This window comes from Cuculus canorus, chromosome 5, assembly GCF_017976375.1.
Source record: "Cuculus canorus isolate bCucCan1 chromosome 5, bCucCan1.pri, whole genome shotgun sequence".
Classification (NCBI taxonomy): Eukaryota; Metazoa; Chordata; class Aves; order Cuculiformes; family Cuculidae; genus Cuculus; species Cuculus canorus.
The window spans coordinates 31,926,654-32,031,259 of record NC_071405.1 but is presented as its reverse complement, the minus strand read 5'-3'; the positions used below and the strand labels follow the sequence as shown (position 1 = coordinate 32,031,259).

At 42.1% G+C, this 104,606-nt stretch overlaps 1 protein-coding gene and 1 long non-coding RNA gene across 2 annotated transcripts; both read right to left on the bottom strand.

Annotated features, from left to right (window-relative positions):
• Nucleotides 1-27,503: 27,503 nt before the first annotated feature.
• Nucleotides 27,504-84,148, bottom strand: LOC104057773 (nesprin-2-like). Its single transcript, XM_054067167.1, is given in 28 exon segments — nt 27,504-28,412; nt 29,694-29,822; nt 30,182-30,382; nt 33,052-33,250; nt 34,192-34,306; nt 35,493-35,769; nt 36,373-36,567; nt 37,101-37,235; nt 38,480-38,662; nt 39,147-39,297; nt 39,461-39,652; nt 43,024-43,136; nt 43,138-43,183; nt 46,525-46,691; nt 47,624-47,782; nt 68,012-68,167; nt 69,916-70,092; nt 71,844-71,881; nt 71,884-71,983; nt 72,431-72,601; nt 73,535-73,667; nt 74,708-74,904; nt 77,179-77,310; nt 77,839-77,924; nt 77,927-78,008; nt 78,770-78,937; nt 79,102-79,221; nt 84,065-84,148. Coding segments are annotated over 28 exon segments (3,912 nt in total). The 3' UTR covers nt 27,504-28,406.
• A 404-nt stretch (nt 84,149-84,552) lies between these two features.
• Nucleotides 84,553-94,882, bottom strand: LOC128849182 (uncharacterized). The gene is made up of 9 exons (XR_008450157.1): nt 94,785-94,882; nt 92,890-93,005; nt 90,463-90,524; nt 89,441-89,525; nt 89,083-89,160; nt 88,013-88,171; nt 86,666-86,715; nt 86,191-86,291; nt 84,553-84,667 (listed from the first exon to the last, which is right to left on the bottom strand). It is a non-coding gene; the product is annotated as an uncharacterized LOC128849182 (long non-coding RNA).
• Between the last annotated feature and the right edge of the window lie 9,724 nt (nt 94,883-104,606).

The window sequence follows — 104,606 nt, the reverse complement described above, 5'->3', positions numbered from 1 at the left end:
TGCGAACGGGTACCTGAAATGAGCGGAAGAAAGAACAAGTGGTAGGCAGCAGCAATATATTTTACAGTACGTTTGTATGCACAGCAGTGTGGTATTCTTCTAGGATATAAGTGAGCATAAAAGAATATCAGTGTTACTCTATCAAGCAGGAATGATTAACTGAGCTAGGCAATTTCCCAAACCCATCATTATCCCTTACCCTCTAGAAAGCTGCTATGATCCTATAATAATCACTGGACGTTATCTTTCCATTTGGGTAGTTTGTCCAATGTAATTCAGCCAGGACTTATGGCACATCCCTACTCTAACAGGTCACCATATGCTTCACATCTGGTCCTACAAAAAAAAAGCCATATTACACATATGATGGCGACTATTTTAGGGGACAGTCTCTAGAGACCCATAAGTAAGACTAGCAGTCTCGACAGTTTAGCAGTTTCATTAATCAGCATTAAAACCTCATTTTAGTATTACAGGCATAATTACTACGAATTCAAATGATGACTAAAATAAGCAATTTTCTGAGTTTTGTTATTTAGCGAGCTGATATAGCCAATTTTTTTCTAAGATTTAGGCACTTAAAAAAAAAAGACGACAGCAACTCCACCACTGTCTCATCAAAAGTCATTGGACCAAACTGACCCCATCAGTGATGATAGAGCAGAAGTTTATTTAATCAGAAAACAAGAGAAAGATGTAGACTGCTTCGTATTCTCTGTCTCCCAGAATACAGATCTCTGGTTTGTAACAGGAGAAAGCGCTGCATTAGGATTGTCTGTACTATCTGAGTATCTGCGGTCAGGTGAATATCTTAGTTTGCAATTGGGATTTAACTCTAGCTTTTCTCTGACAGGGTAGAAAAAAATAATCTAGTTTTTATACAATAGTATGCAGAGAAAGTATATCTTCTCTTGCCTCACATATCACATTCTGGAACAGACTGATATGTAAATCCTGAAGCATTTTATTTTCTATAGGTTTACTATATAGTACTGAAGCTTGATGTAAATTCCTTACTTGAAGTCTTCCTACAAAGACAAAATGCAGGAACCTGGATTGCTCACAGACTGCTGCATGCAATTCCGTGCATGTGTGTATTGTTCTCCAAGCCCTAAAATGCTTTTCCTAATGTATCATTCTCTAAAGCCTTAATAAGGGGAGACTATGCAAGGTGGAAAAAGTATGTTCTAACTTTCAATAGTTCATAGTGTGAGACTGCTGCCTGCAAGAAGTCATCTATAGATATTTAGAAAAACACCTTTAAAAAGAGCCAGAGAATAACAGTTTGGTTCTCTTCTCCGTTACCCACCAAATAAAAATTCATCTTGTGGTCCATAAACCACAGCTGATAGCTTTTGCCTCCACCAGCTCCAGCTCCTCAGCCATTGAAGGGACTCCCTTGTTTGCCACTATTGAATGGCTCAAAAAAAGCAAACTTCATCCTCTTTAAGCAAGATATTTTCCTTTTTCTTAGTGAAGTAACAGTTACATTCCATCAAATTTATTGAGCATTTGGGACTTCTGGACTCCAGATTCAGTGTAGCAGCAAGGTCTATATGCTGCTTTAAAACCCTGACAAGATAAGGGCTAATTTCCAGGTGGTTCATTATAACAGAAAATCTTCTAAAAGTGCTCTGGAGTACCGGAGGTGCCTCTGCTGTCTGTATGTCCTGTGGGCAACTTCAAGAACAAGTAACTCCTTCGGCACTTCCAGCTGAAATTTCCTCTTTTCTTGCTGATGGGCAGAAAATCATTTCATTCTTCTCACACGAGGTTGATTAATTTCGTATGTTTTAGCGGGCAGTTGTTGAGTACTGGGTGTTGTAAGGTATGATGTACCCATTTTAAATTAACTATGTTACATCTATCAAGCAGGGAAAGACATTTATCCCAGGCACTGCAATTGAATTGGGTTTACTTCATATTCCACCTTTAACTAAGCTAGATATTGTGGATGCTGACCCAGAGCTGCACCATGAAGTCCCTTTAAGGGCCATCCGCAGTCTTTCCTTACTGGCTCCCTGCCAGGTTAGAAACTGGAGCGGGAGGCATTGGAAATCCCTTGAAAACTGTCAGTTTTCGAACTGCCAAGAACTGTGGTGCTAATCAAGGAAAACACGGGAGATGTACTGGATTTTTTTACATGAGCGAGTCTCCAGGGTTGAAATTTATTTTAAGCTTGTGCTTATTTTTAGAGAATTTCTTGCTGTTGTTATCAAACGTATGCTAAAGCAATTATTGCTTGTGAGGGTCACTCGGAGTTCAGTATTACTGAAAAACTTACAGCAGGGCTGTGAATGGCCTGAATGGCTCCACTGAGCAGTCTACACAGGCTTTGCTCCTTAAAGAAACAGAGCAGCTTTCTTCTGGCCTCCCTGACTTCTTCCTTTTATTTTTGCTTTTTCTTCTATTTTAGCAGGTTTGAACTCTTTCCTTTGATTGCATCAAACCATACTGCCAAAAAAAACTCCTCCCCACTCCAAGTAGCCAGCTCCTGACTGGTACTAGAGTGGCAGCTCCATCTTCCTTTTTTTCCTGGCCCCTTGGGGTATTGAACAAGCCATCATTAAGTTTCAGAGCAACTCACTGAGACAAGATCTATTTTGACATACTGTCTAAAATGGATAAACCAAGACACAGAAAATGTAAATTTACAACAAATGAAAGCCAAAATGAGAAACAAACATAACCATCTAAGGGAACCCCTCAAAGGTGCTTTTCCTCCCTGGATCAGCTTCTGGCCTCTGACTGCTCCTTTATGTCCAGCCAAAGCAGTGAGTATGGGATTGTGCTGCTCCAGTGTGCCTGTTACTGCGGTCTGAAAGAGAGCACTGACCTAGTGAAGATCTGACTTCATGCAACTTCAATTTAATTTTCATATTTTCTAACTGATATGCAAACTCTTGTTTGAAACAACATCAAATTTATCTTTAGATGAGTTAAGAAACTAACTTTTCTACTCAGCCCTTTGGCTGGGGAATTACTGAGTAATGCAAGGCAGCTCTTCTTGCATTTGAAAGCTCTGGCACTAAGGACTCACATAGAGAAAGAAGCCTGCACTAGGGAGAGAGTGTGACAGGAACAGTAGGGATCCTGGGCTGGCTCTTCAAAGAAAAGATAAGGCCACATTGGAGCACTCTAGCCAACCTCTCTGCCACTGAAGGAGGACTCAACAAACTAGGTAAGTACTATATTCCTTGTGTGAAGCCATATTTGTTGTTTTTCTCCTTGCTATAAAAGAACACAGTATGTGTAGGGTCAGAGTGGTCCCAAAATGTGTTCTATTTCGACAGTTATGCTCCAGAGAAAAGTGCAATGTATATAGTTGTTGTTTTGGGGAGGAAGGAAAGATTTAAAGAACAAAACAAATCAGAAAACTGTTTGCCTTTCTTACTTACCCCAAGAAGGTTTTGAAACAGACCATCAGCTGCTGTAGATTTGTACACTTTGCTGAGTGGTGAGGAGCTAAACTGCTTCATTTAGAGCAGCTGCAGGTAGAAGGCTACTTTACACATGCGTGTGTATTTTTATATGCATATATACATACAACATCATGATGTTTTCACTTTTATTTGTGTCTGTATGTATATACCAAAAATTAAAGCCTGTTGATGCTTTGTGCATTGACAAGCATCCACAGGTGTTAAGGCAATTGGTTTTATGGAATATGTGCACACACACACAGACTTTGAGGACTTTTTTCATTGTACCCAACAAGGAGGATCTTTAATAACCAGGCTGGAGAAGCTGTAAGAGAGATTTATCTTCAGCTTCTCTGTCCTTCATGAAAAATACCTGCTCACAGATAAACCTGTTTATTAACTCAAGGAGTTGTGAGTATAGGCAATCCTCAGGATAAACCGCTTAGGTGGTACAAAAATGCTGCAATTTCCAACACAGATGGATATTATTAGGTACTGTGGAACTGCAGAAGAGCAGGGACAGGCCTGATCCTGCACCTGCAGGAGTCAAGGTTTTGCCACTAATCCCAAAGTGCAGGCGAGCTCTGGCACTTCTAAAGCTAGTCAGGCACCAGAATTTTATGTGGTGACAGAACATAAACAAAATCAGAATCTGATACCAGCTTTTGGTGGAAATTAATACTTTTTGGTCTCTGATCATTATTTTCATGTTTAATAATGAGAAGTACATGTACTGGATAAGCACAGCAGAATGAAAATAATTCCCTGATGGAGAGACTGAGGCCTTCTGGAAAGGGTCAGTCTTTATTGCCTGTGAGGGTGCTGTCAGCATAAATAATTATCATGAACTTCAACTTGAAGCAATCAAACTTCATTGTATTGAAGGAGCCCCATTAAATGTTCAGATTGTCCTTAATTTGATCGAGTGCAGTCAATTCCTTAGGGTAAGAAAGCCTGCAAAAAATCAATACAGCATCGCAAAGGAAGCTGAGGTGTCTTGGTTGTGTCTACCAGAGGAAGTGGAACTGTCTGAAAGGAGGGTAGTTTGTCTTGGTCCCGCTAAGACACAAGGGCCATAAAGCTTACTGAACATGCTGGTGCTTTTCTACCACTCGCTGTCACTACCAAAGCCTATTATCTAGGGTAATAAAGTTTAAGATTAAGGGGATTTTGCATGTTTGTGTTATTCTCCACATAGCTTATCTTCTAATAGACCAGCTGCTTTATTACACTTCTCTCACCCCTTCTCATTGTACAGAGAAGCCACATGTACAAATGGGAACGCACTGAGGCAGACCTTGGCTACCGGCTGGGAATATCATATTGCCTTCAGTCTCCATCTGGGAGTATTAAGTAACCATCAGTTGCCAGCTGGGAATGTCGTATCTTCCACCTTGCCCAGCAAAGCACATTGTGTTACTGTCAGGCTTCTGCCAAGACTGTAATGTGGTTGTGTCCCTATTCTTCTTCTTCATGACTTGAGTGCTCCATGCACAACTGCTCTGGCTCTTCTGTCCCGTGGTGACTATGCCTGCCTTGTACTAGAGACGCAAGTATTCAGATGAAAATGCCTCCTTGTTCTGTTCTTTGGTGTATGCCCTTGGAAAAAAATGTTAAACATCTGTAGTAGAAAGTACTCAAATGAAACTGCCAACCATTCATCACTCTGAGAATTTATGGATGTCTTTCCCTCGAGTCTTAAACCTTGCATTCACTGAAGGCCACAACATGGAGATATTATTGCCACATATCTTGTACGAAGCAGCGAATCAACTAACCTTAGGTCAGGGGGAGGGGAGCATGGAGAGATACTCTGTGTCTCCGTCTCCTCCCCTTCCCCCATTTTTTTTAACTCCTCTGGATCTATCCTAGATGCATTTTAGAAAATAGAATCTGCCAGTGTAACACCTTGCCTTCCTCACAGTACATGAGGGAACATTAAAATAACACTAGCATTTAATTTTCAATTCAAAGATCTTGGAATGTTTCAGAGAGACAAAAGCAGACTGGGGGAAAGGGCCAACAGGAACCCTACAACACTGAGCAAAGGCAAATGCAAAATCTGCACTTCAGAGGGACCAGTGCTGTGATACAGTACTGGGGAGAAGGCACACTGAAAAACAGCTTTGGGTCATGGAAGGCAATGAGCTGAGCATGAGCCAGCAGTGTGCCATGGCAGCAAAGGAGACCAGGGGCATTGGGGCTGTATTAGAAAGAGCACAGCCAGTAGGTGAAGTGATTAGAGCCCTGTCCTTGGCACTTGTTAGATCACATCTGTAATATTGTGCCCAGCTCTGGGGCTCCTGATGTAAGGAGGATGAAGAAACTATGAATATTGATATTGTCTGGCTTTTGCATTATCATCCAATTCTGCAATGGGAGTGTCCTTAACAGCCTCCTGATCATGCTATGGGGGCACAGTGCGATAGTATGTCAGCCGTAAAGTCCCTGCCCTTTCACAAGGCACTCTGTATCAGATTTAATGATAGTTATAGCTCCAAAATGAAGACTATGGCTGGCAGGTTTGGTCTTTGGGGATGGCATTACCTTTAATTAGCAGGTAAGACTACCCCTAACTTAGAAACTGAGTTGTCTTTGGGTTGACATAGCAAAGCCAGAATAAACTGTCTTGAGGTTTGAGGACATCTTCAAATATCACTTATTTCCATCCCTGATGCAGGCATGTCATCTTCATATTGGCCTAAAGGAACAAACACATCAAGGATCAATATACTTTAGGGAACAGGGGGGAGGAAGAGAAGAAGAATAATGGGAAGATGATTCTCATATTTCTTTGAGGAATATTAATATTTTCTGTCCCACAAAACATAGATCACAGGTGTCCTAAACTCCAGAATAAGGTAGGTCTATATTGCAAGGTGCACAATACTTGTACAAGCTGGAAGTTCTACAGGTATCTTTAATGGCTACCAAACATTTATTGGGAAAATGGAAAGAAAGAGTGGCAATTGGGAGCGATAACTGTCTACATGGATGGGAGGATTTGGGCTCTTCTGTTCTGGGGCATCTGCAACAGCAATACAGGCTAACAAACAGGCAATAATGTGAATTACTGCAAACTCAGAGTCACAGGTAAAAAGGCTAGGTGAGAATTAACCAAATATCAACAAAAAAAGCCAAAAGCATATAAACCAGGAGATTTTCCCTTCAGTAATTAATTTTTGGGAAACCCGGTCTGACTAGAAATTTAGATCAGAGCACAGAGTGTACATACGCTATAGTGACAATGCTACAATTCAGACTCCTATAAGCTGCTTTATCATAAGGCAACAGCACTTAATTTAGCTCTTAATAAAAAGTGTCAGAGGATTAAGACTGAGCTGAAGATTTCTAGTGCCATCCTGGGATTTAGAGGTTATGCTGCAATCATTAATACAACCACTATTTGAACTCTTTTGATCACCAAGTATTAAAATCATCCATAAGTACATAAATCCTAGGAAGCAGGAAAGCAGAGCTACCCAGCATCACTGGTTCTTTTTCATTTGCTTTTCTCATCATTGCCTGTGGTTGTAACGTCTTTCAATCATCTCCTGAACTGCATTAAGAACAAATACTGCAGTCCCTCCCTATAAAATGCCATCCTAAATGCTTTCAGAAGCTCTATTTTCTTATTTCAGTCTCTCTCAGAGAAAGTCTTAAAATCCCAGCTGGCTCAGTTCCGCCACCCCCTCCCCCCCTAAAGGGCTCCTGGGTATGCTTTGTGCCACCCCTGCATGCATAGAAGCAGGCTTGACTCTGCCCCCTGCTCTTTGCAGCAAGCAGCTATTTCTCACGTGCATTTAGATGATACTGATGAGTGTCCATACATTTACCATATTCCCAGGTGTGATATCCTAGCTGAGCCAATGCAGTGTGCTGAAAGAGGATGAGACAGATTTCATGGGTCAATATGGGAATGTACCTCCTCCTCCCTCTGGGGAATTCAGGTACACGAAACGTTCCCGCAGTGAAAGCCCGACTGCACATCAGGGGAGGCTGCGAGATGAGATGCTGCCTCCCTCCTTCCCATCTGCAGGGGCAGAGTTCTGGTTCAAACACCCAACGGGGCAGATCCAACATGGCAGCACCTGCTCTATGCTGAGGCGTTTGGTGAAGGACAGTCCTTTTTGTTTCATGGTATGATTTTTCTAGCATGTATGGCTTTTGGATTTATCCTTGAGATTCTATTCTGTGTTTTATTCAGATGTTGTTGAGCCAATGGCTGAGTACTCGTCCGCTGGCAGAGCTGACTTAACAGTGCTGTTCTGGCTTGCACGTGCCACTGTAGTAGGTCTGGTCGTAGGTCCAATGATCTTATCCCAGTGCTGCAACACTAAAGAAGAAAGCTTTTTAAAAAAAAGAAAAAAAAAATCAGTGACTAATATAAAAACCACCCTGTAAAGCCAGAAGACATCAAACCATTTATTAAAGTTTACATTGGACATGGGCGATAAGTGCAGCAGTCAGGGAACTCTTAAAAGCAATTTTTTTTGTTGTTGTTTTAGAAGTTCTTAACAAACATTTCTAAATCAGACAAAGGATTATGCTAATGACCCTGCAGAGTTGACATTGCCTTCCCACAGCCAAAGCTTTTAAGACAATGCCCATGTTTTCTTCTAAAACCAACTCCCTCATTAAAAGAAAGACATCCAGAATGCACCAATTTTCACAGAGAAACAATTCTACTAATTTTTTCTATTCCACTTTAAGGAATATTTTGATAAAACTGTCACTCCACAGTATTATGCCATTGTTTCATATTCTGTCTTTTCACATCCTTTTCTACCCTTAAAATGAAGATGTATATGAAACCTCTATTTACTATTGCAGAAAACTGTTGTTTTGGTGGGTTTTTTAAGTGTTCCCCACCTTGGCATTGACAGGTCAGGTTGGATTACGGGATCTCTTAGGAGGTGAAATGTTCTTAGTAATGCTCTCGACTTTCATTACTCAGCCAGATTGTGGAGTCTATGAATTATACCCACATTGACACACTGGTGAATTAATTGGCACGTCTGACAAGGACAGCTATTACCCCATGTTGTTCTGACAGCTGGGTTTGATATCGGAAATTTGTCAACCTTCCCATTCATGTGAGCCATTGGAGGAACAGTTCAGTAGATCAGGCAAAGGCATTGCAAGATTCCCCCTCCCCCCTGCACAATCTCAACATCTGGTGATAACCTAAACCCTAAATAAAAGCACAGTTGTTCATAACATCAATAAGCAAACAGCACGCCAGACCTGCGCTATAAAACAATCTCCTGTCTGGGCTGACAAAGCATTCAAGGAGTCAGAAAACTAATTTATTATTGGAAAAGTTAGCACCTTTCAGTAATGACTTTCTATGTGTCCTTCAAGTGCCAGTTATACTTCTTGTGTGGAAGTAAATTTTAAGTTTACCCGAGTTTGGGGACTAGCGGTTACAAGACAGCTGATAACTTAAAACTTCACCTCGTTGAAGATCAGGGGCAAGATCAGAGTTACAATGGCATGTAAATAGTTCTGGGCACAGAGCACCTTGCTGGGAAGCTGTACTGCTCGGTGGCTACTGCTGCCCCACTTTGAGACAGTTTCTGATAGTTTCTCATTTTCTTTCTTTACCATTGCTGCTGACAAGAGCTTTTCCCTTGCCTTTTAAGACCAGATTAGAGAAATACTATTTTAAAAACCAAAACAACACACAGGTGTGCTCCCTCCTCCAGAGGGAAACACCTCTGCTGATGCCCAGTTCTGTGAGAGATTATCCTTTTCTTGGTGAAGAGCAATATTCAAGCCTTGGCTTCACCCCCACTGATGGACCCAGACAGGCAGAAATGCCCTTGAAGATGACAGTCCCTCTCCAAGTCCGACAGTAAGCAATGAAATAGGCATACTATTGCAGCCTGAAGCAGATTGTGAGTGAACCATCAGACACATAACTTCATTAGATCTAGAATTTAGCACCAGTCATGCTCAGAAGTTAATTTGTAAACAATTAGCATATGGTAAAGCTTTTAGAGTCGTGACTTACAGCAGCTCTGCAAAATTGGAAAAAAAAAAAAAATAAAGAAAAGAGCCCAAAACCTCCTGATTCGTTAGCTCAGCAAATAAGTATCAGCTACTTTGCTTTCCCAAGACCACATGGTAAATTGCAGGTGTCCCAGGGCAGTCCTTCAGCCACAAACCAAGTTGTTTTTTTCTTGGAATAGAAAGATATTATTTTAAGAAATAATAATCTGGAGAACAGGTTATCAGCATCTGTTACCCTAAGAATGCAGACACGGAAGGACTTTCAGCTGGGCTCTAAGAAGGACTAAATCTTGGGGAGGCCGCTCTGTCTAGCTGGTGACACTGTGAGGGCACAGTCCAAGCCTGTCAACTGGCTTCTCCAGTCAGTGCTCTGGTCTCCTCTGGTCCTATATTTTGGAAGACAGTATGCTTAATGGAGAGCTGCCCAGAGATGCTTGAAGTGGTCAAAGGACATCTGTGTCCCTGTCCCAGCACTTTTCTTCAAACTGAGCAAAGCGTTAGTGTCTATCTAGATGGTTGCTATAAATCCTTTCTCCTGCAAATTTAGGTCCCTTCCTTGAGAAAATGCAATGATGAGGAGCTGCTCCCCTTCACCCATTAGCCTGTAACCTCTGGGTTAATTGTGAGCCTTGATAGGATTTCAACACAAGCCAGGTACTGAACTGCACACCACGGAAGATTTCAGCAAACTAGGCTATACCAAGAGCATTTAGAAAGTTTTATTGGGAGACACTTAAACACCTAAGGAATGGCACCATACCATTAGGATGGAGGTCTCATTACTTCCTAGGCAGGTAGATGGTTAGAGATTTTTTGCACTTTCCCCCCTCCCCATGCTAAGAAGCTTTTAAATCTGTATTTCTTGATATCACACTTGCTGCTTAGAAGACCGAAAGGGACATAATTTTTAAATATTTTCAAGACTATAGCACAAACATTGCTATCCTAGATACTGTTTGGCTAAAAGTGCAAAATGTCAAATGACCGTGTTATCATTAGATTTGGAAATTACTGGTCTTCTAAAAAGATAATAATGTAGCCAGATTCTTATTTATACCTTAGTAGTTTTGATAGTAAGAGGTATACTGTAAAGATTCAATCATCCGAAGCTTAGTAAAAAGATACTTAGGAATTGCTATTACACTGTTTATGGGTCTGTTGAGGGGGAATAGCTGTAGCCAGCTCATTTATTTTCTTTGACCAAGTCACATGTTGCTGGATGGCAAATTAATTTAATCCAAGGTGCAGATGCGTGGTGAACACCAGACTTCTTTAGCAGTTAGTCCAAGAAAAGTAAAGTTAAAAAAGTAAAGATCTTGTTATAATACCTTCAAAAAACTAGCAGAAGGTGATCTGGCAGGCTCAGTCCTACAGATTCTTGTAGGAAAAAATTGCCTCATGAAAGTCAGTTGTTCCACTTACATGACCAAATACTGCTCGCACGTGCAAAGGTTTCCTAAGCTCAGCTGCAGGGCTGCTTTCTTTCCTCTGGTACCAGCACTGCGATACCTGCCTGCCTCAGCCTCACACCATAAAGAAATGAACTCCTGGGTGGTTTTTAGCTCTGCATTTCATCCCTGAGAAACATAAGGTGGAGGAAGAATGCAAGGGAGGCAGCTTGTTTATTCCTTCTACATCTAGCTGCAAGGCTGGTAAGTGATAAATTGTTTGCTGGAAATGTGTAATGGACAAAACATATCCCAGTCTCTCCAAGTTTGGTGATACCACCTCTGAATTAAATGGATGATTTAAAAAAGACCATTCAATCAGTGAGCAGAGAAAGTTGCAAATATTAAATGCGGTTAAATGGTCAAACATTTCCATTTTTAAGGCACTATGTTAAATTATGCAGCCGTACATCAAACTAACGTTCAAGTCAAAATGACCTTTGGTAAAGGTATTTTGAAATAATCTTAGTTTATGAAATATCTGTTAAGGGAAAAAAGCCCTAAACATATGACATACATAGATTTTGCTATTTCAGATACTCATGTTACTAAATTAAAAAAATATAGCTTTGCAGGTGTTCACTAGCAGCAAAAGAAGCACAGGGATACTAACAGTTAGTGTGATCACACTGAAGTATTAAATTACCTGAGCCAGTAGTAGATTAAATTACCTGCAGTAGTAGATTTCTTTCAGAAAAAGGATGGTCAAGTAGACATAGGCTGTAAGATTACCTTTAAAATGTTTTACAGTATAACTAAAATAGCTACCCACCTTTAAAAAAAAAAAAAAAAAAAAGAGAGAAGGGGAGGGGGAAGAGAGAGAGAGAGAACATAATTTCAAACCCCTTAGCTTATTTTTAATTTATAGTCCTTGGAAAAAAAATAAGTGGATAGCCCAATCATTTATATGCCTGGGCAAAAGCAATACATCTATATAAAAGTACAGTGATATATTTCTGTTGCTAGTTTAATGTGCTGCTCTGTGCCCTGCGTGTTCTGATTCATTGGAGAGCAGCAATCATGTCGACAGGAGCTGTTCTTCAGTTCCCATCAGTGACAACTAAAGGCCAATTCAAGGTTGTGGTGGGGTCATGAATCTAACATAGTCACTGATAGAACAATTTCCCTTCTACATGACACCGTCGGTGGGACACAGAGGGAATATATGGCAAGAACTGCTGCAGGTATGTCTTGTTATTCCTATCCCTCCTTCCCCTTTTTCTATTTTTAATTTTTTTGCAATGGTCTGTGCTGTTAACAAGGAGCCTCTGGGGAATACAGAATCAGTCAGTGGAAAATACGAAGAGGGGAAACTTCTAGGCCTTTAAGAAACCTGCATCCTCCTGGCCTCTGTGCAGGGCAGCTAAGTAACATCAGTTCAGTTTGAAAGCTGGATCTACCCCAAGACAATACGTGCTGTATATCCTTGACAGACTTATAAATGGGAAAGATACTGGACCAAACTCCGCAGTGATTTCATCTCTGGTACAGTACGCTTTGAAGTAAGCAAAGAGGCATTTTTCGGACACAATCCCACCTGAGTTGCTGTCCTTCTATAGTATGAAAATCAGACCTGAATTTTGCCCGACAATGCTCTTATTTTCACACACTGAAACCCATAAATTATACTTCCAGAGGACTTGGCACAAGTTGGATAAGTCGCAAAAAAAAAAAAGCCAACTCCCGCTATTGTTTTGCCAGACTCGTCCCAGGGAGAGCAGATTTTGGACTATTAGTCACCATGAGACCATGCAGTTAATATGAGGTGGCTTAGCCCTGTGAATGCTAGACACCAGGTGTGGGGCTGACGTTGAGGGGCAACTGCATTGCAGCTGATAGAAATGCCTCATGCAGTAAGCTTTACATTTTAAGAAACTACTTTCAGTACTTGAGGTCTGCAGATTGTACTGTTTTCTGCCTTCCCTATTAGGAGCAGCAGACCTGTAAAATGTGGATTTGCAGATTTTGTTAGAAAGTGACCACATAGTAGCACAGTTAATTTGCAATTAAAGTTTGAATGCTGCCAGAAAAAGCTGCAAACTACTGGTTCAAAATCTAAAATAATCAGCTACAGCACAGTTATACTTGGTATTTTGTATTTCCCACATCTAGAAAGTCAAAAGCCTAGGTTATATTATATTTGTAGTGAATACAGATAGGTCCAGGCTTCTCTTATAACCAAATTTTCCTCCCTGGTGTATCATAATCGTTCACACCTGGAGTGAGGCCATGCTGTAGTGCTTTCTGAAAAGGCTGTAAGTGAACTTGACCTCGCTGAGGCTCAAGTCCCTCTTCAATGGGCTGAGCACAGAAGGGCTGAAAGAACCATGACCCTTCTTGTTGACACACGCTGTTTGACAAGGGCATGGGGAGCTCAGCCAGTCTGAGCCTGCTCACTGGTTCAGTTTTCCCCTTCTGATACAAATGCACGAGATGCAATTCAGCAAAGACGGAGGAGAGGGAACTGCAGCAGCATCAGAAAGTGTGTGAGCCCCAGGAGGAGTTCTGGTCTCCTGGGGGAACTGCCCATCTTTCTAGTGAACAGCTTGCAAATGGAGTTTTGGCCTCACTTTAAAATAAGGAATTTTCCTCCTTGTTTTAAGCAGCATTAAAGCTGGATGAGCCCCCAGTCTCGGTTTGCCTTTGATCCCCAAGATGGTTTCAATGACAGTTTACAGAAACACGAAGAACCAATTGTACCTGAACAAAATTTTTGTCCTTTGCTCCTCTCTACTACTATGGCCCTTAAGACTTTTCAGAGCATTGACATTTCACAGATCATCTTTAGGAAAATTAAAAGCACCTCAGCTTGCATGTGGGTGTCTGGATCCTTAGCACAAGGAGCATACTGGGTTTCATGTGAGTCATGCCATGGAGCCAGCACAGCCTCAAACTCCATTGAGGGCTCAATACATCAAATAATGTCATGGCATATTCAGATGGTGCTTTGGTGGCCTCCCCAGAGCGAGCGTGTGGGCCCACAGCCACATCCCTTACATGATTAGCATCATGACTAGGATTTCAGTGGACGCCGAAATGAAGGACCTTACTTGGAGCACTCTTAAATCGGTACAGGGGGAGGTCACCTACATTTTTGCAAAGACTGGTTTAACAGGTATCACTAGTGCATCTGCTCACACATGCTGATATTAGACCACAAACAGTAAATGAGAGAACTCTTCCCTTTTTCTGTGCCGATGATTCTTCAACAATACACAAAGCAGCTTTGTCTGGATTTGGATGGATCTATGAAGCCTGAGATGACCTTCTCAGTCCCAGTCATGATCCTTCGCAGGCTGAGACACATTAGCAAAGCAAAGCCTAAAAAGCGATAGTGGGTCTGTGTGTATGTTGGGGTATAAACATAAGGCTTCAGAGCCCAGAACTGTCCCACAGCTGCAAGCACTAAAATCACAGTGTTCCTGGGAAACACTGAAACCAAATTAACAAGCTCAAATCTAAAAATATAGCTGTAATTTACAATTCCCTTTAATAGAATTTTATTCCTGCACTTGTAATTGAAGATATTTATAGATAGTGTGGAAAAAAAAGGACTGGGAATTTATATTTATGAATAATAAGGAAGAGCTGTAAATGGAAAGAAGAGAGGTTGTGCAACATTCCTGCTGAAATGCAGGCTTCTCCAACAACATCCCATCAAGGATGTTAATTCTTACCCACTAGCTCTTGACTCTGGCTCAGGCTTTGCCAGCTGTATGCAGCTGTGTTTAAGCACGTGATGTTTTTCTGCTCTTGTTTATACTGTTATAGTTGCTCCTAATCAAACTGGCCACAGATAAGACCACACCATGCGTTAGAACTCGAAGGTGAATGCACACATCTTTATTCTCTTACTGACTACCTTCTACATGTGTGGGGGCATCTGTTGCACCATGGGTGAAGAAAACGGACGGTCTAAACCCTCTGCCTCATGTATGACAGCTACACTCAGTTTATAGTCTTTCACTGGTCAGAATCTTCTGCATACTGATTTTGCTTGCATTAAAAATTCTTCTCTGGAAATGAGAGACTTGGATCTGATTCATTATTTTAGATTTGAGCTGGCAACTAAGTTGCTATTAAAATGACAAACACACACAAATCACATTTCCTATGTTACAAATAGCTGGAACAAAGCGAATATACCAACATTAATAATTTACCTTACAGGCTTAGCCCCTTCTTCTTTTTCTTGAATTTCCACTGATTGCACTTCCTCCAATGTATTCGTTATTCAAATTCAGTCAACAATTTAATAGAAGAAGTTTACCTACCAGATAGCTTGCATTTTGCTTCCATTTTTACTACTCAGTATTTGTAACGCCATGTTAGTCAAAATTGTGTAATTATGTCACCTAATTTCAGGTCCTCAGCTAAATCAAAATGTGATTCTTCTGGGAAAAAATGTTCAAAATTAGTGACAACTCTTGGGTGAAAATGCAATGTTTGTAACATCACACTCTCTGAGGGCAGGAATCTTTTCTTCTACATCTGCCTTCTAAAAGGCAGTGCATTCTCTGCATTTTTGGAGGAGACAGAATAAATTTAGAACATGGCTGCTTATTGATTTATACTCTTTATGTCGGACATAGTTTTTATTAAAGAAAGCAGATACTCAATAGCGTTAACTAGTAATGGGAATTGGCTTTTAACTAATTGCACAGAACCTGGCATTAATACACTTCAATAAAAAATAGGCCAATGCTCTCTAGATCAATCCAGAACTTTTTCCTGACTACGCTAAAGACAAAGGACTCCAACAACAACATGGCTAAATGAGACATTTTATTTATTTATTTATTATGCCTCCAATTATCAAGATAAGGACATATCTCCAGGGAACTACGGAAATGCTTTAACTTGGCTGCTCTTCCACTGTTTGTTTGTTCCATAGGGATCATTATTTCCAGGTGTGCTATTCTGCCCCATTCGCCTCATTTTTACATGGAGGAGCTTTTTGTCTGCCTCAGGTACAATGGGACACAGTCAGAATAAATATTCTGGAAGTAAGGCTGACATCAGAATTAAACCAATTTCTTATTTCATACTGTAAATATTCGTAACAGTAACATTTTAAAAAGCCAGTAATAATCATAATTGGCTGTTTTAAATGTTAATGTTATGAACAAAATCGTCTATGTGTTCAGCTTCACTTTCTGGCTTCTCAATAGAGGAACAGAAGGCTGTGCCCTGCTGAGCATCCTCTCCCTCTCCAACCCTTCACTTCTAGCCAGCACTCTCTTGAACTACTCCTTCACTTGAAAAGCTCCAGCTTCCACAAGATTGGTTCCTGCCTGGCAGCCTTGTAGGGTTTCTCTATTTTTGTCCAGAGAACATACAGCCACCTAAGTAATTCTCTGTGACAAAAAGACTGGTGGTTGTTAAAAACTCCTCAAGGTTATCTTTGGTGTGTAGCTCCTTGGGGCCTAAGCAGGTGGTTGCTGAGAAAATACCATGGGTTTGTGGGGTCCAGAAGAGGAAAGCCAGTGTGATATTACAAACATTGCATTTTCACCCAAGAGTTGTCACTAATTTTGAACATTTAATGAAATCAGCCTTGCTCCCATTATGCTATTTACATTTAGTTTGCAGTGACTGACAGACACCTCTACAAAAATGTTGAAGACAAACTAAAAAAAAGTCTCAGGACTTCATCACTGTCCCACTGAAACTCTCATAGAAAATGAGAATATACGCTCTCACAGCCAATAGTGGTTCCAAGTGCAGCAAATTCGAGTGCCAGCCCCTTTTAGGCACTATTACCAGTCAAATAAAGCAGCAAATAATAAAGGATTGCTGTTTTATTTCAGGCACTTAAATAAAACAGATTGGCAAAACCTTACTAATGGTTTGTGACACTTAAGCATTATACTAGCCAGCTTCCAGAGACAGGCTCCTGGAAAAAACTACATTTATTTGCGAGTTTTTTTCACCAGCTTCAGACTTTTAAAAGGTGGAAATTCATGGCTCTATCTGAATAAAGTTTGAAGCACCCTCATCTTTATAACTATCTCTTCCATAGTTATGGGCTACTTTGAGATCTCCCTTCAGCCTCCTCTGAGCCTCACTGAACCCCCCACCCCTATCCCCCACCACTCCTCACGGTGCTCCAGGCACTGACAGTGACACAGGGGCTGACAAAGAGCAATGCTAATTAACGCTTCATGCTTGTTAATGATGTATGCTCGTGTCATGAGAAAATCATTTTTAGCTCCATGTAGGTCGCACAGCTTGAGTTCTTCTGTCGCCGGCTTCCCATCAAACAGACTCCAAGATGACCTGGGGTACAGGAATGGTGTATTTCTCTCCATAGAGGCAAAAGGAGCTCTGAAAAAGGAATCCCAAATTTTTGAAAATTTTTGGCTCATCACAACGCTTCTTGTACGACAGAGCCCAACTGCAAAGGGAAACTTCTTCCACAGAGTAGGGGATACTCCAAAATCCCTCTGTAGGCTAGTTACAATGGCTCTGGCTCTGTGACTCTTGGAGAGGGTGGCAGGAGCTGCCCCAGGCTCACCCTCCCTGGCCCGCAGGCTATGCTGAGCTGCTGTGTTAGAGTGCAGGAGGATGTGGGGAGGCAGGAGGTCCCTTCCACCTAGGCTTCAGGCTGAGCATGTACATCTGCCATCTGAAAGGACAGGAATAGCGGTCTTGCAGGCAGCTCAAGGGTCCCTCTTGGGATACAGTACGAAGGTGCAAGTTTACCTCAGTTCTACTCCAGGTCACAGGAATGAAAAGCCAGAGCTAGGCCACCAGTGTCGGTTTGTTTGGCTTGCTGCAGGGCTGTAGTGGAGACCAGGCCCCCCCCCTCTCTTTTTCTCTCTGTCTCACTCCCGTTCCCTTACGGTGTGCATGCCGGATCATAGTGTCATAGTATAGTTAGGGTTGGAAGGAACCTTAAAGATCATCTAGTTCCAACCCCCCTGCCATGGGCAGGGACGTCCCACTAGATCCGGCTGCCCAAGGCCCCACCCAATCTGACCTTGAACACCTCCAGGGATGGAGCATCCATAACCTCCCTGGGCAACCTGTTCTAGTGCCTCACCACTCTCATGGTGAAGAAATTCTTCCATGTCCAGTCCAAATCTGCCCCTCTCCAGTTTATACCCATTCCCCCTGGTCCTATCTCCAGGGATCAGATCCAAGTGACCTGGGTTGCATACAGGGATCAGATTGTGATCCAAACAGGTTGGGATTCGTTTCCGTGACTTTGGGAAATTGCACTCCCATGTCTCGGCTGTGCAACCCAGCATTTTGGTCTGTTTATGTTTGTCAGAGCCAGAAAAATGTTGATTTTGTTTTTCGCCCTGGGAGTGTCCTTGTTGGCCTCCAGACTGCTGCACAGATAAACGAACTCCCCCCTCCAGTCAAGCCTGGAGGTGGGCGTGTGGCTCGTGTGTCTGGGGTGTGACCAGCTCACATGTAAAATGGACAGAATTTGTCACTCAGATCGTGCTGATTGGAAAATCAAGTTTTCTATTTTCTACATTCTTCTATGAGAGTATATGCATTAATTGGTTAGTCACATATCTCTGAAATGATAATCTTCTTTCAGCCAGACAGCAGTCAGGCTCTTCTTTTGGTGTATACTACAGGCCACCCGATCAAGGAGAGACAACTGACAAAGTCTTCTTCCTCCAGCTACAGGAGGCTTCACACTTGCATACTCTCATCCTACTTGGGGACTTCAGCCACTCCGACATACGCTGGAGAAGTAGTACAGCAAGCTGTAGGCAATCCAGGAGATTCCTGGAGTGCATTGAGGATAATTTCTTAGTCCAATTAATAGAGACTCCCACCTGAGGAGATGCAATACTGGACCTTATGGTCACCAATACAAGTGGACTCATCAGTGACATTAGGATCGATGGCAGCCTGGGCTGCAATGATCATGCACTGGTGGAGTTCAAGGTCCAGAGGGATATGGGACAGGTGAGGAGTATAGTCAGGACACTAAATTTCAGGAAAGCAGACTTCCAGCTCTTCAAGGAATTACTCGGTAGGACTCCCTGGAACACGGTCCTCTAAGACAAGAGAGCAAAATAGAGAGGGGAAAGAAAGAACAACCCAGACAGATAACCTCGTTCCTTTCATGTGCATGTACTGGATGATGCCCAGAGGTCCCTTCCAAGCCTGACCACTCTAATTCTGTGATTTTCAGAAACATGGCTCAGTAGAGTTTGAATCCTCTATTAAAAGGCAGTTTTTCATAGAATCATAGAATTGTTTAGTCGGAATGGACCTTGAAGATCATCAAGTCCAATCATACCTGTCCACTACTAATCCATATCCCTGAGCACCTCATCTACCTGTCTTTTAAATACCTCCAAGGATGGTGTATCAACCACTTCCCTGGGCAGCCTATTCCAGGGGCTGATAACCCTTTCGTTGAAGAAATTTTTTTCCTGATGTCTAATCTGAACCTGCCCTGGCGCAACTTGAGGTCATTTTCTCTAGTATCACTAGTAACTTGGGAGAAGAGACCAACACCCATCCCGCTACAACCTCCTTTCAGGTAGCTGTAGACAGTGATAAGGGCTCCCCTCAGCCTCATTTTTCTCTAGGTTAAACAATCCCAGTTCCCTCAGACATCTTGCATATTCCAAAAAATAACATGATTAGTCTGTACATTGCTCCTTCACACACAATGGGGAGTGTGTTTTCCTCTTGGTTGCATCCCAGTGGAGTCCCTCCATTTCTGCTCTCTTTTATTACTCCATATCCAAGTTAATATAACTTCCTGCAAAGGCTGTTGTTTGGAACAGTTTTAAGACTACCTCTGTATAAAATTTCTTTACTTGTTCAGAATAAAGAAGAGATTATATTGGAGAAAATCTAGAGGGTTGCAGAATTTCTCCTTTTGCCCGTATGTTTCTATTCTCTGCAGACAGGGCAAGTGTGAGCATTGACTTCAGAACGTTATCAGGACAGGAGTGTTGTAGTTTAAGAATGACTAATTGATTGCTGTTCCTTCTAGGTCATGTTATCAGAGATTGAACAAAAGATCCGTTCTTCAAAGGAATATTGTGGATATGATATAGACTTGGAAGAAGAGGCTGAGCACAGGTGGTTGAGGCTGAATAAACTGCAGTGCATTTTGGTGGAAGTTCAGATGATGCTGCTAGAAAGGGACAATGCAGAACAGGTAAAGCATATGAATGCTATGCAGATCAAGAATAAGAGAGTCATGGTGCCTTAATGTGCTGCAATTGTGGAAGAACAGTTAAGAGCTCACCATGTGAAGCGAGGAAGGAAGAAAAGTCAATCAGAATTGTCATACCTGTATTATTCTACATTACTGTGCTGTATCAATATTTGCAGTTTGCAGCATGTCGTAGATTTTTAAGGGGTCTCTGAACAACGTTGTTTCATCTTTAAGTGCTCAGAAGCAGAGATCAAGATTTTGGAAGGAGTAAAGGAAAAGAATAAAAAGGGGGTTTTTGTTTGACTTTTTTTTTTATACAATGTCTTTAAAATGCCATGCTGTTTGTCTGTGAGAGTGTCACAACGGAAAGGCCTTTAAGTGGTAACTTTGTGTTTGAAGAATGCATAAATGGCAAGGGCAGTGACTCTGCCAACTCTCCTGTGCCACAGCTGCAAGATCTTTGGTGAGTTTCCAACTGGATGAGATCCAGTCTCCCAGCCTCAGAAGGAATTCCCACTCTGTTGTGCAAGGGGCCAGACAAGGCCCTTCAGACTGTTCTGAGATTTGTATGCTTGGATTTACTTTCTGTGTTTAATGGCACTGCCTCATACTACCTCAGAGACAAACAAGAACAACAGTGATTTAAGGAAGACATTGACAGCTGAAACAGCGCTTTTTTGCTTTCTGTTTTTCTGCCAAAATCATATTTTGACACGGAGCTTGTGCACTCCTCCAATAATATTTCTTTATGGATTTGTTTGTGACACTCCATCTCTCCACTTTCTTGTGAGAAGCCTGAACGGGGAACAGCAAACTCTTTACTTTTCACTGCAAACAGTGAGATGATTCTCAGTTTGATTTGGATAATAAAGAAAGAACATCTGTGAAAAGCCAGCTAGGGGATATAACACGAACCTCTGCAATTGGCTTTTCACCCCTGCCTGAGCATCATTTCATTGCTAACCTGTGCAGTCTACTTTGAACAGGGCACCCCTCCCTGCAAACTAGAGAGAGATGTTATGGTGGTTGAGTGTCTTGAAGAGGAGGGAGGAAGCTGCTGATGTGAGGATTGTTTCGGCAGAAGAGGAAGGACGCAGAAATGATGCTCCCCTTTAATTTGAGGCACATAGTCTTTGATTACTGAAGCTGATCACAAAACAGTCCCCAATAGTACTCTCTGGCTTAATGATTAGCTCGTTAAGCAGCGTAGGTCTATCCTAAATCTTATTAATATGCAAAAATTGTTATTTATTTTTAGGGACTGGACGATGAAAAAGAGACCTCTGAAAGTGAAACAGTTCCAGAAGACTCCAGAGAAATCCAGAATGATCCTTGGCATAAGATGGCCATCAATGAGGAGTCCTTTTCAAACCAGTCCCTTTGCCACCTTATGGCCCCTACTCTAAAACATGAAAGATCAGGCTGTGAAACCCTCGTCAGTGTTGACTCCATCCCAATTCAGTGGGATCACACAGGTGATGTGGGAGGTTCTTCCTTTCACGAAGACGAACTAACTTACTACACTGCATTTGCAGGTGAGAACTTATTGCCAGCTGATTGTTCAGACATGGACAACTGCAGGATGTCCCTGTGTGGGAAGGGAGGGGGCTTAAGGTCTTGCTCCCATGTTGCTGGTTGGTTTTGAAGTGCTATTAAGAGACGTGAGCAGTTTCATCTCTTAGATGCCTTGAGGAAGGGAATGGTATTGTCTAAACTAAGCTTATATTTTCACAAACACAAGGTTTTTAGAAACCTTACTCTTTAAGAATGTCTGGTGAAAATGGTGCCAACAGCTTCTTCTTTGCTTTCGCTGTCCCTCATTGTTTCAGTTGTTTTTAATAGTTGGAAAACATTGAAGAGCAGGGGAAAGGACATTATTTTTTTCCAGGTGTAGAAATCACTGGAAATCCTGAGGCATATCTTAAAATGACCACAAAAACTTTGAAAGCATCTTCTGGTAGGCACCTGCTAATGCACGTGTCTGAACATGGCAATCTCCCTGTGCTGCACCCTATATTCTTCAGCCTCTCTCATACGTACTGTCTGACTGGCTGCCCTGTGTGCGCACCATGTCTCATCCTGTCATGGTGTTCTTACAGCGCAGTATTCACATGTACATTACAAAACAGTCAAGGACATACCATCTAAATTTTGCCTGGTAAATGCCAAGGTGGTTAATGTGCATTTCTTTGCATTGACCCAAAGTCTTTTGGTACTTGCTTGGTGGGTTGCTCTGGGTAGTATCCATTTTTTGGTCTTTTCTAATTTCAATTGCACAATTACCGAAGGCAGCAGTTCCAACTCCATATTTATTTGTGCATCACAGAAGTGTGTGTGTCCCGTCTGTTAAATCCAGAACAGATACTCTCCAAATCAGGACATGTCTTCACTTGTCCCTACTGAAATGCACTGCGGATGTGTGATATCGGTATTGGGATGCAAACTTTCCACAGTGATGGTTTTTTTTTTTTCAACAGTTTTTTTCTTTTGAATACTCATTCCTGTATTCAAGCATTTTCCAGAAGAAAACATTATTTCATTACCTTTGAAACACTGTTGATGGTTTGCAAATATGTATGCTTTGCAAGGAAAGCTGCAAAACTGTCATTTTTATGCCATAGCTTGATGCCATTTTATTCAGAGTGCTTTCTAACCGAATACAAAGCAGCAGCTTCCTTGTGGGATTTTGCACTCATGATGTACGGGTTTTATTTGTTTCAGGAAAGTCTGCTTCAGAAGATCATCCTTGGCATTCTCCAGGTAGCCCAGTCTGCACGAAACACCCAAACTTAACAGGCAGGGATGGATGGAAATGTGTTGTCTGGTCCATAGACGAGTACTCCTTATAAGCCAGACTATATGAGTTGGAGACTCTGATTGCACTGAACCTGTACTACACAGTCTGCTGTTCCTCTGTAATTTCCTCCTCTCAGAAGAAGAAAAAAATTAGTTGTGGGGAGAATGTTGACTTCATGCAAGCTTAGACATTATTTCTGGTGGCTCAGGTAGCCACCGAGAGTCTCCATCCACTCACTTGGAAAGCTTCTTTAAACCAATTGGCAACAATCTTGTTAGGCTCCTGATCAGCATCAGTGTACAGAGGACCGTACTTCCTCTACTGTCATAAGAGAAGTCTTGGAGAATTTAACTCCACACAGACCCCCCAAGGGAGAGGGTGTGAATACTCTCCCTTGGTACTTACTGACATATCTCCCTCTCCTAAGATTTGAAGGGTCCTTTTCTAGAATGTAAGTGGCCACTTAATCTGCTTCTGGGCACTAAAAAATGTGCCAAAACGGCTGCTGTGCACTGATCCCTCGGCCTTGGTTGCCAGCAGTGCCTTCCCCAGCAGCTGCCAGGCTCAGTGGATCTCAACCAGTTTTCAGTTGTCTTCAAGGCACAAGATGCTACTGGTGTCTGCCTGCTTTTGTCATAATTCATACCGTCTCAGAGCCTTAGAGTCAATATTGCCAAGACCCATCATCCAACAAAGAGCGTCTGCAAATGTACGTTGTCTGGTACATGTAGTGCAAAAGCAGTTAAATTGCCATGGCCACTCTTGTAATAATTAGCATCACTGTGGTATGAGTTTGTTTACTGAGATGGTGCAGAGAGACAGTATAAACTGGTAGGAAAGATACAGAACACCAATGCTGACGTGCAAGAACTCAGTAGCAGCCCAACCACCCCAAACTAACACAGATGAAGTCTGACCTTTGATAGCTTGCTAACTGTCTAGGACTCACCCACCATAATGTCATTCCAGATGAAGCAGCTCAGCTCTGCAAGCAGCAGCAGCGTCAACAAGAAGAAAATTACATCCGCTACCATGAGCGATGAAGAACCTCAAGATGACCAAGAGGTTGTGAATACAGCAGCTGCAGAGAAGCAGTCAGGTACAGAGCACTGGGAGTGGCTTTAGTGATGTGGTGTTTGTTTTCATCATATAACAAGATGCTATAGCTCCAATTTACAGAAATGTTTTGTCAGAGCTGGTTACGTATTCTAGTCTTCACTGTGGTCCTTTCTTCCAAAGAGACCATCAAACTGATTCTTTTAACCTTTTAGGACCTCATTCCTGGTACCAGGTGTTTGAGATTGTCATCAGAACGCACCTGTACTGCAGTTGCAAAACTGAATCATGATAAAAAGAAGACTGCACCAGTTAACTTAGTTTACGTCTCTGGCCTTACAACCAGACATGGGCTGAGTCCCATACATGGGACAAATGGGAAAGCTGCTGAGAAGGGCTTTGGTGTGCTTTCAAAAATACTGTTCGTGATCATACTGATGGCATCTCCATCTCCTTTAGAAGTGAACTGATGAAATATAAACCCAGGTCATAACTCCTGGATCATACTTTATCCCACAATGAATTTTCATGTTGACCAAATCACAAGTGGATTCATTGCATGCCATCTCCTTAGATTTGCTCCGTTCTCCCAGGTGAATTAAACCATCTTCAATTAACGTAATTAAAATCACGTGCAGCATTACTACGTGGATAGTGTGGCCAGTTAAAGACTGCAGAATCTCAGATAAAGATGTATTTGGGTAACAGCACTACATGGTAGCAATTATTTGGCCTTGAGCAGATTGGGCAATAATTTACTTGTAAAACTCCCTGCATCTGTTTTACATACTCTTCACCTTACAGAAGATATGTGTCTGTTGTTCTGCCATTCATGGGAATGATGGAAAGGTGGGAGCTCATTTAAGCTCAACACCTCAGAAATAAACTCAGAATGAAACAGAAGTTGAAGCACTGGCAGCAGCTGAACGCAGATCTCAGTGACATCTCTGCTTGGCTTGATAAAACTAAGAAGGAACTGGAAGAGCTGCAAAAAGTGAAACCACCAACCAGCGTGTAGGCATTGGAACAAAGCAACAAGAGGTTTAAAGTAAGTTATGGTATATTGAAAAGTGGGTTTTCAAGATGCTGCTGTTCTTTATCGTTGTGTCTGTGCTCCCAGGATCTGCTGGCACCATGAATGCTAATAACCATGTGCGTATGCTGCAGAGGAGCTAAGCTGTTCAGCTAAGAGGACTAAAGACGGGGTAGTTCAGCAAGGTGCTTCTGTCTTCACATGTAGAGATTTGCACGCAATACGCATGTTTCCAACAGGCAGCCAGGCTGACGGGGCTCCGTGGGGACCGTCCCTGCGCATGGCTGGAAGCGCCCGTGTGCACGTGCTCTGGGGAGAGCGAGCGCCGTGCTGGCAGGGAGAAGCCTGGGGGCTGATGGGAATATAAAATGGTTTATGTTGGAAGGGACCTTAAAGCTATTTTCAACCCTTGCCGTGGGTAAGGACACACTTCTCACTGGATCAGGCTGCTCCAAGCCTCATCCCACCTGTCCTCCAGCACCTCCAGGGATGGGGCATCTTTGGCTTCTCGGGGCAACCTGTGCCAGTGCCTCACCACCTTCACAGGGAAAGAACTCTCCTTAATATTTCGCCTAAATCTGCCCTCTTTCAGCTTAAAACCATTCCCTCTCGCCCCGTCCCTGCACTCTCTGATAAAGAGCCCCTCCCCAAGTTCCCGGGAGTCCCTTTCAGGAACTGGAAGGCCGCGATAAGGTGCCGTGGAGCCTCCTCCAGGCCGGACAGCCCCAACTCTCTCAGCCTGCCCTCGTGTGGGAGATACTCCAGCCCTCGGATCACCTTCACGGCCCTCCTTTGGATTCGCTTTAACAGATCCGTGTCCTTTCTGTGCTGAGCACGCCAGAACTGAACACAGGACTCCACACGGGGGTCTCGAGGGAGGAGGGTAGAGGGGCAGAGTCACCTTGCTCGAGCTGCTGCTCGCATTCTTTAGATGAAGCCGAGGATACGGCTGGCTTTCTGGGCCGCAGGTGCACACTGCCACCTCATGTTTAGCTTCCTATCCACCAGCACCCTCAAGTCCTTTCTTCAGGGCTACTTTCGATCCGTTCCCCACCCAACCTGTATTTCTGCCTGGGACTGCCCTGAGCCAAGTGCAGGACCTTGCCCTTGTTGAACTTCATGAGGCTCGCAAGGCCTCACCTCTCAAGTTTGTCAGTGTCAGCATAGCATCTCTTCCCTCTGAGGCTCTGAATGCTGCCAGGTCTGGAAGCACTGCCAGATCCCTGTCTTCAGCAGGATGGAGCCTGGGCATGGCTACTCAAGAGTGAGGTTGACACATCACTCTGGAGCTGGTGTTTCTCAACTCATATTTGAGCACACAGGGTGGGTGTAAAGTACTCTACAGTAGCACTACTAAAAGTGCCAAATCGTAAACTTTGACTTTCCTGAACTACGTGGGAAACTTTGCAACATTAACTGCATCACAGCTAATGTATTAGTCTAGCTTAACATCCTGGAAATAAACCATGCTATTTTTAGCCACCGTGGTTGGGAAGAAGCTGTTGGTTTTCTCTAGGGACCATCTTTGAATATAAGAATGCAAAGCAACTTGCTTCATATATCCCCACCAGATGATGGGGAATATACAACCACCAGTGGTGGCAAGTGTAGAAAAGGTGGGAGAATTCTCACAGGCTGATCATAAATCCCATTTCCTCTGGGTAAGCATTACAGAAATTGGCTCATTGCCCAGTGATTTTCCCTGCAACCAAACACAAAAATTCTTATTGTTCAGCCAAACTACGTCTGATTGCACTGAGCTCTCCACGACCTGTACCTCCTCTCCCCCCAGCACTGCCACAACTCCCAGGTTAGAAAATCACTTCCAAGGTGGGGAAATACTTCAGCATTTCAGTCTGGCAATGAGCACTGGTTGGATCAGCTTTGTGTTCTTCCTCTTGGAAATTATAGGCAGTTGCAAAGGAAACAATTTGTGCCACCAAACACAAGCTCCACTTCTGAATTTGTAAATGCTTGCTATGACAAGCAGGAGAGTGGCTGTACTGCTCCCAATGCTGTTGTCTTAGCAGGCAATACATTGACTCATACAGGAGTGGAAGGGTCAGCACTGTTGGAACAGGAGGGAGGTTTACATTGGATATAAGAAAAAATTTCTCCACTGACAGAGTGCTGAGGCATTGGAGCAGGCTGCCCAGGGCAGTGCTGGGGTCACCATCCCTGGAGGCGTTCAAAAAACCACATAGATGTGTCTCTTTGGAACATGGTTTAGTAGGCACGTTGGTATTGGGCCGACGGTTGGACTGGATCATCTTGGAGGTCTTTTCAACCTTAATGATTCCATGATTCTCTGATTCTATATGGTTGGTTGCCCTCCCCCCACTCCCAACACCCCGACAGTCCTTGCAGACATTGGCAAAATTTTAGTGACAGTCGAGAAGCAATGGTGATGCTGACTGTACACACTGTCAGTTTCATTCTAAAGACAAAGCTTATATTATTTTATATATATAAAAGTATAAAATATATATAAAATATATATTTAAAAAAAGTATATTATAAAAATGCACAGTTTTCTCCCAAGATACTGTACATTGTTCAGCAGGTTAAAAACTGAAAAAATCTTCCATTAAAAAAGTCCTTACATTATCTGTATACACCAGGGACAGTCTACGTAACCATGTTCATCTAGAAAATATGTGCATTATATACCATTTCCATACAATGGAGCAATTTCTTATCTCAAAAGTAGTATAAAAAGACAACACAGCAGTCCTAACCGCTGGAACACCTCATGGAAAACAAAACAAATGTGCACCCTATTACTGAATGTGTTGGATGAATAACATACAATGACGATGATTCAAAAATACATAGGTTTATTTTTCCACCACGTGACTACAGACCCAAAAGCTATAGGTAACATGAAGGGTATGCAGTGATTTCAGGCAAAGTGCCTCTTCAACTGCTTGTTTGTCATGCCAACCTGAGACAGACTGCTGTGTTTAAGATGACTGCGATGTAGTTTCTGCATCTAATAACTCAGTATTCAATCTCTTTGCAAGCTTAAGAGCACTGTCCCTATAAAATAGTACATCTATTGCATCAGAGTATAAAGCATGCTGCTGCTTACAGTTTAAAAATCTATAGAAAAAGTTTTCTGTACAAAAATGTTCAATTATGTCAAGATATATACTTTGAGACATGAAATCTAACACATTCCCTGCCACAGGGAAAGGAAGCTATTAAAAAGCATGAAAAAGCATCACAGAGAGTGTGTTTTGGTATATTTGAAGATTCCTGGGCTGCTTTCTAAAGTGGTGGAGGCCCGTTGGAGTATTGCAGCGGGAGATGGAAAGAATGCTTGATGTTGTTTTGCTCGGCGCAGCTGTAGTCTTCCTCACAATATGGAAACATGAAAGCCAGAAGTAAAAGCAGCAGAAGGAAGTACTAAAACGGTAAAGCTGTTCATAATACACGGTGGAAGAAGGAGGGAGACTGAGGTGTTTCACCATTAGGTTGTGGACAGCTTTCACCTCTAAAATAGAGAAAACAAAATTGAGAAAAAGGCATTTTAGAGTTTGAATTAAACAAGTTGTCTTAACTCCCTATCTAGGGTTCTCTATAACACTGAAGTGCTGGAGCATGACCAGAGAAGAGCAACAGAGCTGAGGAAAGATCTGGCGCACGAGTCTTACGAAGAGCAGCTGAGGGAACTGGGGCTATTCAGCCTGGAGACAAGAAGGCTGAGGGGAGACCTTATTGCTCCCTACGACTACCTGAAAGGAGATTGTAGCAAGGAGGGTGTTGGTCTCTTCTCCCAAGTTGTGCAAGACTGCACAATCTCTCTGGGCCATCTCTTTCAATACTGTACTAGCTTCAGGGTGTGGAAGTTTTTTCCTACAGGCAAACTTAATTGTTCTTTTTTCAGCTCATGAAGTACTTAAGTTTTAAGTCAGTCTTATAAATACCTTTACTCTTAATAAATTATTACTTTTGAGTAAGAAAGACCCATGAACAAGTATTTAAGCTCTGAGTCACCAGATTTCCTTGCATTGTTTTTAAGTCACGTGAAACTTGTTCAATAAGCTGTTTCAGTTTCCTCCCAGTTACATGGACCTTCTCATCAACTTCACTGAAATCACCAGGTGATTTAAGAAGCAAGTGAGCAGTGAGTTCTTCAAGTGAGTTCACTTTAAGCTGTTGTTCCAGCAGCTCTTTCTCCAGTTGCTTAGAACACACAAACAAAAAACAGTGCAACAGACTGTTACTCTCAACTTGAAGAATGTTCTCATAAAAGGAGGAACTCTGGAAGGCTTTAAAGAACAACTCAACCTGCCTGAGAATCTGCAGTACATAAGAATGGCTACTACAGCCACATACCAAATGAAGTTCTCTTGAAGAGAGTGGTTGTACCTCCTTGAGCTAACATTTAGAAATAGTTCTAGCAGTAATTAATCCACATGGAAGAGACATTAAATCTTGGAAACGGGAAGTCCTACTCCAGCACAAAGACTGCTCATGAGGAACTTAATTATGATGCATAATTATGGAAAAAATGCCTCATATAGGCAATCTCTTAGTCTATTTCAGAAAGCAGACACGTGCCCGAATACAGCAGGTTTGAGGATAGGCTGCAAATAAAAAATAAAATATAAAGTATATATAAAATAAATATAAAATATAAAAATATAAAGTACATATAAAATAAATATAAAATATAAAATAAAATGTAAATAATAAAGATACTGCTCTTCATTTTGTGGTGAGAGCTACTGACTACTGGAACTGCTGAGGTGCTGTTTAAGACTACACTTACCATTAGCTCCTTTTGGCATTCCTGTATTGTATTGAGGTCAGCATTTGGATCTGTAATTTGCACTGCTTTCTTTTGGCTATCAGCAGTTGCTACCCACAGGATTAGGTTTTGGCTCTGATCATGGAAGTCCTAGAGAAACAGAAGAGTCACATTTAAGAGAAAAAAACCCCACTTTTGCAGTGTTTTCATCTGGCTTTGCCTACAGACAAAATGACCAGCCCACATTACACAGAGCCAACAATAAATTAATGATTAGTGAAGGTACAGCAACCTAGTTAAACTACGCCATGATGTAATAAGAGGGTATTATCCATTTCACAGATACTTTTACCAAGAGTCAAATTCAAGAGAAAATTGAGTGTCTTGGATTCTGAGCAACCATTCCACTAACGTGCAGGAACTACTCCTTTGCCCTCTCCCATTATCCACCCCTGAGCAGTGCCCTAAAGAGGAGGTTTTTTTCGTATAAGCTGGCACACGGTATGCACCTGGCAATGCAGTAGGGCTTATTGCAACTTTTTCCTCCAGTTGCTCAGTGTGTAAGTTGCTTTCTCCCAGTGCAAGTCCACCTTCCAAACCCTGTTCTGAAGCTCTTTGAACTCTGTGCTGTCTGCTTTCTGGAACTCTTTGCTGTTCAGGTTAATGGAAAGCACCACTGTCTTGTAGTTCTCAAATGCTTTAAGCGTGTCCTAGGAGGAAAAAAGGATTAGGAGCTTCTAGGAATGATGAAAAACATGTTATTTACAATAAAACTATGCCCTCCAAAGAATAACAGGTACTGGGGAAAGCTGTTTGAATCTGGTGGCTGTTCAGATACTGCTAAGGAATGTAATGAGATAGGTCAGTTTGAAGAACCTTCTCCACCTTGAAGAAAACAAATCTGCTTGGGCCTGTGCTTCTCCCTGAGTCAGAAGCATTACAGCTTAATCCACATCTGCCCCTCATTCCTCTGAGCTGTCTCTTTCCCTGATATTTGGACAAACATTCCCATAGGTCATCACATGGTATTTCCTCTTCATTTATAAGGGCTTTGCAGGCTCAGAATCCTAAAATAATGCTGAAAGGGACATCTGGACATCTCTACTCTATCCTCCTGCTCCAAGGAGGGCCAACTTTACATGCAGAGCTGGCAGCTCAGGGCCTCACCCAGGCAAACCTCGAGTACCTTCTGGGATGGGGATTCCCCATCCCCTCTGAGCCACTGGTCCTGCACCAGGCTACCCTGTTATTATAAATTCTTTTCCTTCTCTCTACTCAGAGTTTCTGTCAGCCTATTTCTCTGACTTCTCAAGGCCCTTCCGGAATGGCATTCCTGCCGCTTTCCTCCTCTCCCTTAAAACTGCAGGGGGAAATAGTATGGAATTTGCAAAGTCATGGCTGTGTCATTTAACCACCTTTACGTGAAGGCAGAGCCTGTATTTTGAAGGCTTTTTGAAAAAATGCATGCCAAACAGTATCTTGCATGCTCAAGAACTTTCTAGATTGGATCAAGGGTACTCAGTCTTTTTCAAGCTGTGGACTCTTGCGACAGAAAAGTAAGAGCTGCAGGATGAGTCCTGCAATCAACAAGAGCTCAGAATGCTTTTCTTTGCAACCTGTGTAACTACGAGTGTCAGTCTATATATTCTCAAGATCTGTGTTCCACTCATTGAAAACCGGTGGTCTAAATTATATTTTGCCCAAAGAAACCTGTTTCCGTCTTTCAAGCAACAAAGTTTCTTTCAATATCAGACAATACAAACTGTTTAGAACAGATTTCTAAACACCAGTAAGCCAGACTGCAGCCAGACTGGCTTCACCCTTATGTAAGGCGACTGGGATGTCCTTGCATGTCATGAAATTCACATCTTAAAGCATGCTGGCTCTTTTAGACACCCATAGAAAGCCACACTGTCTGAAAAGGGGATTTTCAGCCAGCTGGACCCTACTTGAGAAAATGCAGAAGAGAGAAATAGTTAAGCTCTGCTCCTTCAAGAAGTCAAACACTCCAGCCCATACAGGAGTGTGTCCCTCCACTTGCAAGGCATCATCGAACCCTACCAAGGCTTGGTCCCCAAGCCAGGATGGCTGATGGAATCAGATTCATTCTTACTGGAGTCACACCCTGGAGTGCAGTCATTCTCCCTGTCGTAGCGACTACTCAAGGACACTTAGGCTTAAGTATACTCTCAGCATCCCTAAGAAATCCCTCTTCTGTCCTGCTGAATGTCTTGTTTATGAGAATCATCCTGAGTGTGACACCAAACTGGCCAGTAACCTTGAGATCTGGGAGACTTCATGCGAGGCTGCTGGCAGAACGGTGAGCACACAGGGATTCTGCACTCTCCCAAGTGTTAGGAACACTTGCTCTCTCAGAGTTCAACCTGAGGCATTTTGTTACCTAGGTCCTAGGGCCCTAGCACTTATCTGTAACCCTGGTAACCTTCTGGTTCAATTGCAGGCCTGCCTTAGCCCTAATTTAGGGAAGCTAAGAGTCATAGCAGGCAACATAACACGATCTCACGTGCTAACAGATGTTCACGTTACTGTCACTCTAACTGGTCTATTATTTGACTGCAGATTAGCAGAGACAATTTATTTTGTTTCTCATCTTTAACTAACACATTCTATTTGATGAGAAGTCTGTGTTTGCTAAGTGAAAAAATACAACTGCATGTTTTGAAATAATATGTCCCTCCCTATAGGACATAGCTGCTATTTAGAACACAGATTTTTTGGAAAACACCATACTGCTAAAACCCACAGCTTTAGAGCAGACCTTTCTCTGTCTCTGTTGGAGCTACAAATGTCCCTCCCTTCTGCCCCTTGCCATTAACGCAATTAAAAAACAGCCTAGATTTTGCAGCCCACAAAGCCCGATAATTTTCAATCTGGTTCTGGTTTGCATAGGAGGGAATGGCAGAGAACAAGGCAAAAATGCTGGTATCACTGCTCAGGAGACCCAGCGCCCACAACAGTGCCTGACCCTACATATCTGGGAAGTCTAATACTTCAGTATTTAGCTTTGTTCTGTGTTTGTTTTCTAAATCAAATGGCCTAAAAAGAGAAGTTTAGGGCTGAATGTTTTATATGAGAGAATGAAATGCCTCTGAAAGAAAACAGAAAGGGAGAGGTTTTTATTTCAGCCTGTCTGCCTGTTGGAAACATGCGTGTTGCCTGCAAATCTCTACATGTGAAGAGAGAAGCACCTTGCTTAACTACCCCCTCTTTAGTCCTCTTAACTGAACAGCTTAGCTCCTCTGCAGCATACGCACATGGTTATTAGCATTCGTGGTGCCAGCAGATCCTGGGAGCACAGACGCAACAATAAAGAACAGCAGCATCTTGAAAACCCACTTTTCAATATACCATAACTTACTTTAAACCTCTTGTTGCTTTGTTCCAATGCCTACACGCTGGTTGGTGGTTTCACTTTTTGCAGTCCTTCCAGCTCCTTCTTAGTTTTATCAAGCCAAGCAGAGATGTCACTGAGATCTGCGTTCAGCTGCTGCCAGTGCTTCAACTTCTGTTTCATTCTGAGTTTATTTCTGAGGTGTTGAGCTTAAATGAGCTCCCACCTTTCCATCATTCCCATGAATAGCAGAACAACAGACACTTATATCTTCTGTAAGGTGAAGAGTATGTAAAACAGATGCAGGGAGTTTTACAAGTAAATTATTCCCCAATCTGCTCAAGGCCAAATAATTGCTACCATGTAGTGCTGTTACCCAAATACATTTTTATCTGAGATTCTGCAGTCTTTAACTGGCCACACTATCCACATAGTAATGCTGCACGCGATTTTAATTACGTTAATTGAAGATGTTTTAATTCACCTGGGAGAACGGAGCAAATCTAAGGAGATGGCATGCAATGAATCCACTTGTGATTTGGTCAACATGAAAATTCATTGTGGGATAAAGTATGATCCAGGAGTTATGACCTGGGTTTATATTTCATCAGTTCACTTCTAAAGGAGACAGAGATGCCATCAGTATGATCACGAACAGTATTTTTGAAAGCACACCAAAGCCCTTCTCAGCAGCTTTCCCATTCGTCCCATGTGATGCTAATTATTACAAGAGTGGCCATGGCAATTTAACTTACATTCTAGAAAAGGACCCTTCAAATCTTAGGAGAGGGAGATATGTCAGTAAGTACCAAGGGAGGGTATTCACACCCTCTCCCTTGGGGGGTCTGTGTGGAGTTAAATTCTCCAAGACTTCTCTTATGACAGTAGAGGAAGTACGGTCCTCTGTACACTGATGTTGATCAGGAGCCTAACAAGATTGTTGCCAATTGGTTTAAAGAAGCTTTCCAAGTGAGTGGATGGAGATTCTCGGTGGCTACCTGAGCCACGAGAAATAATGTCTAAGTTTGCATAAAGTCAACATTCTCCCCACAACTAATCTTTTTCTTGTTCTGAGAGTAGGAAATTACAGAGGAACAGCAGACTGTGTAGTACAGGTTCAGTGCAATCAGAGTCTCCAACTCATATAGTCTGGCTTATAAGGAGTACTTGTCTCTGGACCAAACAACACATTTCCATCCATCTCTGCCTGTTAAGTTTGGGTGTTTCATGCGGACTGGGCTACCTGGAGAATGCCAGGGATGAGCTTCTGAAGCAGACTTTCCTGAAACAAATAAAACCCATACATCATGAGTGCAAAATCCCACAAGGAAGCTGCTGCTTTGTATTCGGTTAGAAAGCACTCTGAATAAAATAGCATCAAGTTATGGCATAAAAATGACAGTTTTGCAGCTTTCCTTGCAAAGCATACATATTTGCAAACCATCAACAGTGTTTCAAAGGTAATGAAATGACGTTTTCTTCTGGAATATGCTTGAATACAGGAATGAGTATTCAATAGAATAAAACTGTTGAAAAAAAAAAAAACATTACTGTGGAAAGTTTGCATCCCAATACCGATATCACACATCCGCAGTGCATTTCAGTAAGGACAAGTGAAGACATGTCCTGATTTGGAGAGTGTCTGTTCTGGATTTAACAGACGGGACTCACACACTTCCGTGATGCACAAATAAATACGGAGTTGGAACTGCTGCCTTCGGTAATTGTGCAATTGAAATTAGAAAAGACCGAAAAATGGATACTACCCAGAGCAAACCACCAAGCAAGTACCAAAAGACTTTGGGTCAATGCAAAGAAATGCACATTAACCACCTTGGCATTTACCAGGCAAAATTTAGATGGTATGTCCTTGACTGTTTTGTAATGTACATGTGAATACTGCGCTGTAAGAACACCATGACAGGATGAGACATGGTGCGCACACAGGGCAGCCAGTCAGACAGTACTTATGAGAGAGGCTGAAGAATATAGGGTGCAGCACAGGGAGATTGTCATGTTCAGACACATGCATTAGCAGGTGCCTACCAGAAGATGCTTTCAAAGTTTTTGTGGTCATTTTAAGATATGCCTCAGGATTTCCAGTGATTTCTACACCTGGAAAAAAAATAATGTCCTTTTCCCTGCTCTTCAATATTTTCCAACTATTAAAAACAACTGAAACAATGAGGGACAGCGAAAGCAAAAAAGAAGCTGCTGGCACCATTTTCACCAGACATTCTTAAAGAGTAAGGTTTCTAAAAACCTTGTGTTTGTGAAAATATAAGCTTGGTTTAGACAATACCATTCCCTTCCTCAAGGCATCTAAGAGATGAAACTGCTCACATCTCTTAATAGCACTTCAAAACCAACCAGCAACATGGGAGCAAGACCTTAAGCCCCTCCCTTCCCACACAGGGACATCCTGCAGTTGTCCATGTCTGAACAATCAGCTGGCAATAAGTCCTCACCTGAAAATGCACTGTAGTAAGTTAGTTCGTCTTCGTGAAAGGAAGAACCTCCCACATCACCTGTGTGATCCCACTGAATTGGGATGGAGTCAACACTGACGAGGATTTCACAGCCTGATCTTTCATGTTGTAGAGTAGGGGCCATAAGGTGGCAAAGGGACTGGGTTGAAGAGGACTCCTCATTGATGGCCATCTTATGCCAAGGATCATTCTGGATTTCTCTGGAGTCTTCTGGAACTGTTTCACTTTCAGAGGTCTCTTTTTCATCGTCCAGTCCCTAAAAATAAATAACAATTTTTGTATATTAATAAGATTTAGGATAGACCTACGCTGCTTAACGAGCTAATCATTAAGCCAGAGAGTACTGTTGGGGACTGTTTTGTGATCAGCTTCAGTAATCAAAGACTATGTGCCTCAAATTAAAGGGAAGCATCAAACTGAGAATCATCTCACTGTTTGCAGTGAAAAGTAAAGAGTTTGCTGTTCCCCATTCAGGCTTCTCACAAGAAGGTGGAGAGATGGAGTGTCACAAACAAATCCATAAAGAAATATTATAACTATATTATTGTAATTTAAAGAAAACAAAGTGATATGAAAAATGCCAGAAAAGCTTTTGAATCTCTCAAACTGCTGCTATCTAAATATTAACCCTGTAAAATAATTCCATGCTATTATCCTGATTCCACAGATGGAATCCCAATGAAAGAGGCATGGGATGACTGGCCACAAAGGTTTAGCAAAGCTGGCAAAAGTACTGAGGACCTCCTGACCTCTCTGAGCTCAAACTACTCAGTCAGGCTACTACTAGGGATACACGATGAGCACTGCAGTTCCAACAGCAAAATGCTGCCAAAGCATCAAAACAATTGTTGCTTCTTACAGGATGTCTCAAAGTCTGTCGTTGATGGAACTGGGCGACTTGTCCAAACACTTCCTGACAGTATCGATGAAGTTCTTCCAATTTGTCTTCAATTGGGATAGCATCTAAAGGCTCGCTCTTCTGAAACAAATGCTCCCCAAAAACAATTAACTGATTAATCTTATTGGTGCTTAGTGTTATTTCCTGCTGGAAACCCTATTTGGAACATACAAAAAAAATAACTAGTTCTGCAACACAAGGTAGCAGGTAGCAAAGTACTACTGTGGTTTTAGAATCATTGCACACACCTGTACACCTGCTGTCTTATTTCTGTTTCAAAGTCCCAGCTACAAACAATGCACTCAGAGGAGAGATGTCACCCATTTTTTTTCAGAAAAATTCTCAGCAGACAAAAAAAGCTTGAATTTAGGAATGTAGCTTTACATTGTTAACCAGCACGTGCTCCTTTACAGCCCAGATATCACTGTCACTCAGACTCAGTGTTAGGAAAAAAACAGGCAGGGTAGAACTGAGCTGGAATGATGAATCTGAATTTAAATACTCTACAATTTAATCTTCATTCAGAGGATAAGTCTGGACAATTTACTGGTGCCTTAAAACAAATATAGCCCTAGAGACATCTGTTGGCTCTTGTGAAATTCCACAAAACCTGGTGATTCTGTCAAGAGAGGGCAGCCTAATATGATCAGCCAGTCTATAATAATTAACTGCTTTACAAGGATGCATACATTTAACTGGCACATTTTGTCAAAGTTACTTTTTGAGAAGTGCTCCACATTGGTCAGCTGGAGGTCCATTTCTGTGAGCCAAACAACAATGCTTTCCCTTGTCCCCTCAAACCCATCTCTCCTGTTGGTGAAGTGCTGCATAGGAAGAAGGAAACCAGTGTTACAAGACTTCAGCTACTAAAAAAGATGGTCACGGGAGCCCTCTGAAAACAGTGTTTTCTTTCAGAACTGCTGTTCACCTTAAAGGCCTTCAGGGCACAAATGGCAGCATGCCATGTATAAAAAATGTCTCTTTCCTGTAGTGATGCTGGAACAAAGTGTTATATGTTAGTACCCTATTTGTATGGGAGAGGGAATAAAACTTCAGTACTGCCAGATGCTTCAATAAAATTCTATTCTTGCTTCCACACTGTATGCCTTCTCCCACATCACACCAGTGTTAACAGTTACTCAGGTTTAACATCTAACTTGTTCTAAATTTAGGAGACAGACAGACAAAGGAAGCAAGCACCGTCTCTAATCAAAGTAATTAAAACTACAACATTACCACAACAGTGTAATTAGTGCATCATTTTGGATGAAGCCTGGTGGAGCTCTGTCTGCTGTCATTTCCAGTGGGTGCTGCTAACAGACATGCATCTTGCTGTGCCCCTCTTCTCCTACACAGATTTAGTGTTCAGAAAGGGGATCACATAACAACGCAAACACAACACCTCCTGACTTTTGGGATCTAATAATTTTCCTTGTCAACTGCTTGCAGCACTGCTGTATTAGAAATTGGGCAGTGACAAGTTACGTCCAGGGCGCAGCACAGAATTTCTGCCCAGAGATCAGTTTAATTTTATAAGCAGGACACTTTTTTGAGAGTCACAAATACACTCTTTGACAATATTCCTTTATCAGGCAGAGAGCACTGCAGGAGCTGGTGACAGCAGCCTGTCTCTCCATCATGTCTCCACATTTTAAGCCTTATAAGATGAACCCTAATTTGGCATAAAGTAGGGCTTTGTTCTGAACTCCAAACCACATCTGCCCTGGCGTCCTTTTGTGTCTCTACCTCTTACTTATGGAAAGAATCAAGTACACATCTACCCATGGCGAGACTGGGTAAGAGAGTGGGACAGGTGCAATAAGGCCTACAACACACCTTCCAGAATTTGCACCTATTCTTCTCTTATGCTTCTTCAGCTACCAAGAACTCATCTACCAAGGATGTGTTTATACCATGCACATCATGTCCTTTCCAGCGCTGTTCCCCTACACTGCTAAGTCAAGACACAAAACAACACAAGATAGTTGTACCAGTATGTTTTGCTCTTGGGTAATTCTCACAGAAACTTGCAAGTGCTTCTCACTCTCTTGCCCCACCATGCAATTACCTTGAGTCTCCTCAAAATGGCAGCAACCCATTTTTGGAGATTATCCCAGCGCTGGTTGCCTTCATGTACCATCCGTGTCAATGCTCTGGCTGAGTCAGTGCGGTTCTCACTGGCGAGCCGCCTGTACCGCTTATTGATCAGCTCCAACTGAGTGAGTCGTTCACGAATGTGCTGTTGGAATGCCTGCAAGGCAGATCAAGGAAGTCAGTTCCTTTGCCAGTAAGAGGGAAGATCTGGATTACACAGTCCATCAAGAGAGATGATGTTGCCCCCCTTAAAATTAGACCTCCCAGCTGCAAAATTAAATTCAGAGAAGGATCAATATTTAAACTCTCTCCTGAAACTTAGATCATTAGGAAAAGAAAGGACAAAAAAAAAAAAAATCAACCCACAAAGATCTGCTGCCTACAAAAAGCAAAGTATTGGTTTATAAGCAGGATCTTGTCCGTTCAGACCATTGGATTCTCCACATTAAAAAATCCAGAGTCAAAAAATCAGCCAGATACCTAGCAGCCACCTACTGGCCGAATTATTTATGTTCTCTATACCACGACTGCCAACCTGGTGTTTTGCAGTGATTCAGGCATTTCACACAGACATGAAGTATTTAGCAGTCTGACCATCCAGCCAACCGCTGAGCATAAAAAAATGAATTTAAAAAATTCACCTTAAATTTCTTCAACTCCTCCTTTGCGTCTGTGTACAAAACCTCTGAAGAATTAGGCCTAGCTGCAACGATTTCAGATGATATTAGCCAATCTTCAAAGCGAGAATAGTTGTCCAAAAACCTCTGCCACAAGCGCCAGGCTTCCTTGATTCTGAAAAGGAGGTGCAAAAATGGAAAGGTTTTATCACAAACTAACTATTCATTTTGGATTTTTTTTTTTTGTTTTTCAAAGTTCAGTTGGTGGCAAAAGCTACAGCATTTCTTAAAAATGCTGCCACAGGCTTCCTTAGGAGGAGTAAGAAAGAGAGACTTAATTCATTCACCCTTCCATAGACATGGCAAAAATGTTTCTCCACCATCTATTCAAACTCCTTCTAGTCTGCTGGATGGAGTCACACTCTGTCTCATTAGCATACGCATCCGAGTCATGGAGCAGGACTTCAGAAATATTAAACATCAATTCCACCCGTTCCGTCTGCTGCTTTATGTCTTGTTGTAGATCCTGCCATTGGCAAAAGAATAGCTTGAGTAGAAGGAAACATGTGGCTGGACTTCAGACATACCCTTTCAAAATGCTGCAGAGGATGAGGAAAAAACAATACATGTGTCAGGAAAAGGTTATTTAGCTTTAGAAAACAGACTGGCAAGATGAGCTGTGCAGATGACAGGCTGACAGGTCAGGACAGAACTGTCAACACAACAAGGGACTGTCCAGCTTTAGTTTTCAGTGAAAGCTCAAACTTCTCATTAACAGCCTGGACAATTTTAATGTGCACTCAAAATCCAAGCCTTACACATACCGTAAACGCATACTTACTAATTCTGACAGTAGAAGATGATGGTGTCACTCCTACTGCACTGTAACACTTAACACAGAACTCGTAGTGCAGTTTGTGTACTTTAGTGATTGTGTGATTACAGGCTGATCTCACCAAGCACAGAAACACAGCACACAAGTAGCTGGTGTTACACTACATGTCTTATTCCTTCCTGCAGAGCTCCTGTTTTGGCACATTATTATAATGGGTCTGGCAAAGTCTCTTTGTCTAATCTACACTTAATGTTTCTCCTCCAGAGCCTGCATCCCCATCATAGTCTGGCCTCTCATTCAGTACCTATAACTACTCCTAAAGTCAACATAACTGAATAACAAGAAAAAGAAAGCCTCATCTAAATGTTTCTCATTGAAAAAGCAGCTCTGTACAATGCTACCAACAGTAAATGTTAATGAAATTACAATGTCCACTACACACGCATTTTTTCATCCCATTTCTGGCTTTCCTAATAAAGGATACAGAGACTTTCACTTGAATAACACTACAACAACAACAAACACAAATATTTTACTGACAATAGAAAGGGGAACTCCCATTAAATGGTATTACTGATTTTATTGAACAAATCAAGCAGAATTGGGTTTTGCTGCAGACTTACAGAACCAAAACCAAATAAAACAAACAAAAAAAGCCCCCAAACAGAAAGCTTGTAGCAAATGCAAAGGGAGGTGAAGACAGATCTTCCCAGATGTCAACAAGGAGCCAAGTTGAGTGTCGCCCAGTGACAGTATTCAGTGGTGCCATATGCATATCTGAAAGGGCTGAGCCATAAATGGTCAACATTTGGCTTGTGGGATTCGTGGTAATGTACAACATTAAGGAATGCAAGAAGCCAAACCTTTACATAGCAGACAGACTGCCAGAAGCAGACCCAACATAATTTCTGTCAGCTTGTTAATGATCCAAAGCTGTTTTCTGAGCAAGAGGCAGCAATGTCTCTTTAACACAGGCTCTACACCTGAGAGCAGGCTCTGCCCCATTACTGGTACCTGGAGAGACTCTTCTGCATTCCTTACATTACACTGGATCTACTGCTGCACTAGTGAGAATGAGAACTACAGATTACAAATCCATTCTACTTGCACTATGGAAATGTTGCTGATGCGATCTCATTACTTTGGGTCATGCCATGCAATAAACCTAGACAGAATCCTTGCTGTTTTCCAAGCTGTTATTCAAAATGACCTGCCTGCATTATGGCGAGGCAAACATAATAGTATAAGTAATGGGGCCAAGAACATACACTGAGCCCCAAAAGTACTTTTCCTCCAACTCTGCACAGCATTGCCCAGAGAGCTTAAACAGACTACATGCTGTTAGACTTCTGCATTAGTGCAACAGTTTGTTCTCGATTTTCTTTTACTGTGGCCTTTTTTTGTCAGCATGGTCTTCTCACACTAAATTTACAGTAGAAACAGTCTAGAGGTGCCCAAAGGTCTGTGTTTGAAACAGAATCCAAACAACAAAGCGATAAGTAGCTCTGAGGAGCAAGTGATGGCTCTTAAGGCAGCCTGAAGCTTGAATGCTCATCATAAAAATAAATCAGTTTGGACACAATTCCTTTGTGTCCTATGTTCTTCTTGGCCTGGCAATTTATCACAGCATTTAAGAATGGAAAAGTCTAGATGAGGAGAAAATGTTTCCTTGTTGCTTAGATGACCATTCACAATGCAGATGAAATCATTAGAGGCAGTGGCCAGTGCTTCTGGTGTTTGAGCAGCTCCTGCAGTGGAGCGGGTGGGAGCCATTCCCAGTTCTATCGCAGGATAGCTGACCCTTCCCACAACATCTGGGACATGAGTGGATGGAGAGACATATCGACCAGCAGAGAACACTCCCCAGGTGTGAGTCACTCAGGATCTTCCATTGGACATCAAAGCAACAGTCAGGGAAAGAGAAGATGAGAAGGATGGTAAGAAGACCCATAGGTGTTCTTAAAGGCAGATGCCATAAAGCTTCCATGCTTGACAGTTGAATTCTTGATCCTCACCTTTAGGGCATATATTATCACAAAGGCCAGATGACAGCCATGGTCATTCTCAGCCTTCCCAGGGCGAGAGGCACTTTGGACTTGCTCAGACTTATAGCACAGCATCAGCAAATGCTGACTCCACCAGCAAGTCTATTGCTTTGGAGAGGTTCCTTTTCCTTCCCTGGCTGCTGGAGACAGAAATTAACTCTAGGACTATGCAACTTGCATCACACTTCCACTTTGCTGGGATAGCTGGCACATTCAGCTGCGCCCAATCCTTGCCACCTCCAGCACTTAAAACTAGCATAGAACTTTACGCTCCCCCTGGCAAGCCACTGTCTCAGATAAATGCCTACACACATGCAACCAACACCCAAGAGAATCACAGAATCACTAGGCTGGAAAAGACCTCCACGATCATCAAGTCCAACCATTCCTATCAACTACTAAACCATGCCCCAACGGTGCATCCTCAGCAGGGTTCACACACCATCTCACCCAGCCCTGAGAGGATCTTCAGAACCAGCCTACTGGATCACGCCTCTGTCAAAGGCGTGTTTGCACAAGTCCCACCCTCCTCTGGGAGGGTTCAAACACCTTTCGTGCCAGGCTTGCTCTGCTATCTGCAAGGAGGGGAACAGAACCGAGTTAGTGAGTGCAATACATCAAATCCCAACACTTAAAACTGCCACAGACAGTTTGCAGGACACTTGGCAGCCTAAGCCATCCTCATGGATTTTGCCCACTGTCTGTGCCCTGCCTTGCCCTTAGGAAGCCTGCTGCTTAACCGAGCAAACTATCAAATGCAAAAAGGCTTTTGTTTGCACTGTGCGTGTTCTCCTTGGGTGCAGTGAGGAAGGGAGAAGTGAGGGTAAGTCAACACAAAACTGAAAACACAGCAAGCAAATAAGAATTTCTATGTAACACATCTTGGCAGGTACAAGCCAGAAAAGCAAACAGTTAGAAGGCTTTGCTAAAGAAAAGAAATTGGTGATCTTAAAAAGCAGGACTGATTGTAATCAGCAGCCTTTTAGCTCATTTACTCTGGCTGCTGCTCTTTCCCATCTGCTGCTCTGCCAGTCTCGTCTGGATTTCTTGGTCATTGCAGATGTCATATACAACAGGCTTAGAAAGCTCAGGCTCAATCTGGGCCAACCAGATGCAAAGGTTACTTGTGTTTTTTGTCCAAAAGCTGTATAAAAGACAGCATTTCCTTCAGTTTCTTCACCCTAAGCAAACCAGGAAGAATATTTTGTTGCCAAGATCTGCAGTCAGTGGAAATGATGTTAGCACAAGGTGATGACAAGCGTGGCCTTAAGAAGCACTTGAGGTCATATCAAGCTGTTGTTTGTAAATCAGAGCCATGTTTTAGTTAAAACCTACCTAAATTGCCTTAGCAGGCACCTGCTCCGCAGCTGAAGGAAGGTCTTGTGTAAATTCTTTAATCAAGCTATGTGAGCAGAGGGAATTTTTGTACCCTCATTCATCCGCTAGTGAGCTCTTCAGTCAGTTTTTGGATGTTCATCTAAGCGGGCGTTTGTACTGCAACATGCCGCAGCTAAACTAAAATGGGTATCTATGGTCTGAGTTCTCCTGCTGTGAATTACATTCAGTGTTGTCTTCAGCAACCAACAGGCTCAACCCTTATCAGCAAGATACCCCTCTGCCAGTGGAAGTAGAATGTACCCAAAGCACCGGTTCAACAGCCTGGGCAAATGCATGCTGACAGGAGAGGAGAACAGGTTTCAACAACGGCCACTGCAGAACCTACAATGCTCTGACATTAAAAGCTGTTCTAAACAACACGCTGAAATGTGTGGAGATGAGCCAGACCCCCTGGTGGGTGAAAATGGGAAAAACAGTCCTGAAGAGGGAGAATATCCGACAGCTAGAGTTGTGTAGCAGACAAACCATAGAGAACATTTACTTTCTTATAGCCGTTTGCAGCACAACTCTCAAACTGCAGACAACCTTTTCTTTATTTCCAGCCCTTATAGTGTGTTCCCATGTCAAAACCGTTACCAGTCCCTCAAGTTGTCCAAGTAGCATGTTTGTCCATTTTGGCTAATCTGTCCCCATGTGCTACAGGATCATCTGTTGAACTACCTCACTGCTCTTAATCTTTTCTTGAAATTCTCTTTTATTGCAATTCCCAACAAAAATTGCTAAAAAGTGCAACACAAGGGTGACACTTCTCTCCTCTGATTTCAGATTTCCATCAGATCCATCTTAAGCATCCAGATCACAAGATGAGATGAACTGTACCAAAAAGCACATATTTCACTCCATGAATTGCAACAGTCTGCCCTGCAGTACTATAAAGATCCACTCTGCACATGTTTAAGTCAGGTGAAATCTCTCCAACCCTTAGTAGTGCAAACCCACTTCTTAGCCAGCATTGCTTCCCCGTGCTGTGTTCCTGGCTGCTTGCATCTCTCTGATGTCTAATTCTGTCTCTGTGCCTTGGGATGAATTTTTGGAGTCTGCACGTTAATTTTAAAATGCAAATTTCCAAATTAAACCCTAAGTTACTGCCTGGTCCAGCACCTGCCCAGATGAGTCTCATTAGCTAAGTCAAAGGCAGTAGCAAAAGTTTAAGTATGCATTGTGGAAAGGCCAAAACATTCCCCATTCATGAGCTACCGTGACTGGAAACTCACCAGCTAAACAAAACCAGCAGCTGGGACTGGATAGGCAACTTGTACGAGGGGATCACTGCATGTCCCAAAATGCAGGGGACTGCTGAAAGGTCTGAGATGAACCCTATTGTACTTGGCAACACGAGTACAGTGCAAGTTAGGACTGGGGCAGGGTAGAGGAGGATGTAAGCTCACCTAGTACAGGCAGGGACTGATTACAGCAAGACAGAAGTGCCCTGACAGGGTACCTGGATGCTAGCTTTGTTCAAAGCACCTGCCCCTCCAAGCAAGAAAAAAGAGGAGTTCAGGAGTTTCCTGGCCCACCACCCTCCCTGCTGCCAAGCTATCTTAGCCAGCTCCAGAGGGGAGAGTCCAAACTGCCTGTAACCCAGTGGCTTTTGCAGTTGCCTAGGATAGGATACAATCACAGAAGATATGCAGGACTGTTAATCCATAGTGAATATGCCACTCTGTAAGCAACAACTGATCTATTTGCAAACTTCAGGCAATCAAAAAGGATATGTCATTTTATTTTCCTATAAAATGTCAGCTAGACACTTGATTTAAGGTAAAGCACTTTCGGAGGAGATGTGGGAATGATCTTACTGGATTTGTTCAGATCTATTGGTTACAGTGAAGGTACAGAGTAAGGTCAGCAAATTTGAGGAGTCGTATGGATTAGCAACATGACAAGCACCTTCTCCTACCTCTTGTCCCAAAAAGAACCAGGCAGTACTTTCAGCTGTTTTTCAAGGAGAGAGAGAGAGAGAGAAGAGCACAGTCCTACACTAGGACTTTTGGCTGGCGGTAGCAACTCTGCACTCTCCAAAATGTAAGATTAGACTTGCCTGGTTGATGCAACCCTTCAAGTCAGTATGAAGGATCTGGCCCAAGTCCATGGTCCACATTGTTCCTGCCTCGCACCCACAAAGCCGCAGATACCGGTGTCAGGTGCAAAGTACTTGCCTCTACCCCTTTACACTGACAGTGCTTTCCCCTGCTGCAGCTGACAGAGAGAAAGCCAGTGGATGACAAAAGCACTTACCTGCTCTCACTTTCCTTAACGAGGTCTTTTCAGAGCTCTGCTCCTAAATGCAACCCTGTATGCAGAAGGCACCTGGCTCCCAAGCATAGAGCTGCTCTATAGATATAAAAAATAGAAGCTCCTGCTCCTATTAAGTGGTACTCAATGAATGTCATACTCTGGTATCTGTACAGCATTTTCTTGCCATAACGGGCTGGCAGTAATTTACCCAGGAGACCTAATTCTCCCTCCACCCTATCCCCCTGCTTTTGTCCCACCGGTCAGTCTGGATCCAGTTGGTTAAGGTGCTCAGCAGGGCCTGTGACTCTCTAAGACGTGTGGCGATCTCAAAATGGAAAGTCACAAGATTGTAAACAGGTCAAATAAACACTTAGGACCATACTCAGATTCCATTGCAAGTGTTTACCCTGTTATTATCTATAGCTGAGCAGCTGAAAAGGGCTGAGCTGTGACCTGAGCCCAGGTGAGGTGGATTAGAAGAGGGACGAGATGCGCTATACACCCATGCTGCAGAATGCTGCAATACGCTGAACTTCTGTTAGCTTTAGGTCCAAGAGAACCAGCGGAGCCTACTAGACTGCCCGATAACCTTGGACCCCTGAGGAGGCTGCTTAAAAACACATTTTGTCAGATCCTTCCAGTTCATTACCCTGGTCCTGAACACAAAGTTAGTGGAAATCACAAATATAAGATGGTATGTTCCAGTTATCTTTGGGTAAGCACACAGAATGGTCACAAAGCATCACACCAACTCCTCAGTAGCTGCAATATCCAATTGGATATCCAATACAGGGAGCTACATGAAAACTCACGTCAGTCTGCTTCTGTCAAGGACACTAGCCTCTGACTTTTATTTCCTATTAAGCTTTGAAAGTCATTTTCTTACCGCACTCCAGTGGCAGCCAGGAGATGTTGCCAGCGATCATGGATTTGGTTGAGTTTATTATCTATTTCAGCAACCCGGCTCTTGTTGCTAGCTTTCCTTAGCAGATTGCCCATTTGCTCCAAGTGAAGCTTATTTTCACTGAATAGGTTTATTTCTTCCACGCAATCCTGATAAATATATACAAACATTGTTAATTCCTGGGCAAACGAAAACAAAAAAACCAAGAAAAACAAACCAAAACTATCTGTTTCTTTTCCCACCCGTGTGATGTGACATCAGGTTTGGTTTGCAATTGCTGATGTTTCTGCATCGGCATGTAGAACTCTCACTCAAAAGAAAAAAAAAAGATGGAAAAACGGTGTCACGATGAAGCCGCTATGGAAAAATAAGTACCTTAAAGACTAGCAAATGCCATGAGTAAGTACTCCAAAAAAGAGCAGTAATTTTGTCACTGGTTTCCCAATTTAACAATTTTTCAATCAAGCTACCTCAAAAGAACCCAAAATCAAGCCTAGGAAGGCTTTATTTTGCTGGTATTCTTATCCAGAGGAGATCTAGGATTAAATATCAAGACCTTTAAGCCTCAGGAGGAACGCTGCAGCAAAATAATGGTCCTGTTTACAATCAGGCTAATACAGAAGTATTAGAAAGCTCTAACTGCACTGGCTACCAAGGAGAAAGAATAGATTTATGTTCTATTTTTCATTATGTGAACTTCTTGTTTGCCTGGCATAAGACCTACCCCATCCTTCAATCTTTTCTTTGCCCTCTGACTACCAATTTTGCATCCACTGACATGGGTGGAGGTGGTGAGTGCAGTGAGATGCTCCCAGGACATCACTGATCCCCAGCAGGGAAAGCTCTGAGCAGTGCTGCACGTGCATGTGTGCCCAACACGGCAGACCCCCACCACTGCAACTCACAGACATCATGCTCCATGCCTCGATGCTGGCAGGTAGCATTTCTGGTTTGCATTGTGCTCCAAGTCTGACCATCAAGAAGAAGACAAGAGCTGATGCTCGAAAAACTGTCCCTTTATATGGTGTCCCTATAACAAGCTATCAGAATGCAATTGCAGAGAAGTGGTGTTACTACTTACCTTCTGCAGTTTGTCTATCATGTCTTCAATGCTAACATCTGCAGTCTGTAATACTTTGCTTTCCATTTGCACCAGCCAGGAGCACAGGTCCTTATTCTTTCCATTGAACACAACCCTCGTTGCGAGCCTCTCCTCGATCTCCTGCTTATGCAGAAATACCTATGGATAAGCACACATGTCAACTGCTAGCAACATCTTTTTTAGGAAGCAAACCAGCAATTAGGAGCCCTCTAATTTCTAGTCTGCATTTGGTCATCTTCCATTTTGCAGGAGCAGTTATTAAATATCTCTTGCTTTCTTTTTAAAGCCAGCAAGCAGATTGTTATTATGTCTTATTTTAGATAGCAGGGCCAAAAGCTTATTTGCAAACACCAGATTCTCTCCCTCAGATGAATTAAACTGACAGCTTTATAAATAATGGGCTTATATAACAATTTAAATGTTACTCAGTGAAAGTCTGAAAATGCCAAGCAAAGAAGGAATATAAAATATATAATTACTACATCCTGTTTAGGAGGGTCTCATATAGTATGCAAGAGAAATAACACCTAGGTAAGTTCTTCTTTTTCTGCGACTCTTAAGAGAAACTTTACAACTACCGACAGTAGTTATTTTATCTCTATAAAAATCTCCCTCTTTTCATTTGCTCACCAGTTCTTGAAGAACTTGCAGAAAAAACAGCATCAAAAACCTGTCCTTTTTATTGAAACTATAGACTTTTCCCTCAAAATTACATTTGCCAGGATGGATAAACAAATTGCTTAGACAGGGAAAGTAAGTTCTGATGCTGTCTGAACAAGTGAAGCTGATATCACTGCTCCAACCTCTCAGAAAGAAGCAGGGTCACTCTTCTATTCATTAATACTACTTATTTCTAACCTAGGGATCTTAAATACATATACTTGTATTCATTTACCTACTTTGATAGATTCCTGTACTAAGATGAAAGGAGCAAAGGAAGCGAGAAATGGTACAAATGCTACTAAAACAAAACAAGACAAACAACTGACCCTTCAGCATCGCCAATAAACTTTGTATAAAGACTGAGCATGGTATTTTGCTTGCCTTGGCTGCAAACGGCCACTCATAATACCATCCCAGGCCATTGAAACACTCCCTCTTCGTGTCTAGCATGCACCTTATACAGCACATGACTCCTCAGAATGCCATTACTGATTCTCCTAGACTAATCTCTAACATTGCTTTGTACCTCAGAGTGAAGTTTCAGTGCAGAAGCAAGACCAGCTCCACGTAACACTAGGATCAAATAGGAAGCACCACGTGACCTCCCACTATATTGGTTTTGTCCTTTAAATTCTGACTTGTTTAAAGGAGGGGATGAGCAGATGAAAGTGATTTCTAAATCTTTCATGCCGATTTAAGCAAAGAGGTGAGACTGAAAGCACTGTCTTAGGATACAGGGAAACAACCTCCAAAATTTTCAATGGCAAGAAGTCTCCTGGACACCTCAGGGACCTCAGTCTCCCTAAGAGGGCCTCTGGTCTGAGATGCGTTTTGTACCGTCAGCCTCAGAGGCACAGAGGGTAAATCTGTCATCCTACCTCTACCACTTGCAGCACCTCCCGTGTGCGGAGATGAGTTAACTTGGTCAGTGGAAGAAGAGGCTATGTGTGTTAGCAAAACCACCCATAATCCCAAAATGATCTGGACTCTATTTTTGCCTGCTAAGCACAGGGTAAGACAGGATTTTGAGAGCAGGAAGCACCTTGTAGCTGGTAAAGCAATACAGATTCAGGGTAAAACACAAATGAGACAAAAAATCCCAGACAACTTTCTAGGAAAATGACCCCTTAAAGCCATTGCTTTGAGCGCTATCTCCTTAGATGAACTGCCCTGGCACCAGCTTCATTTTGCATCCACGATGCATGAGCCATCTGAGCATTCCCAAGGGAATATCAAAAGAATATCAAGGCTTACACATCCAACCCATATGCTAGCATTCATTAGGACAGGATACTGGCTGATATGGATAGTTCCATCTTTGACCTACATGTACCTTGCAAAGACAGCTACGTAAACGCTAATCCCTTGGGTGCATCTTATTAGTGAGTGTGTTTGTATCCCTGCCCCTTCCAGCACAGGCATCTGGCTGCCTTGCTCCCATAGCTGTGACAGCTGCAGCCACATCTCGCTCCTAAAAGGCTTTCACCTCTCTGCATTTATACTGCAGATTCTTTCATTCCACATAATACGTCTTGCCTTCTTTGCCTCAGTCTTTAGTAGTAAGGAAAGTTGTTCCCTGTGTGTACATACCCAGGAGTTAGAGGAGCAGAACAAAGCTCCCATGTTCCAAGAGGAGGTGGTTAGAAACTTACTTGCCCAATTAGACACTCACAAGTCTATGGGGCCAGATGCGATCCATCCAACACTATTGAGGGAGCTGGTGGATGTGCTTGCCAAACCCCTTTCCATCATCTTCCAGCAGTCCTGGCTAACTGGGGAAGTTCCACTTGACTGGAGGCTGGCTGATGTTATACCCATCTTCAAGAAGAGTCAGAGGGAGGACCCAGGAAACTACAGGCCTGTCAGTCTGACCTCAGTGCCGGGGAAAGTCATGGAACAGGTGATCTTGAGTGCTATCATGAAGTACCTGCAAGAGAACCGGGTGATCAGGCCCAGTCAACACAGGTTCACGAAAGGCAGGTCTTGCCAAACTAACCTGATCGCCTTCTGTGACAAAGTGGCCCACCTACTGGATGAGGGACAGTGGATGTAGTCTTCTTGGACTTTAGTAAAGCCTTTGACACAGTTTCTCACAGAATTCTGCTTCAGAAACTGTCAGCCTCTGGCCTGGACAGGCGCACACTCTCCTGGGTTGAAAACTGGTTGGATGGCCGGGCCCAGAGAGTGGTGGTAAATGGAGTTAACTCCAGCTGCAGGCCAGTTACAAGTGGTGTCACACAGGGCTCAGTGCTGGGTTCAGCCCTGTTCAATGTCTTTATCAATGACCTGGATGAGGGGATTGAATGTACGCTAAATAAGTTTATGGACGACACTAAGATGGGTAGAAGTGTGGATCTGCTGGAGGGTAGGGAGGCTCTGCAAAGGGATCTGAACAGGCTGGGCTGAGACCAATGGGATGAGGTTTAACAAGGCCAAATGCCGGGTCCTGCACTTGGGGCACGACAACCCTATGCAGTGCTACAGACTAGGAGAAGTCTGGCTAGAAAGCTGCCTGGAGGAGAAGGACCTGGGGATCTTGGTTGACAGTCGACTGAACATGAGCCAGCAGTGTGCCCAGGTGGCCAAGGAGACCAACGGCATCTTGGCTTAGATTAGAAACGGCGTGGCCAGCAGGTCCTGGGAGGTTATTCTGCCCTGTACTCGGCACTGGTGAGACCGCACCTCGAATACTGTGTTCAGTTCTGGGCTCCTCATTACAAGAAGGATGTTGAAGCTCTGGAGAGTGTCCAGAAAAGATCAATGAAGCTGGTGAGGGGGCTGGAGAACAAGTCTTACATGGAGCGACTGAGAGAGCTGGGGTTGTTTAGCCTGGAGAAGGGGAGGCTGAGGGGAGACCTCATTGCTCTCTACAACTACCTGAAAGGAGGTTGTGGAGAGGAGGGAGCTGGCCTCTTCTCCGAAGTTTCAAGGGACAAGACAAGGGGGAATGGCCTCAAGCTCTGCCAGGGGAGGGTCAGGCTAGACATCACAAAATAATTTTTCACAGAAAGGTTCATGGGGCACTGGCAGAGGCTGCCCAGGGAGGTGGTTGAGTCACCTCCCCTGAAGGTATTTAAAAGACGTGTAGATGAGGTGCTCAGGGGCATGGTTTAGTGGTTGATAGGAATGGTTGGACTCGATGATCCTGGAGGTCTTTTCCAACCTAGTGATTCTGTGACTCCTCTAATTTGTTAGGCAAACCAAAGCAGCTGCACTAGCAGCTGAACCGGTCAAGTCCACTCTCCTACTCCCATGACCAGCACTGAGCATCAGAGCGGGCTTTCTAGGGGCTGAGGGGTGATCTTTTACTTTCTCCTTCAGCTCTTGTAGCCTGCTTTCCAATTCTCTGATTTGCTTTTCACAGCAATCCCAAGCCTGCTCAGGGACACCCAAGAAAGATATAAAAGGTTAAGATACTTTATTGTGACATATTGAACCTTATGGACATATTAGAAAATAGACGCTTCAACCCACTGAAATAAATAATCATGTGCACTGGTTACTTGGATTTTCCCATCTACAAAAACTGGGTGCACAGATTTACAGAATTTGAATCCTCTCTCGTGCTTAAGGTTTGCCTTACAGAGCATATCTGCTCCTTTTGTTTTGTCCAACATGAGAGGCTTTAAGCACTGTTTATGGGTTGGAGACTGTATCGATGACAGTATTCAATTTTAAGACATACCTTATGTGCTGTCCAGTCATGAAAGCAAATTCGTTGCTCTAATGAAAGAAATATAACCTACCCTCTAAGCTAAATAACACCTCAGGTCTCACAGCCCAAACCAGGACAGTGCTCCAGGCCATGGGGAGCATGAAGACAACCAGAGCAGGAAAATATCCATTGTAGCAACAAGTGGATGCCAGCTCCATCTTCCTTTGCAGAATCAAGGGACCACAGTTTTAGCTTCCCACAAGCCCTGATGGCACAAGACAGGCATTTCCCTCAGAGCCTCTCTGCAGTTACCAGCCGCTCAGTACCTGCCTTGCTACAGAGCTCAGACTTGAGGACAGTGGGGTGGGAAAGCTCTGCTCTTGAGACCCAGCACCAGAGAAGCAGAAGCTGCTTCTGCCCGGGGAGGGCACTATCAACCTGTAGTGTGTTGCTGAGTTGCATCTTCGTCTTCTCCAGCAGGACTCAGGTGTCCCCCCAACTCTGCTCTAACTGTCCAAGGTCCTTCTGGAGAACAGCACTGGTCTTGGGATTGGAGACAGTGCATAACTTCCACCCCAACATCAATGAGTAAGGAGTACGTGGCTTTGCCATCTCTGAAGAATCACTGCCTTACTCTTTAAAAGAAAATAAAAATGTTTCTAAGGTGTTCTTAGCAAGCTTTAGAAGCACATTTCGCTAGGAAACAAGTCACAACCCACAAAGGGAGTTACAAAGCATTAGTTTTCTCACACCCATGAAAGAATAATGAATAGGTCTTCTCCCATCTGCTTTTTTTAATTTCAGGAAAATCAGTTTCTTTCTGCTCTATAAAACTCTACAGTAACTTTTCACAGGCTGAATCTATAGATAGACTGAAAGTGCAGCAGGTACAAAAAGATGGAAATTCAGTTGTCTGAGTTGTTCTGAATAAAAAAACCCAACAGTTTAAGTTGTCCCAGCACCTCTAGCATCAACAGCTAAGAGAAATTTTTCAGAGATAACAGTTCTGTCTATCGTGACATATTTCAAATGAAGTAAGCCATCAGCACTAATTTGCCTACAACACAAACTGACCTATAACACAAGCAGATACAATCATTGCTTCTTTCTTTAAAACAACAGCAGGAGGGAAGGGCAATTTGGAGTAGAAGACTTTCTGGCTTTTACCATTAAGGAAAAGCATGAGCACTAACTCGTAAAATATACTGAAAATCATCTTTACATAGCAGGTAAAAATAAAGATGGAATAAATTGGGCAAGCGCCAAATGCAATATGGTGATGTGTTAATCCATCAACATCAGCTGGGTAGGAACACAATAAATACTGGACCTTGCAAATAGAGTTCAATCAAGTATTTTTGAAAGGTTTTACACTGCCTTAAGCAACCATCAAGTTTCCTGCTTGCTTTTACCTTCTTATAAAGCAAAGAGATGCATAATTAAATGGAAACCCCCGATATCCAAAATTGACAAAGGAAAATAATGTGGAACTCGCTGCCCTGAAGAACTGCTGCCCAGGTGTGTGCATTTGGGAGTGGCAGCTCCAAGGACTGACCTCCTTGCAAGTGCTTTATCCTCTGCTCTTGGCATCTCCTGCCCTTCCCTGCACACTCAGGGTCTACATCACCTGCCTTGCTACATATGTGCTTGCTTTCTTCAGGCAAACTGCAAGGCCTGTATTCAGCAGCCACGTCAGTAAGATGCATGCAGACTTAGAGGGTACCTGTTGGCCAGGGTTCTTGCCTGATGTCCCTGGCACATGGCACTTCCCTGTTCATATCAGTAACATTTTTAAAGCATACAAAGCTACTGAATGACAATGATGACTAGGTAGTTTCCTGTATAATGTGCCTTTCACAATGTCACTGGTTTATCATCTGACCTCAGCTTTAAGAAAAAGTGTCAGCAATTGTTTTTCCCCCCAAAGTAGGTTATTTTAAAGCATTTTATCTTATGGACAGCAGTTGTTTCAGTCTGACACCTCTCTCCCCCCCCCCCCCCCCCCCCAGGATTTTACATTTAGGAGAAATAGCTACAGAACCTTGAGATCATGAATTTGATTTCTAAGCTGGGAAATACTATTGTAGTCCTGGCTTCTCACAGCTATGAGGAAGCTGTTTGTATCAGCAAGCAAACTGAAGAGACTCTGCAGGGAACTCCTGAAGAGCCGCCACTGGCTCACAAGTCCATCAACATCTTTCTTCCTCTGCTGAACCATCCAAGTAATATTCTGCCACTGGTCTTTCACTCAAATGAGTTTGGAAATAAAGTCTCTTCAGAAAATGACAAGCATTGACTGTTAATGTATTTTGACCTCAAGGCAGCATTTTACAATAATCGTGATGGATTTCCATTCACAATATTGTATTCCAATAACAATACCTAACTATGCAAAAAGTTCTATGCAGCCCTACGCTCAACCCTGCTCTCTGTATTCCATCCTTTAAGCAATCTAAAAAAACCTGTTGCATGATACAAGAATGGATGATGCAAGTCGTTCTTGCTGTTGTGGTATAGCAACATGTATAACACGGCTATCATGGAAATGCGCTAAACACTTCTCTGAAGAACAAGGAAGGCAATGCAAGTGAGACAAGGTCTCTGATCATGCTGAAAAATCGATCTGTGCTTTTACCAGGCTGTAAGTGGGAGTTCAACCATTGTTTTATCCTAGAGCATTGGGACCTAACTGCAAAGGGAAAAGGCTCTGTGTTGCTACTGAACCCGTTCAAGCAGGGGTTTTGGCCTCTCCAACATGGTTAGATGATCCAGCTGATCTAGCTGGAGTGGTTAAGAGAATCCTCATCTATTGATTCCGCTCCTCCTCTGCAGGAATCCATGACCCCCAGCTCTTACACAAACACCAGTGTTTGAGGGGCTACCTTCAACACAAAAATCCAGCAGCTTTGCTTAGCTCAGGCCTGCCTTCCCTGACAGCCTTAAGCCAAGCTATGAACCTCATCCTGAAGTGGCTGAGGTGAGTACATGCACTGTCCCGCCAACCCTCCAGAAGCAGCACGCTCTGGGAGAGAGTGGTAAAGCCTTCACAGCAGAAACACCTGAGGCAGGTGAACCTCTGCTTACAAACATTACTTGTTGCTTCTCACTCTACAGCAACTAAGAGAAAGCGTAAGATCATTGTGATGAAACCAGGTTTAGCTACCTTATGTTTTGGGTTGCTTGGCTGATGACAACGTAATGACACACCATGTGGGGCAGGGGCAACATGGATAGCCTCACACCTCTGCACTTTGAAAAGTAGAGAGGTCTAGGAAGAGAGAAAGGATCCTTCATATGAAGGATCCTGATCACCCATTCTAAGGAGGTAGCTTCTCAGCCACAGCTACGGTTTCAACAACTGGAGGGTACCAGTAGACAAGGAAGCCTCCTGTCCAGGAGCAATGTCTTTTGTTAGCCCCAAAATCCAGTTACTATCCAAAATGCAGGCTGGTCAAGGCACCTGTGTTTCTCCTCACTGCACTCCTCACACGTTTGCAAAATGTGTCAGGGGGTACTGAAAGAGTGAACCCAGTCAAGAATTACCAACTCAAGGAAGAGAGCATATTCACTCTATTACTAAGATCTTTGGGATCAAAACAAATAGATTACCTTTGCTCCGCTTCTTCAGGTTCCAAGGAAAGTAGAACTTTTGCTATAATAGAGTTAAATGTCTGCTGATTTACAGAAATCTCAGTTTGCAGGATCTGAAAATAACAAGAGAACAACAGTGTTAACTATTCACTGAACAACCTTTGCTATAAAGCTGGTTCTGCTCATCTTGACTGACAGCATTTATTCAATTTTGAATGCTGAAAGCTCTGTCATTTTTAAGGGTAGTGTGAAATACACCCTAAAAGATTCCACATCTTCTGGATACCAGGAAGAATTTGTACATATGTGACAGCAGAGGCACTAGGAGCTGTATGTACGTAATCTGAAGCCTGAAGTTTGCAGGACTCATTCAAGAGAAATGCAATCTTGACAGAAACCTACAGAGAAGCTATTAAAAAGCTCTCTTATCACAGCAAGCAAAAGTTTATTCTATAAGTAATTTCATTGCAATGAAGGAATTGGAGAGTTTTAAGTGAAAAGAGAGACACTAAATTTCTGTGGACCTTAATGAACATCACTAGCACACAGAGACCTAACACCCCATGGAATTAGCAGCAGTATTTCAGGTAGCATGAAGCTCTGGTCCGCTGTGAGTACACAAAGCTCCCTCTGACATTTCATGATGTGTAGCATTTCTCATGTGATTTTTTTTCTTTATTTTGGCCAGTTTTCCATCTTCCCACCACTAGGACAAAGACTATAGACAGATACTTCCCTTAGAATTGCATCCACATGCTACTGCTAGCGTGCCCGGTACCTTCTCCTCTGAATGGATACTGTAAGACACAAGTAAAGCACTCTCTCTATATATAACAAACAGCAAGTGTTTGGAAAATGCCAGTGGAACAGATTTCCAACAAGATCTAACAACTGTAACAGAAATCTGCTTTGAAAAGATTTTGTTTTAAACAGTTCTTCCATGAACTGGTAAATTTCCTGCCAGATCACCAGCAAACTGCCTAGCTAGGTGCCACAGGCTTCAGTGCTGTAGGGCAAGCAGATATGTGAGTAACCTCAGGCCTGGAGAAATATAGGACTCCCACTATCAAAGAATCACAGAATGTCCTGAGTTGAAAGAGACCTACAAGGATCATCAAGAACAACTCCTCCACCTGCACAGGGCAACCCCCAAATCTACACCACGCAACACCTGAGGATGCACTCCTGAATGTCTCTTCCCTGCAGAAAGGAATCCATTCATTTTGGAAAAGGATTTTACATTTCCAAGTTTTCCTCTGAATAAATACAAGGCCACATTTCAAAAGAGTGAAAAGCTCTGTAAAACTCTCTCCAGATCCAATTTAAAAAAGCATAGTATTTTCTAGTCATCTCTCTACTCCTTCACCATTCAAGAAGATTCTTCTATCTTTAGAGACAGCTTTACTTCATATACTCCCTGCTGGTCCTGCAGTTCTTCCAAGTGTCCTAGAATATCTGCTTTTAAGGCTTCTTTCATTTTTTCTAGGAATTTCATCCAGTTTTCACATTTCTGAAAGAATTTCTTTTCATTGTTCTGAGTTCCCTGCAGTTCATCAGAAACTACAGTGTTGGTTGTCGTTTTCCTGGATACGTTTTTATACGGTGTAACGTGGCTGTTAGTAACACTAACATAGCAGGGTTTTGCTTGGCACTTTGCTACCTTCTTCACCTATGAATGTATAGATTTTTGCTTCAAGTGACTTGGATTAGAAATAGTCACTGAATAACATGGAGTAAATTGAAAGAGCAAGAATTCAACATGAAAAGCCCCTGAGAAAGGTGAAAACAGATTGCAAGGCTTCCCATGCCTTAATCTGATTTTTAGTTTCCTCACCAAAAAGGAAATGGTTAGTAGTAATTATTTGTTTGCATTATGGACCTGCAGCATTCCAGGGCAGCTGCTGTTTTCTGATTCCACTGCCAAGTCAGGCTCTGGATTTTCTTCAGGGTGAAGTCACTGATTGGCACCTGTATGCTTGCTTCATTCAATCTCTCTGTGCTTGGAGAAAGTGCAGCAAGCTCCAGTGTGTAAGCCTGGAAGTGAAAAAAATAAATTAATTGCAAAAAATAGAGCCTTTCATTTCCAAGAAATATGGAGGCCTCTTCTGTAAGCAGCCTCTGAACATTATGCATCCAAAATGCTACCTGACCTCCCCCGCCAACATTTCTGTTAACAACAAGGAATATAGGAAGCAAAAAAGCTACAATTCCCTTAAATGGGGCCCCTTTTCCCAACCATACTGAATGCATACTCCAGAGCTCTACTTGCAGAATTATTTTGTACCCTACATTGAGGGCAAATGGGTAGCTCCAGAGCAAAGCTAGGGAATCAGATCTTCCCTCAACCCCAAATCTATGTGCTTTTCCTCCCCTCCATGCAGCCATTTGGCCTGCAATGCATATCTAGAGATTTTATGAACTTAAATCTTTGAGGTTTGTGCTTTGGATGAGATTATATTTACTGGGAAGGAAGTGCTGTACCTACAATACTTACAACACAGAGTTTCTTAAAGTAGGCGAGAGCTGGTATTCTACAGACACTTAAACCCTGAGTATGTATCTTTTTGTACTTGGGAAACCAAACATACCACAAGCAATTCTGAGTTACCTGTTTCTCCTTCTAAGCAGCAACTATCAAAGTTGTCTGTGTAGTTCTTGACACAACCCTCCAGCATTTCAAGGGAGCGCTGGAAATCCTCCAGTTGGAAAAGATTGCACTAGGGTTAATATTGCATATTTATGTTAATTATATTTAATATACATAGTATACAAAAAGGAGCAATAAGCAGTAACATTAGGAAACAAACAGCTGTTAAATGCAAATTCCAATCTGTAACTTACTAACAGAACTATTGCAGTTTTTGTACTAGATCAGGGCAAAACTTAAGCCAGAGAGCAAGACACTGACTCTGTAAAGCCTGAGAGAATTTATCTATCTGGAAGGAATAAGGGCATCTGTGATAGCTTTTTGTATTTCAGCTTTGGGTTGTTTGATTACAGTGAAATCAGAAAGCCAAAACTTAGTTTATCAGAGGGAAGAAACTTGCGAAAACGAGCTTCCTCTGACCTACACACAGGGGCTGCTCTGCTCCCATGTGCCTACAGCCAAGGCTGTGCAGCCTACACAAGCTTTACGGAGAGAAGGAACTAGGGCTGGAATTCGACTGTTTTACTCACTAAGCTGGTTTCTTTGGGTCAGGGGGAAAAGAACTGGGGAAGCTTTTCCTTTTTTTGCAAGAATTAAACTCCACATTTCTGAAACAGCAACATTTTTATGAGGAATCACTAGCAAAAACGTGTGAGGAGAGAGGCAGTTCTGTGGTGATGCTACAGGGTTACACCAGAGAAAATGACTACCCAGAAATGAAGTTTCTCGTGGAGCCAGAAATTCACAGAGAATATCTTCACAAAGATACCTAGCTTCCAGCCACTGAACTGTGCCGGCAGACAGAGTCATAAATTGCCCTGGCTGAAAATTTCTTCATAAACTTGGGTTTACTTTAGAAGACAACAATTCATTGAAACCAGGTTTTTCCACTGGAACAGACTACATCAGGTTTACATCAGGAAATGTACAGCAATACATTTGCTTGGAAGTTTTCTCAAGATACCAGCACCAAGGGGGAAGTTGATCGCACAGCACGCCTGTAAGCAGATCATCATATGGGCAAACCTGGATCCAGCTTCCTCCCTACTCTGCCTGAAAAGGCATGTGAATCTGGTCTTCAAAATTCCATCAAATGCCTACAGTTTTCTGTCTGGTTTTGCATACACGGTGTGCACTCTTATCAAAGCAAACTGAAGACCTTAGTCTTTTTCCAAGGCAGAGCTCAGAAAGATTACATCTTGCTTCAAAGTTCACATAAGAAAAAATATATTTTCTAACCTATCATCATCTGAGAGTCCTGTACTGCTTGACTGTAATAGGGCTGCTTAGAAAGGCTTGTTAGAGCAACACGCACAGGTAAGAAGGCTGAAATCCTTCCTTCCCCTGTCCCTCTGGCCTCATGTATTATTTCCTTACATAGTTGACCATACTGTCAAGCTTCATTTTTTGAAATTTCATTTCAATTCAAGAACTCCAGGGCTCTAGTGAAGAAGTTGCCTCACATTGACAGATAATTTAATATTAAAAAAAAAATACCTCAAATTCATCCATCTTCCTCTGCAACATCTCTTTCAAACAGGACTCTCTCTGGAGTGGCCAGAGCTTCTCCAACAGAGAGGATTGTGCAGCTGTCCCAGCCTGCTGTTTTATTCAATCAGCCTGCGAAGAAATCTTGATATGGAATCCTATTATGTCTACAAGGCCATGCTGAAAATTCTGATGAGAGAAGGGGAAAGAAAATAAGTCAGCAAAAGAACCAGATCATCATTCTTGTGCCACTTTCATTTAATATCTTCTATTGCTGTAATGAAGTTCAGCTATGGTGAAAGCTTCAGTATTTTACTTGGAGGATAATGGGAATTGTATCCGTTGACTCCAGTGCTGGGAAAGGCACACTGCAAAGTTCAGTGGAACACCCGTGACTTCAGGCAGTAGGATAGTAATCTGCTACAGAGGAGATTAGGGAGAGAAATCACACTCTCTCTATATATAGAAAGAATATACAATAGCAGATGGAGAAACTGGCCTGCGTTGCAGCTGAGAAATGAAATTATGCTATAAACATACCACTGCTTTAGGTACCTTAGTGACTGAGGACTATGGTTTTGGTTTATTTGTTCCCTTTTACTGCAGAAATGATGCTATAAAATTAAGCTCTGAAGGCAGTACAAGAACAAGAGAGTAATTTTATTCTCATTCAGTATACTTGGTTTTTTCTGATTTTTGACCTGAACAAGGCATGGCAAGATGTCATCTTGAAAGGTACGTATTTCTAGAACTGTCATTTACTTTTAGCTATGAAACACCCTGGAATTTGCCATCATACATTGTCTGTGAGTAATGAACAAAGACTTCTGATTGGTAGCAAAGAGCAGAAGTTTCCCTAAAAAAGAAAAACGGATCTTAGTTCCTGATCCCTATCTTTGGAAGGGATTGTACTGTAAACTGCCACTTCAGCCACAGAGTAAATAACTCATTTAGATTTCTTACTGTCTATAGGGGACTCTATTTTTGTTTATTGTGGTGACAGAGTTCCATAAACCCATAGTATCTCCTAATACACACCAGAGGAAAACATTAGAGAGGTTAAAATACAGTTTTGTAATGCACATGTATTTTCAGACACACGGAACTCATACGCCCTGTCACTCATCCCCATTCTTCTAACTCACCACTTTCAAAAAACACAGTAAATTCCATGTGTCCTATCCACACACACCAGGACAGGATCTACAGTGCCAACAGCACTCTAGTGGTCACATCTTGCTTAGTAGGTGCAGAACTCTTCCCCCAAAATTCCACAAAATGTGATGCTTTTTTGCTGACGTAACAACGAATTTATGTCACAGCCATTAACAGATCAGAAGAAATGTTCTGGTGTAAGTCTTGCTGCCAGTTTTTCTGACATGGGAAGAAATATATGAGTTCTCTTTCCCATAATGTAAAGTTTCTTAATTGGCCACATGCATACTTTGGACAAGGATGCGGCTAGAGGTTCAGAAAGCATGATGAGTCTTTGCTTTGGCCTGAAAGAAGGATTATTATATTTCTTTATTGCAGACTGAACAAACAAAAAATGACAGAACCTCATGATAGCTTTGCTGCCTGAGAGTCAAACCTACCCTGTGGCCTCGGCATGACATCTCATTTGCCTAAAGTCAGAAGTATTTAGAATAATGTAATGAGCTCAGAACTCTGTGAATTTATCAGGCTAGGCCAAAAAAAGTACCAAACCCAAATAAAACCAGTTGGAGGACTACAGAAGACCTCGAGATGGTCCTGTGTTCTGGGAAACTGGTCTTTTTCCCCTAGCTATTGTTCAAGTATTGTTCTACTTCTTCTCTGAAGCAGTACCCCATAAAGTATATAATTTTAGGTTTAATGATGCCTTCCAGCACAGGCCTGATTCTCTGTATAGAGCAGAAAGGGGCAGAGGTGGACTATGATTGCTCCCTTCTGCTCTCTTCTCGTCCTGTGCTAACTCTAGTTTGGTTTCAGGATCTGGTCAAAGTACTTAAAGGAAATACAAAGGTTTCTGTTAATGGGAAAAAAACACAGATCTCATGTTTTCCACTGACTGGTTTGGGGGAGAGGAAGGGAAGAAGGCATTCTTTTGATTTGTTTCTCAACAATAAATCTTGATTTGTACCAAGCAGCAGAAATGTATTCATGTACCTTTAGAACCTGTATCCACTGTTCCAGGGTTTCTATAGTGTCTTCCTGAGGCACGTGAGCATCGAAGAGCCAAGTGTATTGCTCTTTGTGCTGTGGTAACTTGGCTGTTGCCCCAGGGCATGAAGTATCAAGGGGCTCCAAAAGCTGTAGGGTTGCTTGTGCTGCCCGCAGTTGATCTGGGAGGTCTTCATTTACCGAGTGCCACCTGCCAACATACTAAGGGATAAGAACATTTTCCTAGTAGGTTCTCCTTCAGAATATGATTTTGTGTAGGATTCCTGTGGGAGTTTCTTTGCATTCATACCCATGTTAGTGAAAGCCCACTGGCACAGCACCATTTTGTGCTCTGTGATCATCACAAAACAGGTAGCATCAGCTACTCCTCACACAGGTGAGGCGTATTAATACAGATTTAAAAATGTGACAGACTTTCAAGTCCTGCTGCAGCAACATTATTTTTACTAAATACTAACTGCGGGTCTTTTTTGCAAGCTTATCTAGCGTGTGCACTTCTGTTCAATAATCTCTGCAAAGGAGGGTGAGCAGTTCTTCCTCAGGTTACAGGCAGCAGCCTGGAGTTTGGCCCGACTTTCTTCACTGATCTCAGATTCATCTTGAAGAGACTGCAAAATAGATTAGGTCATTCATCTCCACATCTAATTGCCATAAGTACAGCTTCCCCTATAGAATGGTAGGGACAGGGTAGCAATAACGCAGTACGGATTAAAATGTGAAAAATGCAACACCTGATCTTAAAAATTAGGAAGCTAAAAGAGAGGAGAAACGGTCCAAGTTAAAAAAACATTCAAGAGGCCTATTTTAAAGTGAGGTCATTTTTTTGCTCTTAAAGAAACATCACATTTAACCAACCCACAGCTTCAAACTCTTTAAACTAATTCACTAGAAAAAAAAAACACGTTCATTTTAAGCCACTGATTTGGGGAAATTTCTACTGGCAGTAAAGCTGGCTTGACAATTCCTGTCTGTGGCTGTGCTGCAAGACAAAATGGTGCCCCAATTCCTTCCGTTTATTACACGTCCCCGTGTGAGGGTGGAAACACTTATGCAGGCTTTATTGCTGAGACGTAGCTGGGAATCACAGCCTCAGTCTGGCCCGTACCACTTCTAATAAAACTTGAACACAAACTAAACCAGGCCTTATTTAGCCTGAAAAAGGGAGCGTTTACACAGTGTTCAACACTCATTCAAAGTCAGGTAAGAGGATTTTAGCTGTATCTGTGAAACATTCAGACTTGGGGCCAGCCTGTCTGCCTACTCTAGATGCCCCACTTAAACTCTGTAATAGCCAAGCAGGGCAGCAAACAATCCAGAGTTTTCTCGCCCAGCATTTATGCCCAGCCTCATTCAGAGGCTGCACAGGAAACTCCAGCTCTCTGGAGGGCGACAGTGCAGCTGACTGTGCACTGGAGCTATTGGAAACACCAGGCTCAGGTATCCCTCCGTTATGACCTAGGGCTGCCGCACCAACCTAACCCAAGCCACAGCTTTTGGAAAGGGCTATCCCGAGGCCTGGACCTTCGCTCCCATGCTCTTTATACGTGGAAAGATGCTTTAATACAAATAATGCTTTAATGCAAGACACGTCAGTGGTCACTGGCAGAGTGGCTGGGCCATACTACCCCAAGCGGAGCATTCACATTACAGGTCTAGAGGCATGGTCCCTTCACTAATTTTCTCCCAGGTCTCCTTCATTTCTGCGCTCAGTCCCACTATCAATGCACTGCCATTTCTTTCCAGGTTATGCTACAGCATTTCCCTGAGAAGCAGAAGTAAAGAGTCGAAAAGAAATTTCCTTAACGAGCCAAGAACCAATGTCTTTCACCTGAAAAGCGAGTAACCTTTAGGCAAACACATACAGCAATGGTATTAACTTTTCCTTCGCCAGCTGTATTTTCAGCCAAAATTCCTGCTGTCCATGTGGATTAGACACAAACTGAGTAGACATTAGCACGAGGCACGGTGGTGGAGTGCACGTGTCCATCTGGACTCAGTAGTGCAAAGGAGCATGAGGACCTGCTCATTCATACAGCGATGCCTTTCAGCACGTGCAGAAGAGTAAAATGTCAAGGGATCTTTGCGATCCAGAATGAGGGCCTGCTGGCCTGCACTAAGGCAAACATGGTAGCAGCTGACCCATACTTCTCTCTTGAACCTAGGTACCTAAATTGTACCAAAGAACTTACATGCCAAATCAAGAAAGAAGTTTAACAACAGTCCTCAGTGCCTCTGGAGACGGAAAAATCCCCATTCTGCTAATGGCACTACAGTAAAGAGGAACTTGCTGAAATAAATTATTCTGTCATTTTTTTTTTCAGTGGAGTTTGTTCGTTTGTTTGCTTAAAAGCATGGAAGGAAGTACAGAAAAAAGGACAACTTCAGTAGACTTACCTGAAGCGTTTTGACCTGGTTTTTCAAAGCGTCCATTGACACCACAGAAGGTTTGCACGGGTCTATGCAGTACAAATACCTTGTTGTCATCAAACTGACATCTGCATAAATTTCATCATACGCTCTCCATTGCTCCAGTATTTACTGCATTGATGTCTTTAAGCATGCAACCTGCAAACAAACCACATAAATCACCTTTACATTGACTTCAAAACCTAAGCTCAATGCTCACTCCATGACAATCCACAAGAATTTCACAAGTTGTGAGTATTTTGCTGTTTGGTAAGAAATTATGCAGGTTTCAATTCAAGCCATAAACAGTATTTAGAGTGAAGTACAAGAATTTGTTAGAAATAAAAATGTAGCCAGAACTCAAGGTAGCACTGTTCTGTCAGCCACAACTCCAGAACCTCCCTAAAAGTAAGAAGTACTGAAATAATGAACTGTTAATTCCTTCCTGCCAAAATCAATCTGAAATGGGAGGAAGTTGAGAGACTTAATCTTCTTAGAAAACAGACAGTTTGAACCAGAGACCACCTTTCCTTTTGATGAAAATCTTAACAGAAATAATTTTGGATGGAAGAAAATGCTACTACAATACACTGGAGGAGCTATCATCTCTCTTATAAATTGTGCCCTAATAATGCAGGTCTACCTGAATCACAGTCAAGGAACTTCACGATTCTCATATAAGATTAAATGATGAATATTGTCTTTGTTTTCTACATCTCTTTCATTATTACAGTTGTTCAATCTATATTGGGGCAAGCACGTAATTTTTATCCTTCTGTATCAGTCAGTACCTAAGGCTTGTCCTGGGTTAAACAAAACATTAATCTACTTCAGTATCTATTTTCAGTCATGCCGGTACCAGATGCTTTGAGAAGGGCATGAAAACCAGGCAGGCAAACAAGCATGTCTCCATGGGACCTGGCACAGCCAGATGCCAGGTCTCATATCTGACTCTGTTTCCACACAATGGAAGATGAATGCTTTTCTACACCATAGTGCACGCTAGAGAGACTGCATGGATCATTGTGTCCTAGTATTCTAATTCCAGGCATGCAGGAGTAGATGGATTAATCATCCCTATTCTTATTTGAATCATGGTATAGGTGGGAGGAATCTTTAATTGCTTTTTGCAGCCTGTGACTAATTACCACACACACAAGGAAGATGGAAAGACATTGTGCTCGTGAAAAGTCTCTCGGCCACAGGCTCACAGTCTTGAGATCAACCTGTGGACAATACACTCAAAGATTCACAGCCCTAGACCTGTATTTGAAATCACCGCCTGACTCTGCTGAGAGCAGTCACTCACAGGAGGAAAGCTGCATTCGGCATCTCATTGCACATGCAGACAACTAGGCTCTAAGAACATTCCGCTGCTCCCAAGTTCCATACTTAAGTCATAAAAATACTAAAACTAATATGATCCATGGCATGGTGTCTGCAAGAAGAAAATAACACTAGGCTGTCAATCCTGCCAATTGCAATCCCCAGCTCTACAGTGGAAGGAAAACCTTTCATCCTGTACACACATAAAAATGTCTCTGCTTTCTTGGTAAGAAACAGCCACATTGTTTCTGTTGAAACCTAAAATAAGAAGCAACAGACCCATCCTGGATACACATCTGGTCTGGAAGAGTTCAAGCAAAAGGGCTCAGATTTCCCAAAATTTTGAGGAACAAAAGCAAGGAGTTTATAATAGAAAGTGTAATGGAATCTTAATTATAACACAATCACAGCATCATGTACAATCCTCTACAGTATATGGTTATTTATTATCACAAATTCAAATCCACAAATGTACTCATTTCTATATCTCCTGCACCTATCACTTAGGTCAAGATAAAAAAGATCAATTTGAAGTATCAAGCCAATTTAACTATAAATGCAAACTCCTGGGGAACCAATTTGCACGGGAAACCAATCTGCCAGACTCCTCTTGAAGCAATTAGAAACTACCCAGGATTTCAGGACAGTGAAAGCCATACAGGTGTGTGGACTAATGAGTAATCAGGAGATGGAAAAGCTACAGGGAGAAAAGGCCAGGAATAGGCAGCTTCCATCAGTGTACTACAGGGGAGAAAGACCAGGGCATGAAAGAGAAGCAGATTGAGTAAGAGAGTTTAAGGTTTCCATTTGCAACTTGACAGAGTAGCAGCACTTTTTCTTCATTTCTTAAATTGCAGATAGGGGTCTCCCTATCTGAGGGGTCTGTATCCCCTCAAACTACTTTGAAATTAAGACTTTTTTTCCCTTTCTCCTTGGAAATGTATTAATTTATATTATGGTACTGACTTAAAAGGAAGTTCTTGGGAAAGTTAAGATTAGGAGTAAGGAATACTTTGCATTGTTTTCATACCGGTTCCTGCCATCGCGGGAAGAGAATTAATAACACTGCTCGTAAGAATATGGACTGGAGGAAATCTGAATGCAAATTAAGTTTCTACCTGGCTTATAGTGCTGTCCATCATCTCAAACAGCTCAGCTATCCTGGGAGGCAGAGCTTCTGGAGTTTGTTCTGCACTAACACTCAAAGCCAAACTGTTTGAGCTCATCAAGAGTTTTGCATTTAGTAGTGAGATAATTTTCTATTTCCTAAATGAAAAAAAAGAAATTAAAAAGAAGGAAGATAAATAAGAGATTTTAATGAGACCACAGAAAAAATCTTCTGTGTGAGGAGTTTAAAAGCATTCCTTCTTTAAAAACAATTCTGTGTAATTCTTCAGCCGTGCAACACTACCACCTCAACTCTGATACAGAACAACTGCTTTATAGGAGCTCAAAATGACAGTGGCTGCTTTAGACAGCACAATCAGTCCATTTAGTGTCAGCACAAGCACTGGATATCATGCTTGAGAAGGAAATCATCAGGAGCTAATTCCTCAGCTACCATATACCTCTTCAGCTGCAAAAAGTTCTACTAATGCAGCTGAACTTTTCCTTGGGCAAGTTAGCATTGGAGTCCACCTTTGCCCCAGCAGACAATGGTAAGACAGGAACTGATTTTGCAATATGAGAGTCCCTGACATCCTAACAAATTTAACTTGGTGTGTAACAGAGCACTCCAGGCAATAAAAGCAGCCTACGACAAGAGAGGGCTTATAATCATGGCAATAAAAGAACAAAAATATTCCATGTTAAAAAATACAGAGGGAACACTGTACTGAATGAAAACAGCAGACCGTCAGAGTAATAGGAGCTGATCATTAGCTAGCTGCATCTGTACTAATTTTGAGGGAGCTGATGCCTACAAACCACAACAAAGCCAAAGTACACTCAGATTCTAGAGGCTGATGCACAGAGAATACATTCTAGATCAGAAGTATATTGCAGGTGCTATTTTTCCAATCTGCACGACATGGCCACCACAGAGCTCTTTACACTAATAGAACTGATAGCTTTTGCCACTAATAGAACTGATGGCTCTGCTGAACTGACAACTACTTTTGGAGGCATCTCAGAATCAGATCTACAACACTGCCGCACAACACTCTAAACACCACAGAACAACAGCAGTTGCATCTTCAGTTGGATGAAAAATAGTAAAATACCAATTCACATTAGAAGTGGATCTGGCTCTTTATCACTTGAACCTAACAAGCTTTAACTAAAATTACATTGTAGTATTTTTTTTCTAAGAAATGGCAAGTTGTTTTTTTTTTTTTTTTCCTGTTAAAATCTGTGCAGTTCTTCAGTCTGGATTCAGCAAAGTGCTAAATATGTTTTGTGCAAGAATATCACAGGCATAGTGCTTTACCTTGCAATCATCTAATGTCATCTGTGCAGAGATCAGACTTGCTGGGGTTTGTAAAGGTCTCAGTCGATCACTCTGAGCTTCCGACCAGTTGCATAGAGTCTGTGCTTTGTTCTCATTTTCAGTAATATTCTCAAAAATGTGTTCCAGGTCTTGTATCTGAAAGTTACAGAACTATTTTAGCTTACTTAAACCTAGAGGTGGTTTAAGAAACAGGGCTCCCCTTTCCATGACAAAATCTGAGATTACGATATTTACATTGAAAATATTATTTAGAGGAAATATTTTCACAGGAAAAGCTAAAACATTTTGCTGGCTCTTTAGGATCTGACCTTTCTCTGGGAAAGGAATAAAGCAGTGTGGGTTCTGGAGCTGACAACCTGCAGACCTGACAAGGTAGGGGACTAGGCTACATGAGCACATTCATTTGGAGTCTGAAAACCTCATTCTCCCTAAGACTCACCAACAAAATTACTAGTAAGAAAGGGACCTCAAGTCACCTATCTTCCATTTTGGCCTTGGGGATCCATTAAATCCTCAAATGTGGTTTCTTGGAAATGATTAGAAAAGACAAGTTTTTCCCCCATAAAACTGAAATTTCATAATAACAGAAATTTCCAGTCATGCAGGAAATGAATTTTCTACTTGAAAATGTTTCTAGAAGACTTTCTGAGTCAGAAAATTTGGGAATTTTCCATTTGATCAGTGGTCTTTGTATCTGAATTCAGGGAAGGCAGCTTCTCCCAAAGCCCTGTAAGTTTGGGAGAGAGAGAGAGAGAATAAGGAGGAATGTTCTGATAGAAAGATTCATTGCAGCAATCTTGTGGTTGCATTTTGGGAGGCTAACCTTCCACCGGTCTTTTCCATATCACTTGAGTCCCACTAGCTATTATGGGCAAGCACCAGCATCTAATTCTGGATGCATGGATTATTTCTAGTCTCATTAGAGTAAAGCAATTCTGAGGCACTGCCCAAAGCACATTTTCTACAGAGAAACACAGAAGATGTGCTGGTCTAGTTCATCTACACGTACAATTTGCCAGTCAGCTGCTCATGTTCAAAACACTCCCTCGGGAAAGGAGATTCCATTACTGCAGAAGGAGGACACAGACACAGAGTAACCCATTTCCATTGACCCAGGAGGGCTGAAAATAGATTCTTTCTATGCGTTTTTCAGCAGGGTCATACGTCCCCATCTGAATACGGCTGTCAACACTACGAACTTAATTACATTTTTGGCAAATCCGACTGCTACAACAGGATAATGGTTGGTAGGTCGGATATTTCCCTATTTCTCATTCCCATTATATGCCCTGTGGAGGGGCTGTTTATTTTATTTGTACTCTGTTTGCTGAGCAGGGCCAGGCTGTTTGTACCAAGCAGTGTAGCACCTCTCCTTTCCACAACACACCCAGTGTTGTCTCCCATTTAAGTTTTAAATGCTTAACCTTCACAGCACCCCAAGCTTCAAAAGATTTCACTAACAGGTTCCCCTGCAGACACTACCCTGAGTTTTAACTTTTTCACAGGTTTTTATTGACATGCCACTGATTGTACTTTCTTCATGAGGACTCATCTACTACCGTCAACTAGGGTAAATCCCACAAAGTCATGAAGAGCAGATTTTGTCTATTTTCATTCCCTGCAAGTTACAGGAGTTCATGCTCCCAGAATTTGCTGAGCTTTGGGTGCTTGCCCACCACCTGATAGCTGATATGCTACAAGACCGGTCCACAGGCTGCCCACGAGACAGTAGGATGGACACACAGCACAGAGCACAGGGAGTCTCATCACTGTGTTCATCAGTGTTTTTAGACTTGAGGAGAAAGGCTGCTTGCAAAATGCAGAGCACTAGCATAGGCAAGATCAAAGTTGTGAGAGAGAGAGTGATGAGTACTCACTCAGACCTTTCTGTTCAGAGATGCCTGCAGCCTGTGCCACCACAGGTTCATCTCTCCAAGACACTCAGCAAATTCTGTCCTTTTGTAATGTTTGCTTTGCATGTCACAAGTGCTCATCTCCAAGAGTGACTGGTTAACAGAATCTACCATCGTCTGTTTAAAATTCATTTCCATCATATATTCCTGGAAGCGGGGAACAGGGGGACAAAAGAAGAACAAAACCATAAAGCCATTAGTTCAGCAGTTTTAATCTGACCAGTTTCAGTGATGCTTCAAAGCATCATTATGGGCCATTCACGGCTTATTCAGAACCACGGCCTAAGATATTTTTCTGAAAGAGACCTGGCTGTAGGAATAATTCTCAATTTTTACCATTCTATATTTGTGGAACTATTTCCACCCACTGAAACTTTCACAGAAAATCACTACTATTCCGTGGGTAGCCCAAGGTACCCACAGTGCACAGGCTAGTGCCAGAGCAGGGACTAAATCCTAGGGGTACTAGACCTCATACTTTATCCATTGGACAATACCATCATAACACCATAGGCCCAGAGCAGGCGTAAACCAAGGCCTTCCAACACTCCTGTGACTCACAAAGAGGTACAGACAAGAGCTTGTCCTCCTTCATCAAAATAGCTGGTATCAGAACAGAAAATCAGAACACGTGGGAGGAAAAAAGTGTCCTCCAGCACCAATGTCCTTGCCCACAGGGAGGAGTGAAAAGTTACACACAAAGTGAGAACAACATAAGAGAATGCCTTTTTATTTCAGAAGATCTTAGAAGAAGAGGGGAGGAAAGGGCTTTTCATTGTAACTTTTAGTACCCAGAAAAAAGCCTTCAGGGAATACCACAGTAGAGGTCCTAAAGGCATAGCTGCTTCCCTGTAGGAATTCATGACCCTCATCCTGGCTGTCTTCTCAGCAAACACAGCCCACCCGCATTGCTGACAAGTGCAGAACACACACGTACAAACTAATTTCTAAAGCTCCAAAGGATTAAAAAAAACACCTCACCTATGTGTTCCAACTTCCAAATCCAACTGATATAGATCAACAAGTTATATACCTGCTTTACTAAGGCACTCTGAAAGGAATGCTTATGTTGGCAATTCCCTGACGTGCAGTACCAAAGTGCCTGAGAAGTGCAGCTGCAGACCGAGAACTGTTGTCCCGTCTGAGCCCAGAGCACTGTTCAGAAGCTCTGCGAGGGTAAAGCAAAACATGACTTTGCAGGGATTCATGCCCTGGGGTTGGGCTCCCTGGAATCTACAGAGGTATGAGTATGGCTTGAATCCTTCCTGTGGCTGGGGCAATCGGCCTTTGCCATTGGTGCTTCAGCGACTGAAGAGAGACGAGAGTCTGCTGCAGCCTCTCTCTCTGCAGGGACATTCATCTTGTCCCTCCTTCCTAGCAGGTTATCTCTTTTGGTGAATTACAACATTCAAAAGCCCTGTTTTCTAGTTAAATGGATCCTGGCAACACAGCTCCAAAATCACCAGGTATTCCTTGTTGCAAAGGCCAACTAAAACAAAGAACAAACACAGAGTTTATCTTCCTAAGGAAGTAAAGCTTTCCTGCTCAACACATTTTATAATTTCATAGAATCATAGAACCACCAGGTTGGAAAAGACCTCTGAGATCATCAATTTCAATTTGAACGTAGGAGAGAGAAAGCACAAGTGAGACAGATGGGACAGCATGAGCAAAAGATTACAGCACAGCAAGGGGTAGTGGTATTGCAGGACAGGCAGTGTTTTCTGAGGCATGGGAGCAAAAGGTTTTTATAAAGGAAGATATTAAGGCACCTTTGAGACCATTTGAGGAACATTCCTGAGAGCAAGGGGAACAATATGATAGTGCCTGTAGGCTTTTCCATCCTTGTTACAGCCAAACACCTCAAAGAAGGCATGGATTTACAGCTTTCCATTTACCTTGTACTTCTGAAGGAGGCTCCTGACTTGGGTAATTGTGAATTTATAGGCTCCTCATGTCCCTGCTGTTGTTCCACATGGTCCAGCCAGGTCAGTAGTTCTGCAACAGCTTCCTGTACTGAAAGTCTTTCCATTTGAACCTGGGAGTAAAGCACACAATGAATCCTCTACATTTCGCTTGTTAGAAGTACCAAGGCAGATGACATCTGTGTTTTTAGAAAGGCTCAGGCACTGTAACTGCAATTATTGGGGTATGAATTGAAAGCGAGCCCTGTGCTCCGGGGGCTGTGTGGTTTAAGTTAAGAAAAGTTCAAGGATTCAGAAATCTGAAATAAAATCATTTCTAATTGCAACAAACTTTTATATAAAACTGTAAAGATGATAGATATGTGCAGAACAGCCCAGGAAGAACACTGCAATAATTAACTGCAGTACAATACTGAAGATATTCTGAAAGCAAGATAGACAGCTAATTAGGAAGGAGGTACTTTGGGAGCTTTATGGAGCAGCCAACTGAATCCCAGTAGCAACATTTTAAAGTAACTATGTAGCCTGAACTAAGAGATGGCAGCAGAGGTTCTCCTCACCTGATGAAGTTTTTCTTGGATGGCTGGGAGCTGTGTGATCAGCTCTCCCCATTTTTGCTCGAACTTTGCCAAGGGTGACGTAAGTGCTGTGGTATCAGCTCGCTTCACGTGAAAGAGCTGGTTGGCAGTGCTCACCACAGATGACTTCAAGGAAGATTTTTCATCAGCTTCCTTACAAATTGTTTGCGGTTCATGGGAGAAATTTAGGAGAGAGTAAATGTATATCTGTTTCAATAAAGAAGGCAAACCAGTTTCCAATCACAGGATGTAACACCCCAACAAACAAATTTTGGCAAGCTGGTAAAGTTCAGAAAACCTAAACTCAACGTGTTCTGGGAGCAGGTAGGACTTTTTTTCTGCACAGCTTGATACAATGCTGATTACCACCTTTTGCTCCACAAAGACTGGGAATATCCTCACCCCCACTTCGCATGGTGGTCCCGAGAATAACACCAGTCCTTAATTCTCTGGCCAGCTCACATCTATCAGTGTGATCTTCATGATGCTTTGCTTTCCCTCCGTGCAAGACTTCCTCCCTCTGCCAGGCCTCACACTAGGGCTGAACCTCCTGGCTAGTCATGCAAGGGGTGCACAGCACCTGGAGCCGGCAAAGACACAAAACGCAATTCAGCAGGTCTCTCTTCCCTCACTTTGGCTCACTATCTTCACTGCCCCACTGTGTTCACCTCTGCTCTCTGAGCCCACACTCCAGATTCAGTTGGTATGTGGTCCATCAGCTTGGCCGAACTGCTCTGTCTCGTACTTGGCATCAGGAGCAAGACAGAAACCATGCCTTTATGCTGTAGGTGCATAAGACATCCTGGCTGGGCTGTGATGTGTTGCAGTTGGGAGCTCGTTATGAGAGGATTTCATTCCAATTTATGCACTCTGGCTAGCCTCATGGTCCAAAGGAAGGTCTTTGGTGGCCTCCCATCCTCATGGCTCCCCACACAGGTTGTGGGGTGCCTTTGTGGCACACAGCCATTCAGTGCTGTATTACGTGGGCAGCTTCTGGGTCATGGCAAATACAGAAATGCTCAAAGGGGTCATTCTTACTGTTAGTCACAATGTCCTTTCAAAACCTGGTTAGGAGAAATGACTTACAAACAAACTGTTAATGTTATCCTTGATGGTGGGAAGATCCTGTGAAGCATTGAGAGACTGCTCCTTCCAAAAGTTCATTCTCTGCTGAGCAGAATCCAGCCATTTCATTAACTCTTCTGAGTCTCTGTTGTAGCTACAAGAACAAAACAAAACACACAAACATATATCTCCTAGGTGTGTCCAGGATATATTTCTTACCCTCCATGTTGTCTCGCACTCTGTGAGGAGGCATGTGCTATTCTGGCACCTTTGCTTCTCCATAACCCTGCAGAAGCATGGCTACCGCACGAATTGATGTGCACGCAAGACTGTTCCAGTCAGCTCTTTTCAGCTGCTCTGCTCTTCCTGAAAACATCATCTTCCTGTATTCACCCAGTACTTGCCAGGACAAGCTGACATGGGTGAAAAAGAGCTTTGCTGGAGGTCAAAACCACCAGAGCAGATTGTAGACAGTGCAAGATACACTGCAGAATGCACAGCAGAGGTAAATAACTGTGAAACACTGTCATGCTTTGTCCACACTTACTGGTCCAGCCAGCCTGAGCTCAGACCACACAGACCATGTGCAGGGAGAGCTGAGCTTCCTCAATCACCTGGTGGAATGGGCTCCAAACTGCCAAACTGACTGCCACAACAGCACCGACAGTTGCCTTGGGGCATGTGAAAGCATTGAGCATCCTTGGGTCCCCCTCTTCGGAGGACTTCAAAGCACAATTTAAGGTGGCATGTCAGCCAGGTCTTGAATGTTTGTAGGGTGGGCAGTGTGTGTGCCCAGACAGGCGCATTATGCCTTTGCATGGGAATTGAGGCTAGCTTGCATTTGTACCAGGCCAAAATGCTCGGGGTAGCAGGATCAGAGCTCCTGGTAATACTGCCAACATAGGAACTGCAGCACGATGCAGCTAACCCTCACCTAGATGCACTGACTTTGCAACAGCAGCCATCAAAATACTTTTCCTGCTATAGTAAGCAGAAAGTGAAGTCTACACATTGAGAGAAGATCAGCTGTGTAATAAAGGCACACTTTTCCCATTACCACTACTTTTGCTCCTTTTCCTCATTTCTAGGTGAACGCAGCTATGTTTCTTATTAATTCATGGTCATTTCTCAGAAAATACATTGATAGTCTAATTGCTAGCTGACATCTTTAATTGCTTTCTGAATTATACCCACCTGACCAAGAGTTTCAGTAAGGTCTGAAGTTGATGTAGTTCATGGCCAACTTTTTTGGTTAAAGACAACTACTGCTCTTCTAGCTTCCCAATCTGGCTTCTTTTTTCTGGACAGCTCACAGCAGTCAGCAATTTCTTCCCTTCTTTCACCACCTGGTGCAGCCTGGCATGCTTTTCATCAACACTGCTTTGCATTTGCTATCAGAGTAAGGGAAGTTTGCAAAATAAGAATACTTTAAGAACTGAAAACACAGCTAGGAAAACACACATTGTTTGTCATAACTTCTTAATCTCACATTTCCTCTGTCTTTATTTCCTTTTTCAAACAGAAGGAACTTGTACTTCATTACATGCAAAGGCGACAGAGTTTTGGTTTTGTTTCCTCTGGAAAGATTAAAACAGATCCCAATATAATGTATACATTATCAGAATGACTGTGTTATGATATTTGGGCTTTTTTGACACATGTAAACCTCAAGCAATGGACAAATGCTCTTATCAGATCTGGCTACACTGTCCAAACCTATGATTGTCCCCAGCAGAAAGTCAGAATCATAGAATCATAGACTGGTTTGGGTTGGAAAGGACCTTAAAGATCACCCCGTTCCAACTCCCCTGCCATGGGCAGAGATACCTTGCGCTCAATCTGGTTGCTCCAAGCCCCACCTAATCTGGCCTCGAACAATTCCAGGGATGGTGCAGCCACAACTCCTCTGGGCAACCTGTGGCAGTGTCTCACCACCCTCAAAGGAAAGCATTTTTTCCTAATATCTCATCTAAATTTCCCCTCTTTCTGCTGAAAACCATTACCCCTCATCCTGTCCCTGCACCCCCTGACAAAGAGCCCTTCCCCAGCTTTCCCCTAGCCCCCCTTTAAGGACTGGAAGCTACTGCCTTACTGTTCTTAAAGGATCTTCTGGCTCGATCCTATTTGAAAAAATGTTATGAGTGTTTTGAATGAAGTTGTTGGGATAATTATTGAATAATGGTGGCAAAGAGAAATGAAGAGTGAACATTAAGTAAAAGACATAGTAGTGGTCTGGTTTGCTTAGGCAGCTGAATAAAAACAAAGCATCATTTTACCATTGCTACACATGACTGGAAGGTAAAAATGAGAAAAGGGAAAAAAGAGAAAAAACAAAACCAACAAAACAAAAACCAGGAAGTAGATCAGTCCAAGGGAGAAGGCAGAGAGTAGCAACTGTGTGATATGCAAGAACCTCACTTCTCTCCAGGCATAAGAGGCTTGCACAACATTATTAATGGGATTATTGATATTTCTCTCACAGGAATTAAGACCCAGAGAATTTTATCCTGCTCTGTCCTTGAAACTGTGAAGCTCCGGTGCTGGGAATGCCCCCAAAAAGCATCTTCTGAAGCCCTACTACTTTGGTTTTGATGTCTTGAAAGGCAAATAAAGACTTAAGATTGAAAAGTGAGTTAAGAACTTAAACAAAAAAAAAAAAAACAAATCAGCAACTTCACAATCAATGGCTATGGAAATATCGCGTAGTTCCTGTCTCAGTGTGACAGGCATCAAAAGCCCCGGAGGGCTGCTCCGATTGTAAATATCTGCTGTTGATTTATTTCAAAAGCTTTACTGTAGCTCAGAACTTTCTAGGAATGTGCAATGTTCTCTTTCATGCAGTCAACTAGATCAAATCACAGCAGTCATTTTTGCCTTTGTAGTCTATGAATCTAAATATCAAACTGGACTCAAAACAGACCAAAAGACTCAATTCAAAAATTTCTAACGGAGTGGGTCCTCTGAAGACTGAGAAAGGTCAAACCTGTGAGAAATGCAGAGCACTCTCTGACAATACATCGCTAGGTTAATTGAACATTATTTCTTCTACATTTTATATAGAACAACCATAAAGGCTGCTTTCATGTCCTAATATACAAATGTGTAGGAAACAGATAAAATGTTTCCAACTGGACTTGAGGTGGAGCTCTGCCATCAGATGGAGCTGGGAACAAACTGGGAGCATATTTGCCATTCTATTCAAAGAGAATTCTCTTCTCTTTGGTCAGATAGAAGTCAGACCATCTTAGTTTGAATTTTCAGGATTTTGAAAGGAGCTGGTAAACCTTCAGACCTCCTATTGCAGCCAGGGTTTCAGATATTTTAAGGTGTTGGGTTGATTCTCCTCTTCCATAGGTTTTAATTCATGGCATGAAAATCATTCCTGAGTTACAGAGAAGTGTCTCTGTGTTCACTCCAAGGCTCCTCGGGATTCAGGCAGCCTGCAGACTACCTTCTCCCAAATATTTGTATTTGTAGACAAAGTTCTAGAAGTAGCTATAGTCGTCACTCCCACTTAAATGAATTTATAGCCCCCAGTTGAAATTAGCTATCATTAACTGAAATGATTACTTTTAAAAGTGTTCAGCTTGCATCCACACATAGACAAGGACACAAAGCTTTACAGATTCACAAAGAAAACCAGTCAGAGAGACAGACAGAAATACCTGTAGAACTGCAATCCTCTCCATTAATGGGTCTTCAGTTTCTTTAACCAAATTCACAGAAGGCAACGTAGACGCAAGTGCCTCTAACTCCTTATTGAAAACCAGGCATTCATCATCAATTTCCATCCATTCCTGAAAAATACATTACATCATTAACACAGCAGACAGCTGCCTGCATTTTTAATACACCAGTCTGAACCCTTAATGTTTACTCTAGCATCAGCAGCTCTCAGTTTAATGAAACACAACACAAAAATAGGTGAATAATACAGAAATATTAAAGTGAGACATGGTTTCATCACAGATGAATGCATTAATTCCTTCTCTCATAACTTCAAGTTTCCTATTTTAAAATGGTATACTTAATTAAAGTGCTGCTGGTATTTTTGTGCCTTAAATGGCTCTCCTGTTAGTCCAGGCACTCCAAAAATACTGCAAGGAGTCATAAAATCCCACCCATGTCAGAGTAATGTGTTGAAACATCCACTTCCAGGGGATTTCAAAGAAGAGAGATGGTTTACTGACACACACAGACCAAGTAATAGACTGTTATGGTCCAATGGAGACAGAAAAGGATAACTACTAGCCAAAGAATCACTGGTGTGGAAACTCTTCTTCTTCCCTCTAGCTTTTTATTCTGGGTTTCTTTTGACTCATTACCTTCAATAGGCTCTCTAAGTGAAAACCATACTGGCAGGCCTTCTGCTCCAGCAACTTGATTTAGTTCACCATCTCTGTCCAGAATTCCTTTTTTGCAAGATGGGGGGAACCACTCTCTTGGAAATCTCTCGCATGAAAACCACGCGGGTGATGAGGTAGTGGAAAAAGGCCTGAAAAAGAGAAGTTAAAGTTTGCTCTCCAAGAGAGATCACACACCTACAGCAGGAGTATGAAGAACAGACAAGACTCACTGAGAAGAGCAGCCAGTTTCAGGGTTCCTTATAGCTGGATTCAGGAACCTTCTACCCAAATTCTGCATCATTCCAAGATGCACAGTTACTGAGCAGCAGCAGAACAGTGAGGATGCAGGGGCATTCTCAGCCATCTCCCATCAAGCATGTAGCAGCTGGGTACACGGGATACTGGGCTGCCAAAGGGAGGATCTAAACTATCCTCCCTTTGGAAAAGGAGCTGGTAGGGGTAAGTTTCCTCCAGCAGATCATGATGGTACAGAACGCTGAAAGCAAAGGCTCAACTCCCAATTGCTAGACAGCATCTTTGGGAACTTCACTGCTGATTTCTTACCACTAATTAGAAGGATGTGTTTTCCTCACATATCAATAGGTTCTGAGGTGAACCAAAGTAGTGTCGGTAGACTGACAAATCTGAAATCCTGATATTAATTTATCATCAAAACTGTAGTAAAAACTTCTCTTTCATATTTTAGTGGGTCCTATTTTGGTCTACTGAAAAACTTTGCTCTGTTTTCTGCACGTACTCCAGTCCCTCCGCTATGCTATGAGCTAATTATTCTTCACAATACCGGAGAGAAACCAGTTACAGAAAACAGTGCTCCTGCTACACTGATCTCAGCAGTACTGTGATAAGCATCTTATACGTTGTGATTTTCCAGGTGACACTGTAGGGTTACTCTGCTTTTTGTTAGCTTCTTTGGATCTCGTGCAACCTTCTCTTGCCCAATAGCTACCAGCTCTGCAAACCCATGAAGTAAGTCCTCGTACTGGCTCTCACTGACGGAAGGAGAGTTCAGTTCCACATGTTTTGCTTTCAGAATACTGGATATGTCATCCCAAACATCCTACAATATAAATGCAGTTCAGTGATTTAGATAGAAATAAATCCTATAAACACATACACACATCCTCAGGATCCAAAATAACCATCAGCGTTTTGATTCTAAAAATCTCTTGCTTAGAAGAAACAAAACTTGCTAAGTATGCAAGAATTGGATTGTGCTCTTACCTCTAATTGATAAACTTGCTGGACAAAGGGGGTAGGTAACTGAAATCTTTCCCCATGTCCTCTCAATTTTGCTATTTGGTTTTCAAAGTCTTGTGGCTCCAAAGCACAGGCATCGGTTTTCTGAATTAAGGACAAAATAAGCTATTAGGAAGAGTTCTGTTCCATTAAACTTTCTATTTTCCCTAGTAGTACAGCAGGGCCAGGATGCACTAGTACTGCCTAAGTTCACAATGAGACCCCGAGATCCAATGAGCTTATAAGCACTCTTTGCTTCACCAACAAGTAGATGGCCAATGACCATTCTGGAGGGGATATGCAATCTATTCATTTTTATGTTTCCATTAATCCCTATGAAGGTCAAAGAAAATAGCTTAACTGGTCAAATGCCACATTATAAAGTACTCCTAAATCCTGAAGGATGAGATATAAATACTGGAGTCTTATTCCCATGAAGAAAAGTTATTTTTGCATATCAAAAGGTGTAACGTGTGAAACACTGTACTTTGGGTAGCTCTTTCTTTTCCCTGCCATACTGTGGGGTCTATCTGCTCTGACCAGTAGTGGAGAGACCGGTTCCTCCACTCCAGTTACTGAAAGGACTCGAATTAGATCTGACTATGGACTGGGGTGGCAAATACTGACCTCTCTCTTTCCCCCAGTCTGTAAACCTAAATGAGACTCAAACTTTAGAAAACTGAAACATAATAGATTGCAGAAAACTGGAAATAATAGCTAATGCTGAGTTCTTCCCCTCCTTTCCTTCAAATGAAATTACCTGACTCTGTTCAGAAATGTTATAGCCATCTATTGCATTCAAGCATTGTCGCAGAGTAGCTTTTTTCTTAGTTAACTGATCATAGAGCAGCCCGATTTCATTCCGCAAAAGAAACAAACATCAGAAGTATATCAAGCGTCAGGAACATAGTAATGACCAGACAAAATTGCACAGCAAACAAAATGATTACCTCCTGCAGCAAAACAGCACGTTTTTCCTCTTTAAAAAAAACCACAAAATAAAGCATGTGCATTATGGGTTCAAAGCAGTACTTTAGAGAGGGAAATTCTGTAGTCTGTGTAGTGCAAGAAAGACAATTACCCTGTCACAATGATCCTCTGTGACCAGTAATGCCTGTGAAACTTACAGAGAAAGAAATTCTTCTCTTCAAAAAATGAGCCCACTTCTGGTGACTGATGAGGCTCCATGGATACTGTTTAAGTAAACACTGCAACACTAGTCTTTCTACTGTTCCGAGACAACATCCCAGTGTTCTTCAAAGGAATTGTTTTATTATTCAGCAGTAAAGAGCAACGCTGAATTGCATCCGATGACCACACTGGGGTTTTGCTGGACATTGGAAACTGTATTTCAAAGACCACGCTCCTCTTCCATTACCTCGATCTATGTACCCGATCTGAATATTTTCCAGCAACAGCTAGTAGACTTAGCCCATCACAAGACTACAGAAAAGTTTCTCACTATCTGCTTTACTGGAAATGAATAAAAAAATGCAAATTCACAAAACTCTAGCTTCTGCTACTTTGGCACAAAATCCAACTGAACAGGTTCAGACCAGCCTCCAAAACGCAGCTAAAAGGAGCCCAGTGCCAGACATGGTGCCAAAAGGGAAGAAGCCTGCCTCTCCTGAGTCCACACAAAAGCCACCTTGGACTAATCCCTATACAAAGAAACTTGCTTTAACCTGTAGCTCAGCGTACATGGGATCTCAGGTTACTTCCATCCTTTCTGCATGCAAGTTTTCTACTGTGATCTCTAAGGCCTCGAAGGTAGTCAGCATGGCAAACAGCACTATAGATAGCAAAATTAATTCACATCTTGAAAGCCCATGATGGATTGCTAACCTGTATCCCAAATGCATTAACACTGACAAGTCTAACAGAAGCTGTGAAACAAAGTTTGCCTTTGGCAGCGAGTACCTGATAATTGCTATTATGATCGAGCTCAGCTTTCACTGAGCTGCTCTATGAAACAGTGGCAGCCTGAGTTTGTTCCAGTGGTGCCTGCAAGCTGTTAAAGCACTCGCAGAACATAACTGTGCTCCCACCAGCGCAGCTAATAGACTTTAGAAGAGCATCCTTTTTATCACTTAAATAAGTGTGAAGATTTTGCAGCTCCACTGAAAAAGCCTAACGGGTTGCGGCTCTGCTGCCCACTGCCGCATAAGTCTTGACTGAGAAAGAGCTGACATTCATCCCCTTACATGACTGATATTCTTCCATGTAATGCAGTCACTTCAGACAACAGGGAATCTAGTCTTTCTGATTTAATCTGAACAAAACTGTTAATAACAGGAATTACAGTTTTGTCCAAGCAGTAAAATTCTGCAGTCTGATCAGAATAGCATACGCTTGCTACAGTCCAAACTCCACTTTTGATTAATGAGAGAGAATACAATGGCAAATGGCAGAACAAAATCTAAGCCAGAGTTTTGTCTTGACCAATACATTCTCACTTGCAAGAACCGAGACTTAACACACATCCATGAAAATCAGCTGGGAGCTTGCTGGCTAACTCTCTTGGTTCTCTTGAAACAATTAAGGAGACAAAATCTGGTCTGAACGTTAACCCCAAGGATGATCACTACTTCAGAGATATTATTTACCTCAAAGCAAAATTAAAAGACTGTCATAAAACAGTATGCAGTAACAATTTTCTCTGGAGAACACTTGCACAGATTTCAGTTATCTGATGAAGAGGTATGCTATGATGATGCAGGAAAATACACTAATTGCTGGGACAACAAACAGCATGCAAAAAGAGTGTTTTACTGAACTTATATGGACCTGAGGTTCCACAAGCTGGCAGAGAGATTTCATCTTAGATGACAGCTCCTGTTGTAAATATTGCCATTTATTACCAGTTTGGTTCTTTGGAGCTAACACAGGATCAGTCTGCTTGATCGTTAGATCAGATTCTCCATTGCTGAGTTCAGAAAACATTGTTAGAATGGCAGAGAGTGAAACAGAATAAGCAAAAATAAATTTGTAAGACTTCGTGTCTAAGATTAGTTTTCATTGCTCCTGCCCATGTATGCAAGCACATGTATGATCTTTAATCCAAGTGTTCATACACTTCTTTGGACTTTTCCCTTCACATGAGACCCCATCAGGGCCTCTTGGCAGGCTCCGTCTCTGAAATGACAGTGTGGGGAACACAGTCCCGCAGCATGTCTTAGTTCCACACTGGAAGGTGGATGATGCCAATGTCACCTGTTCAAAGACACTGTCTTTAAACCTGGCTGGGTATCTCTGTACGTGTACAGCAAAGGCCGTGAACAGAGATACCCAACTTGCCTCCAGATGGGCCTGCTTTAGTTTATGGCAGGTCTAAGTCCTGCCTAATATCAAGACTGACTTTGAACACTGAACACAGCCCAGTATCAAAGAGGCTGTCACTGAAATGAAACTCCATTTCTCCAGACTGTTGATGGTAGAAATCTCCCAGCTTCTGTAATTTTTCTTCTACAGCCAGACATCCCAGCACAGAACCAATGATGCCACTGCAAAGTTTCAGCAGGTTCAGGCAGTTTTACATCATTCAATCTGGTAACTGTTTTTTCTACCTTGATTCTAATTTCTGAGTCACATTGTCCTCAAAACGCAGCTGCATTTTTTCTACACGACTCAATGAAGTCAACAAGGCTCTTCTGCTCAGTTGCTTTCATTTTCAGATCCTGTGCACAAAAAATAGCACGAACAGTACAGTCATGCTAATCTGAAATTGATTGTGATTTTCCAATGACATTTTACCTGAATTCATTTAAAATAGAAAATAAGAATACAATGCAGTTGATGTGCAAACATGAGTTTACCAAATAAACTGTTCCCAGAAAATATGCATTCTTATATTTCTTCGTGAGCTGAAGTTCTTAAAGTGAAAACATGAAAGAGACGAGGTTATCTATCCAAGTTGTCCCTTCTTTCCCCTTTCCATACTAGTTGGAAATGTTTAACTTAACGTTCCTAGGCTCTCCTGCTGTGGACATACCTCCACGAATGCAAATACCAGTACTTCGTAAGTAAATTGAGCACCATACCACAATGACAAAATTACTTGTACACTCCCATGGCTCTAGAGCATCCATTCAGGCGACTAAGATGGTTGGGGGGAGTGCACGAGCTCCATGTGAGAATATGATTTGCACAGGGATACACAGTGCATAGGAAGCGGGATGACACATTATTAACAGTTCTCCCCTGAGGAGAGATATTTCTCTCTCTCTCAGTTAGATGTCAAAGCAAAGCAGTTTAAAGCTGCAAAGCACGCTCTTGGGCAATTCTAGCAAGCTACCTGTGTCTTTGCTTGAAGCAGTCCAATATGCTTTCTTCAGGTTCTACATCACAGAACAAAAATGATGTTCTTTTATGTATGTCCCGTGTTATTCTTTCTTCTTATTTGCTCTCCTTCAAGAAGGAATATAGCACACTTATGGAATAAGGAGACATTTTAAAGCATCTGGTGAAATCAGCAGTTACTTGGAAGACTCTACTGGTATGGACATACCTCCACACATGCAAATATTGGTACTTTCAGAATAAATCAAGCACCACAATAACACCACAACACCACCACAATAACAAAACTACCTCTACACTCCCACATCTCTATAGCATCCACTTAGATGACTGAGATGGTTGGGGGGACTGCACAAGCTCCATGTTAAAATAGGATTTGGCAGAAAGTCAGAGCGCAAAAATGTGCTTTTTCAGCTATAAATGTTTTCCTTAAATCATTGCTATTCTTGTTTGTCTCTGAGGTAGTATGGGGCAGTGCCATTAAACGCAGAAAGTACACCGGAGTATACAGATCACAGAACAGCCTAAAGATGCCTACTGAGGCATCTTTATTGAGACATGCCTATTGTGTGACTTCCTGAGGTAGACATAGGTTTCTTCATCAAACACAGTCATGCTGATAATGAGGCGAGCTAGAAATGCCTCTGACCTGGGAGATCTGCTTATCCCACTCTTCCCTAATCTGCTGCTGGCCTCCACTCAGCTCAGCTTCGCTTCTTTTTGATGACAACATGGGCACAAAGGTTTTTTTTCCCCTGGTTAAATGCTTCCATAAATAACATTGTTTCCTAGGGATAAAAAGGAAGATAAACAGCACCGGTCCCAGTATGAACCCCTGAGGGACACCACTCTTCACAGATCTCCATCTGGACTTTGAGCCACTGACCACTACACTTTGAATGCAATCATCCCACCAGTTTCTTATCCACCGTACCACCCACCCATCAAGTTCATCTCTCTCTAATTTAGAGAGATGGATGTTGTGGAGGACTGTGTCAAAGGCTTTACAGAAGTCTAGATAGATCACATCCATTTGTTTACCCTTGTACACTGCTGCAGTTACCCCATCATAGAAAGCCACCAAGTTAGTCAGACAGGACTTGCCCCTTGTGAAGCCATGCTGGCTGCCATTAATCACCTCCTTGTCCTCCATTTGCTTTAGCAGAGCTTCTAGGAGGATCTGTTCCATGATCTTCCCAGGCACAGAGGTGAGGCTGACAGGTCAGTAGTTCTCAGGATCATCTTTTCTACCCTTTTTAAAAATGAGCAAAACATTACCCTTCTTCCAGTCACCAGGGACTTCTCCTGATTGCCATGACTTTTCAAATATCATGGAGAGGGGCTTGGCAACCACATCTGCCAATTCCCTCAGGACTCTGGGATGCATCGCATCAGGTCCCATGGACTTATATATGTTCAGGTGCTCAGGTGTTTGCAAACCTGATCCTCCTCTACTGTAGGAGGGGGTTTACCCCCCTGGTCACCATCTTGCTGTCCCATGACCCAGAAGGGGTGAGGAGAGCAGTTATCAGTGAAGACTGAGGCCAAAAAGTTAAGTGACTCAGCCTTCTCCTCATCTGTTGATATGTGAATCACCATTTCCAGCCATCAGTGGGGCTATGTTCTCTTTGACCTTCCTCTTTTGATTGACATACCTGTAAAAGCCCTTCTTGTTAGTCTTTACTTCCCTTGCCAAGTTCAGCTCCAGGTGCGCCTTGGCCTTCCTGAATTCATCCTATCCTTCCCTCAATCATTTCAGGGCTTTCCCAAATTCATTGTCAGATTTCCAACTCTTGTTTAAAAGTTTATTTAACACTTCAGTTTAGCAATGAAGATGAAAAGCTATGTTTCTGGGAATAGTTTTAGCATTTCTTTTTGCAAACGCAGTTACATATGAAATACAACTTACTCTGCACTTCTGACAATACGTTTCATTCTCTGTGTCAACTGGCAACTTTCCTAACTTCTCCTCCTGTGCAGCCAACCAGCTCACAGCCTCTCTTACTTTCTCCTGGTAATTAGAGCAGAAAATTCCATTTTTCCATTTTGCAAGCCTTGTTCTTAATTTACATTGTGCCATGAAATAGCACACACTGACTATATGATAAACCTCATTTCAAAGCTATTGAAAAACAACCAGCAATTCCTGGGGACTCTAATGAGTTTTGGGGTCAAGCAATATTATAAAGCAAGGCCAAAGTTTTAAACCCGGCACCTGGATATAGGAAGGCATCTTAAAAGAAGAGCCTTACTGTGTATGACTGAAAAGAGACTATTAGTTCAGAGATATGTGACTAACCGATTAATACATAAACTCTCATAGAAGAATGTAGAAAATAGAAAACTTGGTTTTCCAACCAGCACAATCTGAGAGTGACAAATTCTGTTCATTTTACATGTGAGCTATTAAATTTAAAGCTGGGTTGTTCTGCACATTTGCAAATCTGTCTCCCTGTACTCCATTATTTGCATAGAGACTTCAGAGCACACATGAAGACAACCAGGATTGAAAATGTCCTCTCTAATAATAGTTAAATGAAAAACCAAAACAACCTGCACAGCGGTTCCAACTATATCATCAAAAATCACACTGGGTCTTGACGACCACACAGGAGCACTTGAACCTTCGTTCAAGCCAATGCAGCCGTGTCAGTAGCTGAATCAGAAGATCTACTACCTAACTGTTACCGAGTCAGGTTATAAACCAGGCAAAGAAAGTGTGGATATTCTTGGCATCCCTGACGCACGTTCATTTAAAAATGCCGCATGACATACCTGCACATCTCCTTCACACTCACACGAATTCCTGGAGTACTGCAAAAACTGAGCCACGTAAGTCATGATTGACTTTTCATCCAGATTCACAATGTCAACATCTACAAGAGCCAAGACATCATTTACAAAATTATGCAGCCTTCTAGGCCTGATCACGTAATTACATACTATACTGCAGTTATTAAAACACACTACAAAAACATGTTGCTCTAGCAGCAGCTCAGTTAACATATCATTGACAGAAATTAATATGTAAAGAACATTTTTCTCCCTGGAAATATTTTCATATAAGATGATTAACTAATGAAAAAGTTTCTCCCATGAACAGCAAAGTTTCATATCCTTTTTTCCCCTGCAGATTGCTGCCAATTAAAAAATCCTACAAATCCTAAGTACAGTCAGTGTCATAAAAGTAACACCTCCGCTTTGAGCTATCAAGATCAATGACCCTCTTCAAACTTAAGTATGGTCTTACCTTTTCCTGTATTACAAGTCAACACACATAGGATTATTTTAATCTCACTCCTGGTAACAAAGATAAAAAAAAAGGCAGATCATTTACTTTCAGGTTCAAGAAGCCACGGAATATTCAGCTCTAGTTCTGCAATCCTGAAAGCCCCTTTCAGATTTTCTATATTGTTTTGAGCTTTTGCCTTCTCCAGATCAACTAGACATGGTCACAAGGTTTGGATGGCCACTAAAAAAGGCAGTCCGCTTCGCCAGCTTGACTTGAAATTAGTCATATTGACAGAGCTGTGCCTATACCCAAAATGGTTAGAAACAAAATGTTATGCCCCGTTTCCTCAGGTGCCCTAAATAAAAATTTAGAAATAGAATATATATTCAGTAAAATGGAGTATGAATCAAAATGAAGGAGTTAGAGAACCTTGCCACTGAACTTCTGCAGAAGCTGTGTCAGATAACAATACAGCCAGTACTACGTATTGCTAAAATTGTGTATTTTTATACCTATTCTTCAAAACGACTCAATATTTTTATCTTATGATGCATTCTGAAGATAAAGCCTTGCTGATCCAATACCCTTTCTGAACACCACCTCTGTGCTCAACATCTCAGCGTTCTAGAAAAACAAGCAGAGTACTAAATAACATGTAGGTATTTGTCTGTTAGGACACCAAGTATTGGAATCACCACTGGCTTTTTAAAAAATCCAGAACTTAAAAGTGTCTGGTGTGCTGATGATTGCCTTTCTCCCTCATTAACAACATGGAATATTATGAGGATGTTATTAGAACAGAAAGCAACCAAAGAGCTGGATACTCCCAGTAAAATCAACAGAGCTGTATGTACATCAAGCATAAGGAAACATCTTGCTAGAATTGGGGACTTGGACCTGCAGGAATAGGGTACTTCTTGGGGATCATGCAGTGTTTTGACAGAAAAACACAAGATAGAATCCTAAAAACCCTATATCTTCTGCTAAAAAAAAAAAAAAAAAAAAGTAACTATTGAAACTTTGTTAACCAGTGCCAACCATGAGGATTAAAACTAGCAAATCATGTATACATTCCATTAAACTTTTCACACAGAAGCTCCTAAAAGAGAAAAGCCACACAGGTCAATTTACATTGCTGTATTCCATTGGTAGGATTAGCTTCACATTAGTATTTTTAAAGGGCTCGTGTAAAAACATATACAGCCTGATTGATTCTAAAAGTACTGGTGACAACATCTGACGTCTAAATGATTTTCTGCTGTCTACTAAGAAATGTTAAAAAAAGAGGAAAATATCACTACATTTAGACAAAAGCAGTAACCACAACAGGTAACATATTATTTACAAGTCTTGGATGGAACTTACAGTGAACACTGTTCTTTTTCTCACAACAAAAGAGCATTTGTAGCAGACACCTTCCATAGTTCCTTAATTTTAGCACTTTTTTTAGCTGATCAGCTTGCCTGAATGATCACATGAAGGCTGATTGTAAGAACAAGCAAGTGTCCCAGCAAGTTCTGCAATCTATCAGAGATGATGGGAGAGTTAATCAGGCATCAGGGAAAAATTACTAAGACATCAATGGCAGAAAACCACAGAGAATTAGAAAGGACTCAGTCACAGCTGCAAGAGTAGTTCCCTGCCCCTAAAGGTCAGATTAGGTTTTATCTGTTCAACCTGAGCTATTTCTTGCTGAATTCCTATCTTCAGGCAATGTTTTGGCAGGAAATATTCACCCAAAGACTTTCATGTCATGCTGTGGGTACCAGCAATGGCATCAAGGAACCTTCTCACACAATGCTCTTTTCTGCTTCTCCTACTAGTGAAAGCAGACAGTGGCAGCTGTGTTTTCTGATGTCTACAGCATCATGCATGCTCAGAGTTGGCCTGCTTAGAGATGGATGTGAGGCATCTAGCACTATTCATTCTTTTCAGAACTTAACCATCACAGGCCTTAGACAAAGTTTAGCCTATTTTTCAACCGCTCACTTCAGAAATATTCTCAGCATCTTCCCCTGCTACAATTTGCAGCAAGATTCTGTTCATCAGGCTGTAATGCCATCATTGCATTGGTGAAATAGCTCAGAGAGACAGGCACGGCGCACTGCTGTGCCTCCACCTTGAGCCACCACATTTACCTGTCAAAATATAACCTTCTGCTTTGTACTAATTTATCTCGTCAGGCAAGTCAACACATTTTTATGGTTTTTTCCCCTCTACTAAACTTCTCTTAAATTGCTGAAATACTTATGTGAAAATGAAAAATAACTGTCCAAATTAGACCAAGCACAATGGAAAGATTTCCTTCAATAATGTCAGCAACATGAATATTTATGAGCTTGAGCTAGGGGGAAAAAGATAGGATCATTGTTAACAAAGAAAATGTTCCACCAGCTAAACTGGCTTTAGTTGTGAATTTTGAAGTTAATACTCACTGATCGGCTCTTTAAAAATGTCAAAGCATTTTGTACATTGTTTCTGCACTGGAAGGTATTAAATCCTTTTTCCCGTGGCTGTGAAGCAAAACCAACGGGTTACATCCTCAGTGGTAAAAATTAATTCTATTTTATATTTCAGTAAGTGTCCTCCTGTAAAGATTCACAAATTACTTCAGATCAACTTATTTTGGTGTGTTTCAGTGTCGGTGGTGTAAGAATAAATTACTCACAAATAGCTCAATGACTCCAAAGAGATCATTCATATGCTTACAATTAAGCTTAAACAGAAATCTTTGATCGATATGACAAAGGACTGAGGTAATATCTTTATTACTCTGTCTTATCAGACACTCACCCAAAAGCACTTCCAACAGATTCAAAAGCAAACGTCCTTGCCTTATGTCTGTATGCAGGTCTGAGGTGACTGAAGGAAGTGTATGCTGCAAAACAAACGTCAAAGTTTGTTATATGACTTTCGTCATTTTGAATTCAACACACTACAACACAACATCACAGATGGCTCCTGCTGTAAAATAAAAAAATATGTTTAGCATCCCTTATTTTTTTTAACAAGATGAAATATAAATGCTGCTTCTAATTAGCCATAGCTTGCTTCTTCCAAACCATTATCATGTTTGTCTCTTATTCCCCCTTGCCCTGCCTCTGAGTTCCATAAGGGCTATTTTAGGCCCCATTTTGAAGTATTTACACCTTTTAAGTATTTATACCCCCAAAACTTTGAAAAAGAGAAAGTTAAGATATGCAGTTAATTCATATTTTGACTTTTTAATCAATGTACCCTCAGTTCAAATTTGACGACAGAGCTGAATAACTAAACTCTTACTCTTTTCATCCACTTGTCGACAACGTAAATCTACCATTAGCTCAGCAGCTTCTGCTCAAGGAGAGACCAAATCAGGATTTATATTTTTCATCAGAGCAAGTCAGAACCCCAGCACATACTGCAAGAGCTGCTCTGTGAAAGCTTAAGGAGCACCTACACTACATTTTGGGTTGTCTTAACGCTTAGCAGTCACTCAGGTCATCCCAATAAACTCATGTTCTTGAATTGCATAAGAGAACCTAAACACAGTAAAACTAACCATAAATACAGAACCTCATAAAACCCTGACACGTGCCACAACCCAGCACAAGTATGTTTTACCACATCAGCAGGAAAGATACTGTCAGCTACTCACAAATTGTCAGATACAAATGTCCTTGGATGATCATCAATACAATGCTGTTACACCTACTAAACAAACGCTTTCCAGAGGCTGTATTTTCCAGCCAGTACCTAAAAAATGTAATGCCCATATAGCACATCCAAATCAAAAAGTCAAAAGGCATGTCTTTACTAAAGAAACCCCTTCTTACCTTTGCCAATATTGAATTTATCCAGCTAGTGAAGGCTTTTTTCTGTGTAGACTCTCAGTGCACTGGGAAGAAAAGGAAGAGGAGGATGGTTAAGGGAAAAAAATGATCTAGTTACATTTCTCAAAAAAATACATGGCATCCATCTCAAACCTAAGGTCCATTCTGACAGACATTACGGTACAATTCTATATTTGTCTTTCTCAACTCTTATTTTAGAGTGATATATTCTTGCTTGCACAGAAGACACTGCAAGGACTTCTACAACCATTGAGCATACTTCTACTGGATGCAGCAAAGAGCAACCAATGAAGGCTTTCTCAAAAGCTCAGTAAATGCAAACAGCAACATTAGCACATCATTCCACAGGGAAATATGTCTGGAATAACTACATCCATTCCTAAATGTTCCTTGAAAGACTCAGGGCCATTGTCAGTATCAGATCCACTATTGAAAATTGGGATAGTCTCTGCACGGGGTTGCGTGATGAAGCCAAGATGGAGGCTGGGGATAGGTGATAGATGCAAATCTGTAATTGAAGCCACACAATGGGATATCTTGGCTAAATGAAGGGTGGGATACAGTTATTAGGCTGTCATTGGGGGATATACCCTTAAACAGCATCCTTTTCAGTGCCGGGCTCTCCCTGGGGAATGCAGACTGTTAACATGGTCAAACAGGGCACACAGAGGAATAAAGAAGTACTTGAACTCGTGCACCAGTAAAAAATATTGAAAAGGGAATCCAAAGCGTGCCCTGTCCATGCAGCTCTTCGCCCAGGTCCTACAGGCTGGTATACAGTGATAAACTACCAGCAGTTGTGAAGGGAGACAGGAAGGTGGTTAAGCTCCTGTTTCAAAAATCACAGTACCACAGGAATCATTAAGTTTGGAAAAGACCTCTAGGATCACCAAGTACAACTGTCACCCCCATACTACCATGCCTACTAAACCATGTTGCTAAGTACTACGCCTACAGTGCTTTTTGAATCCCTCCAGGGATGGTGACTCCACCACTTTCCTGGGCAGTCTGTTCCAACACTTCATTACTCTTTCAGGGAAGAAATTTTTCCTAATGTTCAATGTGAACCTCCCCTGGCACAATTTGAGGCCATTTCCTCTTGTCCTATCACTTGTTACTTGGGAGAAAAGACCAACTGAGAATGATAAGGTCTCCCCTCCACCTCTTTTTCTCCAGACTGAAGAGCCTCAGTCCCCTCCGCCACCCCTCACAAGACATAACATACATACAGCTAGGACAAAAAAATGCTGGGTAAGAATAAGTAGTCTACCTGACCTCTGGATGAATTAAGCGAGTCTCAGAAAGATATCCTCCATGTGTAAACAAATCTACATCCCAAAAGCAAAAAGCATTCCCGCTCCACAGCATCACAATCCCTGTTCAGTTTCTGCTGTAGCCACCCATTCCCCCAGGGGCTGCTCATTCCCTTCACTGCAATCTCACACTCCCACTCATCAGCAAAGAGTAGTGAGATCAACAGTTCCACAAACGTTGCCATGAAGCCTTTCTTTTTCCAAACAAAGAGACGCAGAGAGGAATAACTCTCTGCAGCAAACAACTCTCCTCACGGACAGCTCTCCATGGGGAGCCCCGGGCACCTGGAAAGAGCCCCAGCAATATTCAAGGGCTGTGCCAAGGGAAAAGGAACAACAGCATCTGCCAGACCACTCTCGCTAGAGGCTTGGGGCTTGCCATGTCCCTGTGGAGAGTTGGCAGTGGAGCGCTGTCCTAGACCAGACAGATGCTGGAGGAGAGGGCATGGATAATGTTGATCTTAAAACAATTAAGTTCTGTTTTAAGGTAGAGGGAAGGAAAAAAGATCAGAAGAGAAGGACCCCAAGCCCCCACATTGTGCAATTTCAAAGCATTTTCAATTTTATTGGCAGGGAGGGTGGTAACTATTACTCTCTTCTCTGTGGAGATCAGCTGGAAAACTGGAAAAGGTTAAAGAGCAATATATAAATCTAAAAAGATACACACATAGGGGTTTCTGTTCTTGAGCCTCATGAGTTCAGTCTCATGACTTTGTGACTAGCTTCATCATTTGAAAATGGAGATGGAACATTGGAAACCATATTGCTTTCACTTCTCTACCTATTTTCTTTATGGTTTTCAAGCTTCATTATACTGAAGTGTACTCTGCATAGCAAAGCACAAGAAACAGTAAACACATCTGTACCAAAAAAGGCAACATCTCTGAAAATACCGCAAGAAAGTACTAAAAGAGCTATTATCTTTCATTCCACTGCTGAAACATCTCTCATGAAACATAGAAACATCTGCAAAGAAGCACAGACAGGAACTATTGTAACACTAGCTTTATCAGGTTTCCCAGAGTTCCCTTCAACACGTGCACAGACACAGATTTTTCCAAAAATCTACACTAAAAAGAAAACTACAGTAACTTACCTTGCAGTGATAGATAGAGATCATCTGTTTCGGAGGAAGCCTGATCCTCTGTTGATGGAGATGACTGCTGTGATGCCATATTAAATTCCACAGAGATTCTTTAGCCTATTTCCAAACTGAAATTTTATACATATAAAAAAAAAAAAACGAAGAAAATCAATAGGGTTTTATGTTAGAATTGACGATAGCACAGATCTTCAGGGTGTGCCGCACTGAAAGACACATTTCGTTTTGGGGTTTCTTCCCTTAGTAGGCTGTTTCTTTAGCTCGTAGAGAATACAGCAAATGTTCCTACCGCGTGAATCCAGGTTTTGGTCCCTCATCTCTTTTCTAACAGCAGCCAGCAGTACTCTATAACACAAACCATGGATCCCAGTGTGTCTTGCCACAAAAACAGAAACTCTAGGATTAGGAAACTTCACACACGCTTTCTTTGAGAAAGCCAGGTTAACAAAGGCTCACAGTGCCTTCTGCAAATTTGTGGCTGCCAAACCTCAAAAGTTTTCTTTACATCTTTGTACTTTTCAGATCTTTCCTCCTCTCCAGATAATGGAAACAATTAATGCAGAATCGGCAAAGATTAAGATGAAATGAAAAGCAGCGGTTATCATATGGGGATAATGACAATTGCTGTTTCTGTCTGGTGCCTTTGTCACTCCTCATCCCCCAGAAAGGAGTTTCTTTTTCCAGCACCTCCACTTTCCTCTCCCTGGATACCTCCCCAATCTCTACAGCAACTTCAATGAACGATATGCTCCATCTTCTTTAAAAGTCTAACACTGCTTCTGGTACTGCAGTAGCTATATTGTTCCATTTCCTGTTGTAGGAAAAACTGGACACATAGACTCATTTTACCAAGAACTTAAAAGTTAAACAAGTTCAAAATGAAAACCTGAAAACTAAAACTTCAACAAGCTTTGCTCCCTCAATAACTGTAACATAGCAAGAGTATTTTAGTACTGGATCTTAGAGCAACGAAACAAATTGTTTAGGATCTACATCCAGGGCTTGTGAACCCGTGTGCTCTTTTAACAGCTTTAACTGAAAAACAGGGTTGGTTTCCAGAGCTAGACTTGTAGGATGCCTTTTTCTGCATTCCCTCCTGAAAATGAAAGCCAAGAGCTTTTTACTTTTGAATGGGCAAATCCTGGAACCGGTAGAAAAACTCAGTTCACACGGACTGTTCTGCCCCAAGGATTTAAAAACCTGGCCAGAAGTCTTTTTAACTTTTGGGGACTAAGTGGATACAAAGTTTCCAGAGGGAAGGCTCAGGTGGTGACTTACCTTGGCTTTGAGATAAGAACAGGGACAACTGGGAACAGAAAGAAGCTACTTGCCAACTACCAGAACGGCAGTGAGTGAAGAACTTTTCTTGGGATGGTGTCAGGTCTGGATTTCAACTTACCGCCAGTAAACTACTGGAAACTGTCTTTCCTGAAAGCATCACCCCTCAGGCTCCCGGAATGACCCCGAGGAGTGGCGTGGGACATCCCCGGGAGCGCTATCGCCGCTCCTGCGAGAGCAGAGACGCGCAGTGCCCGACCTCTCCAAACAACTGGATAACGGAGCGAGGACGGCCAGGCTGCCCGAAAGCACTGGCTGCCACGGCACTATCGATCCGGGAAGCTCGCCCATTTACTTTCTAAAGCTCCAAAACCAGTCTCGGAGAGTTTCTTTGCCTGCGGTATCACCTCCGCGCCCCGCCCTGCGCGCTGCCGCTCCCTGCGCTCGCTGCCCGCCGCCCCGAAGCTCCGCATCTCGGCCGGGAAACCCCTGCCGGAGCGACATCCCGTAGACAACGGGGTCTGTGCAGCCGGCGGCACCGCGGGGACAAAGAGCCGAGTGGCGCCGGCAGAGCCGCCGCTCCCCGCACAAAGGCGCGGGCAGAGACTCACCGCCGGTGCAGCCCCGCATCGGCGGCGGAGAGGAGGAGGAGAAAGGAGGAGGAGGAGGATGGAGAAAGGGAAAGGAGAAGGAGAAGGAGAAGAAGGAGAAGGAGAAAGGAAAGAAGGAGGAGAAAGGAGGAGGAGGAGAAAGGAGAAAGGAGGAGGAGGAGAAAGGAGAAGGAGGAGAAAGGAAAGGAGGAGGAGAAAGGAGGAGGAGAAGGAGATAAGAGGAGAAGGAGAAAGGAAAGGAGGAGGAGAAAGGAGGAGGAGAAAGGAGAAGGAGGAGGAGAAAGGAGGAAGAGGAGGGGGGAAAAAAGGAAAGGAGGGGGGAAAAAGGAAAGGAGGGGGAAAAAGGAAAGGAGGGGGAAAAAGGAAAGGAGGGGGAAAAGGAAAGGAGGGGGAAAAAGGAAAGGAGGGGGAAAAAGGAAAGGAGGGGGGAAAAAGGAAAGGAGGGGGAAAAAGGAAAGGAGGGGGAAAAAGGAAAGGAGGGGGAAAAAGGAAAGGAGGGGGAAAAAGGAAAGGAGGGGGAAAAAGGAAAGGAGGGGGAAAAAGGAAAGGAGGGGGAAAAAGGAAAGGAGGGGGAAAAAGGAAAGGAGGGGGAAAAAGGAAAGGAGGGGGAAAAAGGAAAGGAGAAAGAAAAGGAGGAGGAGAAAGGAGGAAGAGGAGAAAGGGAAGGAGAATGAAAGGAGGGGGAGGGGGAGGGGAAGGGGAAGGGGAAGGGAAAGGGACGGGGACTTGGGAGGCAGGAGGGTAAGGAGAAGAGTCTCGGCCAAAGGGGGCGCTCTCCCCGCACTCCGCCCCGCCCACTCGCCGGGGACCGCGGGCGCTTCGCATCGTGTGATTCTGTTTCTTTGCATCACCTGTGACCCCAAATCTTTCCAGACCAGAAAACGGATGTTACCTGCCCCCGGGCTCCTCCCTCGCTGCACGGCGGCCGGTTCCTGCCGTGGGCAGACATACCTCCCACTGGATCAGGCTGCTCCGAGCTTCATCCCACCTGGCCTCCAGCACCTCCAGGGATGGGGCATCTGCGGCTTCTCGGGGCAACCTGTGCCAGTGCCTCACCATCCTCACGAGGAAAGAACTCTCCCTAATATTTCACCTAAATCTGCCCTCTTTCAGCTTAAAACTATACCCCCTCGCCCTGTCCCAGCACTCTCTGATAAAGAGCCCCTCCCCAGGTTCCCGGGAGTCCCTTTCGGGAACTGGAAGGCCGCGATAAGGTCCCGTGGAGCCGCCTCCAGGCCGGACAGCCCCAGGTCACCCTGCTCCTAAGCTGTTCTTAGCGAGCTTTAGAAGCGCGCTCCTGGCGTTTCGCTAGTCACAACAAGTCACAACCCACAAAGGGAGTTACAAAGCATTAGTTTTCTCACATCCATGAAAGAATAATGAATAGGTCTTCTCCCATCTGCTTTTTTTCATTTCAGGAAAGTCGGTTTCTTTCTGCTCTATAAAACCCCAGAGTAATTTTCACAGGCTGAATCTATAGATAGACTGAAAGTGCAGCAGGTACAAAAAGATGGAAATTCAGTTGTCTGAGTTATTCTGAATAATAATAAAAAAGTGTAATTTCTCTCAGCACCTCTAGAATCAACAACTAAGAGAAAGGTTTCAGATGTAACAGTTCTGTCTATTGTGACATACTTGAAGTGAAGTAAACCATCAGCACTAATTTGCCTACAACACAAACTGACCTATAACACAAGCAGATACAATCATTGTTTCTTTCTTTAAAACAACAGCAGGAGGGAAGGGCAATTTGGAGTAGGAGGGAGAAGACTTTCTGGCTTTTCTAACTAACAGAAGGCTTAAGCACTAGCTCATAAAATCTACTGAAAATCATCTTTACAAAGGGAATTTTCTCCTTGAAAATGTTCATAGAAGACTTTCTGAGTAACAAAATTTGAGTGTTTTCCATTTGATCAGTGGTCTTTGTGTCTGGATTCAGGGAAGGCAGCTTCTCCAAAAGCCCTGTAAGTTCAGGAGAGAAACAGAGAAGAAGGAGGAATATTCTGATAGAAAGATTCATTGCAGCAATCTTGTGGTTGCATTTTGGGAGGCTAACCTTCCACCAGTCTTTTCCATATTGCAGGAGTCACACTCGCTATTATGGGCAAGCACCAGCATCTAATTCTGGACGCTCCACAGTAGATACTCCAGTCACAGTGGCTTCTTAAGATCTCACACACAATCTCTGCTCCTGTGTCAGTACATAATAGCTGACAGGGAATGGTATAGTTGCCTGAATTGTCCCTTAAGCTTCAGCATTTTATCATGGCATATTTGACTTGCACAGAATCCATCTCTTTGCCTGGCCTGCTTACCCACTTCAGTCATTTCACTGAAGTTCATAGGTATAAGTTAGTATAAGCTCACTACTGAGACAGAAGAGTTTGCTGTTGCCAACAAAATACATAGACAAAGTAGACTGATGGAACCGTGCAACTGATATCTGGGGCTTCCTCAGTGATGATCTCAGAAGCTTGTGCAATTTAAGGAGTCTGGCTGGAGGTTAGGGATAATACACAGGTATATTTAATGGAGTAATATCTCTGACTTTCTCCTTTCTTGAAGATTAACCTTAAACTCCCAAGAAGCAGCACAAAGTTAATAACTGAAAGCTCAGGTGCAATATAATTGCACTAATTAATAAGATAACTATTAAGAAGAGCTTCTTGTCAGAAGAAAGGTTACAGCAGCATTGAAGTCAGCTGGCAAGATCCAACCCACGTGATTGGAAACTGCCAAGGCAGTCACTTGCCTAAGTATTACTGCTATAAAACAGGAGGAAAGAAGGAGCTTGGAGGTTTGATGGTAGGAATTTTTATGTTTGTTTGGTTTGGAATATTTTGTTTTACAAGCTGGCACTAGCAAATGGAAGGGGGGAAGAAAACTCATTTTTCTGAACACACCTGTATTATCAGGTATATACAAGAAGTATGAACTAGAACAAGGAATACTAAGTTTAGGAATCATATCTTGCTCTTGAAAGTGAGTAAATTCTGATTTTCTACCTTTAAGCAAAACAGTTCTATTAATGGAATGGCTCTGTAGTCTTTATATATACAGTAGATTGTGATGCTTGCTGCTTCTCTGTCTGGGATGGGCTCTGGAGAACATGCTTTGATCCTTGGTTCCAGTTTCTTAAATGACTTATAAGACCTTAAGAATTGTGAATTGAGTAGAATCCCAGTGATTTCTGCTTGAGAAGTTTTTAAGCTTTCATGGTTCTGGTAAGTGACTTACTTCTGATGCTTAGCTGATGCTTGCTGAGACTATTTTGTTCTTTTTTTAAAATGCAAATTACTGTTGTCTGCTTCATGGTATTAACTCAGCAGCTAAAATGAACAATTTAAAGTAGGTAGACCAAGCAATTAAAATGTAAGAACAAATGGAAGAATAACATGGAGAAAACTGGAAGATGACCAAAGATAATTGCTTTACTTCTGATTGCAGCCTGTGGCTCCGCATTTACAGTAGATGCCTGTTTCTTCTTAGGCTATTATGGTAGATAGTGCTGTCACCTGTGGGTGAGATGGAAAATGGTGTTTGTTGCACACCAGTTAATATTCTGCTGACTAGAGCCTAGAAGGGCAAGTCATTTACTAAACTGTAGAGATGCGATTTGCTGGTAAGGAAGCTGGGAGAAGCAGAGAAGAGCTAGAGCAATTTTAACATCACTTAGTAATAGCAGGACACCCAGGGAAACTTTTCCCATCTCTAGCTGCCCCTCTTGTCTTTCTCCATTCTGACCTACCACAGCTTATGCTGGGCTTCTTCTAGGTGCTGTTGTAGCTACTCTATTAAGATACTGCTGGAGTATTTTATCTGTTTGCCTGGGAAACCGAACATGTGTGGCTGCACTCTGGCAGTAATACTGGTGTGGATGTCAGAGAGTCCTGTTTCACTACTGAGTGCAGGACCTTGCTGTAAGTGGGTTTCTTGCCTACCTAATACTGAATTTCTAAGGGAATGCCCAGGTAGAAACTTGAAACCAAAATTTTACAGTGAGCGTCTTAAATCATAAATGTATCTATAAAAAAATGTTTTGATATTTGCTTAAAGATCTAACTATTGGCAAGATGTTTGAGGGGCTGGGTGAGAAGCTTTAATACAGACCAAAAAGAAAATGAATTTATCTTATTCTTAAGTGATAATCTAATAGTTGAGTCCACTCATTTCTGCCTCACAGATGTGTGTAATGCATTGCTCCTCTTGGGCTCAGTTCCTGAATCTGTTCAATAATGAAATCCTCTGCTCGGGTGGCTGGAGATGCCTCTGCGAGGTGCACTGGGAGAAGTTCATGATAGACTTTGCAGGAAGCTGATGCCCTCTGCTGGGTATAAGAAAAGTTGAAGATGTAAACCCTGTGTTTCAGAGCAGAACAATGTGTTTTGAACAAAACCTTCTTTAAGACTGAACTGAGCAGTTTAATTGCACCTGTTTGCACCTCTGTATAATATTTTTTTAATATATGCTTACATGAGAACTGGTAATTTGAAATCTGAGTGGTCATGGCTTCCACATTGGTAAATATTACATGCAACTTGTAATTAAAGATCTTTTAAATACAAATGTAATTCTTTTAATAAAGTGTTCTCCTACTATTATTAGGGTTTAAAAGCACGTGTAACTTAAAAGTTGGAGGCAGCCAGTTTAAATAAAGTTGTCATTAGTATGATATTGACGGGCTAGAAGTCAGTGTAAAGGCGAATAAAACTTTAAGAATATTTGCTGAAGAATTACTGGGGAAAACTGCCTGGATCATGAGGGACAAGCTACTGCCTGTCTGTACCTCCTGTATTCCACCTACAAACCTGCTGCAAAATGCTGCAACTGCACATTTATTATGACAGAAATACAACCAAAAGTGACTCTAATTTTAGAGTAAAATAAAGTAGTTGAAACTGCATGTGGTGTGTTTATGCTTTTTCATGACAGCAGGGGAATTCGGAGGCTTTAATGCAGATTCCAGCAAGCTGTAGTTGTTTCTGTCAGATAACAAGTGACAGCTGTCCACCTGAATGTTTAACCTCTGTGTTATTATGCCACTACAGGATTTCAGTATGAGTTTTAGGCATTTGTCTATTAGTCAATTCTGGATAATATAGGTAACACCTATACAAAAAGGCTAAAAAGTACATTAAAACAGGTGTAAAATCAGAAAGAAAAAAACCAAACCCAAACCAAAAAAAACCAACTGGTTACTTTAACTCGGTCTTCTATTTTTCTTTTAGAGGCTTTAAGCCTGACTTCTGGATTTGGAAAATTATGCTGTTTGTGTAGGTTTGTCAACTTTCTGTTGTTACTAGTCTCTTGAGTGGTTAGCCAAGCGATTAAAAAATTAAGTCTTTTCATCTCAATTTCTAAGAGTTACGAGCTTAATTGCTAAAAAGCAAGCAAAGTTCCAGCTGTGTTTAAGGACAAGGTTATAATGTATCTCCCAAAAATAAATGCTTTTTAGTAGCATAGATACTGAGAATTTTAAAACACCTCTGAATGAGTTACCTAACTGTGCTGTAGTGTTGTTTGAATATTTAACAGAAAGCAGTGTCCATTACAGGGGATGCTTCATCAGTTTGAAACTTTCAGCTTCTCTAGGGAGGGGAAAAATGCATGTATCCTGTCTCAGATATGACCCAAGTTCTGTGGTAACTCTCAAAAGATCCACAGAAGAACTTGTTGAGTTTTAGATGTTACATTTGACCATGTTCTAAATCTGATATGAATTTTGCTCTGTGTGAGAAAGAAACCAGAACAGCCCATATGATACGTAACAGATTACAAATCTGGATCTTCTGTTGAATAAGCTCGCATTGATCCATGGTATATACATTACTCATGGTATATACATTAGTCATTATTAATAAGGATTTTTTTGTTGTTGTTGATTTGGGTCTTTTGAATATGTAACCTTTGTCTAGGCATTAATTTTTGCAATTAATATCAAAAGGCAAGTGTTAGCATGGTGAATGGGGTATATCTCCAGTTGGCTTTTCTCTAATGCAGAGAGAACTTAAAGTGTTTTTTCTACATGGTTTATGAACTTGGGCTTTTAGGGAAAGTAGTTCTTTGGCTATATTAAAACAACACACTGTTTAATAGGCTTAGTTGTAGAGTAATTTTGAAAGATGTGGAACTACATATGCTATTGGTAAAAATATGCAATCGCTTCTAGATGACAAAAATAGCTTGTGGATTGTGTTGATGGGATAAGTTTGTGTAGCGGTTACAAAAACAGAAAAAAATCAGAAGTCCACAGCTGTAAGCACTTTACATCTAATGAGATGGTAGAATTTGTAAGTTAACAGAAAATTGTAGATGGAGGGGACATGGAAGTATATAAAAACATATTACCAAACTTGGTAACACGCTACAACTTAGCCAAGTTAAGGAAATACTGCTAAATGGAAATGGTCTCAACATATAAGCAGGACATGCGAACAACCAACATCAAGTCCTGTTTTCCAGTAAAAAAACCCTTAAGTCTCCTGTAGGATCTGTATCCAGTACATAGCACAGGTTTATAGTCAAACAGCAGTCCTAAGTATTTTGTTAGGAATCAACCTGAGTGATTTATTTGGGAATGTACTCATTGCTAGTGAATCTTTAAATGAGAGATTGAATACGCTGTTTAGAGGCTTACTGGGAAATACAGTTTTAATTATGGGATATTCTAGGCAATTAACTTCAGTGAAATGCTTTAACAGTTACTGAATCCAAAGTGTAACTGTGTACTTAAGTGATAAGTTATATTCATCAAACAGCTGGAAGCCTGTGAAGTTTATTAATAATGGATACTGCGGATTCTGGTCTAATTTATAAAGTAACAAATACGTAAAAACTACAAGATGGGACTAGCTTTTTCAATCTCACTTTCTGCCTATATTTTCATCTAATACAAAAGGTTGCTTATGAAATGAAACGGTTCCAAACAAGGATAGAGCACCACAAGTTAATTGCTGTGTCAGGATAAATGTGCTCTGTAGTAGTAAATGCAGTTTGCATGTAAGCCATGTCTGTTACTCGCCTGTAGTGCTGCTGCTGTCTGAAAAGAGTGTAAAGAGCGTGGTGCTCTCCCTAAATAGACTCACACGATGGTTCTTGTGATAAAGGTGGCATCTAAGGCCAATGAGAGAGAAATCCATTGGAAGAACAGACAATCAGACACAAAAAAGAACTGTTTATTTTTGTAGCAGATTTAATAGTAATGTAGTATAAGTTGATGCTTATACTTGACCAGGACCAGCAGAGGTCAGTACAACTCAAAGCACAGCTTTGGACTTCAGTTATGCAGCCCTCATGACACTCAGAAAAGAAAGTACTCTGAACAAATAGCAAGATTATACAACTTCAGCAAATAAATCTTCAGAAATCAACAATTAACAGCTCTTGAATAAATGTGACCCAATAAACACACAGATCTTTCAAGTCTACCGTAGAAGTAGAAATTTTATCCAAAACACAACAGAAATAGTAAGGAATAACAATTTTACTAAGATTTCAATTATAAAATCTTTTTTTCCATAGATCTTGTTATATTGTAAAATTGAAACGTTCCAATAATAGATATGGCATCAACCAAAAAATTTCGATTCAATTGCATGTAAACATTTCCCTTAAAACCAAGAAAAATATAAAAGGGGAGGGGTCTGTTGATCAAACTTATCAAATACTTATTTTCCAATTGCTTAAAATATAGACCGTCTGGTAACACTTTATGTTCCTTTTCATTTATTTCGATAATGAGAGTGAGCTTTAACATCCCCAAAGCCAAAAAAGCAATCCACAAACATGCAAATATCCACATAAACTATATTATACTATTTCAGGGACACTGACCATCAAGGCTATTTTATTTTGAAGTGAAAGTTAATGTAAATATAGGAAATAGCCCACCTGTTGAAATAGCTCACCTGTCTGTATTAAATGATGTGTTTTTTGATTGCAGCCTTCTTTTTTTCCCTTTTACTGGTCTCGGGAGTGAATTCAGTTTGTCATCCTGGGTTAGAGAACTGTAGAGAATTTAAAGCCTTAGCTGTCCACCCCTGAACAAAGACAGAAAACCTCATTAATTACAAATACAAAACTAAATTCATAAATTAAGCTAGGATACTGTAATAAGTTTTGATGTTTTCAGAACATCAAAAGCTAGGATGTTTGGAAATATACGCAATAAAAAGCGTATTGCAAATCTGCTCACTTCCCCTTCCCTGATGAAGGAAAACGTACTTCTATACTGCACTGTACACATTTTAGTTGAATCTTACGTTTCATTCTTAGGACCTTCCTTTCTTTTGCACACATGCAAAGCTGACTGGTCCTCGGCTGTTTCCTTATCATGATACCACCCTACAGCAGTGGAAGAAAATCTGGATTGTTCCCTCCACCAGAGCCCAGGGGGAGTGTAGTTAAGTCCCCTTTCCCATAGAGATCTGTGTCATAGAATACTGAGGGCTGGAAGGGACCTTAAAGATCACCTAGTTCCAATCCCCCTGCCATGGGCAGGGACACCTCCCACTAGATCGGGCTGCCCAAGGCCCTGTCCAACCTGGCCTTGAACACTTCCAGGGATAGGGCATCCACAGCTTCCCTGGGCAACCTGTGCCAGTGTCTCACCACTCTCCTTGTGAAGAAATTCTTCCTTATATCAAGCCTAAATCTGCCCCTCTTTGTTTTATACCCATAATGTATGTCTACTTGCAACTTGAATTACAGAGACTTTGAGAAGAGATTTAAAGTTTTTTAGGAAGAAGGATGGGAAGCATGTCACACCCACATTACCTACTTGAACAGATTTTGCATGTTGTATTTTTAAATTGTCTGTAGACAAAAATAAATGCTTCTCAATTTCCAACAGTTTCTTCAAATTGGCACCTGCCTCAGCCCGCACAGCATCAAAGGGGATTCTGAAAGGTCTACAAAAGGGATAGTACATTAAAAGGCTGAGTCTTTTGTTATCAGTAACAATATTATCTCTGCAAATTAATGTAGACTTAAGTGTCCAATCCTCATGTTACCTTTTGCAGGTCCTCATCTATATAAATCCTTTTCTAAGTGCTCAAACCATTGTCTAAGAAAGAAACTGTTCTTTTGCCTTCATTATGTCTCTGGACAGACTCTGGAGGAAACTCACTGCTCTGGTATTCAAAAATGCCCTCCAAAATGGGTGTAAACTGGAGAGGGGCAAATTTAGACTGGACATTAGGAAGAATTTCTTCAGCATAAGAGTGGTGAGACACTGGCACAGGTTGCCCAGGGAAGCTGTGGCTGCCCCATCCCCGGAGGTGTTCAAGGTCAGGTTGGATGGGGCCTTGGGCAGCTTGATCTAGTGGGATGTCTCTGCCTGTGGCAGGGGGGTTGGAACTAGATGATCTTTAAGGTTCCTTCCAACCCTTACTACACTATAATACTATGAAAATTTCCAGCCTGTTTTTATTCAGAGGCAATAGAGTCTCATCTCCTTTGTGCCAATACCATCCTTACTTAGTTCATTCTTCTCCCTGCTTGCCTTTTCTCCCTTATCTTAGTCCAAAATTGTATCTGTTCTCAGAGTTATAGTTCACATGGAGATCCAACATGTTACACTGCCAAATCAACATCCCTGATTATTCTGAGTTATTATTTGTCAGACAAATAATTGTGGTATTTCATTGTGCATCCAGATGTGAGCAGGATTGGAAGAGTCCCATGCAGGATTTGCATTGTAAACAGTTCTCTGAAGGTTGATTAGTGAATTAATTTTTTAAGTTTGAGAGTTTGAGTAAACTAGAGGGCACTGACTTTATGAAAAAGAGCACATTTATCTCATCAGCCAGCAAGATTTGGTTT